Raw genomic sequence first — 142,225 nt, forward strand, 5'->3', positions numbered from 1 at the left:
GCCTGGAGGCGGAGGAGAGGAAGTGGTGGAGGGAAGGGCAGAGGAGAAGGAGGAGGGCGAAGACAGGCACATTTCCTGAGCAGCCTCCAGAGAGCAGGACCCGGGCCAAAGGAGGGAGGTTAAAGGGAGAGGTCGGAGACCAGATGGATTAAAGGAAAAACTAACTCTTGGCACAGTCCAAAACCAAGGCAGCCCTCTCATACAGGGAGTGGGGGTCCCATCGCTGGAAGCATTCAAGACTGGCCTGTGTCAGGGAGGGGTTTCTGTCTGGGAAATCCACTGACCTTCCAGGCCCCTCAAGAGCCAGCAGTGCAAGGGCAGAGGGGACCACTAACCCGAGACCACAGGGCAGCATTGGCTCAGCTTGACTCACTGAAGCCTGGGCTGTCCTCAGCCTCTCTATGCCTCACCTGTAAAGTGGGAGCAGTATCAGCACAGACCTCCCAGGGCTGTGAAGGGTCACCAGAAAGCGCTGGGAACAGAGTCTGGAACAGAGAGTGTGCTCGGGAAATGTCGTTTCTGGTGATGCCTCCAGCCCCGGTCACTGGTTGGCTGTGGTTGTCACTGGGGCCTCGGCAGGCTGTGGCACACACTGGGAGTGGCTGAGCGTGGGCAGCGGGCCTCTAGGCTTGACGTCATTGGTGTCTCCAGTTCAGCATTCTGGGGACTCCTGCTCAAGTGCTCAGGGCAGAACGGGCACCTGGTTACTGAGGCTTGGGGGCACAGGCTGCCCTGCCTGGGGGGCGGGGGCTCCCACATCTCAACCTCGTTACACAACACCTGTGGCACAGCTGCAGGAGCCAGAGGACTCAGGCGGCTGGCTGTGGGCACCACCCCTTATCAGGGTTTAGAATATAAATGTGTCCCCATTCAGTCCCTTCAGGTTGCCCAGGCCCCAGAAAGACTGAAAGGGAAGTGTGGTCAAGGGTCACTCTGTCTCCCAAGTCTGTCCCCCATCTGGCCACTTCTCCCCCTAAGCTGCCTGCACCCTGGTCTGACACCCGTCATCAGCCACCTGAACCAGCATAGGCACCTTCCCCTGGTCTCCCAGCTACCTTCCTCCCTCGCCCTCCACAGTCTGTTCTCCCTGCAACGGCCAGAGGGCGCCTGTGAGCACCTGAGTCAGGTCCTGCCTCTTCTCTGCTCACAAGCCCTGGAGGGCTCCCACCTCTCTGGAGGTAAAAGCTCAAGTCCTCCAGGTGGCCCACAAGGCCCTGCATGACCTGCACCATCCCCTCCCTGCTCTCCCCTCCTCCCTCTCCCCACCCCCTCACTCTGCTCCAGACACACAGGCTCCTTGCTGTTCCTCCAACATGCCAGGCACGGTCCTACCCCAGGGCCTTTGCACTGACTGTTCCCTTTACCTGGGATGATCTTCATCCAATGCCTTCAGACCTTCGTTCATCACAGCATAGCCTTCCCTTACCACCCGATTTAAAATTGCACCCCCAACCCTTCCCCACTCCTACTTCCTCTTCCTCCCTAGCACTTCCCACCTTGCATTTATTTATCTGGTTTTATGTCCATCTCTTCCTCTAAAAAGTCAGCCAGGGATTGCTGCCTATTTTGTTCCTTGCTGTGTTCCCACTCCCTGGCACACAGTAGGTGCCCAATAGGTATCTGTCAGATGCATGAATGAATTAAGAAATGAGCTGAGTCAAACCTGGTGTCCTATACCCAGCCCTGTTTGTCCCAAGCTATATGAATGCCAGTACATCCCTTCTCTCTCTGAGCCTCAATTTGCTCTGCTGTGAAATGGGCAGAAATCATCAGTCTTACTCCATGGGGATGATTCCAGCTGCTTGGTGACAAGGGAAGCTCTCAGCCCACAGCCCAGCACATAGTAGGTGCTCATCAGATGGATTCTGTTATCCTGTGTCAGCAACCCTCCCCTTTCCCTCAGCAGGAGGCCTGCTCCCAGCTCAGAAACATCCCGATATTTTAGTTTCTTTCAGTTCAGAAAAGTCACGACAATACTGGGGGACAAGGGCAGTGACCATAGCCTGGGGGACCCATGTGCAGTGTCTGAAATGCTGCAGCTGCCTTGAGTCTCATGGGCACAGGAAAAGCACCCCCCTCCAGGGCCCCAGAGTGCCAGGCACCAGGAGAGGCGCTCCATGGGTAACTGGGACGCCAGGCAAGTGGATTTATTTAGCACTTCCTGTTTTATCCTGCGCCACATCTCTGCTGCCAGGACGATCCCACTTGTGGTCGGGTGGGAGCCAGAGAGGGTGGCAGCGAGAGGGCTAAGCTCCAGCCCTGCTGGGACATCCATGTCTGCTGTGTGTCCTGCCCACTGTGTGTTCTGGCTAAGCCACGTTCCTTCTCCGAGGCCTGGTTGCCTTTAGAGGTGTGAAAAATGAACACTCTGACATCTATTAAATGCCTACTATGCATGTGATTAAATTCACACAGTGGTTAACCCAGGCTGGGTTGAATTGTTGCGCCGCTTAAACTTTTGGAAGAACGTACCATATGCCCAAACTGCAGATAGGTAAACTGAGGACAGCTCCTGGGGGGAACCCCCCTCTGGATGCCTGCACCTCTCTGATTGGTTCATTACAGGGAAAAGGAATGTCACTCTAACTAAGCACCCCCCCCAGTAGTTAGGGTGATCTGTGCCTCACTCCTGCCCACATCCCCCACTCAGACCCTTCTAGCTCTGCCCAGAAGAAACCCTGTCCCTTTCATCCACTTCTCCTGGTGCTACAGGACTACCCTCCTGCCCCCACCCCAAGCCCCTGCATCATGCTGCAGTCTGTTCCCAAAATGCATCTGGGCATGGTATGCAAATGAAGTGAGTTAACCCTTTTCACACACAGGGACGGTCCCACACACTGCACAAGTATTCAGCAAGCCCCAGGGTGTGGTTGGCTCTGTAAGAGGGATTGATGAGCCCCCAGCCCAGCTTTCAGAGTGATTTGGGGGCTGGAAGAGTAAGAAGGGCCTCCTGCAGGTGGTGGGCTGGAGTTGGCAAAACTGTGGGGTGGCAGAAAGTGGCGGAGAGAGCAAGCCAGGAAGTGGGAAGGGTCTGGGAAACGTCTGGAGGGAGGACCGTCGGGGAAGGAAAGAGTATAACTTCTGCGGTCAGGCTAAACTTTGTTCCACACTTGTCCCTGAGCTGGTAATGTCACCTCCTGGAGCCTCAGTTTCCTCATCTGTAAAATGGGTCTCATGGAGGCCCATACTGCTCGGGCATCACCAAGCTTCATCAAGATAATTCAATGTGCCCTGGACTTTAATCCTCCTCAAACATGGAGGAGGTGCTTGACCATTGGTTACTTCATATTTTCTTTACGTCCACTTGTTTACTTCTAGGTAACCAAACTTCTTTTTAAAAAGGGAACATTAGGCCACACTTCTCTAGAGCTGGATGCAAATGAAATGAATACACAAAAGCAAGTAAAAGTAACCAATCCAATGAATAAGTAAGGCCAAAGTTTACAAGGAAAAACGATGAAGGCCCAGCCTTGAAATTATTCGAGGGCAATGATCCGATCTGAGCTGTGACCACCATTCTCGGGCACAGACTCCCAGCAAGACCAACTCTCTCCTTCCTGGAGAAAGTGTTGAGAGAATGTGAGCAGGCAGGCGTTCATGACTCAGCTAGCACCACCCAAGACTTTCTCCTGGAAAAGAAAATAGAGAAGTGAATAGCTTTGGCCAGCGTGATTCTGTGGTGTTTCATGCTCTGTGTATGCAGAACTTAAAATCACCTTAGGTCCACCCAGATGTTCAGGTGCTATGCTTGGGGACCCAAGGTGTTGGTGGTAGGAGGACCCTGGCTTGGTGAGGTTGAAGCAGGGGCTCTGGATGGTGAGACTAGATGTGTCCCTTGGGCCCTGGATATAAGACCCAGCCCCCACCTGGTGGAAAATCCAGGCCGCTGTCCCTTAAAATGGGTGAGTCCAGAGACCACATCTACACCAGGTAGGTGGTAACAGAGGCCAGTTTTGAAGATTGTCATTGAGTTCCCAGGAAGATAGTGCAATAAAGTCCCTTGATCTCTCCATGTTCCAGGCAGGCCCTAGAGCTGACCTGAGGCATGGCATCTCCAGCCTCCCTGAAAGCCTGGATCTTCTTGCCATCAGCAAAGGGTGCTCCTGATGTATGGGCCAGGGTCTGGTGTCTCTAGTAGTATGTCTTGGGGATGCTAAGCCCCTTAATTACCCAGCAGCAGCTGAAGTCCTAGATGGATTTCAGCTGAGTCACCTTCTGGGGGAGGTTGTTCTGGATTGAACCATGTCCCCCCCCCCCAAACAAGTTATGTTGGAGTCCTAACCATCAGGACTTCAGAAAGGGACCTTATTTGGAAATAGGGTGTTTACAGAGGTAATCAAGTTAAAATGTGGTCATCAACGTGGGTCCTAATCCAAAATGACTGGTGTCCTTAAAAAAAGGGGAAATTTGGACACAGAGACAGACGTGCACAGAGGGAAGATGATCTGAAGAGATACGGGGGAAGATGGCCGTCTATAAGCCAAGGAGAGAGGCCTGAAACAGAGGCTTCCCCTCACAGCCCTGCCAACACCTTGATTTGGGACTTCCAACTTCCAGAATTGTGAGACAATAGAATTCCATCATTTAAACAACCCAGTTTGTGGTGCTTTGTTACCACAGCCCTAAGAAACTAATACAGGTTCAAAATGCCAGGGGAGCAGAAGGGTCCAGACATAGAGGCCTGGGCTCCAACCCACATAGGTTCCCTATTCTTCATGCTCCAAAAATTTAGGGCTGCCTCACTTTCTTCTCTCACTAACCGTCTGTAAGAGCTTAAATGCAGAATGGCTGGGTTTGGAGCGTTAGGGAAAGCAGCTTGCGTGGATGGGTGAGAGTCAAAATGTTTAGCATAGTGTTGTCTGTAGGCCCTCCAAATAGGAAGCAACACCCATGCCCAGCCCAGTCATGGGGAGCAGACAGAACATGCACACCACACCTCAGCCTCCCAATATGCTCCTTGAGAAGCGTTTATCTTGAAATGATTATAGATTCACAGGGAGTTGCAAAGATAGTACAGATTGGTCCATGTACCCTTCACCCAGCGTCCCCCAGTGGTCACATCTTCCGTAATCATAGAATATTGTCAAAATCAGGAAACTGACATTCTACTGACATCTTCCAGACTTTTCAGGTTTATATGCACTTGTGTGTGTGTGTGTGATGTATGTGTAGTCCTTACCATTTTATCGCATGTTCAGATTTGTGTAACCACAACCACAATGAGGATTCAGAACTATTCTGTCACCCCAAAGAGAAAGATGCCATTTTCAGAGAAATGTTTGAATGACCCATCCATCCCATCTTTTGTTTATTTTGGATGCTGGTGGTGAACTGGGTTTATAGATATGCAAATGTATGCATTTGCTCATATTAAAATAAGGAAGGATAAGCTGAAAACGTAGGTGGAAGGTGGAACATGATAATCAAAGCTCTCCACTTGCATTTATCATGAACAAATTATCCTGGAGATCCTTCCTCATGGGTCCATGCTACCAATCCTTTTTCATAGCTGTATACTAGTCCCCAGTGGGGTTGTACCTGGTAATTCAAGCTTGTTCCCTTCTCTTGGATTCAAGTATTTCTTTACACTTGCCAAAATAATTTCCTGTGACATGGCTCATTTGACCCTCACAGAAAGCCTGAGTGGGGTAGGTCTAATTATACCTGATTTCAGGACAAAGAAACTGAGAGTAACAGAGACACACATGGTTTGCTCAGAGTCATGTAACACAGAGGTGGCATAACCAAGTGTTTTTGTTTGTGTGTGTGTTTTAATGTCTTTTTAAAAATTGAAGTATAGTTCATTTACCATGTGTTAGTTTCAAGTGTACAGCAAAGTGATTCAGTTATACGTGTATGTATATATTCTTTCCCAGATTCTTTTCCATTATAGACTATTAAAATTTCTTGAGTATAGTTCCCAGTGTTATACAGTAGGTCCTCGTTGCTTACCTATTTTATATATAGTAGTGTGTATATGTTAATCCCAAACTCCTAATTTATCTCTTCCCCCCACCCCCACTATCCACTTTGGTAACCATAAGTTTGCTCTCCATCTGTGAGTTTGTTTCTGTTTTGTAAGTAAGTTCATTTGTGTCATATTTTAGATTCCACTTATAAGTGATATCGTATGGTTTTTGTCTTTGACATACTTCACTTAATTTGATAATCTCTAGGTCCATCCATGTTGCTGCAAATGACATTAGTTCATTCTTTTTTGTGGCTGAGTAATATTCCATTGTATATATGTACCACATCTTCTTTATCCATTCCTCTGTCGCTGGATATTTAGGTTGCTTCCATATCTTGGCTATTGTAAATAGTGCTGCAATGAACATTGGGGTGCATGTACCTTTTTGAATTATGGTTTTCTCCAGATATATGCCCAGGAGTGGGATTGATAGATCATATGGTAGTTCTACTTTTATTACAGTTTTTTTTAAGGAACTTCCATGCTGTTCTCCATAATGGTTGTACCAATTTACATTCGCACCAACAGTGTAAGAGGGTTCCCTTTTCTCCACACCCTCTCCAGCGTTTAGTGTTTGTAGATTTTTTGATGATGGCCATTCTGACCAGTGTGAGATGATACCTCATTGTAGTTTTGATCTACATTTTTCTAATAGTTAGTGATGTTGAGCATCTTTGCATGTGACTTTTGGCCATCTGTATGTCTTCTTTGGAGAAATGTCTATTTAGATCTTCCACCCATTTTTTGGACTGGGTTGTTTGTTTCTTTGATATTGAGCTGCATGAGCTGTTTGTATGTTTTGGAGATTAATCTCTTGTCAGTTGCTTCATTTGCAAATATTTTCTCCCACTCTGTATGTTGTCTTTTTGTTTTGTTTATGGTTTCCTTTGCTGTACAAAAGCTTTTAAGTTTAACCAAGAGTTTCTTAAATGACAGCTTTATTGAGATATAATTCACACTCCATACAATTCATCCACTTGAGTTATATAATTCAATAGTTTTTAGTATATTCACAAACCACCATCATCATCACCAATCCTTTACAATCTAATTTTAAAATATTTTTATCATCCCCAAAGAATCCACTGTCCAGTCTAAAATCATGAAGATTTATGCCTATGTTTTTACCCAAGAGTTTTACAGTTTTAGCTCTTACATTTAGGTCTAAGATCCATTTTGAGTTAATTTTTACATATGGTGCGAGGTAGGGGTCCAAATTCATTCTTTTGCATGTGGATACAAGTTTCCCAGTGCCACCTGTTGAAAAGACCATTCTTTCCCCCACTGAGTGGACAACCTTGTGAAAATCAATGAACCATAGATGAGAGGGCTTATTCTGGACTTTCAGTTCTATTCCATTGACCATCTATCCTTATGCCAGGACCCCACTGTCTTGATGACTGTAGCTTTGCAATAATTTTGAAATTGGGAAGTGTGAGCCCCTCAACTTTGTTCTTTTTCAAGATTGTTTTGGCTATTCTGGGTCCCTTTAATTCCCATATGAATTTTAGAATCAGCTTGTCAATTTCTGCAGAGAGGCCAACTGGGATTTTTATAAGGGTTGGGTTGAACCTGTAGTTCAACTTGGGGATATATTGCTATCTTAACAATATTAAGTCTTCCAATCCATGAACATGGGATGTCTTTCCATTTATTTAGGTCTTCTTTAATTTGTTTCAGCAACGTCTTGTTGTGTTCATAGTATAAAACTTTGCATTTCTCAGTAAACGTATCACTAAGTATTTTATTCTTTTTGACCAGTTGCAAATGGAATTGGTTTCTTAATTTCATTTTGCTTGTTTATTGCCAATGCTTAGGAAATACAATGGATTTCTGTGTATTGATCTTGTGACCTGCAGCCTCGCTGAACTTGTTTACTAGTTTTAATAGTTTTTTTTTTTAGTGGATTCCTTAGGATTATCTATCTACCAAATGATGTCGTGCAAATAGAGATAGTTTTACTTCTACATTTCTAGTCTGGATACCTTTTATTTCATTTTCTTGCCTAATTGCCTGGCTATAACCTCGAGTACAATGTTAAATAGGATTGGTGAGAGCTGACATCCTTGTCTTGCTCTTGATCTTAGGGGGACATCATCCAGTCTTTCATCATTAAGTATGATGTTAGCTGTAGATGTTCTTTATCAGGTCAAGGAAATACCCTCTATGCCTAGTTTGCTGAGTATTTTATCATGAAGGGATGTTGAATTCTGTTAAGTGCTACCACCAGGATTTGAAACCATGTCTTTCTGACTCCAGAGCCCTAATGCTTACCTGATAAACTAAATCAGGGGCCCCACAAAGGGGCCCCACATTGAACCCTGTAAAGAGCAGCCAGTCAGCAAATGGGGTGTTTCCGTCTGCCCCTTTTCTCTTTGGCATTTGAAGTGAACTTGGGAAGAGACAGAGAGAAATGTTTAACTTGAAGGAAGGCACAAAGACAGTGGACTCTCTGGCATAGGGCAGAGTTGTAGGGGAGATATTTTGGAAATGGCTTGCAAGAATTTAAGGCTGGGGGCTTCCCTGGTGGCACAGTGGTTGAGAGTCCGCCTGCCGATGCAGGGGACACGGGTTCGTGACCCGGTCCAGGAAGATCCCACATGCCGCGGAGAGGCTGGGCCCGTGAGCCATGGCCACTGAGCCTGCGCATCCGGAGCCTGTGCTCCGCAACGAGAGAGGCCACAACAGTGAGAGGCCCGCGTACCACAAAAAAAAAAAAAAAAAAAAAAAAAAAAGGAATTTAAGGCTGGGTTCCGTGAACTTGGCATGAGGAGTCCTGTGTACATACCATGATGGGCTGTTGATGGTTTCTCTGGAGTTGTCTCAATAAAAACACAATGAAGCTAATTACCAGGTTCTGGGAGATACTGGGGTGGAGGTTGGGCTGTCAGGGAAGGAGGAGTGTGGTGGAAGGGTGAAGAAAACCCACCACTCCCCTGCAAAAGGTGGAGATGTTCATTAACTGAACGTTTCACCCAACAAGCAATGAGTCACATCCACAGCTTGCTAGTCCCTGTGGTTGGCAGACACAAAAGAGACCCAGAACCTACTATGCCCCACCTCCCAATTCTAGTATTTTCCACCTTGTAGAATTTTGAGGCTTAAGCTGTGCCCCCAGGGAGAACATTCTCTCCTCTTTCCTTTACAAGCTTCAGCTTGCAGGAGGTCTTGGTTTGGTGTTACAGGATCTTTAATGCCCTTCTGACACTTGTCAACCCTCTGGGGCTGGCCAGAGGCTGCAACAATATCAGACTAGGATGTTCTGTTCTCCTTGTATTGATTTTTATGATCACCTGGCTAGTCATCCTGGTTTTTCCATTGACAGTGGTCACATTTATCAACGCTTCTAGACTCTAGATGGTGTAACTCATTTCACCCTCCTAACAACCTTAGGAGATAGAGACTATTACTATCCTACATTGGCAGATGGGCAAACAGGCACAGATAAAGTGGGGAGACAGGGCCTCCCTGGTGGCGCAAGTGGTTAAGAGTCCGCCTGCCGATGCAGGGGATACGGGTTCGTGCCCCGGTCTGGGAGGATCCCATATGCCGCGGAGCGGCTGGGCCCGTGAGCCATGGCCGCTGGGCCTGCGCATCCGGAGCCTGTGCTCCGCAACGGGAGAGGCCACAACAGTGAGAGGCCCACATACCGCAAAAAGAAAAAAAAAAAAAAAAAAGTGGGGAGACAGACAGAAAACAAGCAAACTGCCCCAGAGAGTAATCAGTTCCAAATTGTAATAAATAATCTGGTACTGAGATGAAGATAAACTTTGGCAAGATGGTCAGGGAGGGTCTTTCAGAGATCTGAAGGATGAGGAGGGTCCAGTCTTGGGAAGAGCAGGAGGAACAGCATCCTAGGCAGAGGGAACAGCCAGTGCAAAGGTCCTGAAGCTGGACTGTGCCTGATGTTTGCAAGGAACAGTGAGGAGGCTGGCATGGGTGGAATGGAGTGAGCAAGGGGTGCAGATGGAGGAGGTGAGGGCAGGGAGGTGATAGGGGCAGGCAGTGGGGGACCTTGTGGGCTGCGAGGAGGACTTGGGTTTTTACCCCAAGTGAGATATTGTCTATTTCCTCCACTGGACTCAACTCCTGGAGGGCAGGAATGTTTTAGCCTTTCTGTTTATTTCTGTGCCCCAGCCCTAAAAACAGCCTGGCACACAGATTGATGGCCTGAATGGGCTGGTTTCCTGCACCATATTTTACAACTGTTTTCCTTTGCCGCTCACAAGAACTCTCAGAGGTAGATGTGGTTGTACCCTTTTTGCAGATGGTAACAGTGAGCCTCTGAGTGACTTGTTCAAAGTCCCTCTCCTAATAGGTGGCAGGGCTGAGTGTGGCTCATGCCGTGTCCAGCCCCTCCAGAGCCAGCAGTCTCATTTCACTCTACCTCCATCGAGTATGCAAGGCTTGAGCACCTACTGTGTACCTCAGATCAGCTAAGCGTTTGTGCACAGACCATCCCATTTGATTCTTCAAGATGAGGCTGTTTCCCAATTGCTTGGATGAGAAAACCAAGGTTAGACTGTCAATGGCTAGGTCAGGGTCACACTGCTAGGAAGGAGGACAAAATAGGTTCTGCAAACCTGCACTGGCCGCTGGGAAACTCCAAGCTTAATTTAGGTTCCTTGTTGAATTATTCATTCTCTTCCTCTCTTTTCTCCTATTTATGACTTCCACCTTCTCATTTTGTTCCCTGAGTTAATGCCTTTTGTTTATATCTGCATCTTTGGACAGGAATGAATGAATCAATGGTTTTGGAGGAAAAAACCCCAAATTCTAAACTTGAGTCCTTTTGTGAGGATGAGGCCCTCTCCAAACACATACCTTGGAGAAATAAAACGCTTCCAACAGGTTCAGAATACAATAATTTTATGTGCAATCTTGTTTGGTGTCTTTGAGCCCTCCCACCCTCCGTGGTAATCTTTCCATTTTTCTCTTCTTTTTTTTCCTCTTCTCATTATCCCATTTTCAAGCACCAACTACAGGCCAGGCAGGCACAGTATCACACTTCATCCTTACACTCTCTTGTGAGCAGCGGCCACCTTGCCCCATTTCACAGATGGGAAACTGAGACCCAGAGAAGCAAACCCATTTTGCAGGTGGGAAAGCTGAGGCAGGGCCCCACACGGCAAGTTAGTGTTTGAGCTGGGGTTCCTACTGTGGTTTGTCCTGCCTCAAGGGCAGCAGCTGATGGTAATCAGAAGAGATGTTTGTAAAGTGGTTACTCTGCAGGCAATGTTCCCTCACTCATTCCCTCATTCATGCAGCCAAGACACAGGGATCTCCAGGCCCCATGGAGATCCACACCCTAGCATGACCAGAATTAAATCAGGACAATGGCACAGAGAATGGAGCGTGGGGTGGCTGATGGTCATGGTCAAGGAAGGCTCCTCCCAGGAGCTGCAGGTTAAGCAGAGACAGGAAAAAAGAGAAGGGAAAGATCTTGGGGGAAGACTATTCCAGGTGAACAAACAGCAGGGGCAAGGGCCCTGAGTCAGCAGTGAACAGATTGAAAGAACTGTAAGAAGCTGGCTTGGCTTAGGTATGGACACCTGGAGGCAGAGTGATGGGTGCGAACGCAGAGAAGTGGGCCCCCCAGAGGGGGCTGGATTTTACACGGAGGGCACTGGGAAGCCATGGCACTGGGGAGCCATGGCAGAGTTTAGAGCAGCACATGGCAAACACCATGGCCTTTGGGCCAAGCTCCTTGGGGCTAGCGGGCGGACCCGCGGACAGACGGGTAACCCGGGCTGACGCCGCCTCCCACGTGTAACGCGAAGCCCCACGCCCCCACGTGCTCCCACAGCCCTTTAAACGCCCCGGGCCAGGTGACCTCGCCGAGCCGCCTCATTGGCCGAGGGGCGTGGCGACTGCGCGGCTGCGCAGTGACACGCCCGGGCCGGCCCCGCCCCCAGCCGGCGGCGGCGGCGCTAGCGGAAGGGATGACGTCACCGGCTGGGGGGGCGCGCGAGCCGGCGCGAGGGGAGCGCGAGCCGCAGTGAGTGTCCTCGCGCCGCCCGCCCGGCAGCCCGGCCGGCGCGCGCACGCCGCGAGCCGCTGGCGCTCGGGCTCCGCTCGAATCCCATGCAACAGCCAGGATGTGAAGCGGGGCAGAGCCGGGGGAGCCCAGCCCAGCCAGCCTCCAGGTAAAGGGGGAAAAAAAGATCATGAATTCGATTTAAAAAAATGCGGGCGCTCCAATGGGTTTCTCGGAGGCAGCGGAGTGGGCAAAGCGCCGGCTTTGTGCCGGGGAAGCCTGCCCGGCCATTGTGCTTGGAGGATGCTCCGCTGCAGCCGGCTGCACGCCCAGCCGCTGAGCCCAGCAAGCTGCGTCCGAACAATGCCCCTGAGGGGCTGGGCCGGGGCAGACAGGGGCAGCGGGGAGGGCTCGGCGGGCGGGGTGGGGGGCTTCGCCACGACGGGGGAGGGGGCTGGGCTGGACTCGCCCGGAGCGCGGCGTTGGAAGCTGCCCAGCGCCGCCGGCTGCACCACCCCGGGCTGCGGGCGGGGCAAAGGCGCGGAGGGAGGACGCGCGTGTGTGGGGAGGGGGTGCTGGCTCCAGCGGCGCCCGGCCAGGCTCCCCGGCCGGGTCCCGGAGGCAGGGGGTGCTGTGCTGGGGGTGGGGGCCGCGCGGGCGCCCCGGAGTGGAGACCAGCCCGGGACAGTCGGCTCCAGGTGGGAGCGAGGGGAGCACCGACTGGCCGGTGCGCCCAGGGCCGCTGCTGTGCCCGCCGCCTTCGCTCTCCAATCCCCCTCCCCTAGAGGACCCCCCTACTCAATGCTGTCTCCCCCTAGCGCCCTCCCGGCCTCATGTATCCTTTGGTGGGGAGCCTTCCGCTACCTTAGCCTTGCCCCACCCTATTGTGGCCCCAGCTCCCCCTCCCAGCTCCCCCAGGTGGGGCAAGGCAGCCCCCGGCCCCAGGGACTCTGGCGGACGGGCGGGCGCGCGCGCCCGGCCCCCGACCTCCCTTCGGAGCTGGGGGCCCCGTGGGGATCCCGGGAGAGGGGAAGCCGCCCCTGGAGCTGCCAGCCTCGCGGGTTCTGCACGCCCCGGGAGCCCCCTCGGGGGCTTGGGGGGAGGGGCGGTGACGTCATCCCGAGGGGCGGAGCCGTCTGAACCAGGTTGAAGGGGGTGCGGGTGGGGGGCGCCGTGCCCGGAGGGAAGCCCCCCGAGTTCGAGCGCCCATACTCTGAGCGCAAGGGTTTTGTCCGGGTTGCGGCCAAGTTCACTGCTCCTTACGGAAATCACTCCCAAATTTAGAATTCCGCCCTCCCCCCCTCAGCACACACACAAATCCTGGACACTTACCCCCACGAAACTCCCCCTAAATCAGAGAACTCTCCTTTGGCTGCTTTCTCTCCAAAAATCTCAAATCAGAGAATCCACCCCAAAGTGGAATCTTTTTTTCAGCCACACCCCCCAAATCCCTCTTTAGTGATTCTTCCCCGATTTCAAATCCTCCTCTAGTAGCCCCCTAAATAAGCAGCTTTTGAGTGTCCTTTCCTCTGCAACCCTTCCTCAAATTTAGCCACCCGCTAGGGTCCTCATCCCTCAAATTAACAAACCTCCCCAGCGCCTTCATCTGGGGGGTGCCTCCCCTCCCCCTCTCGGGCTCAGCTGGGATTCCCCTGTCCCCCCATCTCCATCTGGGGGAGTCTTCATTCTGAGTGTGGGGCCCTTCTGCCTCTAGCCAAACCCCTGAAAAACCAGCCTGGCCCCCAGCTCGCGAAGAGGTGGGTGGGTGTCTGAGGTGTCCAGACCGGGTATTAGGACTCTGAGAAGCGGGGACAAAAGCCAGAGGGTTCCCGAGGGTCCCGAGGACAGGGACCCACCTGCTCTGGGCCCCCATTGGTCTCCCCGCGCCCCCCCTCCCCAGGACTTTGGCTGCCGGGGTTCTGTTCTTCCCTTGATGTTCCCCATTGTTGCTGTTGCTGGGGTGCAGGGGGCAAGGGTTCCTTTTGTTTGGGGTGCCCTGCTTCCCCCTCTGAGCCATCTTGCGCCAGTGAGAAGAGAGAGCCAGCCCGCGCCTCGACTCCTGTGATACCAGCCGCCGCTGCTGGAGCTTTTATTAATCGCTGAGGGACTCTGTCGATTCTACCATTTGCATAGCTCCCCTCCCCCTCCCAGGGTCCCCTTCCTTTGTGCCCCCTCCCCCTGCCAATCTCGCCTACCTTCTGTCCCTCAGCTCTCTTCTTCCTCTGCCAGCTGATACTTTGGCTGCGGAAGGCAGGCAGCTGGGGCTGGGGGGTGGCTGCTTCCCACCCCCCAATTCTAGAGCCCACCAACTTGGGCCTGGGTCTCTGGCTGGCTCCCCTTACCCGCCCCCCGACAATGCCCTCCGAGAGGCATCTCTTGATGCCTGCTGTTGTGTCTCCATTCTTCCCCCTCCAGAAAGCTTCGTCTTGCCCTGTGCCCGGGCCTGGGGGGCACCTTCACCATGACGGTGCACTTCTGCCTGGGGCCCCGGCCCCCCCAGCCCCCTGGGGGCAGCCACCCACCATACTTGATTGCCCTGAGAGTTTGGTATAATTGGGCACAGGCAAACAAAACGTCGTGGGAGACCCGGCCTGCCTGGTGAGCTCATACGCTTTTCTATTCCTGCCACCTAGCCGATGACATCGGCCCCCCAGGGGGGGACGGGGGCTGGTGCTGTCATGTCGGTGGCCATCCTGCGAGGAGAGGCCACGCCTGGCCCACTCCTCACCCTCTGCGGGGACAGGGGGATGGGTCATTCTGGTGTGGCCGGGGTGTGGCGTTGGAGGGCGCTGCTGGGGTGTGGGCTGGGCTCCTTGGGGGAACCCTCCTCCCCCAGGGGCCCTGGCCTTGTGGTGGGCACAGAAAGAGGAGCACTGCCAGCCAGGCGCCTGCCTGCTGCCTGCACAGGAATCATCGCCCACTGACCGTGCTTCTGTTTCTAGCCCCTTGCAGCATTCCGAGCACCTTTCTTTTTTCCCTGCTTCCCAGGGGATCCCGGGCATCTTCACATATCCGTGGGCCGCATTCAGAAACATGGGGCATTTTTTTCCCAACACTGGGGCTGTGGTTCTGGGCCGAGGTGTCAGGAGCAGGTGGAAGGGGAGAAGCTCCCTGGATGTCAGGGATTTAGTGGTGGCATCTGGGGGGACAATTCTGCAGCCATCACTGTGCGCTCATTTTCTTCTTTGGGCTGCTCAGAGCGTGGGGCTTTGCCTGGTATTCCCTAGACCCGGGACGGATTGGGGAGACAGATCCACTTCTCCTCAGCAAACGGCTTTCCAGGGGTGACTCGATTTCCCCTCCTGCCTTCTGGGTTGGCACTGAACAGCCTGTTGCAGGTTTTGGAGCACAGCGCACCTCCAGCTGCCGCTCCCAGGAGCCAGGCGCTGGGAGACCTGTGGCTTCGCTGATTACTCCACCAAACAATGGTCAGCGAGGTGGCCGGGAAGGGGCAGGCAGGAACAGGCAGGGACTACGTGGCTCTGAGGCGCGGCACCCGGGAGCCCCGGGTTCACCTGCTTCGCGTGACTTTAGTGTAGCCATTGCATATGGGGGGAGTGGGGGGGCACTGAGAGACTTCAGGATGGGGAGGAAAACCCTAAAAATAAAGACGGATATTTATAAACCTGGCAGGTTTGGGGGATAATTGACAAAGCTTAATGTTTGCAGCTGAAAGCTATCCCCGCCCCCCCCCCCCCCCCCCCCGAGATGGAGCTGCATTAGGTTCCATTTGTAGAGTCATCTGGAGCCTGAGAAAGGTCCTTGGGAAGTGCAGTGGGCTTGGCCAGCACGTTGCGGGCCGTGGCTCCCTTTCTGGGTGTAGAGGGAGGGCTTGTGCTTCTGGAAAGAGGCAGGGGGCCTAGGCAGGGGCGCTGAGATGCCACCCCGCTTTCCTCTGCACCTAGGACAGCCTCCTGGCACACCCTCTGTGGGTGGGTGGCCCGTTTCCCAGAATTTGCAAGGAGGAGGTGCCCCTCTCTGCCCTTGCCCTGTCCTTCCCTGCTACAAAAGATGCCCGGCGGGGGTGTGTGGAGAGACCCCAGCTGCCGGCCAGGCAGGGGGGCTCAGCCTCCACTGGGGACAGGGGGCAAGTTCCAGGTGCCAAGCTGACAAAACCCCGTGTGTGTCCGTGGACAAAAGTCACACCACTGCTCTGGGGAGAATGAGGGCTTTTCAGATGGTTTCAAACATTTTGTCTGACTTCAGCCTGGAACCAGAAAGCTCCTGGCTTATAGCCGGAGAAGATGGGGTGTTGGAAGGGGGTGAAATTCAAGCGCATGTCAGCCTGTCACCAGGAGGACGGACAGCCCGGACGTAGGCAGATCTTAGCTTGAGATGCACAGGAAGTGGTGACACCTGGGTCTGCTGACCCAGCGGTCCAACTTGTTACCCCCTCTGGCCTTCTAGAAGCTCACGGGTTTCGAGTGTGGTTTGGGGGTTTTCCCCCTTCTCTCTTTTTTCTCTAAGGAAAGAAAAGGCACACACACACACACACACAGGGAAAAAAAAAAGAACCCCGACGTACCATTTCTGTCTTGTCTCTGATATTTCAGAAGCGTTGTCGGGGGGGGGGGCGGGGGGCGGGGTGTTGTGTAGGGGGAGCATGAAAAAAATCAATTGGCTTACACTTCTGCAAAGGCGAAAATTAACGAGCGGGTGGGAGTGACTCACGGACAGGCCCCGACTTTCGTGTTGCTTTATTTTTGTCTCTCTTCTCTCTCCCCTCCTCTGAGGAGCTGCCGGTGCCCCTGCCCCTCCCCCCTGGTCTGGCCAGGCTGGACCTGGGGGTTGGTGCTATTCCGGGCTGGCCGTGGAATCCCTCTCCTGTTCTCAGAATCGAGGCGCCCTCCCAGTCCTGCGGAGGCCAAAAGGATTCCAGACCTGAAAACACACCGAGGTTTCTTTCCCCGGAGATCCCCATACTCATTCCCATGGATTCCACCCTGATCTGAGGCTTCGAGCTTGGGTTTCTGGGTCACAGTGACCCCGCTCCCATAAATACCCTTTTTTTTGAAGGGGCAGATTTTCTCCAGAACTCCCTGGATGGTCCCTGCGGCTTTTGAGTTTTTTCGGTTTGTTTTTTGAACTCTTTGCTGTTACATCAGTCCCCTGTAGGAAGGCCAGGCGTTTGCTCCTGGGGAAACTGAAAATCCCGATTTTTTTGTTTCCTGGTTCTCTCCTTCCTCTCTCTCTCTCTCTGTGGCATCGCCTCTGCCCTTTAACCTCTCCGTGTGGGAGCCTCCTCACTTACAAAATGAGGTTATGCCTCTGGCTTCGGGGTGGGGGGGCCTGATTTCCAGCACCCACCCTGCTGTGCATACTTGGGCTGGTTGGTTGACCTCTCTGTGCTCCTTCATCTCTAAGATCAGAGCAGTCACAGCCTGCTTCATGGCAAGCCTGGACAGGAGATGCTGTAGGTAAAGTGCCTCCCTCAGCTCTTGGACGTGTCATCGGTTGCTGGCTGCATCTGTCTTATGACGCCCGGCCCCCAAATGGTGTCGCAGCCTCAGTGCCAGAGGCCTGGGACCCTCGGATGGAGGCAGGCCAGGTGGAGAGGGGCCGGGAAGATGCTCTATTGTCGTGCTGTCGTGTGGGTAATTGAGTGTTGGTGGAAATTCAGGGGTTCTGGGGAAGGGAGGTCGATGCGTCTGTGTGTGTATAATTTAATGCCACTTATAATTAACCCCGTGATCAGCAAATGAGGGGATGTCGGGGGATAATAATGGCTGCTCTGACTTATTTGGAGTTGGTGCCTGTGCCAGGTCCTACGCTGAGTAAGCACCTTAAGAGCATGCTCGGAACCCCATTTTGCAGAAGGGAAACTGAGGCACAGAGAGAGGTCTTCACTGGCCTGAGGTCACACAGTCCACAAGTGACAGAACTGGAAATCTTACCCAGGACTAGTGGCTGCCAGAACCTGAAGTCTTAACCCCTGGGAAGGAGCCAGGGCTCTGCCCCATTGTCAAAGAAGTAGCTTTGATGACGGTTCACCTGCTGGGTGAGAGTCACTGTGGAGACTCCGGGGCTCCCACCTGCCTTCCTCAGAGGGTAAGAGTATGGACGCTGGTCCGAGGTTGCTTGGTTTCAAATCCCGGCTCTGCCACTCGCTGGCTGTGTGACCTAGGGCAAGTTGCCCAACCTCTCTGTGCTTCCATGGTCACATCTGTAAAATGGAGAGTAATGCTATCCACCTCATCGCTTTGTTGGGAGGATTAAATGAGTTAATGCGTGTAAAGTGATGTGTTGATCCATAGCCAGACCTGCCTGGTGGGGGCTCCCCAGCAGCACCCCCCAACCCTCAGCCCCTCACGGGGTCTAGCATGGGAGAAATGTTAGGATGACTCAGCCACTGCAAACTGGGGCGTTCCCCGTCACTGGCTGCCTAATCAAGGCCGCCCCACTTGTGCAGCAGGACCGGGCCAGGGCCTGGCAGGATCTGAGCCATAGGAAGCCAGGCCAGGCAGGCGGAGAGGGCAGGTGGCTCCCACACACCTGAGACCTCAGACAGTGGCCCCCCGACTTCCAGAGCTATGGTGGATCTGGGTGAGTGCCTGGGGGGAGGTTCGGGACAATTCAGGGCCATGTGGGCTCAGCTTTGACTCGGGCCCTGCTGAGAGGTGCTCAGGAAAGCAGTCAGTTTATAAGCTTGGTGTGTGAGCCTTCATTCATTCATTTTCCAATTCATTCATTCATTCAATCAATCAGTATTTGTTGAATACCGGCGGCCAGAGAACTCAAGAGCCAGACTCTGGGTTCAAATCCCAGCTCTGCTGCTCACCAGCTGTGGGGCCTCAGACTATTTATGTAGACCAGCTGTGGAGCCTTGGACTAGTTATGTAGCTGCTGTGTGCCTCAGTTTCCTCATCTGTAAAATGGGTGCTTTGGTGTTGCTTTACTCATGAACAAATACATGCCAAGTAGACAGAAAGCGCTTCGTACATTCTTTTCCTTTCTTTTTGTAAATAAAAGCAAATGAAAGTCGAATTCTGGGGATACAGCCGTAAACAAGGCAGGCTCGGTCCTCCATCCCCTGGACCCTGCAGTCTATTGGGAGAGACTGAATACATAAATAAGCTAAGCAAGAAAAATATCGGCTGCAGTAGGGCTCTGCAGAGACTGGAAATGACCCCTGCCCCCGGCAGGTCACCAGGCCACTATTTTGTCTGGGGGTGGGGATCAGGGGGACCTTTCTGAGTTGAACAGGTATTGGGAACAGCAGGTGCAAATCTGGGAGGTGGAGCATCTTCAGCTGTGTGGCAGGAGGTGAGGGAAGCAGAAGCAAGAGGTGGGTGACCACATGGGGTCCCGACACTGAGGAGTTCACATTGCAGTTTCCACACGTACAGCTAGAGTTTGCTGAAAGCCCCAGAGCTTGGGTGCAGAGTGGAGACCTGGAAACTGGGGAAACACCTCTTGGAACAACTGTCATGCCGAGGCCCAGAGAGGGAGAGGAACTTGCCCAAAGCCACACAGCCACGCCTGCCTGCCTGCCTGCCCAGCTGGACCTCGCACTAGAAGGGTGGGCTGGATGTCTTCACACCAGTCCAGAGAGGGTAACATGACAGAACAAACGTTTGGATACCAAGGGGGAAAGGGAGGCGTGGGATGAATTGGGAGATTGGGATTGACATATATACACTATTGATACTGTGTATAAAGTAGATAACTAATGAGAACCTACTGTATAGCACAGGGAGCTCTACTCAGTACTCTGCGGTGACCTAAATGGGAAGGAAATCCAGAAAAGAGGGGATATATGTATATGTATAGCTGATTCACTTTGCTGTACAGTAGAAACTAACACAACATTGTAAAGCAACTATACTCCACTAAAAATAAAAAAAAAAAAAAAGACATGGCAGAAATGTCATTCTCAAACCCCAGTGCCCATCAGGGCTGGGCAGGTCATGCCAAGGGGTGGTGGGCACCAGACGGGCAGCCCTGAATGGCTCCACAGCCAGATCTGCTTGGTTTTCCAAGATAAACCAGAAATCTAGATTTTTTTTAACATGAAATGGCCCTAGTTTTTCATTCTTTGATCGTTCTTCTCCATACAACACCTCCGTTTGCCAGTTGTGTGGACTCGACACCTCACTTGCGGTCCCCAAGCCTCAGTTTCCCAGGCTGTAAAATGGATTGAAGAATCACAGCCACCTTGAGGGGTTATTTGGAGGCAGCGGTGCGATTATTCACGGGGAGGGCTGAGAACAGGGCCTGGGCCAGCAGCTGCGCTCGATAAACGTTGGCTCTGATTATATTAATATTGGTCATAATGATAAACTTAAACGCTACACAGAAGGAAGCCGGCTCATCCCACGGGGCAGGGCTGTGAATTATCTTCTGGCTTCAGGACCCGTTCCTCGCCTCCTGTCTTTTCCGGAAATACCTGTTTGCTCTTGGGGCTGGGGCACCGGGTCACCTGCGTTATCAGTAGAGTTCATTACAGTGGCTCTCAACCAGGGGCGATTTCGCTCCTCCAGGGGACACAGGGCAATGTCTGGGGACATCTGTGGTCATCACGACTGGGGGCTCTCCTGGCATCGAGCAGGTGGGGCCAGGGATGCTGCTCAACATCCCGCAGCGCCCAGGATGGCCCTCCACAGAGAATGATTAGGTTCTAAATGTCAGTAATGCTGAGCCTTAGAAAACCTGATTTGTGCTCCAGACCCCAGTGGTGAGAGAAACCAGGCAGCCGGGCCATTGGCTTGTCCATGAACATCCGCCTCCCATGCCTTGCACCGTCTTGCTGGACTCAAATGCCGAGATTGCTAACGGGTTCCCGCTGCCCACCTGTCCCGGCCCCACGGCCCAGTTGATTATCACAAGCGTGTAATTGCCCCTGACGTATGGATTCTAGAAGCACGAACGGCTGGGGTTTCTGGTGACAGTGCTGGATCTGGGAGATGGAGGGGCTGCTGCGGGCATGTCTTTCCCCTTTTTCCCCACCTGGCCTTTGGAGGCCGGAGCACTAAGTTCGAATCCTGGTACAGGCCCTCCTCGGTTGTGTGAGGTGACCCCTTATTCCCTCCCCCCAGCCTCGCTTTTCTCATCCATGAAATGGGGATACATCTTGCCTGCTGTGTCATTGGGAGTTAAATGCTGTCACGTTGATATGGGACCTGGCACCCAGGGTACACAAGCAGGGACTAAATGACTGTGCTCTCCCATCCCCCATCTTCATGAACCGCTGGGGGAGATGTGGATGGAGCTCCACACCCACAATTTCCCAAAGAACTGCAACGGAGGAGAAATAACCCAAACAGGCATGAAGTCCCCGTCATGGAGCCTACACTGCGTGTCTGGCCCTGGGCTCCGGCTTCACTCAAACTTTCTCCTTTATCCTTAGAACAGCCCTGAGAGGTGGCAGCTGTCGCCCCACCTGGCAGATGGGGAAACTGAGGTACGGAGTGAGGATGAGAAACTGGCACGCTGGAGCCTTTTCCTGGGGCTGCCTGTGTGCCCACAGGTGAACTGAGGTGGCATTTCTGTGCTTGTGGAGGTTCAGTGGGTCTTTACTTGGTTGAATGATCTGCTCTTGCTTTCTTGAAATTCTTAATAATTTTTACACAAGGAGGCTCTGCGGTTTCATTTTGCCCAGCTGGAGCACATAGCAATTATGGAGCCAGAAGGTTGGTCGCAGAAGGAGGGACATGTTGTCGGCTGGTCTGGATCTGAGATATGTTTTTGCCTCTTATGAGCTGTGTGACTTCAGGGAAGTTGCTTTGCCTCTCTGGTTGGCACACCCAAACCCTGCTTGCCAGCCAGTCCCCTGCCGGCTTCTCCACCCACTCCCTCCTCACTCATTCTGTGCCAACCACCTTGACCTTCTTCTTCTCCCACTTCCAGGCTTTCGTCCTTGCTGTTTCCTCCGCCAGGAGCTCCATTTCTGGCCAGGCCAACCCTATCCAGGCAGTGTTCCCCGGCACTCTTTTTTTTTTTTTTTTTTTAATTATTTATTTATTTATTTTTGCTGCGTTGGCTCTTCGTTTCTGTGCGAGGGCTTTCTCCAGTTGTGGCAAGTGGGGGCCACTCTTCATCGCGGTGCGCGGGCCTCTCACTATCGCGACCTCTCCCGTTGCGGAGCACAGGGTCCAGACGCGCAGGCTCAGTAGCTGTGGCTCACGGGCCTAGCCGCTCCACGGCATGTGGGATCCTCCCAGACCAGGGCTCGAACCCGTGTCCCCTGCATTAGCAGGCAGATTCTCTGCCACTGCGCCACCAGGGAAGCCCCCCCGGCACTCTTTTTATTTTACTTCTTCAGTTGCTATTTTGCGGTCTGTCTGCCCCCCTTTTCAGGATGGGAGCTCCACCTGGCTCCCTCTCCCCAGACCAGCCACCCTGGTTTTTGAGAGCCACTGCCCTCCTGCACTAGAACCAGCGTGTCTAATTGTCCAGATTAGGCGGGTCATGGTGGCTGGGAAAGCCCCACATCAGGCAGCTGAAACGCCCTCACTCAGTTCCCACTGCCCTGGGCAGGGAGGCTAGGAGACCAAGTCCCCAGTGGAGATGCTGTGTGACTTCGGCCACTCGCTTGCCTTCATGAGTCTCTGCATGTCTGAGCTGTTTGGCGCAGAAGCCATGATGATTGGCTGTTGAGAGCCAGGGGCCCTGAGGACAGGTGTCATGGGGTCAGGGAACCCTGAAACAGTCCATGAGGTTTCTTGTCTCCTGGGGAGGAGGTGAGAAGCCCAAAGGAGCAGGGAACCCCCAAAGGGCATAGTAACTGGGCCAGGGGATTTTTAAGACTCAAGTAGCCCTGATGTTCATTTGACACCGTGTGCATCCGGCCAGATAGGTAGAAAAGTCACTTAGGAGCCCCCAGGAATGGGCCAGGCTTTCTTTGAGGGATTGAATTGGATGTCTGAATAACCCACGTGTGAGTCTTGGCCTCACGCACAGCATGACCCTGGGCCAGCGGATTCTCCTGCCTGGCCCTCAGTCTCCTTGTCTTAAAATGGGAGTAAGACTGTCTCTTGAATGATTAGAAAGATCCGAACCGAGTGTGCTTGGAAAGTGCTGGCATGGCAAAGATGTAACTGGCTAAACATCATACAATACGGCATGATGATGAATGCCTTCTGGGGGCAAATTGGGGGACTTGCATACAGAGCTTTGGGGCACAAAGGGTTTGGGGGTCCTGGGAGCAGCAGGGCCCAAGTCTGGCTTCTCCCAGGGGTGTCGAGTCTCCTGCTGCAGTGCTGAGAGCAGGCTTGCAGGAGGCCTGCCCCAGGACCACCTGAGCTGCGGTGGGGAAACCGAGTCACACCTGTGTGGCCAGAGCCCTCGACAGGTGCAGGGGCTCAGTTCTGACCTTCTAGTTCTGTGCCTCAGTCACCCTGTGGGCTGCATCGAGGCCTCTGGACTCCCCATCCAGTGCTCTCCCCGACATCACCAAAATTTCAGTCACTCACTTTGACATGTGCCTTTTGCCCCATCTACCTGGTCCTCCTAGTGACTTGGTAGTTTTCTTGAAACCCATTCTCTTTGAAAACTTAAAGGAGAAAAATTTGTCTTACTGTCGTGAATGGGCAACCTGGTATGTCCTTGACATAAGAAGGCAGAACCTTTGAAGTAAATGTGATGAGAACCAAAAGAAAAAAGAAAAAAAAATTGACATTAAATCATCCTGCTGCCGCCCACAGGCGTAGAGCAGAGGCCAAGGGCTACTGAGGCGTTAAAGCCCAGTTAGCACCCACCGGAGACTTCCAACCTTGAGAAGGCTGGAAAAAGCCGGGGAGGGGGATGGCGCCCTTGCTGGTCGAATCCGTGTGGCTGAACATGGCTAGAACTGTTTGGGGGTCTCCACCTTCGGACCGGGGTGTTAGGACTTTCTTGTGTGTGTCTTGAGTATTCCTTCTCAACAGCCTGGGGAGAAGGTTATTTCTCCCTGAATTCAATTAATGAGCCTATTAAAAACTATTTATTTTCCCTGACAGTTGTTTACTGAGGAGAAGGAGATGAATTGGCTGGGCATCCTCACCAGGCAGGCGCAAGGTGGGACGGGAGATGCCTGGTGCCTTGGGCCCAGGTGCTTAGCGAGCACAGACCATAGGTGGGGTCCTGCCTTCCGAGGGGCCCCTGGAAACACGGAGCCTGAACTTGGTCTGCGGCCAGCTTCTGACCTTGGGGTATTTGGGGAGGCGGAGCCTGGGATGAATGAAAAGCATCCTGGCGTGGAGGCCAGGGGCTGGCCCTGATAACATCTGTCTTCTCTATGCAGGCCAAAGTCTCTCAGATACACTGGTTTAAAAGTAAGACCTAACCCCATCGAGCTACATGTTTTTGGTGGGGTCTCCCAATATCCCGTCTTTCTCCTCCACAGCAATTGAACCCTTTGACTTATCTGGGCACATAGCCACCTGGTGAAAAAAAAAAACCAAACATTTCCCATTGTACCTTGCAGCTGTCTGTGCTATATGATTCAGTTCTGACCAGTGGGATAAATGAACAGAATTTCCTGGAAATGCCTTCAAAGGGAGGTAGCACATGCTTCCTTCTCCCCACCCCCAGCTGGAATACAGAGGTGATGGTAGGCACCCAGGCATCCATTTTGGACCATGAGGCAGGTATCAGTGATAAGAATGGGGGATCAAAGAGATGGAAGGAGCCTGGACCCTGATGATTATGGGGTGGGCAAAATAGCCCTGAAAGGACGACCTGGGAGCTTCTTTTATGTGAAGATGCCTCTCTTGTGACTTTTCGGCATCCGCAGCCCAACTTGATCCTAATAGCGGCAGTAGGTGAGCCTCAGGACACGGTGCTTTTCTTCCTTCTCTCCTCGGGTCTCTGCTCATTTTTAAGTGAGGCTTCCCCTGACCTCCCTGTGAAGATTTGCAAAGTTATTACTTGCGAAACGATTTGTAAGAGTGTTATTTGCAAATCCACCTCTCTACCTGGCCACCATCTTCCCCTCGCCTGCTCTGCTTTTACTGGAATTGCTGTCGCCATCTCCATGTCTTATGCCTTTTACGTGTCATCCACTTCCTTTTCGGCCGTCTCCTCTGCTGTGTCCACAGCAGCGCCTGTGCACAGTAGGGCCCCGTGCACGTTTTGCACCCACAGATCTCTGTTCACAGGGCAAGAAATGAGGCTCTGAGATGCCTGAGGTCCTCCAGCTGGCTGGTGGCAGCGCCTGCATTGGCACCAACCAAGCAGGTGGCTCCCGAGTTCTCCCTTTTCACTCGCCTCTCCCCCTCCCCCTGCAGTCGGCCAGTTCGGGCCACCCAGCGCTGCTCCTGATCCTTCCTCCCGCCCCCATGTTCTCACCTCGGCCTCCAGAAATAGCCCCTTTAAAATAGCCGTGTCCCTGCATTCTGGGGCTTCTGCCTGCCCACGGACGTGATGCCGTGCTGACGGTCCAGCCTCTTTATTGCTGTGGGATTTTTAAAAATACAGTTGGTGTTAGGTGTTCCCCCCCCCCCATTTTTACGCCTGAAGAAGCCCAGCCACCCACAGGCTGTTTCCATCCTGACACTTGTCATTTGGGGTTTCGCACTGTGTGTCCCTGTGGATCCTGATCCTCCATCGCGGCCAAGGGGTATCTGGTTTGCAGAGCCGAGAGCTTCCACTGCAGGCTCACGCCAGCCCACAGTTCCAAGTCTGGTCAGGAAGCCCTGGGTCCGAGTCCCAGGGCTGCCTCTTGCTGGCTATGTGGCCTCAGGCACGTGGAGCAACTTCTCTGGGCCTCGGTTCACCAGTCTGTGAAATGGGGACATCTCGGGACTCAGGCACATGGCTGAAGTTCTCTGAGCCTCAGTATACCCACCTGGAAATAAGACCCCTGATGGTTTTTCACTCGGGCCAGCACACAGTGGGTGTTCTTGAGATGTGAGCCGACCTCGTTATAGCACTCGGGCCACCTCTGAAACGGCCTCCATTACCCATCCCAGGGAAGGATGGAGTGAATTTGGTGCCAGGTCTGGGCACTGCCGCTTCTGGGAACCTTCAGGAAATCACTTCCTCCCTCGGGGACTCAGTTTTCCTCATCTGTAGAATGGGGCATGTTACCAGATTGTTAGAGGGTGGCTGAGGCATAAGGTACACTCGCTGTTTCCCCCTCCCCCACCAGGCCAAGGACACAGCAAATGGTCCGTAGGTGTTGCAGCTGTTTTCCTGCCATGTTTTATACTTGTATTCATTGAGACCATGTAGATTAGTGGTTAAGAACCAGACTCTAGGACCAGATGGCTTGGGTTCGAGTCCCAGCTCTATTCCTCGTCTGCTGTGATTTCACCTCCCGGCCTCAGTGTCCCCATCTGTAAAACAGGGAAAATGATGACCCCACCCTCCCAGGGTCCTTGGGAGGATCCGATGAGTTAGCAAGGGTGAAGCCTTACTGCTGGGCTCAGAGTGAGGGTGACACGGCGCCCCTACATAATACATCTATTCCCTAAATAGTCATCAGGCACCTTCCAGAGTGGCACCTCTTCCTGGCAGCGGGATCAGGGAGATGGATGCTTCTCGAGTCAATCTGTTTGTTTGGCTTGGAGGTGCTGGCTCAACCTCTGGGGCCTCCCTTCCAACGGGGCAGGGATTAAACTGCCCGGAGGAACATGCCCATCCCAGGCCACAGGCACTACGGAGGCCGCCCCTGCTTCCTGCATTTTCTCAGCAGGTGTTGGCTGGAGGCTCAGGAAAGGGGGCAGAGGGCAGAGTCCAGGGATAGCTCAGAAATGGGGACAGGAAGGGCCCCCCGGAGGAGGCGTGGATTTGCTTCCTCCGTCAGCCAGCCCTGGAGGACCGGCGGCTGGTTCAGCTGTGGCTGCCGCCTCCCCACATCTGTGCCTTGTCATCCGGGCACCTACTGTGTGGTGGGTCTCTGCTGGGGCCCGGTGGGGAAGAAGTGTATGCCTTTGTGGGGCTCACGTTCTGATCAGGAAGAGGTAATAAGCAAAATATGTGTCATGTCAGGTGGTGATAAGAGAACACAGTAAAAGAGAAAAAGGGATACGTGAGTGGAGGGATGAGGGCTGTCGTTTATGTTTTTGGTTTTTTTTTTTTTGTGGTACGCGGGCCTCTCACTGTTGTGGCCGCTCCCATTGTGGAGCACAGGCTCCGGACGTGCAGGCTCAGCGGCCATGGCTCACGGGCCCAGCCGCTCCGCGGCACGTGGGATCCTCCCAGACCGGGGCACGAACCCGTGTCCCCTGCATCGGCAGGCAGACTCTCAACCACTGTGCCATCAGGGAAGCCCCCAGGGCCATCATTTTAAATGGGGTTTTAGGGACGGCTTTTTATTGAGGAGTTGACAATTTGAGTAAAACTCTGATGGAGGTGAGGGAGGAAGCCAAGTGGCTGTGTCGGGGGAGAATGTTCTGGGCAGAGGGCACAGCCTGTGCAAAGGCAGCACCGTGCCTGGCGTGTTGGAGGAACATCGAGGAGGCCCGTGTGGCTGGAGCAGAGTGAGCGAGGGGGAGAGAGGGAGGAGGGGAGGGCAGGGAGGGGACAGGGGTGGGGGCAGGTCATGTAAGAGCACAGGCAGAGAGGACTTGGGCTTTTACCCAGAGGAGGGAGGTGGGTACCTGACTCAGGCACTCACAGGAGCCCTTTGGCTGCTGCAGGGAGGCTAGACGGTGGGAGTGGGGGGCACAGGGCAGAGGAGACTGTACTGGTCCCAGCAGGATGGTGGGGTGGAACAGGTGGAGACAGAAGATGGGGGAGAAGTGGGGAGATTTGGGATAGAGTTTGAAGGCAGACTTTTCATAGGTTTAATCTTCATGGTAGCTCTGTGAGGCAGGGACTCATACCCATTTGGCAGGTGGAGAAACTGAGGCCCAGAGAGGTTGAGTCGTTTGCCCAGTGTCACACAGCTAGATGTTGCACAGCGGCTGGGTGGCCTGGCTGGGGCGCAGCTTGCTCTCTAAGCACTTCACATCTGTCACTTCCTCCTAATTTATGTATAGATTGACCCTCTTTGTTTATTTAAAATTTTATTGGAGTGTAGTTGATTTACAATGTTGTGTTAGTTTCAGGTGTACAGCACAGTGATTCTGTTGTACATATATTTATTCTTTTTCAGATTCTTTTCTCATATAGGATATTACAGAATATTGAGTAGAGTTCCCTGTACTATACAGTTGGTCCTTTTTGCTTATCTATCTTATATATAGTAGTATGTGTATGTTCATCCTAAGGTCCTGATTTATCCCTCCCCCCACGTTTCCCCTTTGGTAACCATAAGTTTGTTCTGTTTTTTTTTTTTTTTTAACATCTTTATTGGAGTATAATTGCTTTACAATGTTGTGTTAGTTTGTGCCATATAACAAAGTGAATCAGCTATATGTATACATATATCCCCATATCTCCTCCCTCTTGCGTCTCCCTCCCACCCTCCCTATCCCACCTCTCTAGGTGGTCACAAAGCACGGAGCTGATCTCCCTGTGCTATGCGGCTGCTTCCCACTGGCTATGTATTTTACATTTAGTAGTGTATATATGTCAGTGCCACTCCATAAGTTTGTTTTCGATACCTGTAAGTCTGTTTCTGTTTTATAAATAAGTTCATTTTTATCTTTTTTTTTTTTTTATGCTGTGTATTTAAAGGCTCCTGTGAGGTTGAGTTCTCTTAGTCAAGATGTTGGCTGGGGTCCCCGCCCTGCCCCATTTTAGAAAAATACATTGTAAGTGCTGTTGGCAGGTAGACTGGGACAAAGCCAGGGATCCTGGATTTGAATCTGCCCTTACCTCTTACTTTGCTTTGTGACTTCATGGCTTTTGCCCAACCTCTCTGAACTCTCATTTACTGTGAAATCAGACTCAGCTATTTGCTCGTCATCCCAGTAATATTTTTTGAGCTCCTGCTGTGTGCCAGGTAGTTTTAGGCAGATGGGTTATTCCTGTCTTGACCACTGCGGCCCCTAAAATGTTAGTTGACAAAACCACAGTGCTTGGGCCACTCGAGGGTGGGTGGGAGCCTTCCATGCATTATCAGTACCTTCCATGGATCCCTTAGTGCGGGTGTCAGAGGCTTGGAGGGAAATCTTGGGGCAGCCACCCATGGGAAATGCTAGGTGCCTGGGGCCTGGCCGCACAGGGACTGGTGCCACGTGCAGAAGCCCAAATCAGCAGCACTGGGGTGAAAAGCAATTCAGAAGAGGTGGACTTGGAACACAGAGGTGGTTTAGAAAAACTTGAAGCATATATTTTACTTACACTTTGCATTTATGTTCAGGAGAGAAAGGTGATCAAAGTGTATGTCCAAAGAAGTCTAAGAAAGCTCTTTCAGTCGCTTTCAAATGATAATTCTGTGTGATAAGGAAGTCATGTCCAGTTTAATTGGTAGCATTTTTTCTTTCTTATTGACACATAAAATAATTATGCAACTCAAACTCAATGAAATACAGAAATCGTCAGCTCTGGAACTGGGATGAGGAAGAGGGAGAGAGGATGCAAGGCTCTAAGAGTGAACAATAGGAGGGGAGGTCAAAGAAGGCTTCCTGGAGGGGGTGGCAGCTGATCTGGGATGTGGTGGTTGAGTAGGAGTTACTTGGGCAGAGAGAGAAGGGAATGGTGTTCCAGGCAGAGGGAACAGCATGGGCAAAGATTTCCCATGCAAAGTCACTGTGAGCCTTCAAGGTGAAGTGGTTAAATCTTGTGTCTTTCATGGGGCCCAGCTCATAGTAGGTGCTCACTGAATGGATCATGGTAGATGTTAGACCAATGGGTCCATAATAGGCAGCCAGTCAATGGGCACGAGGTAGGTGCAAAGTAAGCAGGCGCTGCCCTCAGTCCCAGATGTGGATGATGCTGTGTGGGTGTTGCTTGCCAGCATCTGCGTTCTGAAAGATCTGAGACCCAGAGGTTTGAATCTGTTTGAAGTCCCTCAGCAGGTTGACTGTTGAGCAGGGATAACCTTGAAGGTTATCCTCAGCTTTCTGCCATGCTACTAATGAGGCTCTATCCTCAGTTGCACAGTGGGCATGCAGCTTGAAAGGAGGAGAAACCCAAATCAACTAACTTTAGTTTTTTTAAAAAAAGCAGATGGATTGATTAGCTCTTGTAACTGAGAAGACTGATGTTAGAATAGACCAGCTTCAGGCATGGCTTGATCCAGGGGCTCAGACAAGGATCCTTTAACTCCTTGTTAAAGAGAAAGAAAAGCAGACCCAGATTGCTTAAACTGCTTGCCAGAGACCACTCAGCTAGGAGGTTAAGCCACAGTTCAGACTCGGGTTGCTCTGAATCTAAAGCCTGTGACTTGTCCCAAGCTAGGGAGTGATGACTCCATTTTACAGATGGGAAAACTGAGGTTCGTAGAAGGGAAATGACTTACTTCAGGTCATTGAGTAAGCAAGGAGCAGAGCCTGGGACCAAACTCACATCAAACTCGTGGTCTTGGACCTCATACCATATGGTTCTCTGTAAACACAGGTTGAATGGTGAGTTGGTCCAACTGAGGCAGAGCAGAGGAAAGGTTTGCCAGGGACCACACTGACCTTGGGCCAGGCTCTCCCCTCCCCCCACCAAAAGGGCCCACGCACACTCCCTCCTGCCACCAACCCTGTATGGTTATGACTTTCCCCTTGTTCTTGATGAACACATAACGGGTGACAGGTGAGGAGGTCCCTGCTGGCCCTGGCTTCATGCCAGCTCTGGGTTCCGGCCAGCCCTGCCCATCTCTGTCACAGGAGGAAATGAGATTGGCAGCCAGTTGTTCTCTTCTGAGCCAGCCACCTTGCTCCCCGATGCCCGGTTTCCAACGTTTGCATTGATTGCTCAAGCCCTCCTCCCTTCTCCCCAGCAAACATCCGACCGACGGCTCAGTAACTCTCACCGTTTCCACCTGAGCAGTCCTTCCTCTGCTCCCTTTGCCCTTGGGCATCTCCATGGCATTGGGCACCTACTGTCTACCAGGTGTTGAGCTCGACTGCTAGCAAGCTTTGTTCGCCTCATCCTACGTCAGGCTCTGGGCCCAGCTGACCTGTGCTCATATCCCCTCTTTGCCACCTCCAAGCTGTGTGACTTTGGGTAAGTGGCCTGACCTCTCTGAGGCTCAATTTTGTCTTCTGTAAAATGGAGAGAATTAGGTGAGATATGTGTCTAGCAAATAATACATGGTCTTAAAATATTAGCAAGTATTGTTATTGTCATTTCAGGATTAGTACCTCTAGGTCTGTTGGTCTCCTCTCTCCTTTCCCACACATCCTACACCCAACTCTTCCGTGCCGTGCTTTTTCACAAACAGACTCAGTATGTACAGAGCCTTCATCTCCTTTTTCTGGGCTGTGTACTGTGCCACTGGCTTGTCCAGCCCCTTCCTGACCGTCATGCCCACCCATCTCTCTCTTTCACTTTCCTGTGAGATGAGCTGCAGTGCTTTTCACACATAGGCTTCAAGCATGAGTAAGAGGTTCTATGTGGAATGCACATTTTAGAATTCGTTGGATCTCACCTGGTCACCCTACAGAGTGTCTGTAATCTCCATTCCAGCCACCAGCAAGTGAGCACAGGCTTCCACTTAACAGTGTAGTAGGATAGGAATGTTTTTATTCTTTGGCGGCTCCCACCAGACCAGTTGCAGAAACCTCCCATGGTTTCAGATCTAAAATTTTCTTTTAGACCCCAGGAAAAGCTTCTAAGTGTTGAGAAAATAATCACAGTGCCTCCTCTGGGCCCAGGATCCTTCTGGGGGGCATCTAGAGATTCATCAGTGGATATTTATTGAGCACCTACTGTATGCTGGGCCCTGACCCAGGTGCTGGGAATAAAGTGGTGAAGAAGACAAGAAAAAGTACTGTCCTTGTGAAGCATAGCAGGGAGAAGAACAGTACACAAATAAATAGGTTAAATATTTAAGGAGCTATAGCATGCCTTTAAGAAAAATGAAGCCAGGGAGAGGAGTAGGTGATAAGGAGGGACTATTTTAGCTATGGAATCAAGGCAGGCCTCTCAGAGGAGGTGACATTTCAGTAAAGACCAGCAGGAGGTGAGAGAGTGATTTATGTGGCGATCTGGAGGAAAGGTGTTCCTGGGGTGGGGGGGCTGGGGGAGAGCCGTGCAAAGGCCCAGGGACAGGACCATGCCTGGTGTGTGGAGACCTGTGTGGCTGGAGCAGTGAGTGACGGGGAGAGAGGGAGGAGGTGAGGGCAGGGAGGGGACAGGGCAGGTCGTGCAGGACCTTGTGGGCTGAGGGGAGGACTTGGTTTTTTGCTCTCAGGGGGGTGGGAGCCCTGGACGGCTGTGGGCAGAGGAGGGACGGGGCCTGACTCAGGTGCCCACAGGCGCCCTTTTGCCACTGCAGGAGCTGGGGACCAGGGTGGGGGCGACTGCACTTGTCCAGGTGAGCAATGATGGGGCTGGACCAGATGGAGACAGAGAAGGGGGAGAAGTGGGTGGATGCTGGAGAGATTTTGTTTTTGGAAGAGCCAGTGGATTGGCCAAGCAGTGGGTGCAGGGTGGGGTTGAGAGGCATCAAGGAGAACTCCTACATCTCTGGGCTGAGCATCTGCAAGGATGGGAGGGACAGGCATGGGGACCCCCGTGTTACAGGACACCCGCCAAGGTTTCCAGAAGGCAAAGGGAGTGGTTCTCTCTGCAGGTGTTGGAGGGGACCTCCTGGATCTGGTGGCTCCTAAGTTAGCCCGTGGGTATGATCTGGGGCCAGTGTCCCATGCTACAAGCAAGCCAGTGGCCCCTGACCAAGGCACATCCTTTTCTTAGCCTCAGTTTCCCCATCTGTATAATGGGGATGGTAACAGAAGGGAATGAAATGAGTTAATATGTACAGAGTACTTAGAACACAGCCAGCTACACGTTTGGGTTTAGATGGGGCTGGGCCTTTGCCAGCTCCAAGCTCCACTGGGGCTCTTGGGACAGAAATTCTGAGATTCACTGAACTTCCAGTTCAAGATACAGAGGAGGCCTGGTTCACAGACCAGGAGGCTGAAGCCCAGAGAGGTTAAGGCACTTGCCCCAGGCCATACAGCATGTGGCACAGCACCCATGGGCCCACACATCCTCCCCACCTTGCTCCTATCCCTTCTTCTCTGTGTGTTTTCCACCCCCGGGGCTGCCGGCTTTAGTTCTTGGTGGTTTCCAGGCTCCCCTTGGCTCCAGCTCGGCACTCACCTCCCACTTCCACGCGCTCTGGGCCCAGGGCCTGGTGCCAGGCGGGCCCAAGGGCGGGGGGTGGGGGTCTTGATGAGCATCTTCTGCTTTATACCCAGGGCTCCCTCTGCCCCTGCCCCTTCCCCGATACTCCCACAAATGATGGAAGTGGGACAGGAGGGAGTGAACGAAATTATATACACACGAACATATAAAAATTAGTTTAGGATCTGGGCCAAGAACCACTTGCGCTTGGCTGGGCATTGTGGGTAATTCATCCCCGATTACCATAAAAGCCAGAGCCTAGCTGACAGGCAGCCGTGGGGCTTTTGTTTAAGATTCTGATGAATATATAATCTCTCTCCCGCCTGGAGCCCGAGGTTCCCCCCACCCTGCCCACACCCGCTCTGCTGAGAATTGTCCCTAGGAAGGATGTCCCCAGGCTCCTGCCCAAGGGGCTGTGGCCTGCTCGGGAGCCAGGCCGGCCCCAGGTCCATTGGTAAGCCTGCCTCAGAGAAGCTCGGCTTGGCATTCGATGCCCACTGCTGCCCCCAAGGATCCCAGACCTTGTAATGCAGCCCCAGCCCTGGGCCCAGTTCCCTGATGGATGAGTAGACACGCATTTATCCTATATTTAAAGATTCCCCATCTCTTGCCCAGAAGGTGCAAATTAAAACAAGATCCATTTCTTGCCCGTTCACTTGGCAAAAATGTCTGAAGCTTGATGATATCCAGAGTGGAGATGGGAGAGGGACCCCTGGGCGTCATCAGCAGGAGAATAAATTAGCATTGCCACTTTGCAACATCTTTTATTTTTATTTTTTTTTTCTGGCCAGATAATGCATATATGTAAGACACAACTGAGGATGTACAGAAGAATACACAGGGGAGAGCCTCTCTACCACCATTCCCCTCGTATCCTCAGTCCCCTTCCCGGCTCCTTCCTCAGAAGCAGCACCAGCGTCCTGTTAGGACAGGGTTTGGTAGACTTTTTCTGTAAAGGGCCAGATTGTATATCTTTTCAGCCCTGCTGTGAGGCGGGTGGTCTCTGTCAGTACTATTCAATGCCACCATTGTAGCATGAAAGCAGTCAGAGACAATACGTGAATGAATGGCTGTGGCCGTGTGCCAATAAAGCTTTATTGACACAAACAGCCAGTCGGCCAGATTTGGTCCATGGGTTGTAGCTTGCTGGCCCTTGCTCAATATCAGCGCTGTCCAGCAGAGCTTTTGTGCAATGTTAGAAATACTCTCTGCTGATGCTTTCTAATAAAGTAGCCTCTGGCCACATGTGCTGTTGAGCATTGGAAATGTGGCTAGTGCAAATGAGGGCTCAACTTTTCAATTTCATTCCATTTTATTGCATTTAAATGTAAATAGCCACGTGTGGCTTGTGGCCACCATTTTGGACAGCGCAGTTATCTAGACATCTTCGGTGAACATTAAGTAGGTAGGTAGATTTGTATTCCTTTGTTTAACCAAATGGTAGCATCTGTTCTGTACCTTGGGGTTCCCCCCCCCTTAAAAATGTAGTATCTTAAAAGTAATTTCATAATTTACATCTGGCTCTCTCCTTTTCACAACTGCAATACTAGTCTCATAATATTAAAAGATACTAATCTTCTGTGGCATTATTTGGTCCCTTGCACTGTTATATGTTTAACCAGTCCCCTATAGTTGAGCACTTAGGTTGCTTCAAGTCTTTTGCCGTGAGGACTTTCTACAGATGTCATTTCATGGGGATGTGTCTTTCAGATAAGTTCTGAGAGGTGATGTTAGCAGGCCCAAAGGGAAGGTGCAGACACCCCAGCTGCCCATCTCTCTGCATTGAGATGTGGGAGGCATGGACGCAAAGATTCACAGGCATTGGTCGAGACCGAGAAATAAAATGGAACCAACCTAAGTGTCCATCAACGGGGGATTGTAATAACTGGGCACAGCCTTGTAATGGAAGATTATACACAGCAGGTAGAAAGAGTCTAGGGATGTGTATGCACACTGTAGATACAGTGTCTTGTGAAAAAACACAAGTTGGGAAATGATACAGGCAAGATGATACAATTTCACGGAAGAAAAAGAAAAACGTTCTGTATTCTGGTGTTACCTTTGGTCTGTAACTGCTTAGGAAAGATATGCAAAGATTGACACAAACCAGCAACAGAGGTTGCTTCTAGGGGCAGATAAGAGGGACTCTCCATTCCACAAAGGTTTGCATCTGCTGTGTGCCAGCTGCTTCCTGTCCTCAACAGGAGGAATTTGAAAGAACAAATCTCCTGCCCTCTTGCAGCTAGCACTCCAGCTGGGGAGCTTGAGAATAAACAAAGCACAGGGGGAAAAAAACAAAAAATCAAATGTCAGAGAGTGGTATGTTGCTCTAGGGGGAAAAAAAAATTAGAGAAGGGGACTGGGGAGGGCCCAGAGTGGGAGGCAAAATTTTAAAGAGGGCATTCCAGAAGACCTTACTGCAGAAGTGACACTTGAACAGAGGTGGTGAAGGAGGGAGCCATGTGGGTTTCAGGGGGAGGAGTGTTCCCAGCAGAGGAACAGAGAATGCAAAGGCCTGGAGGTGACATCTGCGGGGACAATTGCTGAGCCCAAACCACTGTTCTCACCCAAACCTTTACCTCCTCCATCACGGCTCCCAAATGAGCATGGCTTGCTGGGGGCCACTGCTGGGGAATAATTAATAATTGATCATAATAACTGATACATCTGGGAACCAGTGGTCCATCCTTGTGCTTCCACGAGGCAGCCAGCCCCCACCCACGTGTGGGCTGCAAAATCACAGATGGGCTGGGTTCGAGATGCCACAAACTCCAGGACTGGCTGACCTCCAGTCAGGCAGGAGGAGAGGAAGCCAAGGCTTGAATGAGTGGCGTGGGGAGAGAAGTTGAGAACCCAGCCTGGGTTCAAGTCCTAGTTCTGTTCTAGTGGTGAGAATATGGACCCAGCCTCTGGGCCTCAGTTTTCCCAACTGAAAAATGGGGAGAATAATAACACCAATCTTTGAGGTGATTCAGTGAGCGGCTTCATGGAGGCCTGGCCCGTGGGAAGAGCCAGGAATAGGAGCTAGTGTGCTCGTTGAGCACCTACTGTGTGCCCAGCTTGGTTTGGAGCACTTTGCCCCATACTAGGTCTTTTTTTTTTTAATAAATTTATTTATTTTATTTTATTTATTTTTGTTGCATTGGGTCTTCGTTGCTGTGTGCAGACTTTCGCTAGTTGTGGCAAACGGGAGCTACTCTTCGTTGTGGTGCACGGGCTTCTCCGTGCCGTGGCTTCTCTTATTGTGCAGCACGGGTTCTAGGTGCACAGGCTTCAGTAGTTGTGGCATGTGGGCTCAGTAGTTGTAGCTCGCGGGCTCTAGAGCGCAGGCTCAGTAGTTGTGGCATACGGGCTTCGTTGCTCCGCGGCATGTGGGATCTTCCTGGACCAGGGATCGAACCCGTGTCCCCTGCATTGGCAGGAGGATTCTCAACCACTGCGCAACCAGGGAAGTCCCTCCCATACTAGGTCTTAATGAGCATTCTGAGGTCTTGGGAGAGGAGGGGTTGGGTATAGGTCCCAACCCCTGTCCAAAGATGTCACCCTCCCCGTGGTCACCCAGGACTTGAGAGCTTGGGGAGCTGCCCAGAGAGGTTGTGCCTGCAACTGAGCTCACACAACAAGTCTGGGCCAAGCAGGGAACCTAGCTCTGCTGTCCCATACCCCTCAGCAGCCCCCGGTCCCTCAGGCTTCTCACCTATGGGATGGGACTTGGCCTAAGGTTCCCATTCCCACTTTTTCCATTCAGTCCAGTGCCACTTAGATTTCCTCTCCCAGTTCCCCTTTTCTTTCACATCTTAGATATCACCACCTACCAGAAGCCTGCCCCGCCCCCATGCCAGATGCATTCCCCATCTCACTTCTGGTTTTTAACTGCCAGAGACCCCATCTGCCTCCCCTATAGCCTATGAACTTCCTGATGCCAGGCCAAAGCTGCCTGGGTCATCCTGTGTCCCTAGTGCTCAGCCTGGAGCCTGGTATACAGCAGGTGCTCTATAAATGCAGGTGTGTGTGTGAAAGAATTGTTACTGAAGTGTGATAATCGTTCATGCCTCAGTGTGTGCATTCCTCAAATGACATCCCCCCACCTTACCTCTCTAATCCCATCTCCCTCTCTTTCCCTAGAACATAGTGTGTTCATTCTCACCACAGGACCTTTGCATGTGCTGTGTCCTCTGCTCAGAATTCCCTCCCCACCCCTATCTTTGCATGGCTATGCAAATAAGCGCTAAATAAGTGCTAAAAATAAGAAAATAAGTGCTAAAAAGGATGTCGCTCTCCCTCCCTAGAAGAGAAGCCCTGGGAGCTTGTCTGTCCTGGTTCCTGCTGTGTCCCCCAAACTCAGGATAGGGCCTGGCACAGGATAGATGCTGAGGTTTCAGCAGTGACCAAGACTGGATCCCACCCTCACAAGGGAAGTCAGTCAGGAGCTGCATGAAGCCCTGTCCTGGGAACCTCTCTGGCCAGTGCCTCAGTTTCCCTGATCTTCAAAGGCCTTGAACCCACAAGAATCAGCCCCAGGCACTGAAAACCCAATCATCCTCTGCACAGGTGGGGACACAGAGGCCCTGAGAGGGGCACGGACTTGCTTAGGGCCACATAGCCCCCTGGGGACAGAGCTGGGAAGAGAACCTAGGCCTCCTGCCTCCTCTGGGCCATGAATTCTAAAGTGGGGGACCTGCCCCCAGGATGAGGTTGTTTTGGGGTGACCTGTGGAGGAGGCGTCCGACAGCACAGAGCTACACAGACCAGCAGCAACTCCGCTTTTGGTCCATAACAAGTCAAGGGGAAAGTCTCAGTCCAGTGCAGGGTGATTTTTAAAACCAACACCTGCCAATCTCTCTATAACCAAATCCCATTGGGCTGCTGGCCTTAGCAACAGTATCCAGGGAAAATGGAAGAATTCGGTACATAGTTTCATTGTAATACTTTTTCTGGTGACTTTCAAGGCTCCGCAGTTAGAGCCTTGCATTATAGAGTTAGTTTCTAAAGTAAATTAGTTTAAGAGAACTGCGTGAGCCAGTTGAATGAAAGAGTTAATGAGGGTTATTGGGATGGGGCAGAAGTAGGGGACAAGGTGGGGAGGACTGGGGGGGAATGCCACACAGGTCCTCACTGGGGACCTGGTGAGCGCAGAGGCATTCACAGAGAGAATGCGGCCAGATCCATTAAAGCAGCCACAGCTGGTCCAAGGTGGGAGATGGGGGGCTTGGCGGGGGCCCAGCCTGGAGGGACCGTGCCTGGCAAGGGCACTACCCCTCCGCCCTCTGCCTCTGGCTGAGTCAGCATGTTGGCGCCTGGCTGGAGAGCGGAGTCTGGCTGTGCTTGGAGCAGCTTTTTACAAATTTCTGCCCTTGGGGCCGGAGCAGCAGCTCCCAGAGGGTGCCTGGGACGGACGACCCAGGTTCAATTCCCAGCTTTGTGGACTTGTGGCTGCAGATGGTGCCTGCCAACCTCTGCCCTGTCCTGCAAATCAGCCCCACCAGACTTCACAAGGCCTCTTAGCCATTAGTTTGTTCTTTCATTTATTTATAATATTTATTTATTTATTTGGCTCTGCTGTGTCTTCGTTACGGCACGCAGGATCTTTAGTTGCGGCATGCGGCATCTAGTTCCCTGACCAGGGATCGAACCCAGGCCCCCTGCTTTGGGAGCGTGGAGTCTTAATCACTGGACCACCAGGGAAGTCCCTCTTTCATTCATTTAGAAAGCATTTATTGAATACCTACTGTACACCAGGCCCTAGGACCAGCAATGGCCGAAACCGACCCTGCCCTGCCCTCCGGGCTCCCACCTCCTCCATCAGAGCTGTCCACAGAACTTTCTGCGCTGATAGAAATATGCGATGTCTGTGCCAATACTGTGGCCACGAGCCACACCGGAAACACAGCATGTGTGACCGAGGAACTGGATTTTGAATTTTAACTTTATTTCATTTTAATTTAGTCACATGCGGCTAGTGGTTCCTTATTGGACATCACAGATCTAGACAGTAAACAAGAAATAGATAATTTCAGATGAAAATAAGTGCTAAAAAGGAAAAAAAAGCCAGAGAAAGGATGTGTGATAAAGGCTGATGGAGGTGGTACCTGAGCTGGGGTGATCAGCTTCTCTGAGGAGGCAATGTTTGAGGGAGACCTGAATGGCGAGAAGGAAACAGCCCTGAAAATGTGGGGGAAAGATGTTCCAGGCACAGGGGAACCAGCATGTGCAAAGGCCCTGGGGCAGGACCATGCCTGGGGAGTTGGAGGAACAGCGAGGAGGCCCGTGTGTCTGGAGCAGAGTGAGCGAGGGGGAGAGAGGGAGGGGGGAGGGCAGGGAGGGGATGGGGCAGGTCATGCAGGGCCTTGTGGGCAGTAGGGAGGACATGGGCTTTTACCTGGAAGGAGGTGGGGGCCCTGGAGGGCTGTGGGCAGAGGAGGGATAGGAGCTGACTCAGGTGCTCACAGGCACCCTCTTGCTGCTGTGGGGAGGACAGACTGTGGGGAGTAAAGGCCAGAGCTGGGGGACCAGGGCAGAGGTGACTGTACTGGTCCAGGTGGGCACTAATGGGGGCTGGACAGGATGGGAAGGGCATCTGGAGAGAGATGAAGAAACTCAGGAAAAATTTAGGAGGGAAACTTGAGAGTATTTCCAGACTGGCGCAGCATGAAGGAAGAAGAGAAGTCAGGGTCAGCCCCCAGCTTCTAGGCTGAGCCTCTGTAAGGATGGAGCTGCCATCAGCTGAGCAGGGGAGGACAGAGGGAAGAGCAGGTTTGCTGGATCCAGCTGCACCTGAAAGCATCCTGGATTTGTCCAGAAGGAGAGGATGGTAGCCGGGCCTGGGGGAACCAGAAGGTGAAAAAGGCAGATGAAGAGCTGGTGCGTGCCTGTGGCGGGCTATATGCCTGCTGCGGTGTGGCTGGCAGGCAGACACGGCGCCAGGGCTGAGATGTGAGTATGGGCGAGGCAGGCACTGGGCTGGTCCGCACATGCTTGCTGCTCCGGGGCATGAATGCTGAGTTGGGTAGGGAGGGGCCCCGTTGGGCAACCTGGGGCCTGGGAGCCCTGGAGCCCGAGAAAGGAGGAAGCTGCCCAACCAGTTTCTCTCTTGCTCCCAAAACCAAGGGTGTGGAGTTTGGTGGTTGCCCCTAAATGAAATTTTGGCCCCAAATGTGAAGTCAGGGAAGGGATTGGGAGTGGGACGTCCTGCCCAGGGTGTCCAGGGCGTAGTTTTACCTGGGACTGCCACATCAGGGCAGGTTTCAGAGGCTTGTGACCATCCCAATGGAATGACCCTTTGCTTGTAAACGATGGGTCACAGCTTCATCTGAGGACATGTCTCTCTGCTGTTTATACTACAGATCAAGTGAGGTCCCAGTAAACTCTGTGGGCTGGACCCTGGCAAAAGGTTTCATACTGGTGATCTCTGTGTACCCATTTAAACACATCGGAGAAAGACTGGAAGGAGGCAGTCAGCCTCGGCCTTTGTACTTGCTGTTCCTCCTGCTTGAAACTCTGTTCCCCTAGGAGTTTGTCTGTCTGATTTGCTCAAATTCATCCAGGTGTTCTGAGAGGTACCCCCAGACCCCTCCACGCTTCTAGAACCTTACAGGTCATTTTATTTTCTTTTTCATGCCTCTCAGTACTTCCAGCCTTATGTTATTGACAATGTTTGTTTCTCTGGGAATGTCTGTCTCTCCTGCTTATTTTGAGCCCTGGGAGAAGGGGGGGGGCGCGTGTGCGGTACTTGTCATTCCGCTGCTGTGTCCTCAGTGGGCCGGCACACAGTAGGTGCTCAGTAAGTGTTTCTGGAAAGAATGAATGAAAATGACCTAACAGATTCTCTCCAGGAGAGGGGTGGATTGTGGGCCATTTTTATTTTCTTCTTTATGCTGATTTCCCCCAATTTTCTGCTGCACACGCCTATTTTATAATTAGAAGAAAAGTTATTTTGAAAAAAATTATCCCCCCAAATGTCCCAGCTGCAGGAGCTGACGTGATCTAGCCCCATGCTCCATCCCAAGGACAGCTGCCTCCTGGGTGTATACAGAGGACGTAGCAACTGAACGTTTGTGGGCTCCCGGGATCAGCCCTCGGGGGCACTGGGTGGGCAAAGCAGTCAGGGAGGGCTTCCCGGAGGTGGCAGCCCTAACCTTCAAGCGGCTCAGGCCAGAGTTGTCAAGGTGCTCATCTTGAGTACCCTCTTTAACTTGCACCCTACAGCCAGTCCTTTAGAAAATGTCCTTGCCTCTGCCTTCATAATCTATCCAGAATGTACATGCTTCCCGCACGCCCCCCTTCTCTGCCTCCACCTGATCAGTCCCCTCATTGCTTGTCTGAACCTGTGCAGTCACCTCTGCCCTGGTACCCCGGCTCCCCCCATCCCCAGTCTGTCCTCCTCTGCCCACAGCCCTCCAGGGCTCCCACCTCCCTCGGGGTAGACTAAGGCCCTGCAAGACCTGCCCCTGTCCCTTCCCTGCCCTCCCCTCCTCCACTCTGCTCCAGCCACACGGGCCTCTTTGCTGTCCTCCACCATGCCAGTCACAGTCCTGCCCCAAGGCCTTTGCACATGCTGTGCCCACTGCCTGGGTCACTCCTCCTAAACATCCATACTTCCTTCAGGTCTTACTCATGTCACCTCCCCACTCCCTGACCCTCCCTTTTAACGCTGCATCCCACCCCATGTGTCCTCTCTTCCCCCGCTTTGTTCATCTTCATAGCGATTCTGCACGAGCCCTTTGCCTGGGCATCAGCCTGCAAAGCACCTACTATGCTTCTGGGGGCGTTTTCTGAGGGCCCACTGTGTGTCCTGCCATGCTGGGGGAGGTTTTGCCACTCAGTTTCACCCCCACGTTGACCCAGAGCACCTCCTGTGTGCTTCCCACATGGTGCTGTGGCGCCAGGGGTCCCACCTCCATGAAGCACCAACTGTGGGCCTCCCAGGGTTAGGGCTATGTGGGGGAGGGGAGATGTTGGAGCATCTCGTGTTTAGCAGCACCTACTGTGTGCTCCATGTAGAAGGGGCAGGTGGAGAGTCTGCACGCGGACATTCACAGAGCATTTACTCTGTGCTCAGTGCCTCCCCAGTGCCAGGGGAGGTGGGATTATATGCTCTATTTTGCAAAGCGAGGGACTGAGGCACCGGACTGGAAAGGGCAGATCACCCAGGGGAGGATGCATTTGGTGCTGGGGAGAGATGGGGGGTGGACCTGCCAAGGCAGCCATAGCAGGGCGTGGATGGGCCACCTTGGGAAGTGAGTCGTCCCTGTCCCTATCTGGGGTGCCTCGGGGCTCAAGCAGCTGCCTGGGTGCCGCCCATCAAAGCCCATGTTCTTTGTCCCACTTCTAGAGGCTGGGGCCTGTCTGTCTCCAGCACTGCCATTTCCTCCTGGGCTTTAAATTTATAGTGGTTTGTCATTTTCTGGCTCCAGGCCTCTGTAGCATTGTGGGTAAGGACGCTTAGCCTCTGGACCCAAACATTGGTTCGAATCGCTGCTCTTCCTGACCTTGGTGATTTCTCTGTATTCCTCCCTAACCCCTTTGGTTGATGGGGCTGATTGATGGTAGGGTGATGTGAGCCGTCACAGGGCTTGGAATATACTAAGATCTCAGTACACATAGACTATGGGAGTCGTACAGAGCACTAATGGTGGAACTGATCCCAATTCGCCAGGGATGGGATCAGATGGGGGAACGCCTCCCACCCCGCCCCGGCGGCTGCCCTTATGTCTCCGTCAGGGTCCCTACCCTTCCCTGACGCTTTCCCGCCAGCTCCCCAGCTCCCAACGCCGCTGGGGCTTGGCGTTCCCGGCCTCTCCCTTGGAGTTTTCAAACCCGCTCCGGGCAGCAGCGCCGGCCAGGATTGGCTGCCTGGGTGGGGACGCCCCTTCTCCCCCCCCCCCCCCCCGCTCGGGATCGGGTGTCTCGGGCCTGGCACGGTGGCCCCATCTGTTTCCAATCTGGCCCTGCGCTCTCCGCCCCCTCAGGGTTGTGGCTAAGGTTGAGGCCTCTGCCACGGTGTCCCCGTTCATCCCCCCGCCCAGACCCCAACTGGACTCGCAGCAGGAGAGAAGCCTCTTTGTGCCTTTGCCCCTCCCCCACACTGTGGGTTTCTGTGTTTGTAGGGGGCGCGGCCTCTGCCATCCAACCCAGACTGGGAGGGGATCTTCTGCCCCTTCTTCGACCTCCTGTATTTGGGTGTGTTTGGGGAGCTCCCTGCCGCCCTGTCCAGCATCCAGCCCTTTCATCCGTTGCCATGGCCACGATCAGCTCCTGGAAGGGAAGGGGGAGCAGGGTAGGGGATCCCTCTGGCATCAGGCTTCCAAAGGGAGGGTCCTGAGCTGTGCCACTGGGGGCACTCCCTCATGTATGTGCACATTGCGGGGAAACAGTGACCTCCTTGGAGGCCTCCCCGACACAGGACCCCCATCCACGTAGGATTTCAGTGCCCGCTGATCTGGGTCCCGACTGGTCCCCCGCCCTACTTCCGGCCGGGCCCCGCCCGAGGCTCGCTCTGGGGCCCCCTCCCCGGGCCCACCCCCTGGCCGCCCCGCCCCTGGCCCCGCCCCGCCCCGCCCCCAGGCCGAGCTCGCTGCGCCTCGGCGTCTCCGAGTTCTCGCTGCGCTCCGGGCGGACCCTGGGTAGGGCTGCAGCGGGCACGGCCGAGGCAGCGTGGGGCCCGGTACCCGATTTCTGAGCCGTAGGGTGAGTGCGTCGGTACCCCCTTCCACCTCGAGGCCCAGTCTGCACTGGCCTTTGTCCGTCTCCTAGCCCCCCACCCCGGGTTCCCCCCATACCCCCGCCCCGCGCGGCCTGGCCCAGCTGCCCTCCAGGGATAGCTCGAGCCCGCTGCTGCCTGGCGCGCCGCCCCACCCCGTTCAGGCCGGTCGCTCTCGTACTTTGGAAAACTCCAGACCGTTATGCTCTGTGGGGTCCCCTCCCCTGCCTGGCCCCCAGCCCGACCTCTTCCCCCACCTCCTGGGGGCGGAGCCAGGCTGGGGCAGCCTTCTCTGCCAGCCGTGAGGGGGGGCGGTGCTCTGATAGCGGGTGGGTGCTTTGGCATCCTTCCTTACGCTGGGGACCCGCTCCGCGGAGGAGGTGGCAGGACTGCTGGGCTGGGGGTGGGGGGTTAGTGGCTGGGATCCCTGCTCTTAGCCACTCCCCAAAACTCACAGAAAGTTTTCCTCTCTCACTTTGTCCCTGCGCCCCTCAGGCTTAAGGACTCCAGATCGATGCTGTGCCTAGTCGGGGCTTTAATAAACTGAGGGGTTGGGCAGGCATATCAGCTCCCACCGTCCCACTTTCCATACCTGTCTCCAAGCTCCATGCCTCTGAACCCCCCATTATTGCCTGGAGAATCCTGCTTCCCAGGATTCCTACTCAGAGTCCTGGGCGACCTTAGAGGGGCTTCCTGTGACTCCTGGGCTGACCCTCCTTGAGCCTCACCTCCATCCCTTAAGGCTTGAGCAGACATCCCCCCCACCCCAACCAAGAGCAGATGTGAGCTGCACCTGGAGGCCATGTCTACGTTGGCCTCTGCTGCCTGTGGTGGCTCCTTCTGGCCTCAGTTTCCCTCTCTGAAATGGATATGACCGCAGGAATGGTATGGGTAAAGTGTCAGGTGGGGCCAGGCATGTAGTAGGCATCTAATAAATGCATGTTCCTAGGGTGGGGAGAAGACTCCCATCCTGGAGGATGATGGATCTGTGACAGGAGCAGAGCTGGGGTGGGAGATACCGGCGCTGAGGGAGCCCAGAGGGGACCCTGGTCCCTCCTGCGGCATCCAAGAGGGCTTCCTGGAGGAGGTGCCAGCTCAGCCAAGACCTGAGGATGAGCGTGAAGGCTGAGGTCTGATGGAGAACGAGGAATGGTGCGCTGGGTGGAAGGAACAGCGTGCACAAATACCCTTGTGTGAGCCAGAAGGCAGTGAGTAGGGACACCCATAGGGCAAACAGGGCAGTTGGGGTGCAGCACAATGGAGTCGGCAGTTCTGGAGGCTGAGGTTAAGAATCTAGATTTCAATGGATTTTGATGGAAGCCATGGAAGGTTTTAGAGCAGAGGAAGGGCAGAGTCAAACACAGCTACTTCCAGCGCCAGGGTTGGGGGGGGTCAAGACTGGGCAGAGGAGGGGTCCCAGGGCTGGGGGAAGAGTCCAGTCCCAGCCTGGGGTGGGTAGGTCTGAGGCTACGGCTTGAAGGATGAGTTGACAGGTGGGCCCCCTGGAAGTAGGACCTGTATTAAGAAAGGACCAGAGGTGGACCGGTGCATTCTGAGAACTGTGGTGACCTGTGGGAAGAAGCAGCAGGGCAAGCCCAGGACACTGAGCAGAGGCGCTGGGGAGCCCTGGCAGGTGTGAGCAGCAGGGCAGGGGTGCACCCAGATCTTGGTGTTTCAGGCTCCTCCATGAAGCCGGCGTGGGGAACATGCCGGCAGGGGCCATCCTGGCAGGCTGGGCACGCAGGGAGCGTGGACTCTGGGCTTGATTGAGAGCTGGTCTCTGGCCTCAAATCTTAACCCAGCCCAGCCCCTCCACGCTGCGTGACCCTCCATGTGCAGCTAGCCCTCTCTGAGCCTCAGTTTCCTCTGCTGTCAAACAGAAGGAAGCACAGGGAACATTTAAGAGGGCTGGGCACGTGGAGGGGGGCACCCAGCTGGCGTTACCCATTACTCTGGGGCTGGGCCTGGCTCCCCAGCTGCCCTGCCCATCCTCTCCTGGCGGTGGGGACCCTTGGGGACAGCACTCAATACAAATCGATAGCTAAAGGCAGATCCCTCAGCCCTGGTCCTAGCCCATTCCAGGAAGGTGGCAGGGCCAGTCCCACCCAGCTACATCCTGAGCCCGTTGCCCGGTGGGGCAACACTGAGGCCCCAGGAGGGAGAGAGGCTTGACCAGAGCCCCTTGGAGCCCACCAGGGGCTACAGAGCTAGAGCTTGGACCCTGTCTCACACTTTGGGGACACAGCAACCCAGGGAGGCTGGAGACCCGGGTCCTGCCCTCCAGGGGCTCTGAGGCCCTGGGAAAGGGGTTCCAGGCAGCAAGAAAGTCCCCTGGCCCTGAAGGGAGGCTTTGGGGCTGGAGAGGTGTGGGGCGTGGGTGTGAGGGCGGAGCCGTTGTGTGTCCCTAGGGGGCTTTTCCTTCAGCCCCGCTGCCAGTGTCACCCACCTCTCCTTCCCCTGGCCCCGGGAAGTCCCTGAGAGTCAAGGTTGTGCAGGTGAGCCCCTAGGCCCCTAGGACAGACCAGACCCTCAGGCAGGGCAGGGAGAGGCAGCCCAGAGTCCTCAGGCCCTGGGACACCCGGCCCCATACAAGTGACACAGAGCCTATTTGCTGCCCAGTCCTGGGTCATAATCACCCTTTTATGCTCCCTGCTTTGCGTGGGCACACAGAGCTGGCTCCAGGATCGCGTGACCTGCACCCCGGCACCTGACTGGAATGGATGCCCACTCACCCGCTGTGAGCGAGGCCTGGGAGCCCCCAGAGGCCATCCAGCAGGCCGCACGGGGCCCAGAGAGGGTCGTCCACTTTCCTGAGGTCACACAGTGGCTAGGGAAGGACACAGTCCTGTGTAAACGTGGTCTCTGGAACCAAGGCCCCACCCAGCTGGGGGTCCTTGACAGTCCCCGCTCCTTTGTGAACCTCAGTTTCCTCATCTGTGCAAGACGGGCACCCACGTCTGCCCGGCCGCTGGGAACAGATGGTGGGCAGGTCTGCGCCTGGCACAGAGGTGGGCAGGGACCCTTCTGGGGCCCTGGGTTCCAGGTCCCGAGGCCACTCCCTTCCCTCCTCCCCATTCCCTGCCCAGCCTCGTTTCCCACCCAAGTTATTTCCTGTGACTCCCATCGGTGGCTGTTCCCTTCTTAATGGCCACGTTCATCCTCCAAGAACTTGGGGGTTGCCGCGTCGTGCAGCTCTGAGGCATCTACCTCAGTTTCCCTTTCTCAGCAGTGGGGAGGCTGATGGCTCAGGCTGCTTTACTGCAAGACCCGTCAGAGAGGAGGCTTGGCGTGGTGCCAACCTAGCCACATCCCCTCCTGCTCAGAGCTGCCTAGGGTTCCTTGCTCTGTGGGTTCAGTGTGTGGCCACCGCTCTGCCCTAATCTCTCCCCATCTCCCTACTAGGACCGCTCAGTATTGCTTCTTGTCCTTCTTCACGCTGTTCCTTCTGTGGAGACACCCCCCCCATTCCCATTCATCCTTTAATTCTCAGTCAAGTCATAAATATTAACATTAAATCTGGAGACAGAGAGGTCCAGGCAGAGGGTTCCAACCCATGCAAAGGCCCTGGGGTAGGACCGTGCCTGGCATGTGGGAGGAACAGCCAGAAGACCCATTGGCTGGAGCAGAGTGAGCGAGGGGGAGAGAGGGAGGAGGGGAGGGCACGGGGCACGCCGTGCAGGGCCTTGTGGGCATCAGGAAGGGCTTGGACTTTTACCACCAAAGGAGGAGGGATGGGACCTGACTCGGGTGCTAATAGGTGCCCTCTGGCGCTGAGGGGAAGACAGACGGGGTTGGGGGTGGCATGGCAGGAGATGACTCCATTGGTCCAGGTGAGCAATGAGGGGGCTGGACCGGGTAGAGGCAGAAGAAGGGGTAAGAAGTAGACAGTCTCAGCCTAGGTTTTGGAGACAGAGCTGACAGAATTTGCTTATATTCTCCCCCAGCCCCTTGCAGGGGAGCCTACCCCTGGTCTTGCAGGAAGCCGGAAGAGGTGGGAGGGTCTGGGGCTTTGCCATGGCAAGTTCTTCCAGGGAGAATGGGGGCCTAAGAGACCCAGGAACTTTTTTTTTTTTTTTTTTTTTGGCTGTACCTCACAGCATGGGGGATCTTACTTAGTTCCCTGACCAGGGATCGAGCCCACGCTCCCTGCATTGGAAACGCAGAGTCTTAACCACTGGACCGATAGGGAAGTCCCAACCCTGGAACTTTTAACCTTCTGAGTTCTGTCTGATCCTTTCCACCCTGAATTTGTCCCACCCCTATTCCTGCTCCAGGCCTTGAAAGCCCCCAGTGTCGTGTACTCCCCCAGCCCAGCAGGCTGGAATGACCTCTTTGGGGGAGCTGGGAGCTGATGGCTGGGCCCCGCCTGTGCCTGGATCGGCCCCATCCTGCCCAGTAATTGGGAAGGCGGGGCTGCAGGAGCCAGGGGTAATTAGGGGCCTCCTTTTTAGAAGGCAGCTGTCCCTGGCTCCAGTGGGGCATAGGGGGTGGGGGAGGCATTGTGGCCAGGGCCCTTCATGCAGGTGACCCCTGCCCATGCCAGCTGGCATCGGAGGTGAGGAGACTAGAGCAGGGAGGTCACCCCCCCCCCGCCCCAGGGTGGTGGATTTGAGCCCCTCCGTGTTAAAATTCTACCTCAGTTTCCCCAGATGCTCTGTGCGGGCCTGGGCAGCCAATCCAAGTGGTCTGGGCCAGAGCTGAGCCCCCTCCCCAGATGTGGCCAAGCTGATGTGCATCTGTGGGCGGGACCAGCTGCTGTGGTCACCCTGGCCCCAGCTGGCCATGGGCCATTTCCCCAGCTGGGACCTTCACCGTCCTCATCAGCCACTTGTACTCTTAAAGGGCCCATGGTTGGGTCCCAGTGTGTATCTGTGGTCTGACTGTGCGCCTGCCTGTCTATGCACATGCATGTGGATGAGGGGGATCTGACGTTACGTGTCAGTGTGCATATTGTCTGGCTGGGTGCAAGTTTGCTCTGCTGACTGCCCATCTCTGTAGCCCCACTGTGTGCCCGCATCCGAGTCTGTGAGCTGTGTGTTTTTACCTGCCACGCCCTGTGGAGCTCCGACGTGCCTCTGTGTTCATGCTTGCCTGTAGCCCAACCGTGTATGTGTATTGCCTGCCTGACCGTGACCCTGTGTGTATATCTCATCTGGCTGTGTGTCTGTGGTCTTGGCATGTACCTGTGTGTCTCTGACCTGACTGCTTGTGGTCTGACTGTGTATATGTATTGTCTGCCCCATTGTGACCCTTTGTGTGTATCTTGTCTGATTCTGTGTGTCTGGGGTCTGATTTTGTGCCTGTCCATGTTTGTGGTCTGTGTGTCAGTTTTATTGGCCTGACTACACATGTGGACCCATCTCTGTTGCCTGACTGTACAAATACATCTATGACTGTGTCTGGTCTCCTTGTCTGTCTGTGGTCTGACCGTGTGTCTGGGTCTGTCTGTGGCTGGCCTATGTGCAAGCATCCTCCTTTTCTGTCTGGTCTGACTGTCCGTGGTCTGACTGACTGCCCGTTGAGTGCCCCTATCCCCACCCTCCTCATCCCACCTTCTCCACTCTCCACCCTGGGCCATGACTCGGCCACCACCAGCCCAGCCTTCCCCTGGGGCCACTCTGGGGCTGGGCGTAGTGACCACAGCTGGATATTTTGGGAGCCAGAATCACAGGGGCTGCCCCATGATTACGTGGCACCCGTCCCCGTGGTCATAGTGCGGACCCGCCTGGGGCATGGCCTGGGGTGGGTGTATAAGGTTGACCCGGCCACGAGGGCCTCATCCTTGGGCCTCCTCCTGCCCCCTCTTCCACCCTGGCCCTGGCCAAAGTGGAGAGGGGGCCGTCCTAGGGTTTGGCCCCTGAGAAGGACCCTTCTGCCCTAGAGGAGTTTGGATTCTCACCAGAGAAACAGATGCTGGGTGATGAATATTCTCACTTGATTTGCAGACTCGGGTAAATGCAGTGAAGGATGATCTCCGTCATTTCTGAAGCCGTGGGATGTGGAATTGGGGGTGGGGGCTGACCTGCCAGGGGCAGGGAGGGCTTCCAGAGGAAGTGACAGTGGAGTTGAGACCTGTCATGCGGTAGTGTGGGGACAGCATTTCCAGCAGACAGCACAGCAGGGTGGGACTGAGCTGGGACTGTGTAGCTGCACCTCCCATGAGAGAGGGGATGACACCAGTAGGAGCAGCTTCCTCTGGGGCTTACGGGAGCCATGGGAGGTGTTAGAGCCGGGCAGGGACGGGCAGGTGTGTTTGGGGGGAAGGTCCGTCTGGTGGCCGAATGGGCAGATTTGTAGGGACAGTCAGAAGTGTTAGCTGGAGCCTCTTCCTTTGGGTGGGTGGCCCAGCCTGCGAGGGGGGAGAAATTAGATGTTCAGAGCGCTTTCTAGAGGGGGTGCTCAGTCCTGGTTTGGAGCTCAGCCTGGGGTCGGGGGCTCAGCCAGGGGTAGGGGCTGTCTCAGTCTGTTCTGGCTGCTATAACAGAATGCCATAGACTGGGTGGCTTATAAACAACACACATCTGTCACGGTTCTGGAGGCCAGAAGTCCAAGATCAAGGCGGTAGCAGAATTGGTGTCTGGTGAGAACCTGCTTCCTGATTCACAGACGACCTTGCTATGTCCTCACATGGTGGCGGGGAGCGAGGGAGTTCCCTGGGTCTCTTTATAAGGGCACTAATCCCATTCACAAGGGCTCCACCACATGACCTAATCACCTCCCAAAGTCCCCTAAGACCATCACACTGAGGGTTAGGTTTCAACATAATAATTTTGGGGGGCACAACATTCAGTTCGTCGCGGGGGCTCAGCGCTTCCTTTCTGCCCCATCGTCACCCCCTGACCCTCCCCCATTGTCCTGTAACCCTCACCCTCGCATCCTGTGACTCCCATCTGCCCCTCTGTGATCCTCCTGCTGCCTCCCCCATGAAGGCCCCCTGGATTCCCCTGCTCCCCTCTCACGGCCCCTCTTTTTGTCTCTGCAGACGCTGCCCCAACGGACGCTTGGCTTGAGGCCTCTCTGTGAGGGACCGTGGGGGGGGGGCATCCCCCCTCCAGGGCCGGAAGTTGGAGGTTGCAGGTCACGGCCGAGCATGGCGCCTGCCTGGGGCCACGGTGTGGCATCTGTGGTTGGTCCCATGGGCCTACTCGTGGTCCTGCTGGTAGGAGGCTGTGCCACAGAAGGTAAGTGTGGGCGTCCTGAGTTTGCATGTGCACGTGTGAACACGTGTCGTCCCCCCCCGGCGTGGGGGAGGGCGCTGGCTTTGCAGTGCAGAGCCTCTGTGCTCTGTGAACGAGGCCGAGTAGAATGCTTGCTGTGCACTGGGTCCTGAGAGGTGCAGAGGTGAATAACAAGAACGGTATGAAAAAGCAGTCATAGTGACAGTGATGACTGTCTGTTTGCCCAGCGTTGAATCTGCACCAAGCCCGGTGCTAAATGCAGGCGTTACCTGCTTCATCTCCCTCCACCTCACAGTACCCAGCATGCTTGTTTCATTACCATCCCCATTTTTCCATGAGAGAAACCAAAGCTCAGAGGGGACTGGGGCTTACTTGAAGTCACTCCTGAGGTAGCCACAGAGTTTTCCTTCCCTTGCCACAGGTAGAAATACCAGCACCCAGTTCGTAGACACACAGGCAATCAAACCTTCCCAGGTGGAGCCAGGGGAGGCTTCTTGGGAGAGAGGGCATTGGAGCTGGGGTTTTGTGGGTGTATAGGAGTTTGCCAGTAGAAAGGGCGTTACTGGCAAAGGTGTTAGCACACAGAAAGGCCTGGAGGTGAAGAAAGGTTGGTGTAGTTTGGGGATGGGCAAGGCTGTGCTTCTGGCAGTAACATGGAGAGGATGAGAGTCAGTCCTAGTCCTAATGCCACGGTCTGTCCCACCACGAGGGGCCTAGAGGAGGTGTCATTAGGCTGATGGGGACACAAAGGGTCAGGTCAGGAGGAAAGGAAACTGGGATCTGCTGTTAGGCTGGGTTTGCATCCTGACTTTGCTGCTAACCTGCTGTGTGACCTTGGGCTAGTGATTCAATCTCGCTCAGCGGCCATTTCTACCTTGACAGAATGAAACTCAGCATCATCCATCTCCCAGCATTCCTGGGACAAGGACACACGATAAGCCCCTGCATGCTGCTTGCACACAGTAGGTCCACAATCCCGGGTTACCACGAGCATGATAATTATTGCTCCTGGGTGAGAACACCAGAGACATACACATCTGCCTCATCCATCCATGCTTTTTCTAGTTTTTATATTATTTTGTAGTAAATGCCTAACACATTCAGATCAGCCACCACCACCTGATGAGATGGAGGCTATTCTCCCCATCCCAGTTGTACAGATGGGGAAACTGAGGCACAGTGAGGTTATGTTTTACAGCCAGGAATCGGCCAGTCTGCCTGGCACCAGAGCCCGGGTTGCTACCCATCACCCCACACAGCCAGGCGTGCCTGGGCTGTGATCCATCTGGTCACCTCCCAGGGCCTGTGTCTTCTGTGCTCTATTCCTTGCAGTGGGAACAGTGGGCCGAGGGCTGAGTATTTTTAGTTTTTCATTCATTCACTTAACGCAGGGTTTCCCCTGCCCTCGGCACTGCTGAGGTCGGGGCCAGAGCATTCTCGGGGAGTGGGGGGGCCATCCTGAGCACTGTGGGGTGCGGAGTAGCATCCCTGGCCCCATCCCCTCGATGGCACCCCCACGTGACAACCACTGATTTAACTTACACTAGTGGAATAAATCATATATTTACGACTTTGACATCTTGCTCCAGTGATAATTAACCCGCCTTGGGCAGGATGCTTAGATCATTCCCATTGACAGGTGAGGAAACTGAGGCTGTGAAGTGGCCATTGTGAGGAGGGGGTAGAGATCACAGAGTTTGGAGGCTATCCTGTCCTGAGTTCGGATCCTCGCTCTATCGTGTGACCATGGGTGGGGCTGTGCTCTCATTCAGTGGGTTTTTCATAAGCACCTACTGTGCGCCAGGCACTGGTTTGGACCTGGGAGACAAAACAGATATCCCACCCCCTTTTGGAGCTGATAATCTTGAGGGAGAGACACCGAGTGTGCTGGATGGTGGACGTGCCCGGGAGCAAGATAAACAGGAAGGGAGATGAGAACGTGAGTGGAGGTTTAGGGGCTGCATTTTAAATGGGCGGGAGGGCATCAGGGAAGGTCACACCAAGGAGATGACATCTGAGCAGAAACCTAAAGGAGCTGAGGAGTGCACCCCATGCATGTCTAGGGGGAAGGTGTCCTGGGCAGAAGGCATAGCCTGTGCAAAGGTCCTGGGGCAGAACTGTGCCTGGTGTGTTGGAGGAACAGTGAGGAGGCCCGTGTGTCTGGAGCATAGTGAACGAGGGGGAGAGAAGGAGGAGGGGATGAGGCAGGTTGTGCAGGGCCTTGTGGGCAGCAGAGAGGACATGGCTTGTACCCCAGGGAGGTGGGAGCCCTGGAGGGCTGTGGGCAGAGGAGGGGCAGGTCCTGACTGAGGTGCTCACAGGTGCCCTCTGGCTGCTGAGGGAGGACAGGATGGGGGGGATGCCAGGGCAGAGGAGACTGCAGTGGTCCAGGTGAGCCATGAGGGAGTGTGACCCAGGCTATCAGCACGGGGCATGTAGCCGGGGCCAGCTCTGTGGATGCTCCCTCAGTGAGCCCTGGAATTCTTTTTTTGTTTGGCCACACTGCGTGTAGCATGTGGAATCTTAGTTCCCTGACCAGGGATCGAACCCGTGCCCCCTGCAGTGGAAGTGCGGAGTCCTAACCACTGGACCTCCAGGGAATTCCCCTGGAATTGTTACTACTGTATCCCTTTAGGTGTTGGTAGTGGCCTAGACTCAAACCCAGGCCTCCGTCTCCAAAGCTGGGGCATCTTGACCCCAGGAGGTGGTCTGTTTAGCAGGAACCCTGTCATCTGGGGGCCAGCAGAGGGGCTGTGGGCACTGTGATTGGCACTGCCAGCTTCAAGGAGTAGCCCAGGTCCTCAGGAAACCATTCAGGTGGGAGCTGTCAGGTGGTAGAGAGCCCGGGCAGGCAGCTGATGTGTCCACCATCCAGCACCAAGAAGAGTGATTTCTGCCCTAAAAACAGCTTCTGGTCCTGTGGGGCCTTCCCAGGGTGCTGTGCGGCCAGCCCAGGCTGGGTTGGAGGGGACTGGTGGGTGGGTCTCCAGCTCTGACACCAGATTTTTCTCTGCAAAATCTGAAATGGAAAAACAGAAATCAGGCCAAGCCCTTCCCAGGCTCTGCGCTGTTGGCATCGCCACTCTGAACCTCGGTCTCTTCATCTAAGAAACAGGAACACCCAGGGTGCTCTCCATCACTGAAGACCCACAACCCTGTATATCAAGTGTACTATTTGCAGGGCTTTGGGAGCCCAATAGGCCCAGGTTGGAATCTTAGCTCTTGCCCATCACAAGCTGGGTGACTGGGGGCCAGTGGCTCACCCTTTCTGAGTCTCAGAATAGAGCTGAGTGTGAGAACAGGCCCAGCACAAAAGCAGCGCTTGCTTGCCACAGGCTGTGGCCATACCCCAGTGTGTCTTTCTTATGTCTGGGGCCCCTTTGTCAAGAAGAGGACGGGAGGGTTTGTCCAAATGAGAGAATCTAAGCGTCTGCAAGAAATATTCTAATGGGGGATGCAACGGGCGGAGAAAGCTCTTCCGGGCTGGCTGGGATCCCAGAGCCGCCTGGAGGTAAGCCGAGAGGCGTCTGCCCTGCAGCGAGGGGGCACCAGGGAGCGAATGGGCAGCTTCATTGGGCCCAGCATTAGGCAAGCATCAAGGTTCAAAGCCCCAGTTTTTCAAGGGTCACTGGGCACAGAGAAGTGGTATGGTGGGATCCCAAGGAGTGGGGTCTGTTTCATGCCCACCCTACCAGGTGGCACATAACCAAGTATTTCAACCCAGTGTGATCGGGGCCGTGATGGAAGGAGGCACCCATGGAAGGATGGGGACAGAGGGCGTCCTGACCCGGCCAGTGGTAGTCCAAGAAGGCTCCCTGGGGGAGGTGCTGGCTGAGCTGAGGTTGAAGCCGCCAGATGAAGAGAGGAGGAGGGACAGCACGGGCTCCCATCGTGTCTCGTTTCCTGGATTGGAGGGTGCTCGGGGTGTCTTCCCTGCTCCGAGTCATAAAAAGGCAGCTGGATGCGTCTCACTCCCTGCAGCCTGCTTCTTCCCTTCCTTCCAGTGGCTCCCCAGGGAGGATTTTTCCCAGAAGCGAGATTCCTGACCTGACCACAGAGACTTCCCCCCATGACCTTGGCTGGGGACCCATATGGCCCCAGTCACCATTCCTGTAGGAGGGGCAACCCAGGCAGGCAGAGCCAGAGAGGCAGGCCCAACCCAGGGCTCAGCGTGGAGCAAAAACATCAAAAATCAGGCTCAGGGCCTGGAGGTGAGAGGAACAGAAGACGTGGGCCTGGGGACAATAGACCCAGGATCAAACCCTGGTGCTGTCATTTCTGAGCTGTGTGACCTCATGCAAGCTCATTAACCTCCCTGAATCTGTACAATCCCATCTGTACAGTGGAATTAACAATCACTTCCCCAGCAAGATACACAGGATTTGAGCGAGCCCACTGATGCCTGCATGCAGTGGATCTACTGATTTTCCAGAGAGGTGACCAGTGTAGACTTATATGGTCATATCAACGGGAGCACAGCCTGGAATGAGGGAGGTGAGGCCAGTCAAGCCACTGAGACGGGGACTCTATTTTGTTCAAAGCCCAGCCTGAGTCACAGATGGGAGAAATTGGGCTCTGTGGCACCCAGACTTGGAACCTGAGGCCTCCTTGAACTTCTCGGCACTTCTGAGCAGCCAGAACTTTCTAGGTGAACCTGAGTGGCTCAGTGCTCAGAGGCCTGGCGTTGCTCAAGCTTGAGTTGTTCATCCTCTCTCTGCCTCTCCTCAGGCCCCAAACTTTTACTTACTTAATATATTTCTTTAATTGGCTCACCTTTCTATTCAGACCTTACAAAAATAATAATTTCAATTTATCTTCAAATAGTTCTAAATGTAAAAAAGTTACCAGGGTATGAAACCTTCTTTCCCGTGTCCAGCCACCTGCTTTCTCCTCCCAGAGGCAGCTGTTGTTTCTGTGCATGTACGCGTGCGCACACACACACACACTTTCCCCATTTTCATTTTTCTCATCACACAAACAGGAGCATTTACTATACTTTTTACCCCTCACTTTTTGTCCATTTCATAGTGTATTTTGCTGTTCCTGTCCTAGTAGTTCATTACAAAAGCATCCTTGTCCCTTTTTACAGCTGCATAGTATTCTACTTAGTGGGTGGCCCAGTGTTCATTTAATCATCCCCTTTTGTTGTTTTGTTGTATATGTAGGTTGTTTCCCTCGGGACCTTTTAAGTATGTTGCAGCCCTTGGGTCTGTTGGTAAAACTCTCAGAAGTAACTGAATTCATTTTATGGGATACATTGTAGCATTACTGTGGATGGAAATCCAGTATCCCTTTGGGTGATACATAGGTTACTGTGAAAAGTCAATAAAAAAAAGAGGACAAGGTTAATGAACTCTCAGGTACTGTAGCCTGTCCGAGGTGCAGAGTTGAGGCTGTGTCGGCATCAAAGACATAGTAGCTCCCACTTGAGACTTACCTGGGGAGACTTAGCACATCAGATCATCATGAGGGGCAAAGGACGGGGGCACAGGACCAGCCCGGTTCAAATCCCCACTCAGCCACTGGCTGGCTGTGTCGAAGCAAGTGCCTTGCCTGGTCTGTGCCTTGGTTTTCTCGAGTGTGAAATGAGGATCATGGTGGCTCTGTCCCCCAGCACTGTCAGAAGGATGTGATGTTGCTGAGTGTACACCATCCGCATACAGTAGGCGCTCAATAAGCCCTTGCTCTAGTGGTTGGCAGCATCCGATCACCAATTTTGAGCTCTGGCCTCCAGCTCTGACGCCTTGAGTTAGGACATCTCCCACGGATGAAGAGGCTGGAGCCCTGGGTTCGATCTCTGGTCTGGCTCTGACCTCAGGTCCCTTGGTCACCCCTCTGCTTCCCTGTTTGATGCCTCAGTCTCCCCACATGTCCCATCAGGGGATTAGACCAAGTTCTCTCCTCTCAAGTCTTTTTAAGATCAAGGACCCTCCATAGTTTGGTCACTACTGAGGGCCTTCAGGGGCTGAATTTAGGGACCCCAAAGTCTCAGGGGTATCCCCTCTCACCTTCCCCTGTGGCACTGGGTCTGAGCAGGTGTGCCCACGTGAGGTGTGTCCTCGTGTGAGTATGTGTGGCTGTTGTATCCGGGTGGGGGGTGGAGGTGCTGGGCAGGGCCCGGGGTACCCACAGGGGGCAGTGGTATCATTTCTTCTTCTCTCAAGCCTTCCTGTCGGGCCCACATGGTACCTCTGGCCGGACAGAGGCTGGAGGGCATGTTTACCTGGCCCCATAGGGTCCTCGTCACATGCCCGGGCCCACCAGAGCCCCTCTGCTTCCTGTTCTCTCCCCAGAGCCCCCCAGGTTCATCAAAGAACCCAAGGACCAGATTGGCGTGTCAGGGGGCGTGGCCTCCTTTGTGTGTCAGGCCACGGGAGATCCCAAGCCACGCGTGACCTGGAACAAGAAGGGCAAGAAGGTCAATTCACAGCGCTTTGAGGTGAGTCGGGGAGGGGGGAGGGGAGGGGAGACAGCTGAGGGCCAGCCCCACCCCTGGACGGGCCACGGCAGCTCAGCCACAGAAGCCGTCCCAGAAACGTTCCCCAGATGGAGCACGGGCAGTCAGGGCAGGCACCCTCTCCAGACAGGTCCCTTCTCTTCTCCCACCCACTCTCTGCCACGTGCACCCCCCACCATGTGCCCCATGAGGGCCCTTCAGGCTCGCTTGTTCTGCCACCTTTGTGCTGTGTGGCCTCAAGCAACTCCCTGCCCTATCTGAATCTTATCTCACCACTGCACACAGAAGGGAATTCACAACTCTGCACAAGTACATGGTCAGACACACACATTTCCACATCCAGCATGCCTTCGCATGCCTATCACATGCCTGTCACCAGACTTACGTGTGAGTGTCACACTCCCACTTATGCACAATACCCTTTACTTGTACAGACCGTTTTCTGTCTCCAGCATCTTTACATGGATGTATACACACATGTGTGTACAGCCCCCAGCTCCTCTCCTGTTCACGCCTGGGACCCCAGCCTCACCCTGACCTTTGTCTCCTACCCATGGCAGACGATTGAGTTTGATGGGAGTGCAGGGGCCGTGCTGAGGATCCAGCCACTCCGGACACCCCGGGATGAGAACGTGTACGAGTGTGTGGCCCAAAACTCAGTCGGGGAGATCACTGTCCATGCCAAGCTCACTGTCCTCCGAGGTATTGGGCTCCCCAGGGTGGGTCGGGGAGGACCTGGGGCCTGGACTCTGGGGACAAATACCAAAGGGATTCGTGAAAGTCTTGCTTTGGATGTTCTCTTTGGGGGGACCTTGATCTCCTTTTTTTAGCCTGTAATACAACTGGGGCCTAGAGCCTTCGGGTAGGAATTTACTGAGTCTTTGCCGAAAAGAAGAGTGTTAAGGGACTAGAATCATCTCCATTTGTCATCTTAATCATGCTCTTCTGATTACAAGAGGCAGATCCAACTCAAACTGAGAATTCATTGGTTCATGTAATTAAAATATCTGTGGAGTAGACTAGCTTCAGGTTTAGCTGGATCCAGGAGCTCGTATGATGTTCTCAGAGTTCACTTTCTGCCTCTGGGTTTGTTTTCTTCCCTATCAACTGTATCCTTAGTGAGATTTCCCCCATTAGCCCCAGGCTCCGGGGCCCCCTGGACTAAATGACCCAGGACTGCTGCTGTTCGTTGGCCCAGCTTGGGTCAGATGACCATCCCTGAGTTGGTCAATGTGTCTGGAGGAACAAGTACTCTGATGGGCAGAGTCTTCCCTGGAGTCAAGTAGATGGGGTCAGTAAGGGGTGGTTCCCCTAAAGAAACAAAGGAGGAATAGAGGCTGGCTAGGCAGAAACAGCTAAATATCACCTCCTCATAGATTCACGCAGATCCTTCCTGTGGACTTCTTGCTGGCCTCATTCAGGTGGACTAGGGACCAGGAAATGGCTTCCTTATTGTAAAACAGCATCATTCAGACAGTCTCACCACAAACCCGCCTGCCCCCGACCCCGGCTGCTCCCTGCTGCCTTCTCCCTTGCCAGGTGGTTTTAACCCAGGGGCCTGCAACTTGAGTTCGCGTCCTGGCACTGCCCCTCTGTAGCTTTGTGACCTTGGGCAAGTTAATGAACCTCTCTGAGCTGCAGTGTCCTCACCTCCAAAGTGGGATAATAATGATGTTCACCACAAGGGATTGTTTCAGAACCAGATACAAGTGGGGGACCAGCATGGTGCCACGAGGGGAACAAGCATTTGGTTGATTCTACCGATCTGATATTATTATCATTGTGGTTGTTGTTATTCTGGTTGTGACAAGACAGCTGCCACCAGCCATACTGCAGCTGTCAGGTGGGTGGGTGGGTAGGTGGATTCTGCCTGTCGCCTACAGGGGCACCCTGACCCTGTCTGATCTCTAAGTAGAAGCCACTTGGAACTTCCCTGGTGGTCCATTGGTTAAGACTTTGCGCTTCCACTGCAGGGGATGTGGGGTCCCTGGTCAGGGAACTAAGATCCCATATGCTGCGCGGCATGGCCAAAAGGAAAAAAAAAAATACAAGCCATTGCCAGCCATTGGGGGCAGGTGGCCCCCACATGTGGCTCCCAGGTTGGGAGTCATCCAGTGTCCTCCCAGGCAGTGGAGCCACGGTCAGCTTGGAGCTCTGGGAGGAGCTGTCACATTGGCTGCAGGGGCACGTGGTCCCAGACGCTGGTGTGCGACCGCCCTCAGAAGGCTCTGCCGTTACCGCCTGGAAATTCCTAGTAATTTTTTAACAAGAGGCCTCATAGTTTCATTGTGTGTGTGTCCTGGAGCCCATCCTGCTGGCGGATTGAGGGAGGAGGAGGGAAGGGGAGGGGTCCACCCGCCCCAGCCTGCCCCAGCCCGCCCCGCCTCTTCCCAGCAGATATTTTTGCCCTGACCTTTCTCAGGAACAGCCCGCCTCCCGCCCCGCCCCCCGCTACTGTGCCAGCCTCCATTGTAAGCGCTCAGAGAGTTAAAAGGACACGCTGTGAATCTATTAACCGCCCAGTCTCTGGGAGTCTGGGAAAGACACATCTCCGTTCCCCGCCTCCCCCAACAAGACCCTTGGCATCTCTCTGTTCTCGGGCCGCCTAGAAAGACGTGGCGCTTGGGCTGGGCGCCCAGCCCAGAGCGTTTGACCCAGAACGCCTGTGCCCACTGCCTCCCCCGCCTCGGCCCCCCCCCGCCCGCCCCGAGCCCCAGGGACACCCTCCCCACACCCCCACACCCCCCCACCCCACCCCCCACCGCGGCTGAGCGGGAAGGTCTGGGCTGCCGGGCCCAGCACCCCCAGCTTCCCTTCCTCCGCTGCCATCTGATTGTGGACCCTGCTCACACCTCCCGCGCTGTTGTTTTAATTAAACTCCGAGGAATCAGGCACAATGTGGTACTCGATGAACATTTTTGTTTAATTAGGAGCTCTCGGTAACGTCAGGCGGCCGCGGCCTCCCCCACCCTGGCTGGCTGCCGCCCACAGGCACTCATGGGGGCCCCTCGCGGGGCTGCACGCACCCAGGAAGTGCTCATGTGTGGACACGCGTGGGGTGCGGGTGCATACATGGGTGAGCACGCATGCACACTCATGCACCCGTGCACATACACACAGAGGAAACGGGTGCACAGAGGGACGCCAGCAGACCCAGCCCCCAGCATGCCTGGGCCAGCTTTGAGCACCAAGAATTGAGGCCCAGTTGTCTTGGCCCGAACCTCCGGTGACGTCATCAGTAGCCAATCAGAACCATTCATGAGGTGGTCCAGGCCTCCGGCCGGGAAGAACAAACTGGGTGCGGACCGAGCTCAGACAGGCTCCAGCCACCCCATCTGACCCCACAGGTCCAGGCCCGGCTTGGGGGTTCTGCAGATGCCGGCCACACCCAGCTTCCTCCAGGCTTACCTCGGCCTGGGTTCAAATCCCAGCCTTGCTGTGTCCTGGTTGTATGACCCGGGCAGGTACGCATGTGTTTGAGCCTCAGTTTCCCCCTCTGTGAAATAGATCCCATCTCAGAGGTGGGCACAGAAAGCTACCTTACAGGGCCTGGTACATAGTGCTCAGGACTTGGGACTGGGGCCGTTTTCCTCTACGAAGCGACCCCTGCCTGGGCCGGAACCACAGCTCTCTTGTTTAACTGGGGACACGGGGTGATGGTGCCCCGGCCAGGCTCTCCCTTACCCTGTCTTGGCCTCCTGCCCCTTCCGTGTACCTGGGTTTCTGTTCCCTCCTCACATGGTGGCCTCTGGCCCACCTCTTCCCCAGCCCCCTGTCCATCCCCCAACACACCCACCATGCCCGGTGCCCCTCCTGGGCATTTGTAAGCAAATACACATTTATTATTTCCTTTTTACACAAATAGCAGCTTTATCTTTACCAGGAGGCAGCAAGCTTCTTCTGTAAAACACCAGAGTAAATATTTTTGACTCTGCAGGCTAGACAGTGTCTCTTGCAACTTCTCAGTTCAGGAAAGCTGTGTAGATGATGAGGAAACCAATGGGCGTGGCCGTGCACCAATAAAATTTTATCAACAAAAACAAGCGGGGCCTCAGGTTTGGCCCAGGGGCTGTAGTTTTTTGTTTTTGTTTTTGTTTTCTTTAATTAATTTGGCTGCGCTGGGTCTTAGTTGCAGCACATGGGATCTTTCATTGCGGTGCACGGGCTTCTCTCTTGTTGCGGCATGCGGGCTCCAGAGCGCACAGGCTCAGTTGCAGCACGCAGGCTTAGTTGCCCCGCAGTATGTGGGATCTTAGTTCCCCGAGCAGGGATCGAACCCGCATCCCCTGCATTGGAAGGCGGATTCTTAACCACTGCGCCACCAGGGAAGTCCCAGGGGCTGTAGTTTTTGATCCTTGGTCTACACATCTTTTACACTGAACTCTGTCCACTTAGGAATGCATCTTGGAGTTTGTTACGAAGCTGTCTGTAAGGCGATTCCTTCTGCTTGTTTCGGGGACCGATCCATAGATGGCCCAGGTCTCTGTTGACAGGTGTTTAGATTGTTGCCAGCATTTTCCCGTTACTGTTGGCGCCTCAGGAAAACGTCTGCCTTCCTCCTTGAGTGCACGGGCCTGGGGAGGCAGCCGCTGAGCTGAGGGCTCGGGGGTCTCAGGTGGATGGTACCAACTCGCCCCTTCTGGCCCCGCTGTACCAATGAACATTCCTGCCAGCTGCCGACTCGCAGGCCTGTTTCTCCTCGGTCTCATCAGCCCTGCGTGCGATCACTTTTTTGTCACTTGTCCATCAGGGGTGGGGCAGGGACTGTGTTCGTTTGCTAGAGCTGCTCTGACAAAGTACCACGGGCTGGGCGGCTTACATCACATGTTTTTTTCACAGTCTGGAGGCTGGAGGTCCTTGATCAAGGTGTCGGCAGGGTTGGTTCCTTCTGAGGCCTCTCTCCTTGCCTCAGAGACAGCCGTCTTCTCCTGGGTCTTTACATGGTCTCCACTCTGTGTGTGCCTGGTTCTTAATCTCCTCTTCTTATGAGGACACCAGTCGTGTTGGATGAGGGTCGCCCTAATACCGCATTTGACTTAATGACCTTTCTAAAGACTCTGTCTCCAAGTACAATCTAATTCTGAGGTCCCGAGGGTTAGGGCCTCAACCTATGTATTGGAGGAGGGGGAAGGTACACATTTCAGCCCATAACAAGGGGGCTAGTGGCTGTTTTAAGTTTAGCTGAGGAAGCCTGCCCTATCCCAGGGGACCCTTTGTCCACTGCAGATGACAGGCCATACCAGAGCTGGGGGTTTTAGGGGTGAGAACAAAAGAATCCAGGAGTCCAGGTGCTGGAGGGGGAGGGCAAAGGTGCAGGAGGGGGTGGGACCTGGTGGGAGGCTGTTGAGCTGCATACCCCACCGTGGCATCAACTCCAGCTGAGTCAGGCCATGGAGCCCATGGTGCGATGTGCAAATTACATGAACGAAGGCCACCTGCCCCATTGCCTCAGGCCAGAACCACATTCTTTTTTTAAAAAAAAATTTTATTGGGGTATAATTGACTTACAGTGTTGTATTAGTATCAGGTGTACAGCGAAGTGTATCTGTTATACAAATACATATATCCACTCTTTTTTTTTAAGATTTTTTTTTTAATTTATTTATCTTTGGCTGTTGGGTCTTCGTTGCTGCGCGCGGGCTTTCTCTAGTTGTGGCGAGCAGGGGCTACTCCTCGTTGAGGTGCACGGGCTTCTCATTGCGGTGGCTTCTCTTGCTGCAGAGCACGGGCTCTAGGCGCGCGGGCCTCAGTAGTTGTGGCACGTGGGCTCAGTAGTTGTGGCACGTGGGCTCAGTAGTTGTGGCACACAGGCTTTAGTAGTTGTGGCTCGTGGGCTCTAGAGCATGGGCTCAGTAGTAGGCACACCTGCTGTGTGCCAGGACCTGCATGGGGCGGTAGGGACGTGGCATAGACACGGATACATCATGATCCATGGAGTTTGACACTTGGATGTTCTGGAGTCCAGGAGAATTTTTTATGATTATTGTTATTATTTTGGCCATGCTGTGCGGCATGCAGGATCTTAGTTCCCCAACCAGGGATCAAACCCATGCTCCCTGCAGTGAAAGCATGGAGTCCTAACCATTGGACCACTAGGGAAGTCCCCAGGAGGATTTATAACTTGGGGCCACGAGCTAGCCTGAGGTGACGTGGATGCCCAAGGGTGATGCAGGAGGGGGTGTGATGACTTTGGGGACCAAGGTGGCTGGTGTGGCTGGATGGAGAGAGCAAGAAGTGTGAGGCTGGCGTGTGACGGGGCAGCCGAGGCCGGCGGGGGCCAGCGTCGGGCAAGGAGGCTGGGTTCCTCCAGAGGGTGGTGGGGGCCACGGGCAGCAGGGGGGCAGTGTGGTGCCATTTACATTCCAAAAAGCTCCTTCTGGCTGCTGTAAAATAACCCAAGGGTTTTGTAGCCTCTGCGCTGCTGACATCAGGGCTGGATCATCCTCTGCAGGGCCATCCTAGGCGCTGGGAGGGGTGGAGCAGTATCCCTGGGCCCACTGACTCAATGCCAGGAGTGACAACCATAGATGTCCACAGACATGGCCCAGTGTTGCCTGGGGGCAGGATCGCCCCGAGTCAGAGGTACTGATCTAGCCTGATGTTCTTCCAACAGTTCCCCGACATGAGAGTGGTCTTTCTCACAGACAGAGAAAGAAACAGGCCACAGGAGGTCACCCAGCCAGGCAGGGGCTGGACCCAGGGCCCGTCCCTGAGCCCCACCCTGGTGGGATGGCCTTGTGACAACTGGGCCTCTGCTTTGTTTTTCCCGTCTCCACCCTCAGAGGACCAGCTGCCCCCTGGTTTCCCCAACATCGACATGGGCCCCCAGCTGAAGGTGGTAGAGCGGACACGGACAGCTACTATGCTCTGTGCTGCGAGTGGCAACCCTGACCCCGAGATCACCTGGTTCAAGGACTTCTTGCCCGTGGACCCCAGTGCCAGCAATGGGCGCATCAAGCAGCTGCGATCAGGTGAGCACAGGTGGCCAGGAGGATGCGGGAGCCACAGAGGGTAGAAGGGGGAGGGCAGCATCCCAGGGCCCAAGCCCTGGGGACTGATGGAGGACAGAAAGGCAGAGCTGATGTGCAGCCACGGAGGGCATTGGTATTGGGGGAGAAAGTGTCTTCAGCGCTGAACCAGTGGGGATGTAATAGGATATAGACGGGCAGGTGTAATGGGGAGCTATGGTGGATGGTAGGGGGAGCGTTCTTCAGTGCCTGCATGGAGGTATAATGGACCCAGATATGTACAATGATGGGCAGCTGCAGCGGCCGCAGGGGCAGAGGGTCTCCAGTACCCAAGCAGTGGGGTCCTTATGAGGCACAGATAGTTGCGGGTGATGGAAACCCACAGAGGAGGGTGGGTGTCTACAGTGCCCCAACAGCGGGGACACAGTGGGGGAACAGACAGAGGTGATGGGGAGCTATGGAAGGTGGCAGAGGGAGGGTATCTTCTGTGCTAAAGCAGTAGACTTGTCCAGTGAGGATATAATGGGGTCCAGACAGGTAGGAGTAGAGGGGAGCATAAGGCAAAGGCAAGAAAGTATTTCCAGTGCTGAAGCAGTGGGTGTCTCCAGAGGAGATGGTGGGCATAGACAGGTAAGGTACTGGGGAGCCATAGAGGGCTACAGGGAGAGAGTGTCTCCAAGACCGAAGCAGTAAGGACGTGATGGGGCATGGACAGGCAGTCCAGCCTGTTTGTCTAGGCCCCGGCCGGGATAGGGGAGCCTTGGACAGAGCACAAGGCCTTGGCCACCTTGGGGCCGGGCACTTCACAGTCGTGTCTTAGCACAGCACCTCTGTGCCCCTGTCTGTGGGTCCATCTCTCTGGGGGGCTGTGTGTGCCTTGTGTCGGCTGTCTTAACTGCCTCACGAATGTTCGCGTGTGTGTGTCCGGGCTCCCCGTGTGTCCTGACCTGCTCCCCGTCTGTGGGCACACACAGGCTGTGCCATCGGCACAGGGTTGCCTCCCCACCCCACATAGCAAAGCTTGTCCACGTGTGTCTCGGTCACACGTGTATCCGCGTGACAGTCCCGTGTGCACGTCTCAGGCTGGTCCTTGTGGGCGCGGACACGTGTGTGGTCGGGATGTGCCCACGGGCACACACGCATGTTTCAGTCACATGGACACGTGTTGGTGCACCTTCTCTTTTCTCTCTCCCCTTCCTCTGAGGGCCCCGCCCTGGAGCCACCCCTGCCTGAAGGCCACCCCATCCTTCTCAGCTCCCCTCCCCCCCACTCAGTGCCCAGTCCCGTCCTCTGAGGAGTCCTGTCTGCCCATCCTCTGCTTTCTCCTTCCCTCAACAAAGACCCAAACCCTGAAAAGGGGCAGATGTTAAGCCCAGAATTTCTTCCCGGGAGAGACCTGGACCTCGCACTGGGGAGAGACGTAGCCTTCCCTGTCCCGACCCGTCTGAGGATATTTGCAGCTTGGGGGGTTCAGCTGGGGGAGTGATGGCAACCTTTGGGGTCCAGTTGCTTCTCTGCTGGTTTCCACCATTGTCGCCCCAATATAATGAAATGATAAAGAGTGTGGACCTCGGCGCCCCATCCCCTGGGTCTCAGCATCCTCATACACCGTGCCTATTCCCTAGCGTTTCTGTGAGGGGCCCCTGACAGGCCTCCTGGCATGTAGCAAGTGCTCAGTGAACATCAGCTGCTTTAAAAATCATAATCAAGGGACTTCCCTGGTGGTCTGGTGGTTAAGACTCCGAGCTTCCACTGCAGGAGGCGCGGGTTTGATCCCTGGTCGGGGAACTAACACCCCACAAGCCGCACAGCACGGCCAAAGGAAAAAAAAAAATTGTAATCAATCTGATCATTATTCTGACCTCCCCTCCCGCACCCACGAGGATACAGGCTTCTGCATAACCACCCGTTAATGTTCCTGTTCTCTTTTCTTGTCCCTCCGTTGTAAACGTTCAGAAACCTTTGGTAAGTTTAATTTCTTCACCACGTCAACAACTAACGCCCCCCCACCACCGTGTCCCCCCCTTCCCGTCCCCTCCCCTCAGACTAACGGCCACCGTGACAGTAACTGTGACCCACTCCACGTGGCATGTTTACTAACGTCTCCCCCCACCCACCCCCCTGCCCCTGACCACCCAGCCCTCCCCATCTGGGCACCCGGGGGCTGCAGAGAGAGGAGCCCAAAAGGAAAAGAGGAAAAAAGACAAGACCACGAGGGGCTAGTGGAGCTTCGCACATACGGCACCCCCTGCCCCATTCTGGGCCTTGACACTGCTGGAAAATGTGAAATTACAGAAGTTTGCAGGCTGGATCTAGGGAGAGGGAGGAATGTTCCAGCTGGGCTAGTACTGGGTGTATCTCGTCCTCTTTTCCCAGCCCAGCCTAAATCCCCTGAATCCAACTTGCTGGGCTAATTCTTACTAAGGTAAGAATGACTGATATTGGCCCATGATAGTAACTTCTCATCTTCCTCGGAATAGAAAGCAAAACCACCTTTAATATCCAAGAGGTGTATCTTTTCCTCTCAACATAGTGGCCATGGGCTATTTGGCTATCTTGGGAAGTTCTGTCCTTTGGCCTCTGGCTTCTGCCACTTGGACTATGGTGATAGTCCAAGTGTAGTAAAACAGCCTGAGCCAGAGCTGACCTAGATTCCCACTGACCCAGATTTTCGCTCTCCACGGTGCAGCCTTAGGCAAATTCCCCTCCCTCCTCCTCTCTCCCCTCCCTCCGTGTGAAGAGGGGGAGTGGCCCCATTAGTTTGGGGATTTTGTAAGAGATAATATAGGGCCCCCCTAAAGTTCTAGAGGGGCCCCAGCCTGGGAGGCCGGAGAGCTGGGTTCAAGGCTCACCCCTGCCTCTGACTCATGGCATGACAGTTCCTTGACCCCTTGTGGGCCTCAGTTTGTTCATCTGCAAAACGGGCCTGGGCCAGACAGAAAGAGCTGTGTTTTCTCACCCTCGGTGGCTTCCCTGCCCTGGCCTTGGGGTGCCCAGGTCCTCAGCAGAGAGAGAGGGGGCCCAGATCTCCCCTGGTAAGATGAGCAGAGGGTGGGAAACTCTAGCCCGGCACCACCATTTCTGGTCTCCTGAGGTGTCCCAGCCCCCAGCGCCCATATAGACACATAGATCGTTCTCTTCCTCTTTTCCTTTTGGACGTTAAGGAGGCTGCCGGGCCCTCCCTCTGCCCTCCATCCCCTTTCACTGCCCTCCCCTGTCCCTCCTACTTGGCCTGTCTGTAACACCTTCCCTTTGCTTTATTAATGCCCAGCCCTGGGGCACTAACCCCTCTCCCCCTTCTCTAACAAGACCCCTGAGACCCCCATCATTCCGTGACCCTCCCAAGAAGGAATAGGAGGGGAGGTCGTGGACCTCCCTCCCTCAGCCCAGAAGAAAGGCAGCCCACAGGGCCAGGCGAGGCCATGGACCTCCCTGGGGCATGGCCACGCCCCTCAGGCCAGTCCAGAGGGGCTTCTAGACTCAGCCCCTCCTTCCCCAGGAGATTCTTGCCTCCTACGGGAAGCCCTCCGGATTCTTCCTCAGCGAGGCCTGCAGGGTGTGTAGGCCCAGGGCTGCCTCAGCGCCCCCTCCCAGCCCCGGGGGCAGAGTGTTCAGGCCTGGCTCGTGGCCCAGCTCCGCCTCCCTGGGGCCCCCTGGCCCCGCCAGGACTGCCTTCTGACATTCACCTGACTCTCTCTGCTTCCCTTACAGAAAGCACTCCGATCCGAGGTAAGAGGCTCTCTCCTCACCCACCCACCCACTCACACTCTCTCTCGCTGCCCGCCCAGCCCCCCAGGCTCCACGGGGGGCTGCCCCAGGCCCCCCTCCACATGTGTTCTCCTCGCCACCCCGCCCAGTGTCTGTGCAGTCTCTGTGTCTATGTCACTATCTGTGGCTGGGGGCTGAGTGTGGCCGTGGTGGCCCCTTGGGTCACCTGGCCGCAGTCGGGGTTGTGTCCTCAGGAAGGGGCAGCGTCTCCCATGCCCACCCAGAGCACTGGCAGTCAGGCTTCTGACCACTGCTCTGTATGCAGCCCTCATCCGTCTCTAGCCTTGGTTTTTCCCATCTGTACAATGGACGTGCAGAGGGGGCCTTCCAGCTCTGAAGCTTTGATTTGGGTGGCGGGGCAGGAGGAGTGGAGGGTCCAGCTTGAGGGAGCAGAGAGACAGGCAGTCTCAAAGGCAGCCCCATGGTGCTGCCCTTAGAGAATAGACTAGAACAGGCCTGGGTGGGAGCCCTAGGGAAGAGTCCATGTCTAGTCCTGACTTTGCCACGAAATGCTGTGTGACCTTGAGCAGGCTCCCTGCCCTCTCTGGGCCTCCATAGTAATACCTGCCTGCCTGCTTCCCTGGAACCTTGAGGTTGGTAGGAAGTGTTATGGAGGGGCAGAAGCCTAATCCACGGCCCCCAGAGAGAACTTCCCCTCACTTCCGTGGGATACCCACAAACAAAGCTGGGAGGAGGGGTCTGCTCGGGACCTTGGACTGGATTTTTGGACTCCTGGTGCCAGGGACTCTGATCAAAACCTGTGATTGGGAGAAACAACAACAACAGCAAACAAAAACAACAAGAAGAACAGCAAACAAAAACAATGTGTGATTGAAACACATTTGGAGATACTCCCTCACCTTCATTTAGCAGTCAACCAGTCACAGGGTCCAGGACTGTGAGTCTAACATACTTATAGATATTTACGCAGTTTTATTTACTTATGAAAAGGAGGATTTTGGTCCAGGCCTTTGATTTCAAACATAACTGTGGAAACCTCTGCCTCATTTTTAATTTGTTCACGGACACTCAAGTACTTGATCAAGGCCCATGATTTCAAACATACTTAGAGATGTATTTTACTTGTGAAAATGAAGATTTGTCCCAGGCCTGTGGTTTCAGATATCTTTGGGGAAATCTTGGCCACGTTTTCATTTAGTTGTGAGCACCGTAGTGTGTGATCAAGGCTCTGTGCTTTTAAATATTCTTAAGAAGGTTCATTCATTTTCACATGTTCCTGGGAAGTGAAGTCTTTCATCTGGGCCTGTGATTTCAAACATATTGTGGGAAAATCTGCCCTATTTTCATTTACTTGTGGGCACCAAGACCTTTGATCTGGGCCTGTGATTTTAAATAAGCTTGAGAAAATTGACCTCTTTTTAAAATTCTTATTCACTCATGACCAACAAATTCTTTGATCCAGGTTTATAATTTCAAGCACGCTGGGGGCATTTCAGCCTCAACTTTATTTGCACGGGTTACAGGTTTTCCTTCACACCTGATTTCAAACACTTTTGAAAATTCTCCCCATTAAGCTATGAGCACCGTGGACTTGGGTCTCCATCTGTGATTGCAAACACACTTGAGAAAATTCATTTACTTGTGAGCATCCGGAATCCTGAATCCAGGCCCGTGGTTTTAAAACAGATCTGTGAATTCAGACTGACTGACTTAGATGACTTTAAATCTCTGGGGAAATTCACTCTTCAATCAGTTTCAGGTACAGAAAGCGTGGATCCAGGCCTTTGCTTTCAAACATACTTGTATATCCTGAAATTGAAACACCCTCGAAGATATACACCCCTGTCTCCGTTTCTGGACACCGTGGGCCTTGAGGCCTGTGATTCCAAACATACTTGAGGAACCCAGACCCACGGTCATTTACACACGGGCACTGGTTGAAACCAGCAGGCGATCACCAGCTCCCTGAATTGGCACATCATTTGTGGTGGCCCCTTACGTGTCAGGGTCTTTGGAACGGCTGCTGTGGGTTGGGACTGCCAACCTGCTTTGCACCCCACCCTGCCTGGAGAACATCACTTGGTGCTCTCCTGAAAACACATTCTCCCCAGTTTTGTCACTCAACTTGGCAGTCGTTTACGAGGTCCCAGCTGAGGGTGGAGGATTTGTGGGGCAGGCGGTATGTTCAGGCCAGGATGGGCCAGGATCGGGGTGGGGAAAGGCAGGCAGGGAGGCCCTGACCCAGTGGGGGCTTCTAGGCTGACTCAGCTTTTTCATCTGCCTCTCCGGCCCAGACCGACTAAGAGACAGGACTCTGGGACAGCCCTCCCACCACCCCTACCTCGAGGTGTCCCCTAATGGGCCAGGCCTTGTCCCCTTTACCCACAGGAGCCCTGCAGATTGAGAGCAGCGAGGAGACCGACCAGGGCAAATACGAGTGCGTGGCGACCAACAGCGCAGGCGTGCGCTACTCCTCACCCGCCAATCTCTACGTGCGAGGTAGGGAATGCCACGTCCAGGTCGAAGGCAGGGACCCGCCCCACCCGTCCCCCTTCCTCCTCGGGCTCACAGCCTCCGGGCTCCCCTGTCCCCTGCAGACCCCAGCAGGCAGGCCCAGCCCCGCTTGTGGCCGCGGGACCTTGGGCGAGGCTGTGTCCCTCTCTGGACCTCAGTGTCCTCGCCTGTAAAATGGGGGCAGCTTCAACCCCCACCCCCACCCCCGTGCCTTGTGATGGCTGCCCCGTGGGCTGCAGGACTTGGGGTGGGGGGCGGCAGGAGGGAATGGGGCAGGGCCGGAGGGGTCAGTCGTGGGCCTACAGGGCCGGGGGAGCCTGCAGGCCTCTGCCCCACCCCGCCCGCCCGCCCGCCCATCCGAGTCGGCTTCTGTGGTGTGTCGTGCAGTGCCTCCCCTTTGCTGTGTGCTCGCTTCGCTTCTCCAGACTCGTGGCCTCGTAGCTCCCTGCTTCACCGTCCCCCTAATCTAAGAGTTGGGGAGGGGTCTTCAAGGCTGCCCCTACCAGCCCCACGCCCTCAGCTGTCTCTGAGCCCGGTGCTCTCCTAGTCACCCTCAGAGAAGGGCTCCTTTAGGCAGATACCCTGGGGCTTGGGCTGAGGCTTGTCAGTTTCCCACTTAGTCACGCCTGGAAGCACGGGGGTCCTTGCCCTGACACCCCCACCCACCCAAGGAGGGCCTGGGAAGCGGCTACACATACTTTCTTCTGGGCCCCTTGGTGTCCCCTCAAAGGTGCCAGGTTGGGGGGGCTGCCCCTACTCCTAGATGTCTCTGTGGACCCCGTCTCATCCCTGGGTCGGTTCTCTTCCGTCCTTTCAGAAATTTTAATTTGTTTCCTCCTCCATCTCCTGTATCCCCTTGGCTGTTTCGGATCCGATTCATGGTAGAAACAGCTCCCGCCTGCCAGGAAACAGGGTCCCGTTCATCCCCCCGGGCTGCCCCAATTGGCTCTGTATACTTGACCCCATGCCCGCCATCTTCGGGCCTCCGTTTCCCCCGTTCGACGCACCACGCCCCTGCCGTTCTCCACCTGGGAGGCCGTGCGGCTCCTCCCTCACCCGGAGACCTTCAGCCCCTTGGTCCCCAATAAGCACGGCCCCAACCAGCCCTGAAGCAGCACCTTGGCTGCCCTTGGGTTCTGCATCTCGTCTCTGAGGAGGAAGGAAGCTGCCTGGCGGGAGGGGACGGGGACGCCGGGGCGGGGGCGGGCAGGGGGCACACATCCGATCCGATGCCACGGCACCTCTGGTGAGTTATAGCGTGTCCACGATTCCAACTGACTGGTCTTCGTCTAACCTGCTTATTTCTCTGCAAACACCTGGGATGGGGGTTTGTAAGTCTTGCAGAGTTCAAGGAGGACAGTGTGGGCAGCAGGCATGGGGCAGGGCGGGGGCGGGGCCTCTAGCCCGGGTGCGACAAGGGAGGGGGGCCTTCTGTGTCCTCAGCACCCCCCGCCCCGTCCCAGAGGTGGGGTCCTTTCTTTTGGGGGGGGTCCAGCTTCCCATTCTTTGCCTGGGTCTCAGACGCTCCAAAATTGAATTTAAAAAAAATCGTGGAAGGCAAATGTAGATCTTGTATGTCAAGGAAAGAACGGAGGAAAGACTAAAAGGTCGTTGCTGTTCTTTTTATTTTTTAATTTTAATTTTTTTTTTTTGGTTTAAAGAAAACAAAAAAAATCAACAAACTATTGCAGCTTTTAGCCTTGGGAAGTCCTCTTTTTACTCTCTGTATCTCCCCTATTTTTTCTCTTCTCCCCATGTCATTGTGTTCTGCATCAAACCCCCTTTACATCCCTCAGAGCTTCGAGAAGGTTGGTGTGTTTTTTTCTTTTTTACTTTCTTTACCCACATTTTTACATTCCGAAAGTGACACACACACGCAAGAAACACACACAGACAGGCACACGGACACACGCAGACATGCACACAGAAAATAATAGAAAAACGAACTAAAAAAAAAAATGACGAATACAAATAATGAGCTCAACGTGAACAAAACAAAACAAAAAACCACCAAGTGAGAGCAAAAACCCAGAAAGACACGAAAATTTCAGCCGCGCCCAGCCCGGCCTAGGGCCGGCCGCACACATGCGATGCTTGCATTGTGGTCGCCTCTATGCATCCTTTGGTAATGTTGTTGCTAAGTTTTTTGCACTCCTCGTCGTCATGGTAACTTGGGCCTGATGCATGCTGGGAGAATGTAAAAATCTTCTCTGCATGCCACTCTTGTCGGTTCGGTTTGGTGAATTCCCAACGCCTTCTGTTGGAGTGTTTCTCGTCTTCCGTTCCGTTTTTCTCCTTTGGTTTTCTTCGTTTTTTTCTTTCTAACTTCCTTTTATTTAATTATTAATGTTGATTTTGTTTCGTTTGGGGGGGAAAAACCAATTGGTTCGTTCTTTTTTCCCCCCTCCCATCCCCTTCACCCAACCCCCTCCTCCCCCAAAGTGTTTCGTCTTTGGTTCTGTCCTGTGTTTCCGTGCTCTTTGGTTTGGGTTTCTTGGGCTGAGCTGTTGTGTGGTTGTTCTCCAAACGCATTGTGATTTAAAAGCCAGTGTTCCTGTCCCAACCACCATCCAGGAGGGCGGAAGGGGTCCCACAGCTGGGATGCTGGGGCAGAAAGTGACCGCCTGGGCTCAAGAGCACAAGGGAGGTGGCATAGACAGATGGTGGGAGGTCAGAACCTGGATGGGGTGTGTGAGGAGAGCAGCCCAATTTGCCAGCTCTGTTTTACCCAGAGCTGATGCCTCAGCCCCACAGGGCAGCCATGTTGGAAGGGAGCTTAAGCAGGCATGTTTCCATCCTTCTGCCTCAGCATGAGACCACCTCCCACCCTCGCAAACAACGCCAAAACAGGCATTTGAAGCACAGCTGAATGGGTAGCCGGCATTTTGAGTTCTTGTTCATTGGAGCAACACGTCCAAATATGAGAACTGGCCACCTTTCAGTGGACCGTCCTCCCAGAATGATGCATGCTTGGCACTGCATAGGCAGTGCTCAACATGGTAGCTGGTGTGATGACTTTTTGCATCCTGGCTGGGTACCAATACGGATCCACCCATCAGAAAATGTAGCATGACAGACTTTGGAAGAACTACTTGGCCAGTTATTCTGCCCTTTTCTGCCCTTTAGTGCTACGCCTCTGCCTCCCAGATGATGTTGGCTGCTTCCCCCACCACCTCACAGGCTCTGGGCCCAGTCACAGGTGTCTTTTGTCCAGCAACACAGCACGGTCACTTTCTGAGTACCTGAGCATCAGAACTGTGGAATTCTGGAGAAAACCCTGGGGAACTTTGGGCACAGCCCCCACCCCCCACCCCCACTTCCCCAGCTCTCCCTCTGCCTTTCTCTCTCTTTCAGCTCTCTTTCTCTCTGTGTGTTTCTCTCACTCTTGAAACCTTTGGAGATGTTCGCTCCCATCTTCTATTCCCTCCCTGAGGAAAGGCAAGCCCTTGAGAGCCCCATTCCAACCCCAAATAAAAAACAACCCCCAATAAAATATCCCTTTAGATTTATAACCACTAGCCCCCAGCTTACTATCCAACACTGATGATAGTGGAGGGCTGAGATCAGCTTGTTTGGGGTCACCTTTTTCTCTCTCTTGTCCCTCACCTGCCTTCTCTAAACTCCCAGTTATTAAGTTCAGGGGCAAGTTGGCAAGAGGACTTCAGAAACAATAACAAGGGATTTATTTTTCCTGTCTCATTTTGAATCCAGAGTGAGAGCTGCCAGGCAGAACCTCTCCAAAAGATGGAAGACAGAGGTCTCCCGGCCCCTTCACTAAAGCTGGGTCCCAGTGAATTGAAACTGAGAGGTGGCTGAGGGTCTCTGAAGACCACTTGGACTTTTGGGGCAGTATAGACTGGTGGTGGGAGCACAGACTTGCTGCTTGGGGAGACCTAGATTCAAGTACTGCCTCTGCCCCTCCCCGGCTGTGTGACCTTGGGCTAGTCACTTGGTTGCTTGGAGTCCCTATTTCTTCATCTGAATAATAGGAAGCATTGATTTACCTAGCTCACAGGGTAGTTGGGAGGATTCCATCGAGCAAATTAATGCTCATCTTGTGCCCTGTGTACTGCATGGCACATAGGAAATCGCAAGTGAAGTTGTAAAACAGGAAAATCGAGTTCAGATAAATGGTCTGGGCAAGTCGCTTTCCTTTGGGGACCTCAGTTTCCCCATCATGTATTTCAAACATCCACTGTTTGAATAAGATGGCTTATAGGAAACTGCTTTGAAAAGAATTGGAGGGAAGATGTTAATTCATTTGCTCAGATCTCATTTTTTGCTAATGCATTTCTGAGCCCATCTCATGGTCTCATTCTCTCCTGGCTCCAACCCCATTCCCATGAGATCAGTGGCCTCCCCAGAGCCACATCTCTCATCTTAATCCCTGTCACGCCCCCAGGAAGTTCTATGGCCAGAGTATCAGAAGGGGGCAAAAAAAAAAAAAAGGAACAGTTTGGATGTTAGGCTACCTTTGCAGATAAGTACCAGCCCAGCAGAAGAGAAGAGCCACCTAGCATGTTCTGGCCTGAAAGCTACAAGCATTTACAGTGTTACCAGAGCAACCAATCCTGGGAGTTATTTGCACCGAATCCCCACCCTCAACCTAACTCTTCTTTCAATTCACAGTCTCCAGCTTCTGCTGACCCTGGGTGATCCACGGGGTGGAATATTCAGATTTACCCTTCTCCTGCAGTATATCTCTGCTATTCAAAGGACCAAGGTCAAAACCAAGCCCATTTTTTTAATGCAGCTGGGAGCTCTGCTTCCAGAGCTCTCCTAAGGAAGATGCAGCTCAGACTTTGACAGGGTGGGAACATGATCAGGTTATATTCTCCCTGGCTGTTAATATTCTTTAACATCTTTAAAATTGTCAGCCTTTAAGGTGCGAATTAGTGGCTAACGATGGTGTCTTTACCACTTGGTCTAGCATCATAGCATTATTGAACCACGGTGCAGGACCCGGTTAAATGGTGTGCCACCCACCTGATGACATAGGAACATGCGGGGAGAACTTGGAGCGAGCTAGAGACAGGGGAAAGAACTTTCCACCTTCAAGGGACTTAGGATATTCCCAGGATCTTGGAAGAAGCCAGATGGGGATAATTTAACGCCAGTTCTCAATGCTGAGCTAAGAGATCGGGACTCAATATACAGTACCAGAGGGAGATCCAGATTGCCCCAATTTCCAGGTGTTCTTCAGAACCTTTTATCTGAAACCCATCCCCAGGCCTCTTCAGATCAGTTCATAGCATGGAATTCTGTGGGGCAGATTGTTTTTAAAATTAAAACTCTGGCACCCAAGCCGTGTAATTGGTGGATGTGACCTCTAGGTGTTCCCCTTACCTCCTGGCACCCCCAAACAAGAGTAGATACAGATATTGGGCCTGGAACCCGCCCCCCGCCACCTCCTGTATCTCCAGAAAGACTACCACTGGGGTATGTTGGCGACCTCCCCTGGCTCCTGATCATACCTGGCATGCCACCCCACCCTTCACCCCCAAAGCCCCTGACTTGACCCTGGTGGTAGGCAGTGGCAGGTCAAGACCCAGCCCTTCTCCTCATCCCACCCTCATCCCAAGGGGAGAGGGGGCTCCAGGGGTGGGAAGGCAGGCTTATTTGGGCATGGCGGGTCGGGGTGGGTGGTGCGGGGCTGTTTTCCAGGAACACTGAGCTCTAGACACCTCGCCTGCTGCCTGCCTCACACCCTTTGCATTGCTGTTTCCTCTGTTTTTGGGGGGTGAGGGGAACATTAGATTACACCTTGTCATTCGGAAAGCCCCGTGTCTCTGGCGGCCGCGGCGAGGGGACAAGGGGAATCAGTCGATTGGCAAGATATCATCCCATTTTCTCCTAGAACCAGGAAAAAAAAATCGGGAGAGAGAAGGTACCAAAAAAAAAAACAAAAACCAACAATAAAAAGTATCTTTAGCGCATCAAAATGTCCAGCTCAAAATGACAAGAGCTTGTCAAGGCCGCTGGTCAGCCCGTGGGCCAGGGGTCCAGCCAGGTCCCTCCAGGCCTTGCACGCTATCCCAATGGCGGAGGGAGCTGCTGGTGGGAGTGGGGAGGCAGGGTGGCGGAGAAGGGTGGGGGGGAAGGAAGATGCACAGGCCAGGCCTCAGGGCGGTACCCACCCTCCCTGGGCCACAGGCTGGGGTTCAAGGGAGGGGCTTTGGAATTAGGCCTCGGACCCCTTCCTGTCCCCTGACAGGTGTAATCTAAGCTTAAGTAAATCCTGTGGAGGCTGCAGAACTGGCACCTCTCCCCTCCCCTCCCCATCCACATCCTCATTTTGGAGTCCGGAGGAGCACCCAGCAGCCTCTCCCACCCCAAAATGCCCAGCAGAGCCCCCCCACCCTTCAGAGCTGCGGCTTGCTGAATCGTTGAGATGTCTGACACTGTTGAGTTCCCTACCTAGTGCTCCAACCAGATCACCTCACTTTTGAGTTTTCCCCCTCACCCTTCCCCAACCCCTCCTCCCCTGGGGCACCCCTCCCCGACCCCCACTTTCTTGGTTTTTGAGTTTCTGCCTCTTCCTGCCTGGGGGAGGGGTCGTCTCCCGGTTGCTTTGAAGGTTTTTGAGTTGTTTTTCCATGTGAATCGGGGTTTGAAGCGACCCGCCCCCCCCAACCCACCACCCTCCCACCGCCCACCCTTCTGATCCCCTCACCCACGCGGGTCCCCCCCACTGGGACCCCCCCGGCTACTCGGTGACGAGAAGAGCTGGAAACGAGAGCCAGCTGGAGCGTGCTGAGGACCAAGGCTGGTGTGGTCCCCTTATAACCTGCCTGGACCCTCCATTCAGGTCGGTAATTGGGGGCGGGGGTCCCGCGGGGCCACTCCGTCCCATGGGTTCCGTGCCCACCTTACTTTTCTAACCTGCACCTCAAGCTTGCAGCCAGGGGTGGAAAGATGATGTGGGTGGGAGTCAGCACCAAACTGGGCAGAACACAGCGTCAGCCGCCCGCCCTCGCCAACTGGAAGGATGCCCAGAGGCCTTATGAGACCCTCTCGGGGTTTTTAAGCCACCTAGTGCTCATGGGCACAATCCTCCCCTAACTCGTGGCAAACCAGCCCTCTTCCTGCTGCACACCCTTAGAAACGAATGGGGTAGGTGAGAAAGCAAGTGGGCAAAGTGTCTTAGGTGTCAGCCTTTATAGCATATTGGCAGATCCATTTAATTGATGGCTGCCGGCCATGTTGGGGATTGTGAGCACCAAAATTACAGTTGTTGATAAATGCCGTCCCACACTTAACTGACTTATAATTAACAACCCTGTACAGCAAGTCTGTTATGTGTTCAAGATGTATGCCTTGTGTCTACTTCTGAAAAGTGTTAGAGGTACCTTCCAAATTATGACACTCCTAAGGGAAGATATTTTAAGATAAGATCCAATGTGAACAGGGTCTTTGGGGCATGATGTTGAGCCTTACACACATAAATTGGGATTGTATTAACCTTTAAATCCTAAAGCTAGCCCTTATTCCCTCTGATGTTCCAATAATCCCTTTCAGTACGAACCTTTTACTGATGGCTTCTGGACATTTATTTTGATGGCTGCTGGATATTTTTCAACTGATGATTATTCAGTTGATAGGTGTATATGGGTGATGGGTACTTTTGCCCTCTTTGGTATCCCCAGAGGGTAAGGACACAAGTTTGAAAGCCAAGAAGGGACACGTAGATATAATTCTTGCTAATTACCACGGTAAGAGAAGGCTCACTTTATCTCAGAGGTAGGGATCAGGCATCCCTGGCTTTGAGCTCTGGCCCTACCACTCCTTTCTTTGTGTCTTCCAACTAGCCCTAGCTCCTCTCTGGGCCTCCACTGCTTCCTCCACAAAATGGGCATGAGGTCACTGGCCTCTCAAAGTGGGAGGGATTCAATAGAAATTCTTCCCATTACTTTTTTTTTTTTTTTTAACTAATTCATCCCCAAACTCCCTCAATGATGAGCATCTCATTGATCTTTCCAGCATCCTGGAAGGCCAGAAGGAAACTTCACTGGCCCATGCCCAGGCTGAGCATCTTCTGTGTGCTGGGCACTGCCCCAGTCAGCTTAATGGCCTTCTCAACACATCACCGATGGCCTCCATTTCACAAAGGAGGAAACTGAGGCTCCCGGAGGATGAGGGCCCTTCCCAGGGCTCATCCAGCCTCATCAGCCCCCCACCTCTGCCGGAGCAGGTTTTCCATGGGACTCTGAGGTCTTGAGGAGTTTACCTTGCTGTGTGATTCAAGTGACTTGGCCTCTGTTTGTTTAGCTCTCAACGAAGAGCAGGGAGAATCACTGAGAAGTGGGGCTCCTGTGGCTGGGTTGGTTTGCTCCGAAGGTTCTTTTTCGATGAGGATCTCACCTCTGTGGCCGCCTCGAGCTTCTGCCGGGACCCTTGGGTGCTGGGTGGGGAGGCCAGATGCTGTGTTCTGCCAGGGTTGGGGGGCACCTCCCTGGGGAAGCCACAGCCGTCCTCCTTTCAGACCCCGATTTTCAGCCCCACACCCATTCCATGTTTTTTTGTTTGGTTGGTTTTTTTCTTGCTTTCAGGTGTTTTTTTGTTTTGGAGGGGTTTTTTGTTTGGTTGGTTTTTTTGGATTATTTCCCCCCACCACCCCACTTTGTTTTTTCATTTGTTTGCCCTGGTTTTGTTTTGGATGTCGATGCCGTTTTCTGTCCTTGATTAATTAGCTCCCTCACACTCATCCCCCATTGTGTTCCGTTTCCATGACAACGCAGCGTTTGGGCATCCCACTCGTGCCTCGCTGTGGATGCCGGCGGCTGGCCTGGACCGCGTCCGCTGGCTGGCCGGACCCCATTCTACCCTGATACCTCCACCCAGCCCTGCCAGAGAGCCGCTCCCCCATCTCAGAGCCCAGCCCCGCCCCTCACCCCCAGTCTGTCTGCATGGCCCCTCTGTCTCCCCTCCCTGCCCACCCCACCTCCTCCCCCCTGCCGAACACCTTCCACTTCCTCCATCCTGTCTCCAGCGTGACTCCTGGACTTTTCGCGGGGCTTCCTTTTCCGAAGGGCTGCCAGCTTTCTTGGCCCTCCCTCTGCCCACACGGAGCTCCCCCTTCTCTCCAGCGGGGATTCAGAGAACTGGGATTGAGATTTCTAGCTTGGAACCCATGGAGAGAGAGAGAGGGAGAGAGCGAGTGAGTCCCCTCCTCCGTAGAACAGGGCAGACACCCCTACAGCGACCCCCTTAGGGGTGCGGCTGCAACCGCAGTTCCATGTGAAAATTAGAGGCAGGTCGGGTTGCCGAAAGTTACTTGGTGGCCCTGTTTAGCCTTGCTGAGCCTCCAATCCGTCATCTCCACAGTTTGAGACAAGACTCCTTGAACTGCCCAAAGCTGGGGGCACGTCCACGTGGCTCCTTGAAGCCAGGGACAAGCTCCTTCTGGCTAGAAGGGTTTACTAGCTAACCCAAGTCCTTTCCACTGCAGGGAAACATCTCCGACGGGGCAGCCGTGCCTCTTGGCAGTTCAGGTGTCCATTAGCACTCGCCCCTTCCCCCCGAACCCCATGCAGCTTCCGAAAATGGAGCCCCCGAAATGCATCCTGCTGCCTTCATGGTCTGCAAGATTGGGACAGAAGGCTGCATTCGCTTCCCGCTAAGAAATGCACAGAACATGTCCCTGTTTTCTCAACGTTCAAGTTCATTCCCTCGTTTATTATTATTATTATTAATATCCTATTTATTCTGCCAGGGCTGTGATGTGACAATGTGACATGTCACATTGGGTCACATCTAGAATTAATATGCAGCATTGAAGTGGGCCCCCTCCCCCCTCCTTTCTCTTTCTCTGTCCCTCCCTCTCTGTGTTCCTGTTTTCTCTCTTTCTCTGGACCCATCTATCTCTTCTCTCTGGTCCCCACCTCCTCCGTGAGTATGCACTAAAGGCCCCTGAGATCCAGGCCTCTTCACATTAACCTCTCTTTTCCTCCTTCTGTCTCTTTCCCTCGTCTCTCTCTCTCTCTGTCTCTCTCTCTGTCTCTCTCTCTCTCTCAACCAACCTATTTTGCATGCTGTTTGTGATTCTGAGAGCTGCATCTATCAATGGAAACTTGTCAGATCCGACAGAAGCTTTTAGAAGGGTTTCTATACCCAAAAACCACAAAAATTTCATTAGAGTTTCTCATCTTTTCCTTGAGGGCCCCCCGGGGAAGTGGGCGGGGCCCCTGGGTCACCAGAGGGAGTGAGGATGGGGGGCCGACATCCTGGTCCCCTCTGCCTCTTGGTCCCAACTCTTCCCATGACCTCCCACACACACACCCCGCCCCGTCCAACCTTCCCAGAGCCCCCCGACCCCTGCAGCCCGAATCTTCCGAAGCTCCCCAGTTGGGAGAGCGGGCGGAGGGGCTGCTCCCCGAAGCCATGTCTGTCAGCAAAGATGAGAAACGGCTGATAAATTTTTGTGTTCCTAACTGTGCTGTGGACCAGCCACTCTGGTCTCTGAAACCCTGTTGCTATGGAATAATGCTTCATGTCTCTTTTATTATATATCGATATATCTCTCTCTATATTGTTTGTGAAGTACTTTCCTTTGAAGTTTTGGTTTCTTTGTGTTGGAATTTGGTTTTTTATTTATTTTTGTTGTTGTTGTTTTCTTTCATTTGGAAGAAAAAGTTTCAATTGGGGGGAAGGAAACAGCCCTGTTTATATTTAAATTGTTTTCCACTTTTTTTTTCCTTTTTTTCTTTCTTTCCTTTCTTCCTGCTTTTCTTTCTTTTCTCCCCTGCATTCCGTCTCCCCATCCCCCCAACCCCCTACACCTCCCTCCCCTCCCCCTCCCTCCCCTCCCCCACCCCTACATCTCCCACCCACCCCATTCCCCAGTCCGCCGCGTGGCTCCACGGTTCTCCATCTTGCCCACGAGCCACGAGATCATGCCAGGTGGCAACGTGAACATCACCTGTGTGGCCGTGGGCTCGCCCATGCCATACGTCAAGTGGATGCAGGGGGCCGAGGACCTGACGCCTGAGGATGACATGCCCGTGGGCCGGAACGTGCTGGAACTCACAGACGTCAAGGACTCTGCCAACTACACGTGTGTGGCCATGTCCAGCCTGGGTGTCATCGAGGCCGTGGCCCAGATCACGGTGAAATGTAAGCAGGGGCCATGGGGCATGGGGGAGGCAGGTCAGACCTCATATGTAGGTGGGGGGTACGGGTGGAGAACCTCTGAGTTACTCTTCAGGATTCAGTCATTCCTGGCTGTGAAGAGGACAGTCAATAAACACTTATTGGTGACAAATTATTCTGGGCCTGGCCCCATGGAACGAGACCCAGTCTTGCTCTATTGGGCTCACAGTCCAAAGTGGGAGATGACACGTAGCCCGGCAGCTATGATGCAGACTGATTAGAGCAGTGATGGGGACTATGTAGCAACACTCAGACCCGCAGAATAAAGGTTCCAACTCCCGGGAAAGCTAGGTCAGGGAAAGACTAAAAGTTGAAAAGGGAAACAGGTCGTGCAAAACTCAGAGAGATAGAGCATTGTGGGGTGGGGAGGGATTACAGATTCTCCTGATGTCTCAAGTCTGTGGCGAGATTCAGAGGAGGGTGACCCCAAATAATTTTTCTAGCTTTGTAACAGGGGCCAGCAGACTACAGCCCATGGGCTGAATCTGGCCCTCCACTTGTTTTTATAAATAAAGCTTTATTGACACCTGCCCATTTGTTCACACCTGGCTTGTGGCAGCTTTGGGGCTACAGTGACAGAGCTGAGTGATTCTCAGCAAAGGCCACGTGGTCTGCAAAGCTGAAAAGATTTACTGTGTGGCCCTCTGCAGGTAAAGGTTGCCAAGCCCTGCCCTAGGCCCATAGAAAGTGTCAGCATCAGCTGGTGTGTTGGTCATTTTGCTGAGGGATTGAACGTCTTCTGGTGCATGCTTCCTGGGGCCTGTGTGATATGAGATCTTGGGACAAGTGGGAGAGAAGTCACAGTTTTATCCGGGTGCTGGGGACACACTGTAAACCATCCTCAGTCCCTGCTGGTGGGGACAACATACAAACCTGGTCATGACGTACCGTCAAGCAGTGATAAGAACTGGGCAAGGGCACCTTTAGCCAGGGTGGTGAGGGTGGCCTTAAGCCATCTGGCCATCTGAGCATTCCAGGGGCAGGGAACAGCAAGTGTGAAGTGTGAACAGACAGAAGGGCCCTGTGGCTGAGCAGAATGAAGCAGAGTAAAGCACAGAGAAGAGCTGTAGCCCAGGGGCCACCACTGTTTCCTTTAGAAGTGAATATTTTTCTTAAACAGCCAATTTTTTTTTTTAAGTAAAAATTTTCAGCTTTATGGGCCATCTAGTCTCTGCTGTAGCCACTCAATTCTACCATCATAGCACAAAAGCAGCCAGCAGCGATACATACGCGTAGCTGTGTGCTGATAAAACTTTATTTACAAAACCAGGTGCCAGCCCTCGGTTTGTAGTTTGCCAACACCTGCTATAGATGGTGGGCTAGGGGTCGTTAGGCCCATGGTTGCCACCAAGGAAATGAAGGCTCAGAGAGGGCAGTTGTGTGACTAAAAGTCACACAGCCTTTGGGGTCTGCAGCCAGCGTGCCTGATGTGTGAACTTGCCTCCCACCCACAGCTCTCCCCAAAGCCCCTGGGACCCCTGTGGTGACAGAGAACACGGCCACCAGCATCACCATCACGTGGGACTCTGGCAACCCAGACCCCGTGTCCTACTACGTCATTGAATATAAATCCAAGAGCCAGGACGGGCCCTACCAGATCAAAGAGGACATCACCACAACGCGTTACAGCATTGGCGGCCTGAGCCCCAACTCGGAGTATGAGATCTGGGTGTCGGCTGTCAACTCCATCGGCCAGGGTCCGCCCAGCGAGTCAGTGGTCACCCGCACCGGCGAGCAGGCCCCTGCCAGCGCACCCCGAAACGTGCAGGCCCGCATGCTCAGCGCCACCACCATGATCATCCAGTGGGAGGAACCTGTGGAACCCAACGGCCTGATCCGGGGCTACCGGGTCTACTACACCATGGAGCCCGAGCACCCCGTGGGCAACTGGCAGAAGCACAACGTGGACGACAGCCTGCTGACCACCGTGGGCAGCCTGCTGGAGGACGAGACATACACCGTGCGCGTGCTGGCCTTCACCTCCGTAGGCGATGGGCCCCTCTCGGACCCCATCCAGGTCAAGACACAGCAGGGAGGTGAGATGCCCGCGGGAAGCACAGCTTCTTGGTGGGGGGGCAGCAGGTTTTGGGGCTGTCCCACCAGAGGGAAGGAGGCAGCCATGCGGTGATGCGTCTCCCAGCAGCTGGCCGATCTTACCTGGAAGCCACCACGTGGTTTATTTGGCCTGCCTGGTGCTTTAAAGTATTTTCACGCCAGCGTTGCAAAGCGGGAGGTTGTCCTAGAAAACCCAGATTTCTGGCTACCCTTGGAAAATCCGATTTGGCAAGCCCATAGGGCTACAATAGGTCATCCGATGGCATCCAGATAGATGCCGCCGCCGGCTGCATCTGAGAAAAGGGGTGTGGTTTCCGTTCGCCTCCCTCTTCTCTGTTAACTGCCCCGGCTCCCATCCATCTCTGAGTTTGAGAACCCCTGTTCACTGCTGTCTCTGGGGGGATCCATGCCGCCCATTTTGAAATAATAGTGTGTTAACCCGAAGTCTGTGAGCTGGTCTCTCACCTGCTGGGGTGAAGGACGTGGGGTAGGGATGTGGAGCATTTAGGTGCGTGGGGCCCCAGCTCTCTGCAGGTTTCTGGGCTTTTTCTTATGGACTCAGGCTTTGGAACCTCAAATCCAGGAAGAGTCAGGCAGCTGCCCAAGCAAAGGGACAGGAGGTTTGGAACTCTGCTGCCGTAAATCAGATACAGGGTGGAGATCCACATTCCAAATTATGGTCCCCACCAGTTTTCTGTTTAACTGGGGGAATGGGGAGGATGCTGGGGTGCGTTGAGAAGGGGATTTTTTTAATGTTTTCCCACTGGCAGCAGAGAGGATGGGGGGATTGGGGTCGGCAGCTGACAACGAGGGGCGGTAGGGGGTCCCTGGGAAAATAAGAGAAATAAGAACAGTGGAGAACACTCCAGAAGCATCCAGAGCCTAACAAGTCCTTCCTTTTAGGGTGGTGCTGAGCTTCACGGGGCCCTTTTTGGGAGAATGGGAACCTGGCGGGTTGGATACCCTATGCGGGCCCATCCCTCCCAGGCCTCCCCCCAATGCCAGTCCTCTTCGCCCCCTGCCCCGCAGTGCCTGGCCAGCCCATGAACTTCCGGGCCGAGGCCAAGTCCGAGACGAGCATCGGGCTCTCGTGGAGCCCCCCGCGGCAGGAGAGCATCATCAAGTATGAGCTCCTCTTCCGGGAAGGCGACCACGGCAGAGAGGTGCGTGGGCGGGGGGAGGCGGGCTGGCGCTCGCCCCCGGCTCCCGCTCTGGGCGACTCTCTTGTCTCCCCGAGCCTGTGCCGGAATGTCTCTCTTCCCCGCTTCTCTTTGCCCCTGTCCGTTGCTAATTTTTCCACCACTCACTCTTTTCTCCTCCATTTCCATCACTCTGTGAGGTCTGTGTCTGTATCTCTCTGGTTTCTCCCTGTCCCTCTCCATCTCCGTCTCTCTCCCCGCCTCGCCCCCAGGTCGGGAGGACCTTCGACCCGGCCACGGCCTTCGTGGTGGACGACCTCAAGCCCAACACCGAATATGCCTTCCGCCTGGCGGCGCGCTCCCCGCAAGGCCTGGGCGCCTTCACCTCGGTGGTGCGGCAGCGCACGCTGCAGTCCAGTAGGTGTCTCGCGGACCCTGTCCTGACCTGCGTGGGTGGGGACCTGGCCGGCGCCTGCGCACTGACCCGGGCGGGGCCTGCGCAAGGGTGGGGGGCGCCTCCGCCCGTCCCGCTTCGCTCCTCCGCCTCGGGCGCGCTTGCGTCCATGCTGCGCCTCGGTTCCCCCACCAGTGCAGTGAGGGGCTCACCCGTGGATCCCACAGGCTCCAATTTCTCCATCTCCCTGGGGTACAGCCGTGGCCGGTTTCGCTGATGGCACCTCCTCTCTCCTCTGCCTTTCTCCTCTGGTTTTGGGTTTAGTGGAATGGCCACGTTGTGCCCATCTCACAGGTGTTTGGAGGGGTCTGTGACACCGTCACAGCTCACACCCCATCCTTCCGAGAGAGCAGAGGATGCAGAGATGATCCTACCTCCCCAGATGGCCCTTCTTGCCCCAGGACTGGGTTCCCATCGCCAGGGGCTCGGGGGCATGGGGGAGTCCGAGCTGATGCCAGGTTCTTGGGGAAGCGCAGGACCCCCAAAACATAGGGCCCTCGAATTCCTGGAGTTGTTCGCTGTGCCCGCCTGGCCTCCCTGTCACAGAAAGTCACCTTTTGGCCAGGACACTGCAGCTGGCTCTGGGCCACACCGTGGCGCCCGCCGCGCCCTCCCTGCCTGCTCTGAGCTCAGGGCCTAGGCAGGCCCCTCCGACCGCCGCCTCCTTGCCTCCCCCTCCTCCCTCCGCTCCTTCTTCTGTGCTCAGTCTGGCCCAAATGGCCCCCGCCGTGACCCGCCCCCTTTCTTCTTCTCCCCTCCCCCTGCTCAGTCAGTCACGGGGTAGCCACCCCAGGCCTCGTTCCGGAAGCTGCCTCAGTGTTCAAACCTTCAAGCCCCCGCCTCCCCCGCCCCCGGGCGTGCGCACACAGGGGGTCACGGGTCAGTCCAGAGTGACAGCAACTTGGGCCGGGGTGTCTGAGCCGCTGGGATCAGGGGACTTGGAGACACAGCACCCCACTGTCACCCCCGGCCCCCTCCCCTCCTCCCCGCCCCACCGGGGCCGAGCCGAACGCTCCGCAACTCACAGGAATGTTTGTGCTTGAGGCGATCAGTGAGGGTGTCCTGTGGCTTGGGCGGCCACGTGGGAGACCGGCACAGGTGCCGTGAAGGTGAGTACGCGCTGGTCTCCAGCGAGTTCACAAAAACGGCCCACCCTGCGTGCCCCCTAGCCTGTGCCCCGTGTGCCCCAGCAGCTCTGGGCTGTGCAGACCGTCCAGAGCCCAAATTCAGTCCCCTAAATTCTGCACCCCGCTGCCGAGAGGCACACCTGCCCAGGAACGTGGAATCTGGAACCACGCCTCTCCCCCTCCCACACCGCGCATCCGTGTGCGCATCCACGCTGCCCCCCACCCTCCCGACAAGTCACGCAGGTTGGGCCGGATTGTGAAGGAGGCGGCCTCCAAGGTCGTCGAGAAAGCGGCTTTGGCCCAGCCACGCGAACCTCCAAACCTCCGGGGCGGCCCAGGACAGGGAGTGGGGGAGAAGGGACTCCCCACTTCGCACCCCAAGACGGGTGGGGCCCGAGAGAACTGGCAGCCGAGACGCAGGGCCAGGCGTATCCCCCCCGGGGAGTGCGGGCTTCTTAGGCTGAACTCAAGGGTAGGTGGAGGCCAGACCACTCAGCCATGGGTCTCCCCAGACACCGTCCCACCTTCCTGCCTCATCGGCGCCAACCCGGAACTGCAGCGTGCCCACACTAGGGCCGGAGCAGGGCTGCGCGGCCGCTCGCGGCCAGAGACCCACCCAGAGCTTGGTCTGGCCTTGTAGCTCAGCACTCCGCCATTCCCTCCCTCGTAAGAAAGTCTTTTAAGTTAGCAGTTGAAGAGTGGAAGGTAGGTAACCAGACTGGGAGTTTTCTGGAAGGCGTCTTTCTTTCTTTTATTATGTTTTTTCTCATCATCATCACCATCATCGTTGTTTCTTCTTTTATTATGGTTTTGGTTTTATTTTTCCTTCCCCTTTCTTAGCGAATCCATTCCTTCTGGCACATTCCTCGGTTGGTTTTTCCACTCCTGCTTGATTCCCCCCGGGCACTTTTGGTTGGGGTGGCTGGTCAAGAAATGGGGGAGGGGACCCCCAAGTGTCTATTTCCAGAGGAGGGAACCCCAGTGTTTCGATTTAAGTGAGGCCAGAGAGTCATTCTGGTTGCAGTAAGCCATTGGAGTGGCCTCTGGGGTCTCTGGTAGCCTGATGTCTTTGAGGATGGGGGCCTCTGATTCATCTCTGGGTCCCAGACCCTAGCATGGGACGTGCACATAGTAAGTGGTCTGTAAACCCATGCAGTGAATAAGTGCGGCTGGCATGATGGTGAAGGTTCTATATGCCTTGACCTCAAGCAAGGCCAGTGACCCCTCTGAGCCTCCCTCCAGACAAGGCGGGCTCTAGGGTCATGGGCATTTGAGAGGGTGTGGCTCCAGCCATCCTCAGCTGGCCTGAGCTGATAAAGGCACAGGCTGAGGTCTGAATTCCCAGCCTCAACCAAGACAGCCCATGGACAGCAGCTGAGCCTGGCTTCAAGGCCTGGCTTGCGCCATGTGCCCTTGGGCAGGCCACTTGCCTTTTCTGGGCCTCAGTTTCCTCACCTGTAAAATGGGAGGTGAGCACCCAGAACGGGTGGGACCTGGCACCCAGTAGCTATACAACCAGTGATAAAAGAATGCCAGGCAAACCAGGTGGGCTTTGAAACCCATTTCCCCACCTGGAACGTGGCGGGGGGGTTGGAGGGGTGCTAGTTCCAGCCACGTAAGAGGGTCATGAGAATTAAATGAGGCACAATCAATGGGCCGTATTTTGACTCTGCAGAGGGCCTAGGCTGCTGGGCGTGCAGCAGATGTATAGAACATGAGGATTATCATCAGTAATGCTCTTAATACAGGGCCTGGCCCACAGTAGGTGCTCGGCACATGGAGACTATTACTGATATCCCATAAAGCCCTTAACACACACAGTTCATGCTTAATATATGGGGAGTATCACTGTTATCTAACAAAGTCCTTAGCATGCTGCCTGGCACACAGTAGGTGCTCCATAAATGGCAGCTGCCATTTTCAGTCTAAATATGGGTCGGCAGGGTGCTGGGCACAGAGTTGGCAGTCCATGAATGGAAGCTATTAGTAGCTTGTAACAAGGTCAACCTGGTGCCAGGTACACAGTAGGTCCCCGAAACATGGGGGCTATGATGATTGCTCTGCAAAACCCTTGGCACAGTGCCTGGCTTCCAGTAAGCGCTCAATAAGTGGCACTTTAAAGAGGTTGGCCTGGTGCTAAGCACATAGTAGGTGCTCAGATGGGAGCCACTGTCAGTCTGGAAGGGCCTGGCATGGTTTCGTTTTTGCTCCAAACATAAAACTGTTGTCTGCAAGGTTCTTGGAGCTGTGTGTGTAAATAGTAGGTGCTCAATAAGTAAGAACTATTACTATTTTTATATAAGGTGCTTGACACATAGCAGACGCTTAAAACGTAGGGACTATTACTGTTATCCAGAAATAACAGGGCCTGACACACAGTAGGCCCTGTTAAGAAATGAGAACTAATGTTCTACATAGTCCTTAGTATAGTACCTAGCATGTTGTAGGTACCTAATATGTGGGAACTGTGTTTCTGTTTCAGTAAAGACCTTAGCACAGTGCCTGGCATGCAGTAGGTGCCGCATAAATGGCAACGGCTACTTTTATCTTCAGAGGGCTGTTGCAGTGACCAGCCCATAGTAGGTGTTCAATAAATGAGACGTGCTATTGATCTGCAGTGGGCTTAGGTTGGCATCAGGTGAACAGTAGGGGCTCAAAACAGAAGAACTATGAGTTACTAAAACTTTGGCACACAGTAGGTGCTAACTGTGGGCTGTGTTATCTGTAATGCCCTGACCCAGTGCCATCACAGTAGGTGTCCAATACACAGGGGCTTTTATTATTACTCTGTATAGCCCTTGGCATGCTAACTGGCACACAGTAGGTGCTCAAGACTCAGACATTGTTTTCTTTGCAAGTGAGGCCAAGAAGTAACCACAGGGTTGCCCTCTGGGTCCCTGGCAGTACAGGTGTTCAGTAAACAGATGCTCTTACTGTTAACCTATGACGCTTTTAGAGACACGCCTAGCACATAGTAGGTGCCCAGTAAATGGAGCTTTTACTGCTATTCCCCGGATACACAGTAGGTATTCAGTAAATTAGTGCTTACAGCTATTCCATCCCTGGTGCTGTGCCTGGCACATAGTAGGTGCCCAGTAAATGGAGCTTTTGCTATTCTTCTGGCGCAGTGCTTGGCACACAGTAGGTGTGCAATAAATATTTCACTGTTATTCTGTGAAGCCCTTGGCATGGCGCTTGGCACATAGTAGGGTTCAATAAGTAGATTTTTCACCTGCCATTCTGTGCAGCCCTTGGCACCGTGCCTGGCACATAGTAGTTACTGAATTAATGGAGCTTTTATTGCTTTTGCATTTGGCATAGTGGCTGGCACATAGTAGGTGCCCAGTAAATGGAGCTTTTGCTATTCCTGTGGCACAGTGCCTAGCACACAGTAGATGTTCTATAAATAAGTACATTTACTGTCATTCTGCTCCTGTGCTGTGCCTGGTGCACACTAGGTGTTCACTAAATAAGTACACTTACTGTTATTCTGTGAAGCCCTTGGCACGGTGCCTGGCACATAGTAGGTCCCCAATAAATGAGGCTTTTATTGCTATTCTGGCACAGTGCCTAGCACACAGTAGGTGTTCAATAGATAAGTACATTTATTGTCATTGTATTCCTGGTGCTATACCTGGCACACAGTAGGTGCTCAATAAATAAGTACATTTACTGTTGTTTTGGCACCGTGCCTGGCACATAATAGGTGCCCAGTGAATGGGGCTTTTACTGCTGTTCCACTTGGCGTGGTGCCTGGTACATAGTAGGTGCCCAGTATAGGGGACTTTTATTGCTATTTCATTTATCACCATGCCTGGCACATAGTAGGTGCCAGTAAGTGGGGCTTTTACTGCTGTGCCACTTGGCATGGTGCCTGGCACATAGTAGGTGCCCAGTAAATGGGGCTTTTACTGCTGTTCCGCTTGGCATGGTGCACAGCATACGTGCATATGCTCCTTGGGGACTGTGGCTACCCTCTCCCTAAGAACTACTGTGTGCCAAGTGCAGCCCCATGTGGTGAGTGCAGCGTTCTTGGCCAGCCCTCTCTGCCCCCATCCCCGCCCGCCCACCCACCCACCAACCCGCCCATCTCACCTTTGGTTGACACCCGCTTCTTTTGGGTTCGACTTCTCTTTGGTTTGGTTCTGTTTTGTTTGTTATCATCTTCTTTTTTATTTTCTCTTTCCCATCTTTTGTTTCCCCACCCCCTCCCCGCCCATCCCGCCTCCCTTCCCCACCCCCACGTTCTCCCCACCCTCCAATAGAACCGTCAGCCCCCCCTCAAGACGTTAAATGTGTCAGCACGCGCTCCACGGCCATTTTGGTAAGTTGGCGCCCGCCGCCGCCGGACACGCACAACGGGGCCCTGGTGAGCTATAGCGTCCGCTACCGACCGCTGGGCTCAGAGGACCCGCAACCCAAGGAGGTGAACGGCATCCCCCCGACCACCACCCAGATCCTGCTGGAGGCCTTGGACAAGTGGACGGAGTACCGCATCACGGCCATCGCTCACACAGAGGTGGGACCAGGGCCCGAGAGCTCGCCCGTGGTCATCCGCACCGACGAGGACGGTAAGCACCGGCCCCGGCCTGGGACCCCCGGGACCCCCAGGCCCCAGCCCGGCCCCTGCCTCGGAGCCTTCTGTCCCTGGAAAACTGGGCTGGCTGGTGGTCAGAAGGTATTGGGTTGGCCAAAAAGTTCTTTCGGGTTTTTCAGTAAGATCTTATGGAAAAAACCGAATGAACTTTTTAGCCAACCATAGAAGCCATAATCAGGAGAAGGAGACAAGTGGCCATCAGCCTCCCCAAGCCAACCCGGGCTCCTTGATCTTGGAATTCTCTGTTCTGGATCTTCCGGGCTACATTTTCTCTCTGAGCCTTGGGCCTGGAACATTAAGCAGGGAGCCCTGTATTTTGGTCCGGTGGTGGAAGCCATGGAAACGGAGTGTAGGAAACAGCAAGCAGCACTTGCAACAAAAATTATGGTCCCTCACCCCAGGAACCTGGTTTTTTAGACTCTAGGGATAACCTGAGATTTGGAGCTACTTGGGTCTGAGCTATCCTACCTAGAAAGTAGGTAGATTGCCTGCTGATGGTGGTTAACTGCCAGCTCTCTGGGGCATAGAGACTGATTTGTAGCACTGGCCGATTTCTGTGTTGTAAATATTCCCACCGTAGCTGAGCTAGAAAGTTCTAAGACGCTAGTCACACAGTAGAAGCTGAGGGCATGGGGCAAAATGAAGCAGGCAGCTTCCCCAATAAAATTGCAGGAAACCTGGACCAGCTGTTTTCTGAGCCATTGGCCTGGAAGTTTCGGTTGGCAGCCCCAACATTTTGTCCTAACCATGGGGAAGAAATGAAGCGGTTCTTCACGCCAGGCCTTGGGGTGGGGGTGGGGTGGGTGGCGAGGGCTCTCAGCTTGGGGGCTGGCTGAAAAAATGCTCCAGTGCGGAGTGCGCTGGCTGCACCCTGGAATGTGTAGGAGCGTGCAGCTGGACTGCCCGGGTTCCCATCCCAGCTTTGCCTCTTGATAACCCTGTGGTCCTGGGATCAACTCTCTGTGCCTTGATTTCCCCATCTGTAAAGGGAGCATAAGGACCCCTATCTAGAAGGGATGCTCTGAGGTTGGAAGCAGTGTGGGTAAACCTCTTAGAGTGGGGCATGCACGGCCCACTCATGTCTTGTGGCCCTGGGCAGGTGACCTAGGCTCTGGGGGGACCTCAGTTGCCCGTCTGTAAATGGGGTGCACCGTCAGAGCCCCCTCCCCGGGCTGTGGGAAGCGTGAAAGAGGTATTCCCTCCGGGCCAGCGGTGAGCGCTCAGAGCGCCGGGTTATAACTGGCAGTCACTCGGCACCTTGGCATCGGTCAGTGGCGCTGCCCGGGGCAGGGCTGGGCACCCCAGTAACGGCCCCGCCCGCCCCTCCCCTCCCCCCCCACCCGCCAGTGCCCAGCGCGCCGCCGCGGAAGGTGGAGGCGGAGGCGCTCAACGCCACGGCTATTCGCGTGCTGTGGCGCTCACCCGCGCCCGGCCGGCAGCACGGCCAGATCCGCGGCTACCAGGTCCACTACGTGCGCATGGAGGGCGCTGAGGCCCGAGGGCCGCCGCGCATCAAGGACATCATGCTGGCCGATGCCCAGGTGGGCGGGGCTCCGGGGCGGGGCCTGGTGGTGGGGTGGGGCCCCGGGCCCCCTGCGCTCCCGCCCTCTCGCTGCTTCTCTGTTTCTCTCTCTCTGGCTACTCCGCTCACCTCCTCCTCTCTCCCCTGCCGCCTCCTCCCGCGCTCAGTGGGAGACGGACGACACGGCCGAATATGTAAGTAGTGCCCCCCTGCCACCCCGAGCCGCTGCCAGTGCGCTTCCCGCGGGTGGGCCGTGCAGTGCTGTGACCCCATCCCCGCACGCCCCTTGTAAAAGGGTCTCCTCCCCTGGGCCCCCGATGCACACCTAGTTACCTCTTGGAGCTAGCTGGCAGCCTCGGTTTTGCATCAGGCACATGGGCTTTTCTGCTGGGGACCACGGAGGTATCCATTCTTAGCTGAATGGCCCCTGAACTCCGCTGGCCTCCTGCCTCCCAACTTCCCTCCTCCAGCCTAGCTCCCGGCCTGGGTCTTCTCCACCACACCTTTGCTCCAGCTGTTCACAGCGTTAACCACCCCCCCTCCAGCCCACAGCTTCCCCTGTTGCACCCAGGCCTGGCAGATCCAAACTGAGTCACTTTCCAGCCTAGCCTGACCCTTTTGTCACCTGACTCAGCCCTTCCTGACCTCGAAGTTTCTCTCTTAGGCCAAAGTGTCCCCTTCATTCTGGCCCTGACGTGATGAGAGGGGTCAGTGGGCCCCAGGTGGGAAAGGAGGCCTGCAGGAGGCCCTGAACCAGAGTCAGGATTGCTGTGTGGCTCTGGGCAAGTCGCTGCATCTCTCTGGGCTGTCTTTCTGCCCCTAAGATAGGGACCACAGGCTCTTCTGACAGCCCCAAGCCCGATGTTAAATTGACACGGCCCCACCCACTCCAGTAGCTCTGCTTCTCCCCCGCCCCGCCCCACCCCAGTCTTGGGGGAGGTTCCCACATGGCTCCGGCTCAGACCCTCCAACCCACTAAGACCCTGGGAAGGACTGAATGTGAGGCTCAGGGGCAGGAGACCCTCTGTTTGTGCATCCTGTCCCCCCTCCTATGCTCCTGACCTGGGGCCACCCCGGAGCTCCCGGGCATGCCGGACGTGTTTGTGGGTGTGCATGTATGGGAGACATGGACACGCGTGTGAGTGTGAGGGTCAGGGTGCTCTTTCACTGAATGAGCAGTGATTTACTGAGCACCTGCTGATCCTGAGCGAGGTGCCGTGGATGCAGCGGTGACCAAGGCACACCTGAGCCCGTTTTCCTGGGGTCACGGTTCAGGGGAGACGGATGTTACTTGGAACAAGGCACAAATACGTGTCTAGTTACAGCTCTGGTGGGGACGGGGCACAGATAGTGGTGTAAATGATTGAACAGCCAGCTGTTGGGTGGGTGCAATCCTGAGTGGTAGCATTTGCCCTTTTCCATGGTGTAAATACTCCCACCATGTCGATTTCAAGCTACCTACCAGATTTGTGGTAGCTCGTCATTGTGTAGTATTTGTATCGCACAGATAGAATAGAATAATCTCGAGGACACAGATAATAGTAAACACGGTAAAATAATGACGGAGGGGTGGGTTTTGAGTAATTACCTTTGTTTTTACTATTTATTTGATCGTACGTTTATATAATTTCATTTATAATAACGGCTATTTAATAAGTGGCTTGCAAATTTTCTGAAAATTCGACTGTTGGCTTTCAAGAGCTGGTATAAGGAATCTCCGGCACAACAATGGATGTAGTGGAGACAGGGGTCGGGTGGGGGGGGCCCTGGGGCAGGACCATATCTGGTTGGAGGAGGGATAGAAAGGCAGCCCCGTGTGGCTGGAGCAGAGTGAGCGAGGGAGGAGGTGAGGGCAGGGAGGGGACGGGGCAGGTCGTGCAGGGCCTCGTGCGCGGCAGAGGACTTCCGGTGGTACGAAGGACTTGGGCTTTTGTCCCCGGGGAGACCAGAGCCCTGGAGACCTGACTCACTGCAGGGAGGACAGAACGGGGGTGGGGCAAGAGTGGCAGCTGGGGACCAGAGGGGTGGGGACTGCACTGATCCAGGCGGTCCATGACAGATGTCATACCACGTGTGCCCATGTCAGCATGGATGTGCTACGTGTCGGGGTCTGTGCATGAGCTCGGGTGCACGTCTCTGCCCGCAGATTGGGCCCCGTGTCTGCCTTGCTTGTCCCTAGCATGGGGAGGAGGGTGGGCAGCCCTGGTTGTGTCACTGATTCCCCACCCCTGCCCCCACCCGCAGGAGATGATCATCACAAACCTGCAGCCTGAGACCGCCTATTCCATCACGGTAGCCGCCTACACCATGAAAGGCGATGGCGCTCGCAGTAAACCCAAGGTGGTAGTGACCAAGGGAGCAGGTGCGAGACCCTCTATGGCCCCTTTGCCCTCAGAGCATCCCTGCAGAGTTCTTGAGCCCCTGTTGGTGGGGGGAGGATGCACCAAGCAGGAGGAACAGGGAGAGCAAAGGTGTGGGGCTGCTCCAGAGCATATTAAGACCCAGTGTGGTCCAGCCCCGCTCAGCTCTAGCCAGATGGAAACCTTTAACAGCCAGCTCTTAACTCCTCACCCTCTGCCTCCTGTTCCCCATGCCTGGATACCCTTCTCCGGGCTGGCCGTCTCCTCTGCATCCTTTGGGTCTTTGGTTAGTCAGCACTTCCTAAGGAAGCCTTTCCCACTCACCCCCATGCCACAGTCTTGGTCAGTCTGCACCCCTCCTGCCCCCAGCACCCCGTGCCTCCCCCATCCCAGCTCTGATCACCCCAGGCAGGTTGTCACTTCAGGGTGGTGTGCCCGTCTCCCCCGCTGCACCCTGAAGCCTTCTCTCCTGGCAGCCCTGCCTCAGTTTCCCCCTCAGGCCCCTCCCATCAGTCCCAAGAGGTTGTTTTTTCACCAGCCAAACATAGCTGAGTGAGGAGAGAGAGCCATGAAAATGTAAGGGGAGAGGGTATTCCAGGCAGAGAGCACAGCCTGGGCAAAGGCTCAGAGGAGGGAACAAGCTTCGTGTGTTAGAGGAACAAAGGCCCCCATGACCTCCACCCCACTTCCTGCACTCTCCATGCCTCACTGCTGACCACAGAGCCTGATGTTCAAGGCCTCCCAGCTGGACACAGCACCCCTCCACACTGCTGCCAGCCCATGCCCCTACCATTCCCTTCGTCTGCCTAGTCTCTGTGTCCTCTAGCGCCCATGTCACCTCTTCCCGGAAGCTTCCTGTGATCTGCTGTCCTCTCTCAGGGACGTTACATTAGAGCCATGCTTGCTAAGCAGAACCTGCTGCATACACTGTGACTGTTCACACCACCATCCATTAAAAGTCCTGATAAGTCCTGCAGTGGAGAAGCCTGTTCATGTATAGAGCTTCAGCACTGCAGGGCTTCTCAGGGCCTTGACACATTGATCACTACCCAGACTGTGAGAACCATGGGGGCAGGGACAGGGTTTTGGACACTCCTACATTCCATGGATATTAATCAGGTGCCGGCAGGAGGCAAGGGGTGAATAAATGAGGCAAGAGCTGAGTGACTTACTAACAGAAGAAGGAGAAACATAGATGCGGGCTTGCTGTGACATCTGTTGATGTTTTCGTTTATCGGGTCCTCTGAGCCCCCTGCTTCCTCGCTGTTCCTTGCACTCATGCAGCACAGTCTCACCTCAGGGCCTTTGCACTGGCTGTTCCCTCTGCCTGAATCACTGTTCCCCCAAGACCTCCCCGCGGCTCCCTCCCCCACCTCCTTCAAGTCTGCTTCTGAGCGAAGCCTTCCCAAGACCGCTTTTAAAAAATGGCAACCCCTTGGGAATTCCCTGGCGGTCCAGTGGTTAGGACTCCACGCTTTCACTGCGGAGGGCCTGGGTTCAATCCCTGGTCAGGGAACTAAGATCCCACAAGCTGCACGGTGTGGCCAAAAAAAATGGCTATCTCCCCCTGTGCTCCCAGGCTGACCCCGGCCCTGTATCCTCCCCCCCACAACAGTGCTGGGCCGCCCCACCCTGTCGGTGCAGCAGACCCCCGAGGGCAGCCTGCTGGCACGCTGGGAGCCCCCAGCCGGCACCGCCGAGGACCAGGTGCTGGGCTATCGCCTGCAGTTCGGCCGCGAGGACTCGTCGCCCCTGGCCACACTGGAGTTCCCGCCCACCGAGGACCACTACACTGCGTCGGGCGTGCACAAGGGCGCCACGTACGTGTTCCGGCTGGCGGCCCGGAGCCGAGGCGGCCTGGGCGAGGAGGTGGCCGAGGTCCTGAGCATCCCCGAGGACACGCCCCACGGCCACCCACAGATCCTCGAGGCGGCCGGCAACGCCTCCGCCGGCACAGTCCTGCTCCGCTGGCTGCCACCAGTGCCCGCCGAGCGCAACGGGGCCATTGTCAAGTATACGGTGGCCGTGCAGGAGGCCGGCGCCCTGGGCCCCGCCCGAGAGACCGAGCTGCCCGCGGCGGCCGAGCCGGGCGCCGAGAACGTGCTCACGCTGCAGGGCCTCAAGCCCGACACGGCCTATGACCTCCAAGTGCGGGCCCACACGCGCCGCGGCCCCGGCCCTTACAGCCCCCCCGTCCGCTACCGGACGTTCCTGCGGGACCAAGGTAGGCGCGCGGTGATCCCCGCACCAGAGCCGGACCGGGCCTCGCGCCCACCCCCACCCCAGCCCCCTCCCTCTCCCCCGCCCAGGTAAGTGGTCACTTTTCTGCTTCCTCGTGGATGCTCAAGGCCAGTCCAGACCCCGAGGCTCCGGCGTTGGCAAAGGTGGGACACACCTAGGTGGCACCGCCGCCCCCCTCCACCGCCCCCAGCCCACCCTGTCCCCCCCAACCCCCCTCCACCTCCGCCTTTTCTCTCCAGCTGCGCCGTCTCCCGTGGCAGGGACTTGGAACAGGCAGGGCCGGGCCAGGGCCAGGCAGTAAGGCCACGGGCACAGCGGACGACAGGGAGCGCCTGGGCCGCCCCCCACACAACCCCGTCCCCCCCGCTCCCCCCGCCCCCGAGCACTCACGGGACCTCTCCTTTGCTCTTTCCCGCCTGCTGCTGCGTGGCACAGTCTCGCCCAAGAACTTCAAGGTGAAGATGATCATGAAGACGGCGGTCTTGCTCAGCTGGGAGTTCCCCGACAACTACCACTCACCCACGCCCTACAAGGTGCAGCCTCCCGATGAGTCGGGGTGGAGCTCGGCCGGGGTTGAGGCCTGGTCTGGAGTTGGGGCTGGGTCCAGGGTTGGGGGTCAGCTGGACTCGCTGCCGGGTAGGCTCGAGGCTCAGTCTGGGGTTGGGGCTTAGTTTGGTGTCAAGACTTATTAGTCTGGGATCAAGGCTCAGTCAGAATTGGGGCCTAGCCTGGGATCAGTCCCAAGGGTTGAAGTTCAGTCTGGGTTTGGGGCTCAATAGGGGATTAGTGCTCAGTCAGAGCTGGGGCTTAGCCTGGGATCGGGGCTCAGCTAGGATTCAGGCTCAGTGTCTCAGTCTAGGCTCGAGCCTCAATCTGGAATTAGGGCTGTTTAAGGACTGGGACTTAGAGCCAGGACTTGGCAGCGATTGAAGCTCAGCCTGGGTTCGGGGCTCAGTCTGGGGTTGGGGCTGAGTTTGGGGTCAACACTTAGTCTGGGATCAAGGCTCTGTTAGAATTGGGGCTCAGCTGGGATTGAGGCTCAGTCTGGGGTCACAGTTGGCAGGGTCAGGGCTAAGTCTGGGATCCAGGCTCGGTCAGGACCAGGGGCTCAACCCAGAGCCCTGCTGAGCTGGCCCGTCCCACAGATCCAGTACAATGGGCTCACGCTGGACGTGGACGGCCGCACCACCAAGAAGCTCATCACGCACCTCAAGCCCAACACCTTTTACAACTTCGTGCTGACCAACCGCGGCAGCAGCCTGGGTGGCCTCCAGCAGACGGTCACTGCCTGGACTGCCTTCAACCTGCTCAGCTCTAAGCCCAGCGTGACCCCCAAGCCTGACTCCGATGGCTACATCGTGGTGTATCTGCCCGACGGCCAGAGCCCTGTGCCTGTCCAGTAAGCTCAACTCGCCCCCCTCAGGGATCTTGCACCCCTTAACCAGCCAGCTCTGTGACTGGGGCCAGCCGCTTGATCTCTCTGTGCCTCAGTTTCCTCACCTGTCTGTAAAACAGAGATCGCATCAGCCCCACCCCGTGTGATTCCCCTGAAGGTCCAGTGCTTCTCGTAGATGTTGTCGCTAAATATGGCCTCGTGTCTGCTCCTTGAGCATTCCCTGACGCCCCCATATGCCTGACCTACTGGTTCTAGGTTCCTAGACTGGTGGGGAGACAGAGCTGGACACAGACACTCTCAGTCCTATGGTGTGGCAGTGAGAGGCACCAGGGCTGAGAGTCCCCAGTAAGGAGAGGAGAACTCTGGGAAATAGGGAAAAATCGAGAATTACAAGACTGTGGGCATGGAAGCTGGGGTTTTGAAGGATGTATAGGAGTTTGAGAAATATACAGTTGACCCTTGAACAGCACAGGTTTGAATTACATGGGTCCATTTGTATGCATATTTCTTTCAAGAAGTACAGACCACAGTATTACACAATCCACAGCTGGTTGAATCCACAGATAGATAGAGGACCATGGATACAGAGGACCAACTGTACTTATATATGGATTTTTGACTGTGCAGGGGGTTGGCCCCCTTAATCCCCATGTTGTTGAAGGGTCAACTGTAATTGCACAGGGTAGGCTTTCTAGGCAAAAGGTACAGTATCATCAGAAGCCTGGAGGCTTGAATCAGGAACTATAGTCCTATGTGACTGGGGCCATATGCCTATTGTATGAGCAGAAGGGAAGATTCAGAGAGGGGCGGCTCCCCAGCTCAGCCCTAGATAGCATCCCTTGGTCATGCTAGTAGACAACACCCCATGATTCCATCTCCTGATAGGAACTACTTCATTGTGATGGTGCCACTGCGTAAATCTCGTGGTGGCCAGTTCCTGACCCCGCTGGGCAGCCCAGAGGAAATGGACCTGGAGGAGGTAAGAGCCTGGGGCCCAACCAGTGGGGCCCAGACATGTCCCAGCTTTCGTGAGCCCAGTTGCTCCCAGCCAGGTTCTGAGCAGCCCACATCTCTGTTCCCACAGCTGATCCAGGATATCGCACGGCTGCAGAGGCGCAGCCTGCGGCACTCGCGCCAGCTGGAGGTGCCCCGGCCCTACATCGCGGCTCGCTTCTCAGTGCTGCCACCCACCTTCCATCCCGGTGACCAGAAGCAGTACGGTGGCTTTGACAACAGGGGCTTGGAGCCTGGCCACCGATATGTTCTCTTTGTGCTTGCTGTGCTGCAGAAGAGCGAACCCGTAAGTCCCAAATGGTGTCTGCCCATATCGAGCCACACCCCCTGAGTGAGGCAGGCCAGTCCCTAGGGCCCTGACCTCAGAACCAGATACAGATCCTCCTAACTGTGGTCAGAGTTGGGCAGAGGGAACAGTTTGAGGTTGAGAGTATCCCATAGGGAAGGTTTGTTAGAGGAAAGGACTTTGGAACTAGGGCTCTGATGGATATGTAGGAGTTCGGTAAAGAAAGGGCATCCCACAGTTTGCATGTGCAAAGGTCTGGGGTGCAAGAGGAGCAAAAGGGATTTCAGAGTGGCTGAAACAGAGTGAGGAAGGGAGAGAGTGACGATTGGCAAGGGCCAGGCCATGCAGGCCACCAGGGTCAGGGTTCTTGGGAGCTGTAGGGGGGTTTAGAGTAGGGGATGGACATGGATTTGTGTTTGAGAAAGACCCATGTGGCCACCGTGAGGAGGACGGGCACTGATGGAGGTCCCCCCACCCCATTCCTGCAGACATTTGCGGCAAGCCCCTTCTCAGACCCCTTCCAGCTGGATAACCCAGACCCGCAGCCCATTGTGGACGGCGAGGAGGGGCTCATCTGGGTGATTGGGCCCGTGCTGGCTGTGGTTTTCATCATCTGCATCGTTATTGCCATCTTGCTCTATAAGAAGTGAGCCCCCTGCCCCGCCCCCCACTTGACAGGAGGGAAGGCTTCCTAAAAAAGGAGGGGGGTCTGGAAAGATCCAGCGGGGAACGGTCATCTCAGAGGATCATCGCAGAAGCCCTGTATGGTCCAGACAGGGAAACCAGGGCTCGAAGAAATTAAGCCACCTGATCAAAGTCACACAGCCTGGGAAATGGCAGGGCTAGTGTTCCAACCCAGCCAGTGATTTGACTCCTCTTAAGTCTCGCACTCCACTCGGCAAGATTTGGGGTGGGGGCTGCCTCTGTCCAGTTTAACGAGGTCACGTGGGACACGTCCCAGCTTAGAAAGAGAGGGCTGAGATGTTATTCCTTGTGGCGGGGGACCCACGCAGGAAGGATTAGCCCCATTTTCTGGAGGAGACCGAGACTCAGAGAGGGAAAGAAAGCCACCCACAGTCACAGAACAGGCCCTTGATGGCCAGCACACCCTCACCTGTCTTCTTTCCCCCCCAACTCGTCACCTATGTCTGTTTTCGGGAGCAGTAAGCCTGACAGGTAAGAACTGGTCCTGCCCTTCGGAGGCCAAGGAAGGGGAACTGGGGTGGCATCGTGCCTGTTGGGTGAGCGGGTGCCTGGCTGCTCCAGCCATTGCACACACGTCTGTGCGTGGTCGTGGGAACCCCAGTTGCGCGCAGCTGGGTCACATGTTCGCGTGTCTGCTTGCTCCTACAAAGTAAACGCAAGGACTCAGAGCCCCGCACCAAATGCCTACTGAACAATGCCGACCTCGCCCCCCACCACCCCAAGGACCCCGTGGAAATGAGACGCATTAACTTCCAGACGCCAGGTATGTGCTGATCCCAGGTGCCAGGGACGACAGCGACGGGGGAAGGGGAGAGGTAGCATAGGAAGAGAGGAAGCTGCCACCTCGGTGGATCCCGAGGACTGCCCCCACTGAACTGTGCTTGGTACGATTCAGTTCCTAATTCCCAAATTCCTCCGTGGCTCTGGGCTTGGAACTGTCATGGGTTGATTCTGCTTACAACCAACGGAGGCTTTCGAAGAGTTGCGTTTAACTGGTGGTTGCTGTCTTCTCTGGGAGCTTAAAGGACATCTTCAGACAAAGACAAAAGCAAAACTTTGCTGAATCCTCATTTCTTCTGGCAGAAAGAGCTCTGCTTCTGTTCACACCTCTAGTCTTAAGGCCACTCGGTGGTGGGTGTTAGGGTTTTTCCCAATCCCCAGGGATGTGCCCCTAGCAAGGTGTAAGAATTCCGCCTCCACCACACTCTTGTCTCTCTCCCCTCCATGGCCACAGATGCTCATGTTCTCCCTGCCTCTTTATAGTTCCCTGTAGGTTAATAGGATTCAGCCGAGTCGCCTGCCATGCTTGGTGGGAGAACTGAACCAGGACCTTGCCCTTGATCATCTTCATGTGCAGTGATCCTCTCATTCCCTCACCTCCTCCCTCTTAACGGGCTCATGCCAGCTGCTTCTCACCAAATAAGGAATTTTTAATTTAACTGATGGCTGCTGTTCTCCTTATGAGCTCACAGCATGGTAACGTCTGTCTCTCTGCTTGCACCCAGCTCTTCATTTCTTGTCTCTGAACTCATTCATATTAACTCTTTCCAACCAAATGGAGATTTAAAAACATTTATATTGAACTGATGGCTGCAGTCCTCCTGAAGGGCTCATGCATATAGCCTTGCATGCTATTCCTAATATATTTATTTGTCTCTCTTTTCTGCTGCTGGACTGTCTCATGTTAGTTCCATGTTTATCCAAACAAGGATTTTGATCATTTATTTTAACTGATGGCTGCAGTCCTCCACAAGAGATCATGAAAGGTCTCATGGCACCCCTAATGTACTCCCTTCTCTTTTCTGTCTCTGGACTAGCTTATATCAATTCTGTTTCCATCCAAATGAGGATTTTAAATGTGTATGTTTAAGTGATTGGTGCTGTCCTCCTTAAAGGTCCTGGCATGGGCCCGTATGTCCTTCCCCTGCCCCCAAGTTTCTCCCTCACCATCCTGCCTCTCCTCCAAAATCCCCTCTGCTGACCCCAACAGGGGATCCAAGGCCAGGTTGGTCTGGGGGGACATGTTGATTGATAGAAGAACCTAAAACTTTGGGATCTTTCCGAAGTCACAGCTGAAAATCAGGACTGGCCGATGTCCAGCCGGAGGGATGCACAGCAGCTGCTGTTGGTTCTCTGGTTGGGGCCCAGGCGGCCGTGTGTCCCTCACTTGTTGCTCTGCCCTTTGCGTCTGTCCGCCGGCTGCTGTGCGTGCACCCAGCGAGGGGCGGGGGGAGGTGGCCTCCCCGCGTGTTTTCATTTATTTATTGTTTGCTGTTTCTGCAGATTCAGGCCTCAGCAGCCCCCTCAGGGAGCCGGGGTTTCACTTTGAAAGTTAGTTCCTGTGTCTCTCTGTTCTTAGCTTCCTTTCGCGCCTGTTTGTTTTCATCCTTGGTTTCTCCATCCCGCCTCCTCTCTCTCTGCCCACCTGTCCTGCGCTGGCTTCTCGGCAGGGGGAGGGGGGTGGTCTGCCAGGCCCTGAGGTCGCGGGTTGTGACTGTGTGTGTGTGTGTGTATGTGTGTGTGTGTGAGTGTGTGAGGGGTGAGGGAGAGAGAGCGAGCGAGCGCAGGAGTCTAGGCGAGACATGTATGTACATGTAAGTATCGCCCATGTGATAGGGGACCCACCAGTCAAATGGACACCAGCCTCAGACCCCTTAGATGTGGGCTCTGGGGCAGCACCCGGGGTCGCGGGGAACACGCAGGGGCTCAGAACGACAGCTCTTCACCATCTGGCTCAGCACGTCTTTATCGGTTTAACACCAGTGCTTCGGTGCTGGCGCATAGCTGTCAGCCTCCTTGTAGCTGCAGAGCGAATGTGTGAGCGCATGCGTGGCCACCAGGCCCCAGGAGAGGAGAGGACAGGGGTCTGGCAGGCTCAGATATGGGGAGGAAAGAGCCAGGCCCACCCCACGCCCTCCAGCCACCCTCCCCGGGGGCTCCAAAGATAAGGGACGTCACCATCCCATGTACCAGATGAGAAAATGAGCCTTCAGAGGTCAGGGGTTCGTGGCAGCTGCCCCACCATCCAACACACACATACCCCGTGTCTCCCCTCCCCGGTCACTCAGCTCCACCTGGCAGAAGACTTTTTGGTCCCTCTGATCCCCAAGGGGCTGAAAGGGGTATCGGCCTCCCACCCCTGCCCCAGGGATGGTATTTCCGAAAGCCCAGCCAGCTGCATCCGCTTCTTCATCTCTGTGTCACTTGCCTGCTTCTTGCCACGAGGCACCAGGAGCTTGAAGTTCTGGGCGGGTTGACCCTCCCCCAACCCCTGCATCCCCAGCTGGTTGCGGGGGGCACTGGGAGCTGGGGCTCAGCCCAGAGCCGCCGCCTCATGCTCCGCCCTTCAGCCCCACAGGCCTGGGGTCCCTGCCCCCACGGGGGCTGCCCTGAACCTTCCCCTCCCCGCCACTCCCTCTAACTGCAGCTCGTCCATCGCAGACTCACACTGTAGAGCACCCCTCCCCGCCCTCCCCGCCGGCCCCCGGGCTGGCCCCCGAGTGACCGGCCCCGCTGTTGGGTCTTCTCTTCCTGCAGGCATGCTCAGCCACCCACCCATCCCCATCGCGGACATGGCGGAGCACACAGAACGCCTCAAGGCCAACGATAGCCTCAAGCTCTCCCAGGAGTACGAGGTGAGCTGGCCCCCACCTCCCACTCTCCTGGGCCCACAGACACCCACCCTGACACCCCCTGCCTCCCCTTCCCCGCAGTCCATCGATCCGGGCCAGCAGTTCACGTGGGAGCACTCCAACCTGGAAGTGAACAAGCCCAAAAACCGCTATGCCAACGTCATCGCCTATGACCATTCTCGTGTCATCCTCCAGCCCATTGAAGGTAGCACGCGGGGCCCCAGGCTCCATCATGCCCAGCCTCGTTCCACAGAGAGCGCATAGACCCCATGCCTCCTCTTGGCCACGGGGCCAGGCCAGAGTGGACTAGCTAGGAGACAGGTGGGGAGACTGAGGCCTGGTCCAACGCTAGCCAGAAGCCACTGGGAAGTTTTAGATATGTATTTAACTGATGGCCACTGTCCATTACATATTTCCATCTATTCCTCTACGTCAGTGACGCTCATCAGGGCAGTTCCACCACTCGGGACATTTGGCAATGTCTGGGGATGTTTTTGTTGTCACAGCTTAGAGGAAGGGGGTGTTAGTGGTATCTAGGGTATAGAGGCCAGGGATGCTGCTCAATAACTTGCAATGCACAGGACAGCCCCCAGCATAGAATGATGTGGCCCCAAATGGCTATAGTGTTGAGGTGGAGAAACCATGAAGTACATGCCGCACGATTTCCTTTGGGACAGATTGGGGCAGTCCAGGAGGGCTTCCAGTAAGTGGGAAGTGGTGGACCAGGTGGAACCAGCCTAGAAGGACAGAGTGGCCCCACTGATCTCTGGCTTCTCACCCCGGCCGTAGGCATCGTGGGCAGCGATTATATCAACGCCAACTACGTGGATGGCTATCGGCGGCAGAATGCATACATTGCCACGCAGGGGCCGCTGCCCGAGACCTTCGGTGACTTCTGGCGTATGGTGTGGGAGCAGCGCTCCGCTACCATCGTTATGATGACACGGCTAGAGGAGAAATCACGGGTGAGGCCTGGACCCTGTGGCCCCCAAGCCCTCAGTCGGCTCCGGCCCACACTCACCTCTGTTCTCTTACCTGGTACAGATCAAATGTGATCAGTACTGGCCCAACAGGGGCACGGAGACCTATGGCTTCATCCAGGTCACCCTGCTGGACACCATCGAGCTGGCCACGTTCTGCGTGCGGACGTTCTCCCTGCACAAGGTGGGGCCCAGGCCGGGACTGGGGGCTCTGGGGAGGGGATGATGGGGGTGGAGGAGGAAGACGAGCTTCTGCCCTGGGAGCTCCCCATGGGACAGAGAGGAAACCATGTTGACCCAGGCTGACCACATTCTCGGGTGGCCCACTTCATGGATGGGGACATTGAGACTCAGAGGGGAACAGCTCTTGTCTCCAGCCACAGCAGGAGGACAAACCAGCAGAATCCTCCTTAGCAGGGAACCTGCTGTCCCCTTGCCATCAGTCATCCTGCCCCACACACCAGGTCTTCCTTGCTCTCTGGCCTCACCCAGCCTGGGTTTATGGCAGGTTCCTGGCAGGGTCTTGGCCATGCACTCAAGGGGCTTCCAGTCTTGGATGGAAGACACAGTGGGCAGTCGAGACTGGGGCAGGGGGAGTCTTTAGATCCGTATTTAACTGATGGCTGCTGTGCATAACATGGTTCCGTGTGTTCTTGTACATCAGTGGTTTTCAGTTGGGACATTTTGCCATTCAGGGGACATTTGGCAATGTCTGGGGGCACTTTTAAAAAAATTTTTTATTGAAGTGTAGCTCATTTACAATGTATTAATTTCTGCTGTACAGCAAAGTGATTCAGTTATACATAAATATACATTCTTTTTCATATTCTTTTCCATTATGGCTTATCACAGGACATTGAATATAGTTCCCTGTGCTATACAGTAGGACCTTGTTGTTTATTCATTCTGTATATAATAACTTACATCTGCTGACCCCAACCTCCCACTCCTTCCCTCCCCCAACCCCCTCCCCCTTGGCAACCACAAGTCTGTTCTGTATGTCTGTGAGTGTGTTTCTCTTTTGTAGATAGGTTCATTTGTGTCATTAGATTCTGCATATAAGTGCTATTATATGGTATTTGTCATTTCTTTCTGACTTCACTTAGTATGGTAATCTCTAATTGCATCCATGTTGCTACAAGTCGCCTTATTTTGTTCTTTTTTATGGCTGAGTCGTATTCCATTGTATATATGTGCTACATATTCTTTATCCATTCATCTGTCAATGGACATATAGGTTGTTTCCATGTCTTGGCTATTGTGAATAGTGGTGCTATGAACATAGAAGTGCATGTATCTTTTTGGATTGGGGTTTTGTCTGGATATATGCCCAGGAGTGGGATTGCAGGATCATATGGTAGCTCTGTTTTTAGTTTTCTGAGGAACCTCCATATTGTTTTCCACAGTAGCTGCACGAATTTACATTCCCACCAGCAGTGTAGGAGGGTTCCCTTTTCTCCACACCCTCTCTAGCATTTGGTATTTGTGGAGTTTTTTAATGATGGTCATTCCGACCTGTGTGAGGTGGTACCTCATTGTAGTTTTGATTTGCATTTCTCTAATAATTAGCGATGTTGAGCACCTTTTCATGTGCCTATTGGCCATTCGTATTTCTTTGGAGAAATGTCTATTTAGGTCTTCTGCCCATTTTTCCATTGGGTTGTTTGTTTTTCTTGTCGTTGAGTTGTATGAGCTGTCTGTGTATTTTGGAACTTAAGCCCTTGTCGGTCACATTGTTTGCAGATATTTTTTGTACGTTGTCTTTTTGTTTATGGTTTCCTTTGCTGTGCAAAGGTTTGTAAGTTTAATTAGGGTTCCATTTGTTTATTTTTGTTTTTATTTCTAGTGCCTTGGGAGACAGGGGACACTTTTTAGAGTCATGCTGGGGAGTGGAGGTGCTCCTGGCACCACAGTGTTCCCCTGGCCACCAGCCAGGGCCTCTCAACATTAAGCATACATCTGGCCAGGTGCCAGAAGACGGTCAACGGACACGAGGGAGTATGGATTTTCAGTTGATTCACACCTGAAGCACACACTGTGTGTCAGACCCTTACCTGGGCATCAGGACACCCAAAGTGTCCTGTTCTCATGGGACTTACAGTCTAGTGAACAAGACACAGACAATAAATATGTAAAATGACAGGAAATCTTACACATAAAACAGGGACGAATAAAATGGGTAGTGGAGGACCTAGAGTTGGTGAGGAAGGGAGGAGATCTGGGGTAACAGCATTCCAGGCAGAGGGCACAGCCTGTGCAAAGGCCCTGGGGCCGGACTGTGCCTGGGGTGTTTTAGGAACAGCCAGGAGTCCTGTGTGGCTGGAGCAGAGTGAGCGAGGGGGAGAGAGGGAGGAGGGGAGGGCAGGGAGGGGACGGGGCAGGTCGTGCAGGACTCTGTGGGCTGCAGGGGAGACTTGGGCTTTTACCACCAGGGAGGGCTGTGGGCAGAGGAAGCAGAGGAGGGGTGGGACCTGACTTGGGTGCTCACCAGTGCCCTCTGTCTGCTGAGGGGGGAATAGACTGCGGTGGGGATGCCGGGGGACCAGGGTGACTGCTTTGGTCTGGATGGATGATGATGGGGCTGGACCAGGGTGGTCACCATGGAGGGGGCAAGTGAGAAGTGGGTGGGCTTGGGGTAGACTTTGAAGGCAGAGCTGACGGTGCTGACTGATGTCTTGGATGTGGGAAGGCAGGGGAGGGGAGTCAAGGGCGACTCCTAAATTCCAGCCTGAGTGCATGGAAGGATGGCACCGCCATCAGCTGAGATGGGGGGAAAGGGTTTGGGGAGAAAGTGGAGGGCACAGTGCTGGCCACGTTGAGCATGAGATGCCAGTGAAACTCCCAGGCAGAGACACCCCCAAGCCCCGGGGCAGCCGGGCACCTGAGTCAGGCATTCAGAGTAGTGGTGGTCTGGAGGCGTGAACGTGGCCCCCAGCATGTGGGTGGTGGGCTGCGGTGACTGGCGGTGTCCCTTTGGCCCCCAGAACGGCTCCAGCGAGAAACGGGAAGTCCGGCAGTTCCAGTTCACGGCGTGGCCGGACCACGGGGTGCCCGAGTACCCGACGCCATTCCTGGCTTTCCTGCGGAGAGTCAAGACCTGCAACCCGCCGGACGCGGGCCCCATCGTGGTCCACTGCAGGTACCCCTGTCCCAGTCCCCGGCTCCCCGCTGCGCCCCGCCGCACCTACCCCACCCTCTTGCCCGGGGGGCCCCTGATGACCCTGCCTGTCTCCGCAGCGCTGGCGTGGGCCGCACGGGCTGCTTCATTGTCATCGACGCCATGCTTGAGCGGATCAAGCCAGAGAAGACGGTGGACGTGTACGGCCACGTGACGCTCATGCGGTCCCAGCGCAACTACATGGTGCAGACTGAGGACCAGTACAGCTTCATCCACGAGGCCCTGCTGGAGGCCGTGGGCTGCGGCAACACGGAGGTGCCTGCCCGCAGCCTCTACGCCTACATCCAGAAGCTGACCCAGGTGGAGCCCGGCGAGCACATCACCGGCATGGAACTCGAGTTCAAGGTGGCCTGGGGGGTAGAGGTTGCTGTGGGCCGGCTGGGGGAGGGGGCTGAGCGGGAGACCAGAGTTAAGGGGACCAGAGGGTGGGGGCATTGGTGTTCCCCTGCCTGCCAGGCCCCTGTTAGCGCCCTGGCTGAAAACACACAGCCCAGCCCATCCCTGGGGAAAGCAGGTTCCCAGCTGGAGGCTGTCCTGATGGTGGCCCCCTGTCCCCTCATCCCCACAGCGGCTGGCCAACTCCAAAGCCCACACATCCCGCTTCATCAGTGCCAATCTGCCTTGTAACAAGTTCAAGAACCGCCTGGTCAACATCATGCCCTACGAGAGCACACGGGTCTGTCTGCAGCCCATCCGGGGCGTGGAGGGCTCCGACTACATTAACGCCAGCTTCATTGATGGCTACAGGTACCTGCCCCTGGCCACTGCAGGGGCCCTGGCCTTTGCTGGGCGATGCTAAGGCTCCAGGAAGGTCCCAGCCCTGCCCTCGGGGGGCCTCCAGTCTTGCATGGGAGAGAGCTAGACAGACCTTGCGCGTCTCAGTCACAGCTGAGGTGGAGGGAATCTTTAGACATCTATTTAAGTGATGGCTGCTGTCCGTAACATGGTTCTATCTGTCCTTCTCTATCAGAGGTTCTCAATCTGGGCAATTCTGCCACCCAGGGGAAATCTGACAGCATCTAGGGACGTTTGGATGGTCATAACGGGAGTGAGGGAGGAGGATTACTGCTGGCATCTAGTGGGCAGAAGCCACCAGGGTACACAGAGCACGGCCCCGTCGCAGAGAATCATCCAGTCCCGAATGGCACTCGTGCCGAGGTTGAGAAACCCTGGCCAAGGGGGGCTGTTCCAAGGAGGGGGTACTGCCTATGCACAGCCCTAGGGAGAGCTTGGCCTGTGCAAACAACGGAAATTAGTTTAATGGTGCTTGAGTGCGGGCAGAGGAGGAAGGCAGGACGGACAGGTCAGCAGACAGTCCTGCAGCCTCCTGGAGAAGCGGGAATCTATTCTCAGGCCGATGGTTTATCCATGTGGAAAATGGGATTATTTGGAGGGTTGAACCAGACAGGGAGGGAGATGATGCCTGGGCCGGGGGTTTCCCCGTGGCCCTGGGCTCACACACCGCGCCCCGCAGGCAGCAGAAGGCCTACATCGCCACACAGGGGCCGCTGGCGGAAACCACAGAGGACTTCTGGCGCATGCTCTGGGAGAACAACTCAACCATCGTGGTGATGCTGACCAAGCTGCGGGAGATGGGCCGGGTGAGCCGGGGGCCACGGGGGGAGGGGCAGGGGCCGGGCCAGTGGCGGGGGGCAGGGCTGACCACGGCGGCCACCTCCCCAACAGGAGAAGTGTCACCAGTACTGGCCGGCCGAGCGCTCCGCCCGCTACCAGTACTTCGTGGTAGATCCGATGGCGGAATACAACATGCCTCAGTACATCCTGCGGGAGTTCAAGGTCACAGACGCCAGGGTGAGTTTGGGGTCGGAGAGCTGGGAAGGACCAGAACCCCAGGCGGGACCCTACAGGCTGCTCACCGTTCCGCTAGTGGTCTGGAGAGGGCTTCCCTAGTTGGGGGTAGAAGCAAAGGCCCAGGGGAAGGAGAAGCCCCCAGGGCTGGTTGGAAGAGGAGTGAGTTGGCCAGTTGGACAGTCACTTCCACCACCCCATGGCCTCCCCGTTGGAGCATGCGTCACACCACTCACTAGGGAACACGGCCCAAGGCCATCGTGTTAAAGGGAGTGAGTGGGGCGTTTCCCCGGAAGCAACAACCCATGGAGGGTAGTAGTGTTAGAGGGCTGAAAGCGGGCTGGGGTAGAGGTAATGGATTGATGGTGCCGGATGGTGGTCGACGGAGCCGTAAAGGGAAAAAAGCGGAGAATCCACGGGTGGCATGATGGGGTGTGAGAACGTCAGTCAGGATGTTGCCAGTGGATGGCAAAGCCTGATGGATAAAGAGCATCATTAGTCATCATGCGTGGGTAGTGCAAGATGGCGCCATTGGATTGGTGGAATGGGGGGATTGGAGAATCAGTGGAAGATGCTGCTGTTGGGTGGTAGTGGAGGAGGGTGGTAAACAACGATGGTGTTGGACAGGAGGAAGGTGGGACTGGAGATTGGAACATATGGATAACAGGATGGAGAATGCCAACAGAACATGGTACTGCGGGTTAGTGAAGGGTGATGTGTTATCAGCAACGGGTGGAGGAAGATGAGATTGGAGAGGGCAGATGTCTGGCCAGTGGCGGATGGAGACGATCAGTGGGAAATGACTGGAGAGAGTAAAGAATGACAAGCATTCAGCGATCAGTGGTAGTAGACAGTGCTGTTGATGGTATAAGGTAGAGGAAGGTGGGGTTGGAGGAAGGAAGCGTTAGGTGGTGGAGGATGGAGACCATCAGGGTAAGATGGCATCACTGGGTGGCACCATTTTGATGTAGAGACCGTGACTGGGAAGAGGTAGATGATGAGTAAAGGAGGGCGGTGAACGTCAGTGGAAGATGGTCCTTAGAGGGGGAGGAGTGCTGAATTACCAGGGACGGGTCATGGAAGATGGTACCATTGGGTCGTGATGAATGGAAGGTGGCAGAGAGCCATGATGTTGGACCCTGCTGGGTCGTGGGAAGATGGGATGGGCGAGAAGGATGGTTGAATGGTGGGGATGGAGTACGTCAGTGGGAGGTGGCATCATGGGATGCTCAAGGACTGTGAGTTACCCGCAGTGGATGGTGAAAGTTAGGAGGTAACGGTGTTGGGTAGCGCGGGTGGAAGGTGAGCTTCCAGTGGTGGCTGGTGGAAGATGGCGCCCTGGGGTGGTGACGGATAGTAGATGATGGCGCTGGTGGGTGGTCGAAGACAATGGGCAGTCAGTGGTGGGGGATGGAGGATGGCACCACTGGAAGGTGAGGGTACGGGGCAGTGCTCTTGTACTCTGAGATGGTGCAGAGTGGAGGATGCCAGGGAGCTGGAGAATGGGACCAAGAAGGGCAGATGTTGGGTGCACTCTGGGACGGCACAGGATGGAAGATGGCGGACAGCAGTGGTGGATGGGATTGGAGCTGTGCAAAGAGGAGAAGTTGGGGGGTGGGGGGTGAACGATGGCCATATGAGGTGGTGTCACTGGGTGGTGAAGTTAGAGGATGGTGAGGAGGATGAGCATGGCATCCTTGGGTGGTGAAGACGACATTAGAGCATCTCAGTGAAAGATGGTGCCATTAGACAGTGTAGGACAAGGAGGAAAATGGGGTGGAGGATGGGACTTTGGCAAGGGTGGGAAAACAACCACGACCGCCAATGACCTTGATAACAAGACTGGGCTCTCTGTCTCTCTCTCTCTCTGTTCCAGGATGGACAGTCCCGGACTGTCCGGCAGTTCCAGTTCACGGACTGGCCGGAACAGGGCGTGCCCAAGTCAGGGGAGGGCTTCATAGACTTCATCGGCCAAGTGCACAAGACCAAGGAACAGTTTGGCCAGGACGGCCCCATCTCTGTCCACTGCAGGTGAGCTGCTCCCTGAGCCCTGGCCCATGGCCCGGCTAGGGAAACCGAGGCCTCATGAGGACAGCCTCAGGCAGTCCCGTTTGGGCTCTTTCCATCCCTGGGAGGCATCAGAGCAGGAGGGATGGGAATTGGGCAGTTAGGTCAGGCTCCCCCAAGCACCCACCCCTGAACTCCCACACTGTCCCCAACAGTGCCGGCGTGGGCAGGACAGGTGTCTTCATCACGCTCAGCATCGTGCTGGAGCGGATGCGGTACGAAGGCGTGGTGGACATCTTCCAGACGGTGAAGATGCTGCGGACCCAGAGGCCAGCCATGGTGCAGATGGAGGTGAGGGCGGGACGGGAGGCGGCGGCTGGGCCCCATGCCGGTGCTGGCCCAGGCCTCTGTTTTCTCCCCTGTGAGATGAGCACAGCCACCCTCCACTCTCTGGGTGCTTGTGGGTGGAAGGTCCTCAGCCCCTCCTGCTTTGGGCTGACCCAAGAGTAAGCTGAAGGCCAGAGCTGAGAAGCATCCCTTGGAGTGGGCAGGGATGCGTCCATCCCGGCCCCAGAGTCACAGCAAGGTCAGGCTCAGCCAGGACCCTGGCACGGGCCGCAAATCCTGAAGTGAGGCCCAGAGCAGGGAGGGACTTCCTGCCATCGAGTTCACATGGGACATTTTAACAATGTCCTCCAGGGACTTCCGTGGCGGTCCAGTGGTTAAGACTGCGCTCCCAATGCAGGGAATATGGGTTGGATCCCTAGTTGGGGAACTAAGATCCCACAGGCCGTGCGGCACTGCCAAAAAAAAAAAAAAAAAAAAAAAATTAAAAGCAAAAGAAAAACCAACATCCTCCAAACTCTCCCGTGTCTGGGGAGACAGAGCTGGAGTGGCAGCCTGCCAGCCCCGAGGGGAGTGTCGCAGGGCATGGCCAAGCAGCCGCGGCCTAAGAGAGGAGGAGGCAGATGAGGAGGGGAGAGCCCAGCGAAGGCGCAGGCTGCTCTGGGGGTCCCGGGGAGCCCTGGGAGGCTTCAGAGCAGGAGAGGCGCTGACAGAGGCCCACCCCTCCCCTCCTCCACGCAGGACGAGTACCAGTTCTGCTACCAGGCGGCTCTGGAGTACCTCGGGAGCTTTGACCACTATGCAACCTAGAGCCTTGTCGGCCCGGCCCGACTCCACCGGCCCCGACGCCTCCTGTGCCGGGCGGGCCCCGAGGCCTGGACCCCGGTGGCCGGGGCAGGAGGCGGCGGCCGCGTTTCTGCAGGGTCCCAAACCCCCGCGTGGCCCCAGCCACCCCCTTGGACCGGCCGCCGCCTTCGCTACTCGGCACATTCCTCATTTCCTTCCAGAACAAGATTCCAAAACGAGAGATTCCGGGGTGGGGGGAGGGGGGAGGCGGTGAGCAAACGGGCGGGGGGTTCTTCCCCAGAACCGGAGGAGGGCGGGGGCTGTGAACTTGGCCCTCGTCCTTCCCCGGGGAGCCTTCCTGCCCCACAGCCTGGAGGGCGCCGGGGATGGGGACCCGATGCAGCTCTCTTTCGAACGCAGTGTAACTATCCAGTGACATTTCCTGTTTTTTTAAATAGTGTATTTTTTTTCCTTTTTTTTTTTTTAAAGAAGAAACAAACGGGGGAAAAAAAGAAGACAGTCAACGAATTTAAAACGAAAAACTTGGCTTATTCCTATTCTGTTCACAGACAGTCTATTTTTTCACTGTAGCAGCCGTTCTTGTGTGCCAGCTGTGTTGGCAGGCGTGCGTGGGCTTAGGCTTGCCCCTGTGGCTTGCTTTTTTTTTTTTTTTTCCCCCCTACCATCTAAAGGTGTGCCTCACTCAAGAATAGGACCTTTTGCTCCTGATTTTTCTTTTTTCTTTTTTTTTGCTTCTTTTATAATGAAATTCTCAGACATATCCAGGAGGGTGAGGGTGGGGAGCAGGGGGACTCAGGCCCACCAGCGTGAAGTCTCGAACCCACGGGCTGGGCGCTGCCACAGAGGAGATGGCAGCGACCCCCTCCCCGCAGCCTCAGCCCCCATCCCCCGGTCTCCCACCCTGAGGAGAAGGACTGAACAAAACAGGAGGTTCTCACTTCTTTGGGGAGAGAGAGGCCATGTGCTGCCCCAGATCAGGGACCCTTTCCGCCCCCTGGGACCATGGGGCAAGTTTTGGGGCAGAAGGATGGGATTCCCCACCCCTACCCCCACCCCTGAGCAAGTAAGTTTTTCTCTTTGTACAAGAGCAGATCTGCCGTTGCTTTCAACACTGTTTATTCAAACGGAAGCAGCTGGGTGGTTTTCCCACCTCTGTGTATGTAGATAAATCGACTTTGTATTAAAGGAAGATCGTCTGACCCCGGCCAGTGGTGGAGTCTTTGTCAAGCCCCCACCTCGTCTACCCCATCTCCCTGGGGCAGCCGGGGGCCTGGAGAGCTTGAACGCAAACCCCAAGCCCTGGCCCTGCAGGGGCTGCCGCATTGATAATAGTTACTCTTGTTGATAACTGTGACCACCACTGAGCATCTACCGTGGGCCAGCCCTCTGAGGTGGGAGTCAACCCAATTTATAGATGAGGAAACAGAGAGGGCAGGCGCCAATGCAAAGTCACACGGTGGTTTGAAGTGGACCTGGGATTCATACCCCAGCCAGTCTCATCCACAGCCCACAGAACAGTGAGTGATAAAGCTGAGTTCATGGAGGGAAGAATTGGGTTGGGAGCACTATTCTTCCCCACGCTGTAGGGCACCCAGTGAGTGGACCCTACTCTGAGCCAGAGTCAGACCCTGGAGGATGGAGGGTGAGCCATTCTGGGTCTACACCCATGCTTGGGTCCCTTCCCCATCTGGCTTAAGACCCTGAGATGGATGAAAGATTCCCCCTGTTCTCACAGAGATGCTCCAGGGATGAGAAGAGGGTCTTAGGGAAGGGGCCCAGCCTAGGAAAGAGTGGGGTCATCCCTTTTAGAAGCAATCAAAAAAGTGATCACCACCAGTAATAAGCTTAGTCAAATAGATTTACTAGACCCTATATCCCCACCCCTAAAATTCTCAAACACATATGGAACATTTATAAAAATCAGCATTAATAAAAACCAGCAGTGGAGATGTTCATAAATTTCAAGAAACAGATATTAGATAAGATAACCTGATCTTGGCCCCAGGATTAGACTCTGTAATAAGTTAGATTCCCCTGAAAAGGCCTACAATGAGAAATTTTAAAAACATGTTTCTAAATGAGGCATGAGTTAAGGAATCAACATAGAAATTACAAATTTTTGAAACTGAACAATTCAGATAGTACATTATGTAATGAAACCTGTGGGATGCAGCCAAAGGGATACCCAGAGGAAAACATAGCCTTGAACATGTTGATAAGAAAACAAATTCTGAGAACAAGTCAACTTTTAAAATATATGAACCAAACTTTCAGTTCAAGTAACTCATTGGGCATGATTGAGGTTCTTCTGCATTAACAGAATTAAAAACCTTTCTTTAAAAACAGCATAATAGATAAGTCTCAGGCAAGTACAGTCAAGAAAAGAGAGCATCCAAATCCAGGAAAAGGGGGGAAAACATTAACCACAGATTGAGGCTTTTTTTAAATTGTGAGATGAGTATCAGGGGAGACAAGCAGGAAAGACAGTAGAGAGGGAGGGATAGTGGGAGTGATAGCAGAGCTGACATGGGGAAAAAGTCCCTCACTCCCCCCTTGTGGGATGGTGGGAAGAGCAGGCAGTAAAGAGAGGAAGGTGAAGAAATAGCATGTAAAGGACTACATCTAGTAGCCTCTGAGTTCTGAATTCAAGAAGTCGTGGAGGGGTCCTCCTCTTAGTAATAGCCTGGGGGACCAAAGGGATAGAAAAGTCAGAGTCTAACCCAAGCCTGGTCCTACCTAAATTATCCAAGACTTTATCAACAGGCTTCTCTGCCTATAGGACTAATACTCAGTCCTTAAAGCCCAGTACTAAAAGCTCCTCGAAGAAGGCATCTCTTATTTCCCTTCTCTGCTTCACTCAAGCTCACTGAGGCTAAGGTGTCTGAATAGGATCTGCCTTGCCCTCCTTGAGTGTGTGACCCTTAGCTCTGAGGTTCCTCCCTTGAGATGCTCATGGCTATAGTTGGGGTAGGTGGTGGCAGACGGATTTATCTGACGAATTCCTGGAACAAGAAGGCCCTGAGGAATTGCCTCAACCCACTAACAGGAACACCAAGACTCTTAAGCATCTCCAGTTGCCTTGACCCTCCATAGGATTCCATAACATCCATCCCCCATTTATTGAGCACTTACTATATGCTTAGCTCGTACAATCTCAATCCTTCTGACAATGCACCAATGGACAGGTGGGAAAACTGAGGCTCAAAGGAGCCAGGTTTCTTACCCAAGATCACCCAGATGGTAAGTAGTGGAATCTGGACGTGGGCCCAGATCTGGCCAGTTCCCACAGTGATAGAAAGTTCAAGACATCTAGGAGCTCCTCCAGACCACAGGCAGCATCAGCACCAAGCTGAGAGGGACAAGGTCCTAAAACAGAGCCCCACCTCCCATCAGCAAGGACCTATGAGGGGCCAAAGCATTCTAGTGCTCTGGAAAGTGCAAATACCCTAAATACACACTTTGTCCATAACTAATAACATCACTTTGAAATGTTTAAAACTAAAATACCCATGAGGAGAAATGAACAGAACTACAGTGATGCTGGATGCTGAAGCTAACTCAGAAATGGAAAGACCAAACTGACAAAATAATAAGGATCTTGAGGAGATGAATAATTCAATAGCAAACGTGAGCAAATAGATATGTACAGGACTGTGTGCCCAACAAATAAAGAATGTATGTTCTGTCCAAACACTAAGAGCCAATCACCAAAAAAAAGGACCATGAATTAGACCATAAAAAAAAAAAAAAAAATTCAGGCTTCACTCACTAGCCACCATGCAATAAAATTATAAATCAGTGATGACATGTAGCTCCTCAAATTTACACAGGTGGAAGTGTTAAATGAGTTAAAGATAAGCCATATGTAAATTACAAAGCATTTAGAACAGAATAAGACAACTGCAAATTAAAACCTTTGGGATGTAACCAAAAATGTACTCGGAGGTAAATTCAAAGTTGTAAGTGCATTTATGGAGGGAGGGAGATCACTGCATATAAATGAAATATGTAGTCAAATAAAGTACTCAGGGAAAATACGTAGCCTTATATGAATTTATGAGGAAAATAACTGAAAATAAACTAGTTAAGCTTTCAACTCAAGCACCCACAAAAGGACAAATAAACCCAAGGAAAGTCAAGGGAAAACATTAAGAAAATCTGAAATTAATGAAATGGGAAACTACAGTAACAATAACAAAATAATATAAAAAGCTGGATCTTTGGAAACACCCATAAAAGAGGAAAACCTTTGGCAAGAAGACAGCACAAATAAATGTTAAGGATGACAGAGGAACCAACAATTCTTACAAGGGAAATATTTTAAAGGATGAGCATATACTACATATATACAACTTTATACCACTAACTGTATAAATGATAAAATTGGAAAAAATCTAAGAAAACCAAGTCATTAAAAAGTGAATAACCTTCAAGAACATGGAAATGATGGTCAAAGATCTAGCCGCCATACCAGGCACCTTCCCAGATGGTTTTCCAGGTGAGTTTTGCCAAATCTTCAAGAAAAAGATGATTTGAATCTTTTATAAGCTATGTCAGCTTACAGAGGGAAAAAAAGAGATAGTACTCAAACTGTACAGGACAAGCCAAGAAAAAAAAATCTATCCCACTCATGTGCCTAGATTCAAAAAGGCTAAGAAAATACTAGCAATGCAAATCTAGCATCTCTTCAAAAGAATAGGATGTTATGACTCAATAGGGAAGGATTTATGGAATGCAAGGATGGTTTAACATTAGAAAGCCCACTCAGGGTTTCCCTGGTGGCACAGTGGTTGAGAGTCCGCCTGCCGATGCAGGGGACACGGGTTCGTGCCCCAATCCGGGAAGATCCCACATGCCGCTGAGCAGCTGGGCCCGTGAGCCATGGCCGCTGAGCCTGCGCGTCCGGAGCCTGTGCTCCACAACGGGAGAGGCCACAACAGTGAGAGGCCCACATACCGCCAAAAAAAAAAAAAAAAAAAGCCCACTCAAACTAAAGTTAGAATAAATTGCTACCTTGGAGAGCAAATTGACAGTATCTAGTAAGCTGAAAATGTACATAATCTTTCGACTTAACAATTCCACTCCTACACATCTTACAGAGACTTGTCTTGGGCAGATATGGCCAAGGAGACATGTAGAGGTTTGTCCATAGTGGAATTATTCGTTTTTTTTTTAAAAAGGACACTGTATAATACATTTTTATTATAAACAAAAAATAAATTTAAAACCTGGAAATAATATTTTTATTTTATAAAGGATTGGAATCAACTTAAATATCCACCAGCAGGAAGGGGGTGTGGAGAAAAGGGAACATTCCTACACTGCTGGTGGGAATGTAAACTGGTGCAGCCACTATGGAAAAACAGTGTGGAGGTTCTTCAAAAAACTAAAAATAGAGTTGCCATATGATCCAGCAATCCCACTCCTGGACATATACCCAGACAAAACTATAATTCGAAAAGATCATTCACCCCTATGTTCATAGCTGTACTAATTACAATAGCCAAGACATGGAAACAACCTAAATGTCCATCAACAGATGAATGGATAAAAAAGATGTGATACACACACACAAACCTAAATGTCCATCAACAGATGAATGGATAAAAAAGATGTGATACACACACACACACACACACAATCTAGAATATTACTCAGCCATAAAAAAGTGAAATAATGCCATTTGCAGCAACATGGATGGACCTAGAGATTATCATCCTATGTGAAGTAAATCAGAAAGAGAAAGACATACTGTATGATATCACTTATATGTTCAATCTAAAATATAACACAGGGACTTCCCTGATAGTGCAGTGGTGAAGAATCTACCTGCCAATGCAGGGGACATAGGTTTGAGCCCTGGTCCGGGAAGATCCCACATGCTGCAGAGCAACTAAGCCTGTGCACCACAACTACTGAGCCCACATGCCACAACTACTTAAGCCTGAGTGCCTAGAGCCTGTGCTCTGCAACAAGAGAACCCACCACAATGAGAAGCTCACACACTGCAACGAAGAGTAGCCCCTGCTCGCCACAAACAGAGAAGGGGTGCGTGCAACAAAAAAGACCCAACACAGCCAAAAATAAATAAATAAATAAATTGTAAAAATAAAATATAACAGGAGTGAACATGTCTGTGAAACAGAAACAAACTCACAGATGTAGAGAACAGGCCTGTGGTTGCCAAGGGGCAGGGGGGTGGAGGAGGGAAGGATTGGGAGTTTGGGATTAGCAGATGAAAACTATTACATATAGAATGGATAACAAGGTCCTACTGTATAGCACAGGGAATTATATTTAATATCCTGTGATACACCATAGTGGAAAAGGAAATGAAAAAGAATATATATATATAATAACTAAATCACTTTGCTCTACAGCAGAAATTAACACAACATTGCAAATCAAACTATACTCCAATAAAATTTTTTAAACATATCCACTAGCAGGAGAATGTATAAAGAACTCTTATTTGGTCATACAATGAAATGCTATACAGCAATGAACACGAAGCAATTGGAACTCTGCACCACAATATAAACAAATCTCAAATACACTAAGCAAAAACAAGCCACAGGGGCCTCCCTGGTGGTGCAATGGTTGAGAGTCCGCCTGCCGATGCAGGGGATGCGGGTTCGTGCCCCGGTCTGGGAGGATCCCATGTGCCGCGGAGCGGCTGGGCCCGTGAGCCATGGCCGCTGGGCCTGCGCATCTGGAGCCTGTGCTCCGCAACGGGAGAGGCCACAGCAGTGAGAGGCCCACATAACGCAAAAAGGAAAAAAAAAAAAAAAAGCCACAGGAAGAAAAGTTAGTATAACTCCATTATAGAACATATTAAAACACATAAAGCAAGTATAAGAGATAAATGCATAACCGGCAAATATATAAAAACTCATCTATATGGCAATACTACTCAAAGCAATCTACAGAGTCAATGCAATACCTATCAATATCCCAATGATGATTTTTTTTTGCAGAAATGGCAAAGCTAATCCTCAAATTTATATGAAAGTGCAGAGAAATCTGAAGAGTCAAAAGAGCCTTGAAAAGGGACAATAAAGTTGGAAGACTCACACTTCCCGATTTCAAAATTTACTACAAAGCTACAGTAATCAAAACACTGTGATAAAGCATAAGGATAGACATACAGATCAATGGAACAGAAATGACAATCCAGAAATCAACCCATACATCTGTGACCAACTGATTTTTGACCAGGGTGCCAAGACCATTCAATGAAAAAGGAAAAGTCTCTTCAGCTAATGGTGCTGGGACAACTGCAAGTCCACATGCAAAAAATGAAACTTTACCCCACCTCACACAATATATGAAAATTAACTCAAAATGGATCAAAGACCTAAATGTAAAAGAGTTAAAACTATAAAACTCTTAGAAAAACTCATCTGTAAACAAATTTAGGGTAATTGTTCCCTCTGGGCAGGAGTAAGCGGAATGTATTCAGCAAAGGGTACACATGTAAATCCAACTCAATGTATATGTTTTAATTTTTAACTTGGGTGTTAAGGATATGGCATCCATGATATCATTATATCACTTTTGTATATCTGCAATAAGAAAATAATCAATCCATGAAAAAAAGAAATATCACCCCAAAGCATTTGATTAAAAAAAAAAAACACGCTTCCTTAGATAAAGTAATTGACAATGCTGAAACTTTAGAACAAAAGTGGGCAAACAGTTTAGGTTTTGCAGGCCAGAAGGTCTCTGTTGCAACTACTCAGCTGGGCTGCTACAGCACACATGCAGCCCTAGACAAAACAAGTGGGTGTGGCTGTGTTTCAATAAAACTTTATTTATAAAACCAGTTGTGAACTGGATTTGGACCACAGGCCATAGTGAGCCAGTCTCTGATCTAGAAACAGATGCAGTGAATTTGGAAATGATTCAAGGAATTCCATTATCATAACAATCATTTCATATAATACTAGGGACCCCAGCCAGTGCAAAAAGACAAGAGCAAGAAATGAGTTACAAGTATGAAAGGAAAACGACAAAGCTTTCGTTACTGCAAGAAATATGACTGCCTACCAGACAACGTGAACGAATCATCTTAAACTGTACTATAAGTAAGAAGAAAATCCAACAAAATACCAGTCAACAAAGCCACCATAAAAAGTCATTGGCCTGGGCTTCCCTGGTGGCGCACTGGTTGAGAGTCTGCCTGACGATGCAGGGGACACGGGTTCGTGCCCTGGTCCGGGAAGATCCCACATGCCACGGAGCAGCTAGGCCCGTGAGCCATGGCCGCTGAGCCTGCGCATCTGGAGCCTGTGCTCCACAACAGTGAAAGGCCCGCGTAACGGAAAAAAAAAAAAAAAAGTCATTGGCCTGGGACGTCCCTGGTGGCACAGTGGTTAAGAATCCGCATGCCAATACAGGGGACACGGGTTCGAGACCTGGTCCGGGAAGATCCCACATGCCGCACAGCAACGAAGCCTGTGCACCACAACTACTGAGCCTGCACTCTAGAGCCTGCGAACCACAACTACCTAGCCGCATGCCACAAGTACTGAGGCACGCATGCCTAGAGTCCGCGCACCGCAACAAAACCCACCTCAAAGAGGAGCCTGTGCACCGCAATGAAGAGTAGCCCCCACTCCCCACAGCTAGAGAAAGCCCATGCACAGCAACAAAGACCCAACACAGCCAAAAATAAGTAAATAAAATAAATAAATTTTAAAAATAAAATATAACAGAAATGAACATGTCTATGAAACAGAAACAAACACACATATGTAGAGAACAGGCCTGTGGTTGCCAAGGGGGAGGGGGGGTGGAGGAGGGAAGGATTAGGAGTTTGAGATTAGTAGATGCAAGCTATTATATATAGAATGGATAAACAGCAAGGTCCTACTATATAGCACAGGGAACTATATTCAATATCCTGTGATAAACCACAATGGAACAGAATATGAAAAAGAATATATATATAACTAAATCACTTTGCTCTACAGCAGAAATTAACACAACATTGCAAATCAAACTATACTCCAATAAAATTTTTAAAAAATATCCACTAGCAGGAGAATGTATAAAGAACTCTGTTTGGTCATACAATGAAATACTATACAGCAATGAACACGAAGCAATTGGAACTCTGCACCACAATATAAACAAATCTCAAATACACTAAACAAAAACAAGCAGGCCACAGGAAGAAAAGTTAGTGTAACTCCATTATAGAGCATTTTAATACACATAAAGCAAGTATATATTAGAGATAAATGCATAACCGGCAAATATATAAAAACACATCTATGTGGCAATACTACTCAAAGCAAACTACAGAGTCAATGCAACACCTATAAAAATCCTAATGATGATTTTTTTGCAGAAATGGCAAAGCTAATCCTCAAATTTATATGAAAGTGCAGAGAAATCTGAAGAGTCAAAAGAGCCTTGAAAAGGGACAATAAAGTTGGAAGACTCACACTTCCCGATTTCAAAATTTACTACAAAGCTACAGTAATCAAAACACTGTGATAAAGCATAAGGATAGACATACAGATCAATGGAACAGAAATGACAATCCAGAAATCAACCCATACATCTGTGACCAACTGATTTTTGACCAGGGTGCCAAGACCATTCAATGAAAAAGGAAAAGTCTCTTCAGCTAATGGTGCTGGGACAACTGCAAATCCACATGCAAAAAATGAAACTTTACCCCACCTCACACAATATATGAAAATTAACTCAAAATGGATCAAAGACCTAAATGTAAAAGAGTTAAAACTATAAAACTCTTAGAAAAACTCATCTGTAAACAAATTCAGGGTAATTGTTCCCTCTGGGCAGGAGTAAGCGGAATGTATTCAGCAAAGGGTACACATGTAAATCCAACTCAATGTATATGTTTTAATTTTTAACTTGGGTGTTAAGGATATGGCATCCATGATATCATTATATCACTTTTGTATATCTGCAATAAGAAAATAATAAATCAATCCATGGAAAAAAGAAATATCACCCCAAAGCATTTGATTTAAAAAAAAAAACCACGCTTCCTTAGATAAAGTAATTGACAATGCTGAAACTTTAGAACAAAAGTGGGCAAACAGTTTAGGTTTTGCAGGCCAGAAGGTCTCTGTTGCAACTACTCAGCTGGGCTGCTACAGCACACATGCAGCCCTAGACAAAACAAGTGGGTGTGGCTGTGTTTCAATAAAACTTTATTTATAAAACCAGTTGTGAACTGGATTTGGACCACAGGCCAGAGCGAGCCAGTCTCTGATCTAGAAACAGATGCAGTGAATTTGGAAATGATTCAAGGAATTCCATTATCATAACAATCATTTCATATAATACTAGGGACCCCAGCCAGTGCAAAAAGACAAGAGCAAGAAATGAGTTACAAGTATGAAAGGAAAACGACAAAGCTTTCGTTACTGCAAGAAATATGACTGCCTACCAGACAACGTGAACGAATCATCTTAAACTGTACTATAAGTAAGAAGAAAATCCAACAAAATACCAGTCAACAAAGCCACCATAAAAAGTCATTGGCCTGGGCTTCCCTGGTGGCGCACTGGTTGAGAGTCTGCCTGACGATGCAGGGGACACGGGTTCGTGCCCCGGTCCGGGAAGATCCCACATGCCACGGAGCAGCTAGGCCCGTGAGCCATGGCCGCTGAGCCTTTGTGTCTGGAGCCTGTGCTCCACAACGGGAGAGGCCACAACAGTGAGAGGCCTGCGTACCACAAAAAAAAAAAAAAAAAAAAAAAAAAAAAAGTCATTGGCCTGGGACTTCCCTGGTGGCACAGTGGTTAAGAATCCGCATGCCAATACAGGGGACACGGGTTCAAGACCTGGTCCGGGAAGATCCCACATGCCGCAGAGCAACAAAGCCTGTGCGCCACAGCTACTGAGCCTGCACTCTAGAGCCTGCGAACCACAACTACTTAGCCGCATGCCACAACTACTGAAGCCCGCACGCCTAGAGCCTGCGCACCACAACAAAACCCACCTCAATGAGGAGCCTGTGCACCGCAATGAAGTGTAGCCCCCACTCCCCACAACTAGAGAAAGCCCATGCACAGCAACAAAGACCCAACACAGCCAAAAAAAAAAAAAATTAATGGGTGAAAAGGATTAAAAATAGGGTATTTGCATAGTCTCAAAGTATCTCCACACATGTTATTTTTTTAATTACAAAGGGGAAAACAGTAACTTTACCATAGAGAAATCTGACCTACAGGACCTTAACCAAGTTATCAAGGTCAAGGCCCCCAGTGATGAGACATATCAACATCATATGCCTCCTGATATAGCGACTGAGAAGGACACAACATCACTTTTGTGACATTCTTGCCCCCAAATGCATAACCTCAATCTAATCATGAGAAAACAGACAAATTCAGCTTGAGGGACTTTCTACAAAATAACTGACCAGTACCCTTTCAGGTATGCAAGAACATAAAAGACAAAGAATGAGAATCTTATCTATCACTTAGGGAATATGATGACTAAATGCAACATGGGTCCTGGATTGATTATGGACCAGAAAAAGGACTTGAGAGTCAAAACTGCTTACATTTGGGGGCTTCCCTGGTGGCACAGTGGTTAAGAATTCGCCTGCCAATGCAGGCGACACGGGTTCGAGCCCTGGTGTGGGAAGAGCCCACATGCCGCGGAGCAACTAAGCCCGTGTGCCACAACTACTGAGCCTGCTGTGCTCTAGAGCCAGTGAGCCACAACTACTGAGCCCGTGAGCCACAACTACTGGGCCCACGTGCCACAACTACTGAAGCCCACGTGCCTAGAGCCCATGCTCCACAAGAGAAGCCACCGCAATGAGAAGCCCGCACACCGCAATGAAGAGTAGCCCCTGCTCGCCGCAACTAGAGAAAGCCCGTGGGCAACAACGGAGACCCAATGCAGCCACAAATAAATAAATAAATAAATGTATTTTTTTTTTAAAAACTGCTTACATCTGAATAAGGTCTGTAAGTCAGTTGCTAGTGTTGTATCAATGTTAATTTCCTGGTTTTAATAAATGTACTGTGGTTATGTAAGATGCTAACATTAGGAGAAGCTGGGTAAAGGTTACACAGGAATTTTTGCAACTTCTATGTGGCTCTAAATTTCAAAATAAGAAGTTATAATAATTTTTTAAAGTCATCAGCCAGTTGTACTATCAGCAATAACCAATTAGAAACTGTAAATAAAAAAAGACACTACATCATAATGGTGATTGCCAGGGGCTGGGAGGTGGGGAGAATGGGGAATTAGTGTTTATTAGGGTCAGAATTTCAGATTTACAAGATGAAAAGAGTTATGGGGATGTGCATATATTTCATGCCACTGAGCTGTACACTTTTTTTGAGATACACACTTTAAAATTATTACAATGGTAAATTTTATGTTATTTTAACACAATAAGAAAAGAAAGATTGTAAATGAGGTCATATAAGGCTATCAGCTTCCACCTGGTTCCCTTGAGACATTCACTTCTTGGAAGCATCTTCTCAGGATGCTCTCTTGGATCCCCACCATACTGTGAGGAAGCCCAAGCCACACAGAGAGGCCACATATAGCTGCCCTGGTCTGCAGTCCTAGCCTCCTAGCTCAGGTTCCAGAGGTCACGTAATGGAAACAAGTCATCCCCACAACTCTTGGTCCAAATGACTGACCCATGAGCATAACAAAATGACTGATGCTTACAACAGGAGGTTGGGGGTGGAGGTTGTACAGCAATATAAACTAGAACAGAGGGCAAAGACCAGACTAGGATGAAAGATGAGTGAAAGAGAACTTTAGTTCTTATAACAATTCTGTTTTTATGATGGAAAATGCATTTATATAGTAATTGTGATTAAAATTAATTTAAAAAAAATAAAGCCCTTCCATCCACTATCAGGTATTAGAGACTTAGCTCATCGTGGGCTGACAGCAGCAGCCTGCAAACATGAGAGCACAGCTAAATCTTGCTTACTATGCCATCTCCCCTGGGGTCCCTGTCACAATCATAGAAAAACAGCTCCTGTTTATTGAGTGGTAACTGTGGTGTTTTTACACCACAGTGACAAAGTAGTACCATCACCCCCTTTTTGCAGATGAGAAAACTGAGGCACAGAGAGGTTAAGTAACTTGCCCAAGGTTACACAGCCTGAAAAATGGCAGGGCCAGGAATTGAACAAACATTGCACTGGGAACTGGATATTTAAGAATGCATAAGATATAACCCCTGCCTTCATAGGTTTGTTGCCAAGTTGGGGAGACAGACCCATAAACAGGACATTTCTGTTCTTTTCTGCCAGGTGGAATACATGGGGTCAATGGGTACATAGATGGGAGGGTGGTCAGGAAAGTCTTCCCAGAGGTCAAGGCGAGAAGGATTTTAATTTCTTCACTGTGGAGAGGAAAGGTTCCTGGAAGAAGGCACAACTCACGCAAGGACCAGTCAGAGAGCATGGCATTTGAAAACAGCATGGCAGATGCAACACATTTTGATTGATGTGAGGGGCCCAGACAGGCTCACAATGGGCCCTCCCCTCCAAAGGATAGTTTTAATGTTCATACACCCGGCCGGGGTCTGGGGGAGCTGGACACAGACTCCTAGAGGAGGAAGAGGATTGGTGGCTGTGCCCTTGACTGACAGCTGTTATCCCAGCAATTCCGCTCAGGCCCAACTTGCAGGCTCCTCCACCAGATGAATCTTTGAGAGATAATAGAGCCATCTTGAGCCAGCTCCAGGGGGTGTCAACCTTCCCCCGCTATTCCATAGACTACAAACAGCTGCTTCTGGAGTGAGGGAAGTACTGCCAGGATGATTTGCCCCACCCACTTGGAGACTGCCCTTGCTCAAGCTTTTGTCCAGCCAGCTGAATCTTTCTTCTGGTTCTATACTGAGTTAAACCAGCTGGTTATGGGCTGAATTGTGTCCTTGCAAAGTCATACGTTGAAGTCATAACCCCCAGGACCTCAGAATGTGGCTCTTTGGAGATACTGTCTTTAAAGAGGTGATTAGGTTAAAAATGAGGTTATTATGGTGGGCCCTACTCTAGTATGACTGGTGTCCATATAAGAAGAGGAGATGGAGAGCTAATCAATGAATTCGGTAAAGTAGCATGATACAAAAATTAATGCACAGAAATCTCTGGCATTCCTGTACACTAATGATGAAAAATCTGAAAGTGAAATCAAGAAAACACTCCCATTTACCACTGCAACAAAAAGAATAAAATATCTAGGAATAAACCTACCTAAGGAGACAAAAAACCTGTATGCAGAAAATTATAAGACACTGATGAAAGAAATTAAAGATGATACAAATAGATGGAGAGATATACCATGTTCCTGGATTGGAAGAATCAATATTGTGAAAATGACTCTACTACCCAAAGCAATCTACAGATTCAATGCAATCCCTATCAAACTACCACTGGCGTTTTTCACAGAACTACAACAAAAAATTTCAAAATTTATTTGGAAAAACAAAAGACTCCAAATAGCCAAAGTAATCTTGAGAACGAAAAATGGAGCTGGAGGAATCAGGCTCCCTGACTTCAGACTATACTACAAAGCTACAGTAATCAAGACAGTGTGGTACTGGCACAAAAACAGAAAGATAGATCAATGGAACAGGATAGAAAGCCCAGAGATAAACCCACGCACATATGGTCAACTTATCTTTGATAAAGGAGGCAGGAATGTACAGTGGAGAAAGGACAGCCTCTTCAATAAGTGGTGCTGGGAAAACTGGACAGGGACATGTAAAAGTATGAGATTAGATCATTCCCTAATACCATACACAAAAATAAGCTCAAAATGGATTAAAGACCTAAATGTAAGGCCATAAACTATCAAACTCTTAGAGGAAAACATAGGCAGAACACTCTATGACATAAATCACAGCAAGATCCTTTTGGACCCACCTCCTAGAGAAATGGAAATAAAAACAAAGATAAACAAATGGGACCTAATGAAACTTCAAAGCTTTTGCCCAGCAAAGGAAACCATAAACAAGACCAAAAGACAACCCTCAGAATGGGAGAAAATATTTGCAAATGAAGCAACTGACAAAGGATTAATCTCCAAAATTTATAAGCAGCTCATGCGCTCAATAACAAAAAAAACAAACAACCCAATCCAAAAATGGGCAGAAGACTTAAATAGGCATTTCTCCAAAGAAGATATACAGACTGCCAACAAACACATGAAAGAATGCTCAACATCATTAATCATTAGAGAAATACAAATCAAAACTACAATGAGATATCATCTCACACCAGTCAGAATGGCCATCATCAAAAAATCTAGAAACAATAAATGCTGGAGAGGGTGTGGAGAAAAGGGAACACTCTTGCACTGCTGGTGGGAATGTGAATTGGTACAGCCACTATGGAGAACAGTATGGAGGTTCCTTAAAAAACTACAAATAGTACTACCATATGACCCAGCAATCCCACTACTAGGCATATACCCTGAGAAAACCGTAACTCAAAAAGAGACATGTACCAAAATGTTCATTGCAGCTCTATTCACAATAGCCTGGAGATGGAAACAACCTAAGTGTCCATCATCGGATGAATGGATAAAGAAGATGTGGCACACATATACAATGGAATATTACTCAGTAATAAAAAGAAATGAAACTGAGCTATTTGTAATGAGGTGGATAGACCTAGAGTCTGTCATACAGAGTGAAGTAAGTCAGAAAGAGAAAGACAAATACCATATGCTAACACATATATATGGAATTTAAGAAAAAAAAATGTCAGGAAGAACCTAGGGGTAAAACAGGAATAAAGACACAGACCTACTTGAGAATGGACTTGAGGATATGGGGAGGGGGAAGGGTAAGCTGTGACAAAGCAAGAGAGAGGCATGGACATATATACAGTACCAAACATAAGGTAGATAGCTAGTGGGAAGCAGCCGCATAGCACAGGGAGATCAGCTCGGTGCTTTGTGACCGCCTGGAAGGGTGGGATAGGGAGGGTGGGAGGGAGGGAGACGCAGGAGGGAGGGGATGTGGGAACAGATGTGTATGTATGACTGATTCACTTTGTTATGAAGCAGAAACTAATAATAAAAAAAAAAAAAAAGAAGAGGAGATGGGCTTCCCTGGTGGCGCAGTGGTTGAGAGTCCACCTGCCGATGCAGGGGACACGGGTTCGTGCCCCGGTCCGGGAGGATCCCACATGCCGCGGAGCGGCTGGGCCCATGAGCCGTGGCCGCTGAGCCTGCGTGTCCAGAGCCTGTGCTCCGCAACGGGAGAGGCCACAACAGTGAGAGGCCCCCGAACCGCAAAAAAAAAAAAAATATATATATATATATATAAATAAATAAAAATTTAAAAAAGAAGAGGAAATTAGGACAGGGGTCCCCAACCCCCAGCCCACGGACCAGTACCAGTCCACAGCCTGTTATGAACTGGACCACACAGCAGAAGGTGCACAGCGGGTGAGCAAGCAAAGCTTCATCTGCTGCTCCCCATTGCTCCCCATTGCTCGCATTACTGTCTGAACCATCCCCCCCACCTCCACACTCCACCCCACCACCCACCCCATCCATGGAAAAATTGTCTTCCACGAACCTGGTCCCTGGTGCCCAAAAGGTTGGGGACCACTGGATTAGGATACAGACCCACACAGAAGGATGACCATGTGAGGACACAGGGAGAAGACAGCCATCTGCAAGCCAAGGAGAGAAGCAGCAGAGGGAACCAACCCTGCCAACAGCTTGATCTTGGACTTCCAGCCTCCAGACTGTGAGACAATAAATGTCTATTATTTAAGCTGCCCCATCACTGGGGCTTTGCTACAGCAGCACAAGCAAACCAGTGTACCTGGTTTCCCAAGTTTGGGAACCAAAGCACAGAAGGGAAGTAGAATCTGTGGGAAGGGGGATGATTTTAGATGGCCCAGGGAATGGCACTAGATACCTTTGAATTGAAAATAAGGACATTCTGTTTTAATTCTCTCTTAATTCTACTGTTCAGATCCAGGCAAAAAGACACAGTTGAGTGTTACTTATCACAACCACCTCACCTCTTGCTAACCTCCTCTTATCTTTTTTAAAAATTGAGGTATAATTTACACACCATCAAAGTCCAAATATTAAGTGTACAGTTGGATGAATGTTTATATCTACTTACCCACCCAGATCAAGATAATTAGAATGTTTCCAGCTTGCTATACAGTCTGTATGTGCCCCCTCCCTTGGTATACTGAACCCCACCCCAATGTGATGGTATGTGGAGGTGGAGCCTTTAGGAGGTGATTATATCATGAGGGTGGAACCCTCGTGTAGGGGATTAGTGCCCTTAAAAAGGAGACCCCAAGGGCTTCCCTGGTGGCGCAGTGGTTGAGAATCTGCCTGCCAATGCAGGGGGTATGGGTTCGAGCCCTGGTCTGGGAGGATCCCACATGCTGCAGAGCAACTGGGCCTGTGAGCCACAACTACTGAGCCTGCGTGTCTGGAGCCTGTGCTCTGCAACAAGAGAGGCCGCAACAGTGAGAGGCCCGCACACTGCGATGAAGAGTGGCCCCCACTCGCCGCAACTAGAGAAAGCCCTCGCACAGAAACGAAGACCCAATACAGCCAAAAAAAAAAAAAAAAGGAGACCCCAGAGAGCTCCCTCGCTCCTTCTATCATATGAGGACACAGTGAGAGGATGGCCATCTATGAACCAGGAGGTAGGTTCTCACCAGGCACCAGTTCTGCCAGTGCCTTGATCTTGGACTTCCAGTCTTTTCTTTGGGCCATGACCAGGGAATCCTGTCTCCCTTGCCACCCCCATATCCAGCCCCTCACCACATCCTTCATCCCATGACTCTCCATCCCCACTCCTCCCTGGTAACTGCTCCTGCTTCCTGTTCCCAGCCTGCACCTCCTCCTGTACTTTATCCATGCAAAAGTCAGAATGATCTTTTAAAAACTGATTATATTTCTCTGTTGCTAGAATGTCAGCTTTAGGAGAATAAGGATTTTGCTCTGATTTGACCACTGCTGATGTCAAGCGGCTGGTATACTAGTAGGAGCCTTGGTCTTGGACTCCCACCCTCTAGAACTTTGAGGAATAAATGCCTGTTGTTTATAAGCCACCCAGCCTCTGGTATTCTGTGAGACAGCACTATCCCCAAGAAGGTTGCCTCACACCCCCTCCCAGGCAACGCTCCCACCCCAGGAAGAATGGCTGTTCTGATTTACATCACCATAAATTAGTCTTTCCTGTTCTTGAGATTCATAGAATGAAATCATGTAGCACATTCTCCTTGGGATCTGGCTTTCTTTTTCTTTTTTTTTTTTTTTTTTTTGGCGGTACGCGGGCCTCCCACTGTTGTGGCCTCTCCCATTGCGGAGCACAGGCTCTGGACGCGCAGGCTCAGCGGCCATGGCTCACGGGCCCAGCCACTCCACGGCACGTGGGATCCCCCCGGACCGGGGCGCGAACCCACGTCCCCTGCATCGGCAGGCGGACTCTCAACCACTGCGCCACCAGGGCAATCCTGGCTTCTTTCTTTAGCATGCAGTTGTGTGTTGTTCTTATTATGTGATTCCTTCTTTTTTCTATTCATCATTGTAGTATCATCCAGAATAGTTTCACCATCCTAAAAATCCCATGCACTCCACCTATTCACCCCTCTTCATCTAACTCCCAGTAACCACTGATCTTACTGTCTCCACAGTTTTGCCTTTTCTAGAATGTCCTATAGTTGGAATCACAGTGTATGTAGCCTTTTCAGATTGGTTTCTTTCACTTAGTAACATGCATTTAAGGTTCCTCCATGTCTTTCCATGGCTTGATAGCTCATTTCTTTTTAGCACCGAATAACATTCCATTGTCTGGATGTCCCATTTATCCATTCACCAACTGAAGGACAACTTGGTAGCTTCAAGTTTTGGCAATTACGAACAAAGCTGCTATAAACATCCATGTGCAATTTTTTTGTGGACATATATTTTCAACTCATTCGGATAAATACCGAGGAACACGATGGATGGATCGTGTAGTTGAGTATGTTTAGTTTTGTAACCTGCCTTCCAAAATGTCTGGAGCATTTTGCATTCCCACCAGCAATGAGTGAGAGTTCCTGTTGCTCCACATCCTCACCAGCATTTGGTGTTATCAGTGTTTTGGATTTTGGCCATTTCAATGGGTGTGTGGTGATACCTCATTGTGCATTTGATATGCATTTCCCTGATGACGTACAATGTGGAGCATCTTTTCATGTGCTGATTTGCCATCTGTGTATTTTCTTTGATGAGGTGTCTGTTCGGGTCTTTGGCCCAATTTTTAATTGGATTGTTTGTTTTCTTACTGTTTTCCCCCCCCCACATCTTTACTGAGGTATAATTGACAAATAAAGATTGTATATATTTAAGGTTACAACAGTGATGTTCTGATACAAGTTGCATTGTGAAATAATTACAACAATCAAGCTAATTTACATATCCAGCCCCTCACATGGTTACTTTTTCTTGTGTGGTGAGAACATTTGAACTTTGCTAAGAGGGTAAATCTTAAGTATCTGATACACTACTACTAATTATATTTGCCACTCTGTACATTAGATCCACAGAACCTATTCATCCTTAATGACTGAAACTTTGTACCCCTTCACCAGTATCTCCCCATCCCCCTCCCTGCCCCTGGCCACCACCATTCTACTCTGCTTTTGAGTTCAACTTTTTTTTTTATAAGTGAGATCATACAGTATTTGTCTTTCTGTGACTGGCTTATTTCATTCAGCATAATGCCCTCAAAGTCCATCCATATTGTTCCAGGGATCTGGAGCAAGATGGCAGAGTAGAAGGACATTGAGCTCACCTTCTCTCATGAACACACCAAAATCACAACTAACTGCTGAACAACCATCAATAAGAAAAAGACTGGAACCATCCATGTTGTTCCAAATGGCAGGATATCCTTCCTTTTAAGGTTGAATAATATTCCATTGTATTTATACACCACATTGTCTTTATCCATTCATCCATGATGGACACTTAGGTTGTTTCCATGCCTTGGTTATTGTAAACAATGCTGCAATGAACACTGGGGTGCAGATATCTCTTCAAGATCCTGTTTTTATTTTATTTCAATACATACCCACTTAGGATTGCTGGATCATAAGGTAGTTTTATTTTAATTTTTTTTGAGGAGGAACCTCCATATTGTTTTCTATGGTGGCTGCAACCAATTGACATTCCCACCAACAGTGCACAAGGGTTCCCCTTTCTCCTCATCCTGGCCAACACTTGTTATCTCTTGGCTTTTTGATAATAGCTATTCTGATAGGTTTGAGGTGATATCTCATGGTTTAAATTTGCATTTCCCTGCTGACTAGTCATGTTGAGTGCCTTTTCATGTACCTGTTGGCCATGAGAAATGTCTATTCAGGTCCTTTGCCCATTTTTTTTTTTTTTTTTTTTTTTTTTTTGCGGTATGCGGGCCTCTCACTGTTGTGGCCTCCCCCGTTGCGGAGCACAGGCTCCGGACGCGCAGGCTCCGGACGCGCAGGCTCAGCGGCCATGGCTCACGGGCCCAGCCGCTCTGCGGCATATGGGATCCTCCCAGACCGGGGCACGAACCCGTATCCCCTGCATCGGCAGGTGGACTCTCAACCACTTGCGCCACCAGGGAGGCCCCCTTTGCCCATTTTTAAAGTGGGTTATTTGGGGGTTTTTGCTACTGAGCTAAGTTCCTCATATATTTTGGATATTAACCCATCAGATATATTTTTGGCAAATATTTTCTCCAATCCCATAGGTGGTTGCTTCACTCTGTTGATTAGTTCCTTCACTGGGTAAAAGCTTTTTAGTCTGATATAATCCCACTTGTCTATTTTTGCTTTTGGGGTCATATGGAAAAAAATCATCACCTAGACCAATGTCAAGAAGATTTTCCCTGGTGTTTTCTTCTGGTCTCTTACAATTTCAGGTCTTGTATTTAAGTTTTTAATCCATTTTGAGATGATTTTTATATGTGCTGTGAGATAAGAGTCCCATTTCATTCTTCTGCATTTGGACATCCAGCTTCCCAAAAACATTTATTGAAAAAACTGTCCTCTCCCCATTCTGTGTTATTAGCTCCCCTGTCAAAGATGAGTTAGTCATTGTTGCGTGGACTTATTTCTGGGCTCTCCATTCCTTTATTTATTTATTATTATTATTATTATTTTGCATTGTGCAGCATGTGGGATCTTAGTTCCTGAACAGGGATCAAACCAGTGCCCCGTGCAATGGAAGCATGGAGTCTTAACCACTGGACCACCAGGGAAGTCCCTGGGCTCTCCATTCTGTTCCATTGGTCTTTATGTCTGTTTTTATGCCAGTACCATATTGTTTTGATTACTGTAACTTTGTAATACAGTTTGAAATCATGAAGTGTGATATCTCCACCTTTGTTCTTCTGGTTCAAGATTGCTTCATTATTCAGGGTTTTTTGTGATTCCATATAAATATTAGGATTGTTTTTCCTATTTCTGAGAAAAATGCCATTGGAATTTTGATAGAGATTGCATTGAATCTATAGGTCATTTTAGGTAATATGGACATTTTAACAATATTAGTTCTTTTTTAAAAAAATAAATTTATTTATTTATTTTGGGCTGCATTGGGTCTCTGTTGTTGTGTGCAGGCTTTCTCTAGCTGCGGCGAGTGGGGGATACTCTTCATTGTGTTGGCAGGCAGATTCTTAACCACTGCACCACCAGAGAAGTCCCAGGACTATTTTAAACAGAGATGACAAAAGTGGGCACCCTTGTCTTGTTCCTGATCTTAGAGGAAAAGCTTTCAGCTTGTCACCATTGAGTCTGAGGTGAGCTTATTGTTGAGTTTTAAGAGTTCTTTGTATATTCTGGATAACAGTTCTTGATCAGCTGTGTCTTTTGCAAATATATTCTCCCATATATGTATTTTCCTGATGATTGTCTCATAAACAGACACAATCTGTGGCTCTTTAAGTCAGCTTATGAATCAGAAGGAGAAGGGAGTTGGTGGGTCGGGAAAGAGCTGCCCAGACCCCTAAACTTTGGAGGAACATTCTGCCAAATGAAGTTGAACGCGAGGACCAGCCTGGAGACAAAAATTGTTCCTTTGAAAAATATTTCAAAAGCCATTTTCTTCACCTGCTCGGCCTTTAACCACTGAATTCATTAAAATCCAGAAGAAAGAGGGGAAAGGAAGCTGGTGAATTCTAATTTTCTCTTTGCATTTCAATCAGGGCAAACAATGGACGTCTGCAGCCAGAGGGCTTCAGGCGAGGCTGTCCCCACCCCCGCACTGCCCCAAGCAGAGAGCAGAGCTGGACCCTACAAAGGAAGGAATGAGGCCGCTCCATCTCAGAGTTTTGTTTGCACGGAGCAGCAGGGCCTCCTCCCTCTCTAGCCCTTTTAGAAAGGGGCTCCGGCTGAATGAGCCTCTTGAATAGCAAACCTTGCTGTCTTGGGGCCCTGCTGATGGTTCCCAGTCCTGGGAGGACTGGGTTGGCTTAACTCACTCCCTCCCACCCACCCTTGGAGCCCTCACAATGGACACCAGGCAGAAGAGCACCCGAGAGCTGGGGGCACTTGCAAGTTGCATCCTCTCTCGGAGCCCAGTGGCTTTATCAACTAGATCTGAGCCCTCTCTGCAGTGACTTCCTACCTCCAATGTCCCTCTAGGCTTATAATAAACCCATGAGAACCACAGTGAGTGAACCCACACTACATACACTAGGACGGCTAACTTAAAAAAGAAAAATACAATAACAAGCATCGACGAGGATGGGGAGAAATTGGAGCCTTCATACGCTATTGGTGGGATATGAAAACGTGCAGCTACTTAGGAGAACAGTTTGGAAGTTCCTCCAAAGGTTAAGCATAGAGTTATCATAGAATCTAGCAATTCTCCTAGGTATCTACCCAAGAGAACTGAAAACATACGTTTGCACAAAAACGTATATGGAAATGTTTATAGCAGCATGATTCACGATAGCCAAAGGTGGAAATAACCATAATGTCCATCAATGCCAAATGGATAAACAAAATGTGGATAAACATACAATGCAGCATTATTCAGACATGAAAAGGAGAGAAGCACTGACTGACACTCACTACGACATGGATAAACCTCGAAAACACGATGCTCAATGAGAGAAGCCAGACACATAAGGCCACACAGTGTGTGATTCCATTGATGGGAAACGTCCAGAACAGACAAATCCACAGAGACAGGAAGTGGATTCGTGGTTATCAGGGGCTGGGGAGAGGGAATGGGGACAGAGTTCCCTTTTGGGGTAATGAGAATATTCTGAAATCAGATACTGGTGATAGTTGCACAACTCTGTGACTATACTGAAAACCACTGAATTGTATAAAGCAGTGAGTTTTAGGCTATGTAATTAACTCAATTTTTAAAAAATTATTTAATTTATTTATTTGGCTGCACCTGGTCTTAGTTGTGGTATGTGGGATCTTGTTCCCCGACCAGGGATCGAACCCAGGCCCCCTGCATTGGGAGCACAGAGCCTTAGCCACTGGACCATCAGAGAAGTCCCAGTAATTAACTCAATTTAAAAAACCTTTTTTTCTAGGGGTAAGACAGGAATAAAGACACAGACCTACTAGAGAATGGACTTGAGGATATGGGGAGGGGGAAGGGTAAGCTGTGACAAAGCGAAAGAGAGGCATGGACATATATACACTACCAAACGTAAAGTAGCTAGCTAGTGGGAAGCAGCCGCAAAGCACAGGGAGATCCGCTGGGTGCTTTGTGACAGCCTGGAGGGGTGGGATAGGGAGGGTGGGAGGGAGGGAGACGCAAGAGGGAAGAGATATAGGAACATATGTATATGTATAGCTGATTCACTTTGTTATAAAGCAGAAACTAACACACCATTGTAAAGCAATTATACTCCAATAAAGATGTAAAAAAAAAACCCCAAAAAACCTTTTTTTTAAAGACAAATACCATATGATATCACTTACATGTGGAATCTAAAATATGACACAAATGAATATATCTGTGAAACAGAAACAGATGCACAGACATAGAGAACAGACTTGTGGTTGCCAAGGGGGAGGAAGGGTGGGGAAGGGATGGATTGGGAGTTTGGGATTAGCAGATGCAAACTATTGTATATAGGATGGATAAACAAAAAGGTCCTACTGTATAGCACAGGAAACTATATTCAATATCCTGTGATAAACCATAATGGAAAAGAATATGAAAAAGAATGTATATATATGTATAACTGAGTCACTTTAATGTACAGCAGAAATTAACACAACATTGTAAGTCAACTATACTCCAATAAAACTACAAAAAAAGGGAATTCTCTGGTGGTCCAGTGGTTAGGACTCAGCACTTTCAGCACAATCACTGCTGAGGCCCTGGGTTCAATCCCTGGTCAGGGAGCTAGGATCCCACAAGTTGTGAGCAATGCAGCCAAAAAAGAAAAAAAAAAAAAATCACTTTTTTTAACCTTCAGGGCCTCCTGAGGCAAACTCCTAACTCTCGGCCTTCCTCCAGCCCCTCTTCCTGTCCCACCTCAGGGCCTTTGCCCAAGCTGTTCCCTCTGTCTGGCGTGCTCCTCTCTGGCCTGTCCGGCCCCATACCCCACACGCATCCTTCAGCTCCCAGCTCAAACTTCTTCCAGAAGTCTTCACCGACCCCCCAGACCAGGTCGAGCCCCCTTAAACCATCCTCCTAACTCGCTGTTCCTTCCCAGTGGTGATCACAGTTGTGATTTTATATTTCGGTGTGTGGTTATTTATTGAACGTTGATCTCCCCCTACTAGATCGTGAGGTGCCTAAAGGCAGGGATCTGGTCTCTCTTGGTCACTGCCGGGTCCTCAGCACCCAGCAGAGGCCTGGCACATAGTAGTTGCACAATAAGTATCTGTTGAATAGGCGAATGAATTGTTACTGAACGGACTTTGGGTCCACTCGCCTGTGCACAGCAAAGCCAGTCTACTGGGTTTTGGTTGAAACTGGCAGGACTCTGCAGGGCCCTCCTGTGTACAAAATCCCTTCTGTGTCCCCTGCTTCTTGTTTGGGAAAGCTCTAGTCTCCTAGGCTTTCCCTGAGTGCCAAAGAGCTGGCACAGCAGTTATTAATTAGGGAAGTGAGGGGATGCAGAAACAAAGGAAAAACAGTCAAGCAAGAAAAGTAATAATAGCTTAAACAATACTTCAGTGATAAAACAGTCTTAGTTTCTCCTCAAGGGATATACATAACAACCTGACACAACATCTTTGAGTTGTTTTGCAGAAACTAAGACCCCCACTCAGGTGGAGGATGGTGACTACATGCTGACCACAAGGACTAGACCCCAGACTGGTTGGAACCAGAAGGCTGATGACTGAAATTCCTGAAACATCACCCTGTTACCTCACCACCAACCAATCAGAAGAAGGTCCACAAGCTGATCATACACACCACAACCCACACCCCTAATGTTGCCTTTAAAAGCCCTTCCCCGAAAGCCACCGGGGAGTTCGGGTCTTTTGAGCATGAACTGCCCATTCTCCTCACTTGGCACCTACAATAAACACTGTACTCTCCTTGCCTCACCATGTTACCAAACTGACCTTGGGTCCATTTGCCCGCCACACAGCAATGCCAATCTACTGACACCGGGTTGTGGCCCACAGCCAGCAAGGAACTGAGGCCCTCAGTCCCACAGCCCATGAGGACTGAATCCTGCCAAGAGCCATGGAGGAAGCTTGGAAGCAGCCCCTTGCCAGTTGAGCCTTTAGATGAGGTGGCGGCCCCTGACCAACACCTTGTTATAACCTGTAAGACCCCCAAGCAGGGCACCTACTTGAGCTGCACCCAGAGTCCTGCCCACAGAGATTGTGAGATAAGAAATATTGTTTTTCAAGCTGTTAAGTTCTGGGATTACTGGTTATGCAGCAATAGCTGACTGATACACTGATCACAGTGTCAGATGCACAGAAGGGGGCTCAATGGTTTTGATTATTCCTGTCATTGTGGCAGTGATGAGACCACTCCTGAGGAATAGGTGTTCTGACTGGGCATTCCAGACCACCACCACCCTCCACCACAACCCTCCCTTTAAAGAGCCTGCAGCAAGTCCCACAGCAGAGTCGTCATTTGGGGCCTAAGCAGTCATGTTTAATTGCACCTGGCTTCCATTTCAGGGAGCCTCTCGCTGCATGTGGCTTCAGGGTGCCATGATGCCCTCTTTCAGTGAAGGATCTGGTCCTCCCCTGACCCCGTACAAAGGTGTGTGAGGAGCAGTCCTGGGTTGAGGCTGGGTCACCCTCTCCTGGGGCTTTGAAACTGAAACAGGTGACAGGAGGGGAGGGAGACATCATGAGGCCATGCAGCAAACCTGACTGCGCCTTATTTCCATTCTGTAAGTCCCCCTCCATATCCTACCACTCAATCCCATCCCCTCCAAAATCCTGTGAGATATAAGCCCATCCTAATCACAGGGCTCAGTGACCAGGAGACAGAAGCCAAGTGGACCCTAAATATTCCTGCACCGTAGGGCTGCAAGTGGCTCTGAGGGAGGCAGGGGGCCCTAAAGGATCCCAATCTGCAGAGAAGAAAGGGCATCCCCTGCATCAGCACCAGCCAGTCCCAAGTCCAAGAGGCTGGCTCAGAGCGGAATTGGACGCAACGTCCTGCTATTACACTGCATTTTCTCATCTTGAACCCTCCTCCTTCAGCCTCCTACATTTATTTTTTTCTAAATTGACGTTACTATTGCACCAGCATAAAAACAACCCCCAATTGTGGCCCAGGCTTTTTTTTTTTTTTAAATAATCTAAATAATGTTTTGGATTTTTTTTTAAGTGGGAAGAAAAAAACTAATTACATCTTTGAGGGAGGAAAATCATAAATCACGGAGCTACAGTGACAACATGGGGGACTCAGGCCAGGACCACAAGACGGCAACAACTTCTTATCTCATTACAGTTTAATTAAGAATTATGTTTGAGCATCTTCTGTTTCATTATCATCGGGCCCAGCTTCTAATCTTTTTTTTACCCGGTGTACAGGAGGGTCTGGTCCAAGATGCACACTAATGAATTTACAATTCTCTCTTTGGGGAACTTTAATAAAATTAGCCCGTGAAGAAGATGAACACAGATATGGTAAACTTCTGGAGGGAACATTTGCTTTCAATTACAGGAGTTCTGGAGTAAAGGGCCAAGGGGGTCCCCAGGAGGACTGTGGAAGCAGAAGGAAGGATGCCAGCGGGCCCTGCTGTGTGATCCGGGCCACACTTCACTCCCCTGGCAGAGGAAGGTCTGCACTCATGAGTTTCCCTGTAGATGGAGCATCTGCTGTATACCAGGCCCCAGGCTGGGTGCCCCAGATACACTGAGGCACCTTTGGGAAGCAGGCAGATGAGACAAACGCTATATCAGGTACAAATAATTGTATAAATATGGCTATGAGAATTTCTCCAAAGGCGAGCACAGGAAGGATGCAGGAAGCTGGAACAGGGGGTTCAAACTGGATGGGGGCATCAGGAGAGGCTTCTGGAGGAGGTGGCATTTAAGCTGAGACCCAAAGGATGAACTGGAGTTGGCCAGGAGAAAGGGGGGTGGAAGGTGCTCCAGGGAACAGCCCAGGGAAAGGCCTTCAAGGTAGAAGGGGCTTGGTGCCTTTGAAGAATTTGGGGGTGAAGAGTGTGGCGTGGAACAAGGTCCAAGAGGTGAAGGCAAGGGATGCTGGACCTTGAAACTGACACTGAGGAGTCTTTCCTAAGAAGAATAGGGGGCCTTGGAAGATGTCCACACCCTCGTGCTCATCTCAACATGCCAAAGCCTGCTGCATGTAAATCCCGGATGCTGCTGTGGGATTTTTCTCTGGCTGCCAGAGCAAGCTCAGCCCTGTGCAGGGTGAGCCTGGGTGTAGGGAGTTTACTGGCCCCCACCTGAAGCTCGCCTCTCATTCACCCCTCACTCACAAGGACAGTAGGATTTGGTAGATCAATTCCCCAGCTCCCTCATCCTTTAGGTAGGACAACTCAGGTTGTTCCCTGTACTGTCTCCAGGGACCCCAGTGGGACTGAGCCCCAGTTACCCATAGCTGTCATCTACTTATGCATGCATCCTGTATTGGCTCCATTCCCTCCCATCTAAGTTCTCCACCTCTCCCAGGGCTTCCTGGGATCACCTCCTACTTGCTCAGTACTTTATGTAGGAATATTACTCAGCCATAAAAAAGAATGAAATAATGCCATTTGCAGCAACTTGGATGGACCTAGAGATTATTATACTAAGTGAAATAAGTCAGACAAAGACAAATATCATATGATAGCACTTATATGTGGAATCTAAAAAATGATACAAATGAACTTACTTACAAAACAGAAACAGACTCATAGACATAGAAAACAAACTTACATTACCAAAGGGGAAAGGGGGGAGGGATAAATTAGGAGTTCGGGATTAACAGATACACACTACTATATATAAAAGAGATAAACTACAAGGACCTAGGGACTTCCCTGGGGGTCCAGTGGTTAGGACTCCATGCTTCCACTGTAGGGGGCATGGGTTTCATCCCTGGCTGGTGAACTAAGGTCCCACATGCCATGTGGCATGGTGCCCCCCCAAAAATATTCATTCAGGGACAGTATGAGAAAGGAATATTAAAACAACAACAAGGACCTACTGTATAGCACAGGGAACTATATTCAGTAACTTGTAGTAACCTATAATGGAAAATCTGAATATATATATCTGAATATGTATATATTAATATATATATGAATCACTGTGCTGTATACCAGAAACACAAGACTGTAAATCAACTATACTTCAACTAAAACAAATTAAAGCCATAATGAGATACCTCTTCATCCTCACTAGAAAAGCACTATATATATATATATATATATTTTTTT

General features: G+C 52.5%; 1 protein-coding gene across 9 annotated transcripts; it reads left to right on the forward strand.

Moving 5' to 3' along the window:
* The first annotated feature begins 11,967 nt into the window (after window positions 1-11,967).
* PTPRS (protein tyrosine phosphatase receptor type S) lies at window positions 11,968-114,584 on the forward strand. Of its 9 annotated transcripts, none has more exons than XM_060094394.1 (34): window positions 11,968-12,117; window positions 50,720-50,918; window positions 57,209-57,354; window positions 57,933-58,074; window positions 64,155-64,343; window positions 70,458-70,568; window positions 81,426-81,695; window positions 83,186-83,767; window positions 84,816-84,949; window positions 85,198-85,342; window positions 90,772-91,077; window positions 92,451-92,644; window positions 94,870-94,987; window positions 96,601-97,209; window positions 97,662-97,759; window positions 98,372-98,625; window positions 99,508-99,601; window positions 99,707-99,922; window positions 100,411-100,568; window positions 101,087-101,098; window positions 101,278-101,390; window positions 102,911-102,958; window positions 104,165-104,262; window positions 104,341-104,464; window positions 105,049-105,224; window positions 105,304-105,423; window positions 108,224-108,378; window positions 108,477-108,762; window positions 108,986-109,164; window positions 109,892-110,018; window positions 110,104-110,229; window positions 112,103-112,257; window positions 112,449-112,584; window positions 113,320-114,584. In XM_060094394.1, the coding sequence occupies exons 2-34, from the start codon at window positions 50,828-50,830 to the stop codon at window positions 113,386-113,388; spliced, it is 5,781 nt and encodes a 1,926-aa protein (XP_059950377.1). In that variant the 5' UTR covers window positions 11,968-12,117; window positions 50,720-50,827; the 3' UTR covers window positions 113,389-114,584. The 9 variants fall into 9 exon arrangements, with proteins under 9 accessions (XP_059950377.1, XP_059950380.1, XP_059950379.1 ...); XM_060094395.1 differs by lacking the exon at window positions 11,968-12,117 and adding an exon at window positions 43,610-43,724; XM_060094397.1 differs by lacking the exon at window positions 102,911-102,958.
* The last annotated feature ends 27,641 nt before the right edge of the window (window positions 114,585-142,225 follow it).

Source organism: Mesoplodon densirostris, chromosome 3, assembly GCF_025265405.1.
Source record: "Mesoplodon densirostris isolate mMesDen1 chromosome 3, mMesDen1 primary haplotype, whole genome shotgun sequence".
In the NCBI taxonomy this organism is placed as follows: Eukaryota; Metazoa; Chordata; class Mammalia; order Artiodactyla; family Ziphiidae; genus Mesoplodon; species Mesoplodon densirostris.

Bases quoted from the DNA above. Each gene is read 5' to 3' on its own strand.
- PTPRS (XM_060094394.1), top strand. From the start codon at position 50,828: ATGGCGCCTGCCTGGGGCCACGGTGTGGCATCTGTGGTTGGTCCCATG. The intron at 97,210-97,661 runs GTAGGCGCGCGG...TGCGTGGCACAG, and splicing joins GACGTTCCTGCGGGACCAAG to TCTCGCCCAAGAACTTCAAG. The intron at 108,763-108,985 runs GTGGCCTGGGGG...TCATCCCCACAG, and splicing joins GCATGGAACTCGAGTTCAAG to CGGCTGGCCAACTCCAAAGC.